We start from the raw sequence: 142,715 nt of genomic DNA, 5'->3' as shown, positions 1-142,715 counted from the left end.
ATCTATTTCCCAAGCCACAAAGGGAGCTTATGAAACTTATATCAGAGCGAAGCCCATTTCAAGACGCATCTCGATATGTGTTTGAATATTTGATATCATGTCTCTACTGAAAGTTATAGGTCTCTGTATCTAATGATAGTTTGCAGAGTGTTTTGAGCTAATTGTAAAGGTATCTATGAAGGACGTGCAATGTTTCCCCGAAACCTACCCATCTGACCTAATCATCGCCTTCAAACTCCTCGATATGTATCAGTTCATGTCATGTTGAGCCGCAAGATCTTCTTTCAACAACGTATCGCTCTTCTCTTTGGCACAAACCGGCTTGCTGAGATTATGGCCTCCGCTGATCCTTTCCTTCTTCCTATGCTTGAGTACAACATCACTTGGGATGTTACCATCTTCATTGTCATATAAGGAAGGATAGTATGGTGTGGTCTCTTGGTATAAAAGCTTATTTTAATAAATATCTCTATCACTTAGTTCGAAAGTAGTAGGAAGAGGTACGTGAAATTTATTACCCCCAACTTCATGTCAGAGTACTCTTCAATGGGGGAGAATGTCACACCAAGAAAAGGTAGCATGTAATGGGGAGTGATACTATACTTGAATTTGATCGGTTGGGGAATGGGTCCCCAAGCTTGAGTTGGCCACCAAAAAAATCTCTTATGATGGGCAGGAGATGTAGCTCACTCCTTTTGAAACACCCAAGATTATATTGTGTGTAAAGAGGAATGAGCCCATCCACCCCATTGAAGCATCCTCATAGGCTCCACCCATTAGGGCAATCCTTGGTATGAAAAGTAGCTGCATGGTCATTAACACAACAAGAGTGGCCCCATGAAGCATCCATGGTAGCGACCCACTACCATTCCTAGCCCCATCTCACACAAAACACAATGACGTCGATTGTATGCACCATAGTTGTATTTCAATTTTTTCTTTTTTGCGGCCTAAGGCCGAGAGGAGGGTCAAGGGATGGTCACTATCCATATTCACTCATGTGATCCGCTTTGCAGCATCCTTGTAGGATTCAAACGCCTACAACCGAGCCTCACTCGTTAGAGCTACCACCACATGGCAATATGTACCCAATTGTTATTTCCTCTGCAATATGTACCCAATTGCCATTTCCTCTATCTAATTACTTGTTGTTGCAAAGCTAAAGATGATAATATGATCAATAATGTTTTGAGATCCCTTATCATTTTGAACTCAGAGTTAAAGGATTTCACCTAGAATAGGCATCTAAGGGCCTTAGCACATGGATGGTGTAGCGAATCGGTGCCGGGAGCCGATTCTCGAGAGGAAACCAGGGTCGTCCGATGATCGGAAGGCCGAGAGTTGGTGCCTCAGTTTTTGACTGGAAATCGGCAACCGACGACGATTTTTGTTCGTCAACGGATGGGGGAGGATGCGAACACGTGTCGAGGCACAATTAGTCAATTTGGTGGCATGGTACGCATTGGCTCTGACATGTGTTGGTTGTCAGCGGGGCGACAACACGTGTCAAGGCGTGAGTCGTGGGTTTGGCAATGGGTAACTGCAATCTGTGCAAGGTGCATCGCGAGGTAATAGGCATTAGGTGGTAATAGTTAGAAAAAAACTGGTCAAAATTTTCATGTTACATTATGATTATTAAGAGGCTGGGATCGGACACTCAGGATCTCTCCTCCGCCGACCCCAGCCATTAACGAGGCTAGCATGGGTTTAGGATGGGAATCCTTTTGTCATCATTACTCCCATCCTAGACCAAACGGTCGAGGATGGATTAAGGGGCTTATTAGCACATGGGAAGAAATAGGATGAGGATGGGAAAAGGTGGTCCCATGCATGTTTCTATCCTATTCCCATCCCACCATGTGCTAACAAAAAAAGAACTAGGGATGGGTTTAGGTGGAAGAGGACACATGGCATCATTTCATGTGTTTAGGAGGTGGGGACAAGGACACTAGTCATCCTCCCATGTTTTGGAATCCCTCAAAAAGGGGAACCCATTCTAGTTGCCAAGGTCTAGAGGCCATGGTTCAGGATGGGAGAAAAGTGGCTACTCTCATTCTAAATCCATCCTAGACCATCTGGGATGGGTGTAATGCTGACCCCCATCCATGTGGTAAGGCCCTTAGAATGGGAGCAGCCACTTTTTCTCCCATCTTGGACCATGGCCTCTAGACCCTGGCAACTACAATGGGTTTCCATTTTTTAGGGATTCCAAAACATGGGAGGATTACATGTGTCCTTGTTCTTTTAAAGTCTATTCTCCATCATCCAACCCACTCAACACATGTAAATGATGCAAGTCACCCTAGGAAGAGGAATGAAACCAAGGAGAAGGTTTATGGCATCATCCGAGCTGCCATTTTCATGAGCATGGGGAGGAGAGAGAAAGTGGGTGCTGTGACGCCAAAAATTGATATTTTTTATTTGGCATTGGTATTGTTTTCTTCTATGTTTGATAAGAGGTTGAGTAGCAAGTGAGAGCATAGTGGCTCTCACTTATTTCTATATTCTAAGATATTGTATGGGATTGAGAGGATGAGTGGAATGGATCATTGTAAATACCATAGGTATGAATTTTAAATACCTTGGTATGGGGTGAGAGTTATTTGTGTATGGGATATTATGGGGTTTTTAGAAAATAGGAAGAGTGAGTCATATAAAGAGGTGGGCTCATGTCCAAGTGTTCCAATAATATAAGAGAGGCCACATGCCAAGCGTGTGGAAGGCATGTAGAGGAGTGTGGAGTCAAGAGGAATTCTTCTAGAATTCCTATGTGGAATAAGGAGGATGTGGACATATGGAAAAGAGAGAGTCCCTATGGGCTCCATGTGGGAAGACTCTTGACTTTCTCAATATTTTAAGAGTTTTGAGCATCTTTTGATGGGACACATGGCAAGAGTAGCCAAAAAGGACATGGATGGTGACATACGGGCTTATGCGATTGATGGGAAAAGGAATCTACAGGCAGCAATTGTAAATGGGTGAAGGAGGGTGACAAAATCTCTATAAAAGGAGCCCTTCTCTCCCTTGTTCATCAATCTCTCCACCATTAGGCCTCATGTTGCTGTAGCTCTAGTCTCCTCAAGCCTCTTCCATGAGCCTTCTCTTCCTCTTGTAGATATTCTCTTATGTAGACTCTTGAGTCCATCTCTCTCTAGTTCATTCTCTCTCTATGAGTAGTCTTGGAGCTTCAGCTCCCTCTTGTACGTATGAACCCTCTTCTTCTCCCTTGTGTTTGTAGTGTTTTGAGTTGCATTGGAGTGGAGTCTCACTCTATTGGTAATGAAGGTCACTTCAGGTTCTCTCTCATGAGTGTCTCTTCCCTTTTCTTTCTTTCAAAGCCTTAAAAGTTCTTTCTATTCGGCCGCTCATTGCACACACATGGTCAATCCATTTCCCGAGCCACCAAGGAAATTACTTACTCTCTTCTAGACAAAATCTATGAGTGGTGTATTGTTGATGAAGGTAGAGTCTTGAGGGAGCATCCTGCTCAGGTGAAATTAGCATGGGTGGAGGCAGTTTTTATGACAGTTTGACCCCCTGTTAGTATTTTGCTCATAACTTTCTGCTCGATAGTCTGATTTTGATGAAACTTATATCAACACGAAGCTCTCTTCAAGGCACATGTCTTTAGATTCTTGGATCTTGAATCAGATACTGTTGCAAAAAGTTATGAGTCTCTGTGTTTGACAGTCTGTTTTCATGACAGTTTTTACCCCCGTCTAGTAAACTGCCCATAACTTTCTGGTCGCTTCTCTGTTTCTTACGAAACATATATCAACGCGAAGCTCTCTTCAAGCTGCATGTTTGTGTGTTCTTAGATCTTGAATCAGATATTGCTGCAAAAAGTTATGGGTCTCTGTGTCTGACAATCTATTTTCATTACAGTTTTTACCCCCGTCTAGTAAACTGCCCATAACTTTTTAGCCGCTTCTTTGTTTCTTATGAAATGTATATCAACACGAAGCCTATCTCAAGATGCATCTCTTTATGTATTTTAATCTTTGATATCATATCTCTACTGAAATTTATAGGCCTTTGTGTCTAATGACAGTTTGAAGAGTGTTTTGAGCTAAGTGTAAAGGTGTCTATGAAGGAGGTGCAATGTTTCCTCGGAACCTACCCATCTGACCCAATCAGCCCCTTTAAACTCCTTGATATATATCAGTTCATATCATGTTGAGCCGCAAGATCTTCTTTCAACAACATATCGCTCTTCTCTTTGGCACAGATCGGCTCGCTGAGATTATGGCCTCTGCTGATCCTTTCCTTCTCCATATGCTTGAGTACAACATCACTTGGGATGTTACCATTTTCATTCTCATCTAAGGGAGGAAAGTATGGTGTGATATCTTAGCATAAAAGCTTCTTTTTAATGTCCTTTTCTCAATAATAAATATCTTTGTCAGTCAGTTCGAAAGCAGCAGGAAGTGAAGAGGTGCATGAAGTTTATTACCCCCAACTTCATGTCACATCTTTTGGTGGAGACGCCGGGTACATTTGGTATTGGATTCATCCCACCTTACTAAATGGTCTCGGGTGTACTTGATTGCATGTAATGCCTAGTATAGGCATGTGTTTTCTGATGTGATAAAGAAGATGCCTGGAAGAACTCCATTAGAAGAGATTGCCACCCGTTTAAGAGAACTAGAAGATTATGAATGTGATGCTCAAGCTATTCGCATAGTCATCATGATCATATCCTTTATGTTTGCACTGTTGAATATGTTGGTGAATCGACAACGCCGACAGTAGGGACAATGATAGATTGGGGATTGTTTCATGCATTGGCAGGTTGGTGGGAAGAAGAGGAGTCTTTGGATAGTTTTTAACTATAACAGTGAAGTGGTGATTCTCAATGCTTTCAAATTCTTTTGCTATGCAAGTGATGAAGAGTACAATATCTGGAAGCTGTTATGTGCACTTTCAATTGTGAGAAGGGTGATTCTTAAATGCATGTATACACAATGTTTTCGAGGTGCTGGTTGGTCACTTATTTTTAAAGATTTTGTTGAGGATCACATTGTGGAGGGTTTTCAACAAGTGGTTATGCATAATGATTTGGTCTTAGTATACTAAGGCTCTGTGGGATCTTGTTTGGATCTTGTTTGGGATATTATTTGGAAGTTGGTGTTTCCTATTTGTGTTTCATCATGGTGAAGATTCCAGTGTTTTGAGGGACCCAAGGGGAAGACCCGGAGTCTTATCTTCGAGATTTTGTTCGAGGATGCCGGATTTCTGGATGGTCCATAAAGGATCGGGCGGAGATTTTGCCTGATTTTCTTGAAGGTGTAGCCTTGAGTTGGCATGAGGCCTTGCCAGACTCTACCAAGGAGGACTGAGACCAAGTGGTGGTAGCAATGAAGCAGAGATTTGGGACAGTGGAGTCGCCAAATGCTTTGATGTTGCAATTGGACCAGTTCTATCAAGGAGAGGGTGAGATGGTCTTTGTGTTGGCAATCCGATATGAAACTTTATGGACAAAGTATGAAAGGGCAGCTTTGCGAGCTGTGGCATCTACATCATCGGCCCCTCAAAGTCTCTCAGGGATGGAGCAAATTTGTTATGGCTTTGGAGCCTCATCTTCACTCAAAAGTAATGAGTAAAGTTCCAACAACATACATGGAGGCACTTCGCATTGCGACCAAGAAAGAAGCTTCTCTAAAGATCGAATCCTCATTTGTGTCTTCAACAGCTTCAACTTCTAAGGTGGAGATAATGGGCACTCCTCAAGTACCAAAGTCCTCTGAGTTAGATCATAATATCTCCCAATTGATGGCAGAGTTTGCTGATTTGAAATTGCATTTGGTTAATGCACGACAACCTAGAGCACCAAAGAGTAAAGATAGGCCTCGAGATAAGAGTGGGGTCACTTGCTATGAATGTAATGAAAAACGTCACTATCGCCCCGAGTGTCCTAGATTGAGAAAGAAAGAAGAAAAACAAGTATCCTTGTTAGAAGCTTCTTCAGGGGATGAGGAAAGAGAGGTAATGATGGCTAAACAGGGGCGTGGTAAAGCAAAAGAAGAAGAAGAAAGCAAGGAAGAAGTAGAAAGCAAGGAAGAAGTAGATGAGGAACATCAGGAAGGAGAACACCATAGTAAGAAAAAGAAGGCATCTAGAAGGAGAATTAACCAGTCAAACTTTCCTTTAGGACAAGGCATTGGAGGCTATGACTTGTTGTTCGACCTTAAAGAAAAGGAGGGTCATATCACCTTTGGTCAATTACTTGTTTTGCCTCCAAAACTACAGAAAGAATGGGCAAAGCTAGCAAGCACAAGAGTATCAAAGAAGAAAAAGAAGAAAAGTTCCCTCCCTGTTGTTCAAAAGGTAGATATAGATGTTGGTGATGAAGTACCTGTGGTTGATGTGATCATTGATGGTCAAGTGATTTCTAATGTGTACATTGATGGAGGTGCATTGATTAATGTCATGAGTGAGAAGACCATGATAGATGCTAATTTAAAATACTCTAGTACTACCTCTCCTTATCGCATCAAATTGGCTGATAACACTAGGGTTAAGACCTTGGGAGTTGTGAAGAATCTAGAAGTGGATGTATGTGGAATTTCTGTGCCGACTACTTTTCAAGTGATCCCTACCAAGCCAGATGCACGTGCCTATCCATTGATTTTGGGAAGGCCTTGGCTACACAAGGTGAAGGCTGTTCAAAAGTGGGATACCGGAGAATCGATTTTGCAGGGAAATGATAAGAAGGTGCGTTACAACATCAGAAGTCACAAAAAGGAAGTTGTCAAGGAGGAGTCTTCAACATCAGAGAGTTCAAGCTCTGACTTAACCGATAAAGAAGAAGAGACAGGGTGTAGCTTCGAGGAGTCCAGCTCAGAGGGTGAGGTGGAAGGAGTGGCCTTTGGTCTTTGTCTTGGTGCTGATCGGGATGAGTCAGGAGGGAACAAGGTAGTGGTACAAGAAGATCCTGTAGAGACACTTCATGTGGAGAATGTGGAGCACACTAAATGACGCCAATGCAATGAAGAGCTTCTTGGTGATTCCCTATCAGGTAGTGAGAAGCTCCAGTACCTAGATATGTTAGATGATTTTCCATGTCTCTTTGCAACAAGCTATTCACAGGTTCGACCAATCTCTCTTGTGGAGCATAAGATTGAGTTGAAGCCATAAAGCAAGCGAGTTGTGCAATGCTTAAGGCGATTGGGGGTGATCCAAGCTGAGGCACTAAAGAAAGAGGTAACACAACTACTTGAGGCGGGATTCATCTTTCCTATTGATGATTCAGAATGGATATCTCCTGTAGTTGTCACACCAAAGAAAGGAAATAAGTAGCGGGTTTGTGTGGATTTTCGTCCTTTGAATGCATGCACTAAGAGGGATCATTTTCCTTTGCCATTCCAAGATGAAATACTAGACCAAGTAGCAGGGCATGAGATGTATTCTGAATGTGATGGGTATTCTTGGTACTTTTAAATTCGTATTCGGGAGGAAGATCAAAAGAAAACATCATTTGTCACACCTTGGGGAGTTTTTGCTTGCAGAGTGATGCCTTTTGGATTGACCAATGCACCAGCTACATTTCAAAGGTTCATGAGTCAAGTCCTTGAGCCTTACTTGGGAAAGTTTATAAGGGTATTTTTGGATGATTTTTGCATTTATTCTCGGCACATGGATCACATGGAGAAGTTAAAGATGGCCTTAGCTAGGATTGATAAAGCAAAAGGGTGTCTAAATCCTAGCAAGTGTCATTTGGCTCAAACAAAGTAGTCTTGTTGGGGCATATTGTGTTTGAAGAAGGCGTGCAAATGGATCCTGAGAAAGTTCGAGCAATCATGGCATTGCCAAGTCCTGAGAGTGTCACTGGTATTCATATAATTCTAGGAAAGAGCAAGTCTTATCAATGCTTTTGTGATGATTTCAGAGAGATAGTGCATCCCATGAACTTGTTGATAAGAAAAGGAGTTTCTTTCCAATGGGGTGTGGAGCAATAAGAGTCTTTTCAGCAACTTAAGGAGGCCATGAGTAAGGGTCCAATATTGAAGCCCCCTAATTGGTCTCAAGACTTTTATGTAAATCCAAGTGTATATTTGCATTCAGTTGGTGCTATATTGCTACAAAAAGTAGAGGCAGGTAGAATGCAACCCATCTATTATGCCAGCCGACAGCTTACAGAGGTGGAAACAAGGTATGAAGAAATGGAGTAGCAAGCCCTCTCTTTGGTGTTTTTAGTCAGAAAGTTTTGCTCCTATTTATTACCTCGGCCATTTTTCTTCCTTACCTCTCAGTCTGTATTAGCATATCTAGTTCGCAAGTCTATCCTGGGGGGAGATTTGCAAAATGGTTGTCAAAGCTTCAAGAGTTCTCTCTCTCTTTTATCACTGAAAGTACCACTAGGTCCACTATGGCAGATTTGCTCACATGACAGGAGGATCTAGAAGAAGAAAAGAAATGTAAGGAGAACATTAAAGATAAAAGGGATACACCACCAACAGCTTTTGTTTTGTATTTTGATGGGGCTTTTAGTCCTTCATGCCAACAAGGAGCCGGGGGGATAGTCTTGATGAATTCTGAAGGTCAAGAGGTGTGGGCAAGAGGACAAGAGATTCCAGGTATCACAACTAACAATGCAGCTGAGTATAATGCTTTGATTCTTGGTTTGGAGGGTTGTCTTCAAAGTCAAGTTAAAGAATTGGAAGCAAGAGAGATTCTCAGCTCATTATAAAGCAAATGCAAGGGTATTACAAGACAAGAAGTCCTCATTTGGAGGAGCTTAATCAAAAGGCTATGGCACTATGTAGTCAGTTTGATTTTTGCAAGTTTGTTCATATAAACAGAAAAGAAAATCAAAGGACAGATGAGTTAGCTACTCAAGCCATTGTAGTAGAAGACTGGGGGGTGGTTTCTTTAGTAAACAATGGATGGCCAGAACTGCAAGATGTTCAGCAATATGTGGAAGAAGGCATGTTTCCTTGAGGGTTAACTATGCAACAGAAGCAGAGATTTTGGTAAGGAAGGCTTGTCCCTATACTATTGTTGATGACATTCTTTATAAATTGGGAAAAGATAAGGTGGAGTCTCAAGCCAATAGAGGCCCAACTAATTGCAACAAAATAGCTTCCCCTTATTGAAGTGGTTTTGCCTTGAAGAGTGAAAAAGAACCTTAGAAATAACCTTACTCAAGGTGTTAAAGTCCATGAAATAGTCAAAGAATCAGTCGACATATGGCACCGACAACTACTTCCTTCTAGGTTGCCATAAGATTAAACAATGGCAAAAAATGACCAGTCTACCTTAGGTTGACCTAAGTTTAGGCAAAAAGATTTAAGTGCCAAAAATTAAAATAATTGTGTGTCAAAAGAATAAGGCACTCAAGAAGCTTACCTAAAAAAGATGTAAGAACCTTTGGAAAACAGAGAGTGTTTGCAAAAGAAAGATTCAACAAGAGAAAAGCAGCAACAGAGAAGCTCTCCTCAGTAAATAGGAGTTTATAACAAAAAAAACGAAAGTCTTCTAAAAGAAATTGATGAAGCTTGCTTGAAGAAATATTTCAATGATAGAAAGGGTCTTATAAAGGACTAATATCCCAAGGGACAATCGACTTATAGCTGTAAGATCCCAAAGAACAATCGACTCATAGCTACCGTAAAACTTTAGCAACTTTGGACCACTTCTTTTGGTTGCCAAAACTCATCACGGCTAGAATGTTTGACTGGTAAATGATTGATCAAGAGCAAAGCTTGCTCTATTAACGTTGATGAATATTGGGAATGAGCTATTTGTTGTGTAAACTCAAAAATTTCACTTGATTGCAACATTGCACAAGCTGCCTACTCACATTAAATTATTTAGTATTTTACAATCTGTGTTCAAGATGTCTGTGCTAGTATGATCGCCCTAGAAGAAGGTCGAGGGATCCATGCTATTGTTTCTTGCAATGGATGGGAGTCGGATGTTATTATGGGAACAACCCTCGTCAATATGTATGGCAAGTGCGATAGTCTCAATGATGTGAGGGTTGTGTTTGCAGAGATGCCGTAGCAGGATGTGGTCTCTTGGAGTGCCGTGATCTCTGCGTGTGCCCAGAATGGGCATGGCAAGGAGGCCCTACAATTGTTTACTCAAATGCAGGGTGAAGGCTTTGAGCCAAATAGGGTCACATCCATCTGTGTTGTGGATGCGTGTGCGATTGTTGTAGCCTTAGAAGAGGGTCAAGCGATCCATACTTTTATTGCTCGCAATGAATGGGAGTCACGTGTTGTTGTTGGGACAGCCCTTGTAAATATGTATGGCAAGTGGGGGAACCTGGATGATGCAAGGGCTGTGTTTAGAGACATGTTACAACAAAATGTTGTCTCCTGGACTTCCATGATTGCTGCATGTTCCTAGAATGATGACTACGGGTTCTCAGATGAAATCAAAATGCTTGGAAATATCAAGCATTGGCATGATGTTCGATTGCTTCTAAGGAAATGTGTACTTGCTCACAAATACATGCCTAACCATTTTAGGAGTTACCACTTGCTTTTAAGTGCAAGTACTTAAGCTACTATGTATTTTTCAGTTAAAATACAAATGCTTGGTAAATTAGAAAGACAAATTGCTAAGTCATATTAGTACTAGAGGATGATGCTCGCTTAGGCATCAAGACGAGAACTATCTAATAAATCACCAATGACATGTGGGAGTGAGGAGAGTAGGATGATAGCCTTTAAAGCTTTGATTAGAGCTTGTAAGCATAAAACCTAGCAAATTCTAGATAGAATCCCCAAGAAGGGTTCAAACAAAAGGTTTTGAGAACCACTACTTAGCATGGTGGTGCTAATAAGATGATGTTGACAACGGCCTATCAACTCATTAAGGATGATGCCTGCATGTAAATTATTTGCTATTAAAGTGGCAAATGCTAAGAATTGGTAGCTAGGGACAAATACTAAAGAATTTGGAGGGAATGTTACATTTATGGTCCCATAACCATAGCTTTACCTCCCAATAAGGGTTAAAGTTACCCTCACATATGGAATTCATATGCAAGTTTTGATCATGGATCAAGGTTACTTATGATAAATGCAAATTGGATCATATATCTCTAATCCATTGAGTTTCTAGTATGAGGACCATATGAAACTAGTATAGGCAACTATATGTGCAACAAGAATGTTTCTATGAAGTGCCACAATGGTTACTCGGCGATGGGAATAGCTCGAGGAAGTTGTAACCATGATATGGTAGGCTAAGAGTATAGACATACCCTTTAAATATTCTCTATGCTCTAAATAGATATACATAAAGAGAGAGTGATATCTAAGATGGCTAACTGTTGATCCTACAACTCTTTTATATGCTCTAATTAGATGTAGAGAATGATAAGAGTGACATAATTTTTAGTTCATGATATTGCATAAGTAAGGCATAATCCATGTTGAGACATGCAAAGGCCATACCCTAGGGAAAGGCATGTAATGGCCATGGCCCAAGTGTGAGAAAAGTTAAAAGCTACACCAAACAATTGCTACGGCTTTGGGAGGCAACAAAGCTACGCTTGCCAATGGACACACTTTAAGAAATGGGAACCACTTGATAAAAAACATAGTCACATGTGATGGGTGACTAAGGTGATGGCACAGTTCGATTGCACCTACCATAATCTACCACACCAAATGAAATTGAGTAAACATTGTGTTTTAGGATGAGGTTCAACCCATACATGAAAAATATATTGTTTATCAAGGGACCATTACTGTATTTTTGGGGGGGAGCTGTCAATACTGAGAGTCCATATGATTCAGAGGAGGATGAGCATGGTCATGCTCATATTTTCATGTATCTTGATGATAGACTTCTCCATTATTTTATTTTATTTTTTCAAAAAAGAGACTTCTATTAAGTATTAAAGAAAACCGTTAGAGCAAGCTCCATATGGGAATACGAGATACACCATGCAATGCATGAAAAGCTCAAGAGCCAAAAAGAAAGGATTGGGGCTGATAGTGCCATCTCAATCTGGTAGCAACCTCCGAGAAAAAGGAAGAAGCCCTCCAAACTCAAAGAAATACAGTCCTCCTAGAAGAGGCTGCCCGTGAAGGGCCCTGCATGCTAGCCCATATGGTTATCAAAGTGTGAACCGTGTCACTCCAAATACCAGTGAACACCTGTGATGTGTGTATCTGGGTGTCATCCAAGGCCTTTGTGCATCTAGCTCTCCAAATGTGCCAAGAGGAAATTCTAACCAAAATCTCCCAAGAGGTGTCCACTGAAACATGTGAAGCTCGAAAGGAATATGTGGTACATCCTGAAGAGAGCAGGGCTCTATCTCCTGTCGATGGATACTTCTCCATTATTTTGGAGAAGTCTTAATAGCAAAACATTTATGGGATTCATTGTAGAGGTCACCTTAATCGTGACACCTTTGGTTGAACAAAATTTTCTTTTGAGACCAGTAACATAGCACACCTAATCACATGCAAAATACCACAAAAATTTGCAGATGTTGCAGAATAACAACCAACAAGAGGTCTCGTCGATGATAGAGCTAAGCTAATTGACAAAAAAAATACCAAAGCCAATAAAGAAGAAAGCTCTAATAAAAATTACAAAACTTGTAATGACGCTTATTGGTGAAAGGAACCCAGATATAGCAATGAATAGTCCTCTAAACCTTCTTGGGAACAACTAGCTTAAGAGAGGAAGTAGAAAATACCAGAGATTCTCAAAAAAACCAGCCGCCTCAAAAAATGGTGACTTCAACTATGCCTTTGCCCTCCTAGGAGAAATCATTGTAGAATATGGTGGTGACTAACTTGATCACAATAAATAAGAGCCTTTTAAGATAAATTACTCTCTAGATGACTCTTTGTAAAGATTAGTCAGCTAGTTGCACGTCCTCTCCTCTAATGTTAAAGGTGTTTTGAATTCCACAAGAAATCTCACCAAATTATATGCTACGGGTGGCAAGAAGTAGAAGGGAAAGAGCTCAAAAAAATGGCAAAAGATGAGAGGGTGGGAGAAGAGCCTAGAGCTCTGATACCATGTTGAACTTGCAAAGAGAGTGCTCAAGAGGGCCAAGATGCCCACAAGGGGGTGAGGAGAGAAGAAGGGAGGATCACACATACGGGAACCAATAACCTTCATGAAAAGGAAGGCTAGAATGACCCACACCATACAAGGGGGGAGACACTTATTAAATAGGAAACCAAGTCCTCATCACCTAATCCAAATTCCATCCACTTTCCACATCCACCAATCATGTGAATGTAGATTAAGCCAACCCTATCACTTTGATGAACAAAGCTCGACAAATTTCCACCTCACAAATTATGGCATGTTGTTTGTTTGTATGTTTAAGTGTATATGTGTGTATTATATCAATTGGAGTATATGGAAATGTTTGAGTCTATGTGCATGCACACATGCATGCGAGTGTGTGTACGTGCATGTGCACACGTATAGTTTTCTTCAAGGAATAAAAAAATAAAATGTCCATTCATTGACAAATACCATATTCTAGGATATTTTCCTATCTAGAATATAGATATGCACAGCATAGAGTACATATTTTCAATTAAGATATGTATTGAGCAATTTATATTACATAGTATATATAGGAATGTGTTGAGCAAGAAGAAATCAATGCTTGAGAGATTGATCCATGATGAAAATATGTTTTACACATTCAAGGCATTAAGAAAGAGAAAATAGGCTTCACAAAATGGACATCGCTTATTACTCTACTTCTAAAGTAATAGATTTGAAATTAAATTGGCCCACTTTCATCATTGCATGATCCTGCTAATTTCCACATTAAAAAGGTAAGTAGAAATATGACTCTAGGGATAGGCTTAGAGAGCAACCGCATGGAAGGCTAAAATGCAAGGTAGAACTTGTGCAACGCCTCCATCCACTAGTGGAACAATGAAATGACTCGTTTGTCACATGGCAAAATAAAGAATAGAGCCTGTACAACACCTCCATTGACCTTGAATTTGTCATTTTAGGGTAGGGGGTGTATACCCACGAGGTAACCAATGGTTGTGACATGCCAGAGGCACCCATAACAAGAACGACAAGTGAATGGAGGGAAATAGAGGGCTTGTTTGCCCTCTCTATTTATGGGCGAAAGAGAGGCCATTCAAAAGTACATTTTGGCTATTGTGTCATTCCAATGTTCTTCCATTCACTCGCCGTGTGGTCATACATGTATCTGCCCTCTAAGGTCTTAGTTTGTTAGCACTGCCCCAATAGGGGGCGGGCTATAGCAAGCAGGAATGCGAACCCTTGGAATTCGGGTTGGTCAACACGTGGCAAGCATGAAAGTTTGTAGTACTAGCACTTGGAAGCTTTATTGGATGGTCATCCCCCTCTTTTGCCATTCTATGTGCCTTTATAACTTTCTCTCGAAGCTCGTAGCTGGTGGCTTTCGATTTTGCTCTTAGGGCAGTGTGTTTGGGCAACCATGCACCTTATTGGGAACGAAGAGGCGATAGTGTCTAATGACATGTAAACCAACCAAGGATACCTTGATGAAGTACATAGATGCCCTTGCTTACATTCATATTATCAGTGTTCATAGAAAACCACTAGTAAACTATATACCGATGAACCAAGCTGCGACAATTTCATTTTCATCTCTAAAATGTTTTTTCTCAATGTTGAAAAATCGGCAAAATGCGAGGCAATTTAGGTATATTTTAGCTTAAAATTATACAAATTCTCAATTGTTGAGAAAAATGTTTTTGTGATAAAGTTTAACGTGCAGTTGCTGACGCAACATGCTACGACGAAGTGAAGATTTTCAAGCATTTCTTTTCCTTTTCAACGACCATGAGGATTCAATACAGAATTTCTATCCCACCTTCGATGGGTCTTTGATTCAAGCCGGCCCTTCGTGATGTGCGGTTACGCTTTGGTATCTGTTTGTGTGGATCTACGTCGCTCGAACGGACGCGCATTTCTATATTAGCCCATCAATTCTTCCACGGGCGGCCAGGCGAACATCTGCGTCCCATGCTTCTAGACAATGTATAAACTCTCTCTTAGTTCAACCTCAGTTAAACGTATTGACCTTTATATAACAGCTTGCCAACTCAAGCAAGCTTAAAGATTACGTGCATATTTCCGTAAGGCCGAACGAGTTGTGGATATATTGGCCTTTTGCGAAGCCCGAGTAGTTCAATAACGAAGAACAGGCATAGAAAGAAGAAGCGGCATGCCTTGAAGATGTTGTCAATGCACTTGGTAATCATTCGGGCATTTAACTGCCTGCCATAGATATTAGCAATGTGTAGCATCTACAGACGCATCCACCACGCAAGGGAATATTGGTTATACAAGCACGGACCTTAGGGATTGAGGTAGTTGCTCCTCTTTTTGCTACGGCAGCACTCCTCGATGAGGAGCTAACTTACCCATAGACTCTGACAAACTTACCCCTAGGCTGTCATTACTGTAAGTCTTAAACGTGAACCACTCTCTTTTGGCCAAATTCATGTCACATCTTACAATTGACATGCTTGATAATTCTTTTTTACCATTGAGTAAATTCAATAGTCTGGTAACATTGTTTGATGATGATACACATTGAGTGTCCTTGGACCAAGTCAAGTATACTTCTTTTTTTTTTTTTCAAAGAAAGGAACCTTCTATTAATGCTTGAAAGATTTCATACAAGACAACAGCCCCGAAGGTGCTGAGTATGAAAAACTGGAAAAGGTTGAAAGAAAGAAAACCGGCCTGTTCCAGAGAAGCCCAGCTCACTTCCTAGGGGATCTCTGGAACTGGGGCTAACAGCCAAGTGGGGGGACTATACAGCGAGCGAATCCCTCGCGGTGTGAAGATGTAGAAAACACTTGCAGGCCAAGCCTTGCAGAAACAAGCACGCCTCTCGATAGTTGCCCTGGAGCCTGAAGTCCCACGCTCCCAGGTGGACCGTGGAGTGTAAATGATATCCTACCAGATGGCAACCAAGGCAGCCGAGGGTGGAACCGGGTGCTCTCCCATCACAAGACTGCATCGAGCCACCCAAATGTTCCAAGCCGTGATGCTGGCTACCACCTCCCAAACACTGTTCTCCCTAGGAGAAGGAGGAGCTAGGGTGTCGGGGGGGACTGCCTCGTGGAGTGCAATCCTCTGAATGCTCTGACTCTATATCCGGTAGGCTGGGGAGATCTCATCAATCTGAAACGCATGTCCTCCCTCTGTCAACCAAGCCACCATCCCCCAGGTGTAGTCTCTGTGTAGACTCTGCAAACATGTCATGATCCTGAGGGCTCTCATCCAGATCCTCGCTGCCCTACGACAGCTCCATAGGCAGTGTGGGATAGTCTCCAAGACACCATCTGAGCAGCAATGGCACTGCCCCTCCACTCGCATTTGCTCCAACCACGGGCCGATGGGCAAGCCTCCATGGGCTGCCAGCCAAAAGAAGTATGAAATCTTCCTTGGCCGCAAGCTGGACCACAACCGCGTTCAAAACCTAGAGCAAACATCCCGAGGCACTCTCTGGGTCACCCAGTGTCCACCTCGACGAGTCCATCTGAAGTCTCCTGCCAATCCGTGTGGTATAGGAAAAGAAAGGCACCTCATCGATCGTCTCAGCTAGGCTGCCCCTAGAGGGCCAGAAGCACTCCCCCGGGTCCCACTGGACCTCCCTCAGGGGTCTACCCTCCCATAGCCAGAGACGCCATCTAGAGGCGTCCTGCTCTGAGATACTAGGAGGATCAATGTGCCACTCCTTTCCCAAGTGTCCTACCACTCTGATCATCTGCCAGTGTATCCCATCAAGACTCCCATCCATCTCAGGGTCACTCCCAGCGAGGTGCTGAAGCAGGCCTCCGAGTCCTATGCGGAAGAAGTTGGGGTGCATGCTGCCGCGTTGCATCAAAATCCTCAAGGGAATACCAGTACGGGAAAATTGCCCCAACCATCTGCTGTCTGTCGAAATGTGAAGTCCTTCCCACTAGGACTCAGGAATGGCTAAGTCGATCTCGCCCATCCGCTGCCTTGCCCCTCTCAAATGTGCTAGTTCCACAGTTTCAACCTGCTAAAGATAAGATTCTGTTCTTATTGGAGAGTTTTCTCTTTATTTGGCCAAGTTTTCCACCTGATATCTGCACTGTTCCACAATTGGGTCCATGTTTGCAATCGCTTTCTTAAAAAGTAATTGAAAACCATATTAAATGAAGAGCCATGAAAGTGCTCTTGCCAATCCAGATTGTCTGAGTCTTTATGTCCTCATATGTAGATGAGATGGACCTGTATAGATTGCTGACCTTGGAGAAGCAATGTTCAAGATGAAATAGTGTAGAGAGTTGAGAGAAGTGTTTATATCTAGATTCTCTAACCATTTTGACAAGTTTGATATCTTTTAACAAGAGTTGGGCCCATATTTCATCTTATGAATAACAGCTTTGATGATCCAGGGTACTGATACCTGTTGATTGCTTGGCTGAATTTTGTATTTCTACAACCCTTAATGAAGGAACATGGTGGAGAGGGAGTGGGAGAGAGAGAGAGGGTAGGCTAGGGAGTGAGAAGATAGTACTCAAATGGAAACATAATAAAAGTGAAAGGAAATGGAAATGAACAATAGACCAAAATGGAAAGACTCACATTGATAAGCTTGATGTAGACTCCTTGATGTGTGTTGATGTAATACACAAGTACAATCATATATAGGATAGACACACAGGATAGACACACACTAGAATACTAAAATGTTATGGGATACACGTGGCACTCACACATAAGACTCTACTAGAACTCCTAGTAGAACACATTCAACTTGATTTCATGTTCTAACACCCCCCCATGAAGGAAAGGTGAGGGACTACTGGAAGGGAATCAAGAACAGAACATGACAATGACGGACTACTAATCTGTGCACCCCAAGTAACTCAGAGGCTAAAGGGTGAGCATGTTCATAGGTTGATCCAAGCACTCTCATGGATTGAGACTCAACATGACTCAGAGGCTCATGTCTTAGCATGGCTACATGACCAGCTCATAGGTCTAGGAATACACCACCATCCTGGAACTCGACCAGGCCTGATAAAGACACCCGATCAAAGCCAATACATGGCTCCCACAATACATTCCCCTCCTAGCTCCAAAACAAGGTGACATGGAGCCACACACCAATAGATAGCAAAACATCATTTTAGGAGGACTATCCAAGGCTGAGAACCTTTGTTGACTATTACATTCAATTTTTGGGAGACTACCCACGGCAAAGTACCCATATATATCAAGATCATGGACATATTTTAGAAGACATATTCATCATCCTCATCTACCTCCTGAGGGAAGGATAGATTTCGGAGATGAGTAGTGAGAGCAAAAGTTGGTGCCAAAGTGTCATCTTCTTCGTCTTCACTAGTGGCAGCTGCAGCCAAGTTAGCATGCTCCTTGAATTGTTGTTTGGCAAGCTTCTGAAAACAACGGTCCTATGTATGGACAAGCTTCTTATGATATGTACATTTGAAAGGTTTGAATGGCTTCTTACCCTTGGAATATAATGCCTGCTCCTCAAGGGCATCCTTGTGCCTTCATTCATGATTGAGAAGCATTGCAACCATTTCATCAAAGGACATATCCCATGCTACACAAAAGCACTGGTATGATATCACGATATTGAGGAATACCCTCAATGTTGGAAAGGAGGACAGCCACCTAATCATCTTCCCCAACAGGGGCCTTCAAAGCAGCAAGTCGGGTGATGAGGGATTCCATATGATTCAAATGAGCATTAAGAGAATCTTCATGCTTCATAGGGAGCTTAAAGAATTCATGTCTGAGAAATACTTTGGAATTGATAATTTTGTTGCCAAATAAGCGCTCTAGCTTGTCCCACAATTCATGTGCAGTGTCATCAAAATCCAAATGATGAATAACGTCATCAGGAAAACCCAAACCAATGATAGAAAGACCTTTGTCATTGAGATTTTCCCACGCTAGAATTTTCTTTTCATCAGATTCAAGTTTCTTGTCTTTGCCACTAACCACCTTCCTTCATAAGCAAAAGCCTCAGCTTGGTTTGCCGAGTTGGAAAGTTCTTGCCATAAAACTTTTTAATGACGATTCTTGCTTTGGAATACTTTTATGTCTGCTTCAAATGTTGCAGTAATACGGGCTGAAGTGCGAGCTTAGGGCAAAGGCTAGAATAGTATAGGCTGTAGCAGTAGCTCACTTGCAGTCGGGGCAGAAAACAGTCAAGAAAAGGCATTGGACGAGCTGGAATAGCGTAGGGAACAGCTCATGTTGCAGTCGGGACATATGCTGGTATTCTTGAGGCGTGAATAGCAGCAGCAGCAGAGCAGCACTCTTCAAGTAGGTCGTTTCTTCAAAAACGGCTCCAAATGAGGTCTTTTTTTTTTCTCCCCAAGAAAATTTCTTCATTAAGTATGAATGAAAACCGCGAGGGCAAGCTCAAATGCGGGAGTACATCATGCAATGCATGAAGAAAAAACAGCTCAAAGTGAGCTAGTAAAGAACCAAGGCAGAGGCTGAAAATGCCATCTCAACCCTGAAGGAAACTCAGAGAAGAAAGGAGATCCCCTCCAAACTTTGAAAAAAGTAACTCTCCTAGCAGTGGCTGCTCTGGAGGATCCCTGCAGTAACTCTCCTGGCAATGGCTGCTCTAGAGGATCCCTGCATGCTCGCCCAAATGGCCATGAGAGTGTGTACTGTGTCAGTCTAAATACTGGCCATAGTTTGGGAAGGGTGAACCTAGATACCCTCCATCGCCTCTGTACACCTGGCTCTCCAAATATGCCAAGCTGCAATGCTAGCCAAAATCTCCCAAGACATGTCTATTGAGGCATGAGCAGCTCTGAAAGGAGCGTGGGGAACATCCTGGAGGGAACAAGACTCCATTGAATGTTCCCGTACAATGAAAGTTGGATCTAGATCATGTCCCTCGAAAAACACCTGTGGGCCAGTAAGAGATAACCAAGCCACTGAACCCCAGGTCATATAGAAAGGTGTTGTATGAAAGATGCTGAAAATCCTAGCAACACCTTTCCAGATCGTCCTCGCCTGTCTACACTCCCAAAGGCAATGCTGTATTGACTCAACTGCCATGTGACAACGAGGACAAGTAGGGCCAGCCCCGAACCTGGATCTCCACAGGTTCACTGCAATCCCTCCATGAATAGAAAGCCAAAAGAAAAGAGTGATCTTTCTACTCCTGAGGGATTTTCAGAGCCTACGTAAAAAGTTCTTCCACACAGCTACAGAAATCTGAAAACTATCCACATGTGGCACTCTGAAGGGCCTCCAACCTCTACTGCTAAGCTGAAATCTCCGGGCATTTCTAACTGTATAGCGAAAGAAGGAAAAGCTGTTCCCTCGGTGCCCCTCATCAATCCATTCCCACTCCCCTGGGTCCCACTGCAAGAACCTAATAGGGGAACCACCATACAGCCGAAGTCTCCAAGACCGCAGCACAAGGAGAATAGGATCAAGATCAAAATACCACTGTGAATCCCTACCCCACTCCATGACTCCTGCAATCCTGACAGGCTGAAATGCAACCTCCAAAAGAATATCATCAGAAGATCTGATAAGTCTGTCTTCCGACTGAACATCAAAGACAAGGGTATCCTCATGTGCATCCCGCAATGCAATGACCTGTAACGGAATGCCTGTCTCTGAGAAAGCTCCCCACCAAGTGGACTCTGTAAACAGCATGTCATCTGTGTCAATCCACTTTGGCGAAACTGCTTGTATTTGCTGTATCCTGAGTGCACTCCCTCTGAGGTGGCCAACTGCTGAAAGTCTCTGATCCTCTGGAAGTCTCATAAAGGCCTGCCAAGCGCCTACAGTAGAGGCAGGTCCCCTCTCCCATCTAGACCACTGCATATAATGTGACACTCCGAGTAGCCTGCCATGATGATCCAAAATCGAGTCATTCCACATGACTGGCTGCCCTTGAATCTCTTCACGAGAAGTGGGTGGAACTCTGCGAAGTGTGTTTCTAAAGCAACCCCAAGCTTTCAGAATAGCAGCCATGAGAGGGGAAGGTGGGGATTTGAGATGGGCTAACGTAAAGATCCATCTGCTGCTATCCAACCAATCTCCCCCATGAGAAGGGGTGCAAGACTGAATGCTGCGTGAGAAAAATCCTTCCAGGGCTCCTATCCAAGCATCAATCCACGTACTACAAACTTGCAGAGCAAGGCCATACACTGCAAGCTTGGGTCAATAATATTGAGACCCCCTTCTCCTGTGGGGAGAATGAGCCAAGCCACCCTGGATACAACATTTGAGGTGCCATCTAAACCACTCCATAGGAAGTTCTTGATAGGTCTCATGAGTTGAGCGAGACAATCTCTAGATCTGCACCAACATGAGCAAACAAACCAAGTAGTGGCCAACAATACCTGGTTCACAACCACAACTCTGGATGCAAGGTCAAGTCTGGCTGAACTCCAAAAGATGAGTTTCCTCTTGATACTCTCCAACATCAGATCCCATGAGGTCGTTTTTAGGGTGACCAATAGTAGAAACTTGTCCACAATAGTAAGAAACTATTTCTCAGACTCAACCTTCATTATAGGATGACACTCTGTGGAGTCATGTTCTCTCTAGGATGTTCCCTTCACTCCTTTCAGAGCTACTCATGCCTCGGTCGACACATGATGGTAGATTCTGGATAGCATTGCAGCTTGGCATATTTGGAGGGCCAGATGTATGGAGGCGAGGGTTCCCAGGTTCACCCTTCCCAATCTATGGCCGAAATATGGACTGATACTATACAAACACTGATGGCCATCTAAGTGAGAATGTAGGGATCCTCTAGAGCAGCTACACCCAGAAGAGATACATTTTTCAAAGTTTGGAGAGGATCTCCTTTCTTCTTGAGTCTCCTTCAGGGTTGAGGTGGCATTTTCAGCCTCCATCTTGGACTTTTGTTAGCTCTTTTTGAGCAGGTTTTTTTTCTCATGCATGGCATGATGTACTCTCGCATTAGAGCTTGCTCTTGCGGTTTTCATTCATACTTAACGAAATAATCTTTTTGGGAAAAAAAAACATAGTTATCTCCTTTGTTCCGTCCTTGACCTCAGCCTTCATGCTTGTCTCCTCTATCTTGGCTTCCTAAAAGTCACTTCATAGCCTTATGCATTCCTCCTCAAGTTCCTTGATTTCTGCTTTGTTCCTCATCAAGTTGAACTCTGTTCCTCCCCGGTAGAATGAAGTTTTCTATTGCATGCATAACCACATTTGTTTCCCGTTGGAGTTCTATGTCTTATGTCTCATTGTATTGGTTGATGTCCTCCTTTGAATGTGGTACATATGAATTCTGGGGATTATGTCTCATTGTATTAGAGGACTATGTGTTATGTTTCATTGTATTAGAGGACTATGTATTGTGTCTCGTTGTATTGGTTGATGTCCTCCTTCGAATGTGGTACATATGAATCCTCGGGATTGGTACATTGTTAGCAATGCAAGGAGGTTTCAGCTCAACTTTAGGGCTGGAAGCTGAACAAAGCCTCCACTAGGAGGAGTTTCAGATTTTCTGCAAACTTGTAGAAGTCTTTTTGGAGAAGGATCTAGAAGTTCTCAAGAATAGAAAAATCACTCTTTTCTATTCATGGAGGGACTCCAGTAAATCAGTGGAGGTCTAGATTTGGAACACCCTCTACTTGCCTGTGTTGCCTCTCCATTGAACAGTCTGTTCAGCATTGTTAATGGGATTGCAGACATGCTATGGTTGTCTAGAAGGGAAGTGTTGGAGTTCTGAGTAGACTTGCTCCCTTCCCTTTCTTCATCACCTGGGGCTCAGTGGATTGGCTCTCTCTGTGGGTCTCAAGTGTTTCATGAGATGCATAGCTCCTCTTGGGGTTTTTTGATTTGACATCATTTCGTTGTGAAGGCACATGGTGGAGAGGGAGAGAGAGAGAGGGTAGGCTAGGGAGAGAGATAGTGATACTAAAAGAGAAACATAATGAAATGGAAATGAAATAACAAGAAAGAAAGAAAGAAAGAAAGTTTATTAAAGTCTTCGGAAGACCGATGGGTCTATGAGGCTGTGAAAATCCTGATACAACGAGCTGTGGTAGTGGAGCTACTAAACGAGCGTCCATACCAATGCAAAATGCAAAATGCAAAATGCAAAAAATGCAAAAAAATGCAGAATGGCAGTACTAAGTCGTAAGTACAACATAGTCATGTCGATGGTCAACTATATGTCAATCTCAGCATCATCATCAATATCATCATCATCCCCAGCAACAGCAAGATATCAGGATGGATGAGGCAGTGGAGGCATGAAGTCGGCAATAGAGTCCTGTTGGCCAGTCAGAGGTGCGGTCCTGGCACGTCTCCTGGTCGTAGCTCTGCGTTTAACCAGGGCTACTCTGACCTTTGTCGGTCGGGCTCCAACTCTAAACAAGGAGGGGATGTCTCCAAGTGTGATTTGTGTGTCGACCCTCTGTCTAAGCTGTCGGGTCACGGGCTCTGGGTCACGGTCATGTCGAGGCCTCGTCTCGTTGGGGTCCATGTGATCTGGCTGAAAGAACTCCGTGATAGAGCTCTGAGAGGGATCAACCGAGGAAGAAGTCTGCTCCTGTCTCTGTGCTCGGAGTATCCTCTCGCGGTGGCTAAGTGCCTCATCAATGAAACCTGCCAAACACCGCTGGTCTAGGTAGGAGAGGAAATGAGCTAAAATCCCATAACTATCTCTGAAGAGGCAGTGGAAACATCCTCGGATCTCATAGTACACAGGACACCTGAAGATGAAATGCTCCTTTGTCTCAACCTCCTGTATGTCACATAGTGTGCATATGTGCCGCTCCTTGGGTAGACGCTCTGCTCTGCCGCTCTCGATGCGAAGTCTATGTGAAGAGACTCGGAACTGCCCAAGAGAGATCCTCATCGAGTGGGGTAGGTGAATCTATGTGTATCCTGGTGGGTCAATGAAACCCTCCGCTGTGATATGTAAGAAGTGATCTCTGTAGAAGCTAAGCTTCACTGGGAGTTCACTCAGTTCCAACCAGGTCCGAAAAGTGTGTAGCTGTAGTAGATCCTCACGGATAACCTGGTTGACCTCGTGTGATAAGAGGGGAGAGAACGGAGCATCCATGCTATACTGGAAGGGAGGTAGTCTATCCATGTGGAGCCCCAATCGCTCAAACCATCTCTCTGTACGTGCATACCAGCACCTCTGATCTCCTCCTGCTACAAGTGCCATAGAAGAGGATAGAGCTATCCATTGTAGCCTGCTACGCCCCGAGGTATAATCCCCATATTCCCTAACTCGGTACAGATATGTGATGACCTGAAATGCAGCATCTAGCTGTAAAGGGGGTGACCCAAACTCAGCCTGAATGATCTGGTGAGGAATGGATGACTTACCACGAATCATCCGTGATAGCATGAGAACCTGTAGCCGCTCCACACGGGCCCACTCTGTATCCGACAAGTCTGGCCCCCAACAAGGACTGCCGTACATCCCGGCTGGGCGAGACAAGGAGTCAAAAAGCAACCCCTTGGTGCGTGGATCCTGAAAGTGTGAGCGGAAGCACTGCCTCTCTAGCTTGGCCAATGAGGCATACCCTCTACTCAAGCGTGCCTGCATCGCGGGTCTCATAGTGAAGCTCGGTCCGGAGAAGATAACCCCAAGATAAGTGTATGATGAAACTATGTCAACAGATGACCCCGCAAATGTGAATTGCTCTTGACGCATGATGGCTCGAGATGTATTGAAGATCGTGACCTTGGTTTTACCCAGGTTGACCTTCAAATCATGAGACTCACAAAAGGACTATAGTGCGTCTAGGTGTCTCTGAAGCCCCTCTGCTGACGAAGACAAGAGAGCCACGTCATCTGCATAGAGCATACTCTGGATCAACGTGCCCACAAGAGAGCAACCTACACCCCCCTGTGTCTGCATCACTGTCTCAAGCTCGTCAATGTAGAGGCCAAACAAGGTAGGCGACAAAGGACACCCTTGTTTGACCCCGATGGTACTCATGATCTCGTCTGTCCACCCGGATCCTCCACCCGGATCCTACCTGAACTCTGCCAGAAACTCTCTCGTAAAGTGCCATGACAGCCCAAATGATCTCTTGGTCATAACCCAAGTCCTGTAGGCGCCGTATGAGGCGGGCTCTCGGGACCGTGTCAAATGCCTTGCGAAAATCCACAAAGCAACAATAAACCCTCTGCTTCCGTGACCTCGCCTCCTCGATGATACATTTGAGCGTCAGAATGTGGTCCATGGTTCCATGATCACGCCAGAATCCGGCCTGTCCTGCTGCACTGAGTCCTCGACACTCTTCAAGTCTGCTAACCTTGGAGTCAAGTATTGATGCATAAATCTTGGACATGACATGTCCAATCATAATGGTCCTGTAGTTCTCCGGGCTCATGGGATCCCCTGCCTTGTGGATGGGTGAGATAGTGTTAATGGTCCAAGTGTGTGGAAATCCCAAACAAACCGCTTCATTAAAAAGCTTTGCTAAGATCGGGGCTAGGAGGTTAATCCCATATGCAATGAACTCAGTGCATAGTCCCTCATGATCCTTCGCGCGGCCATTATGAAGTTTCATTACAGCATCCTTTACCCCTCCTCTAGTGAAGAGGGTGCAGGATGTGGGACGAGGCATGTGTGAGAGGCTAGGGACTGGCTGATTTGGGATGTCATAAAGTGTGCGTGCATAATCAAACCAGATCTGGGTGTCAGTGAGTGGCGGAGGGGACCATCCTTCTAGAAATCTCCGCCAGAAGTCCTTAGAGTTGTTACTAAACAAATTGTTTAGCAGCTCCTCCTCGTTTCGACGAACGAAGTCTAGTTTCTTCCTCCGTATGAGTCTACGATATTCACGTAGCGTATCTGGTGCGCTCGGAAGACTGTTTTTGGTTTCGAATCTGAGTTGACGGCATAAAGCCTTACACTCATCATCGTACCAACTATTACAGGGTATGGTTCCAGGGGGTGGTGGGCGGGTGGAGCGGGTGGTGTGGGGAAAAGCGTGAATGGCAGCCTCGTGTAGTGAGCGGGTGACAAGAGCAATGAGCCAAAATGAAAAGTACTCACATGTAGACCAAAGAGCTTGTAGGCTTGATACCTGATTGATGTGATACTAGATAAGTACATCTCTTATATAGAGCACACACACATATGAACACTAATGTATATGGGATAACTCCCAATGTGACATGTGGTGGACACAGTAGACTAGAACTCACTAGAACACCAAATTGACTCATCTTGACTCATTTCCTAACACCCCCCCATGGAGGAAAGGCAATAGGACACACTAGAACACCAAACTGACTCATCTTGACTCCATTTCCTAACACCCCCCCATGGAGGAAAGGTGAGTGACTATTGGGAACGGAACCAAGAACAGAACATGACAATGGCGGTCATCAAACTGTGCAATGATGGTCTAGAACTAGACATGGCTCCCATGGTAACTCAGAGGCAAGTGAGCATGGCTCAGAGGCTAGTGAGCATGGTATAGACTCAGAGGCTCAACTAACATGGCTTAGAGGCTCATCATGCATGGATACATGGCCAATTCACCAACATCCTCGAACTCACATGCCAAGTATGATATATAGACCTATCAAAGACAATACATGGCTCCCACAGTACATTCCCCTCTTGGCTCTAGGGACTCATTAGGGACATGGAGCCAGACACAAGAAAATAAACAAATGAATACATCATTTTAGGAGGACTATCCAAGGCAGAGGACCTTTATTAACCCAACACACATCATTTATTTCATTCATTTTTGGGAAACAACCAAGGGTAGAGTACCCAAATATTACTAACCATTATCTATCACTCAGAGAGTGATATATCATTCAATAAAATAGATAAAGCTCATCGGTCAGGTCTAGTAGATGTGGCATAAAGATTCTCGAGCTTGGCTTTGATTTCCGTGGTGGCTAAAGCAGTGAGGTCAAAGTAATGAAGTAATTTGTTATCCAAGCTCACATCGATAAGGGCCAATGCTTTCTCCCTAGATGGTGTGACTTCTCCACGAGACGAGATTCCATAAGAGGGCAGCACTTAAGGTGGCTAAGTGAGCTGTCAAAATAGGTCACAGGCAACTTCTACTACGGACATCAAAACCACGAGCTATTAGAATTGGTCGCCCTCAGCCAAAGATAGACGTGCCACGTAGGTATGGAGAGGTAGTTGGGGGCAGTGTGGGCAAGAAAAGACAGATGGAGCAGCAAACCCATGGGCAGATGAAGCAGCAAAGTGTGGGCAGCTCAGCTCAGCTTTGTGGGCACCAACTAGAGTGAAAAAAGATGATGGAGCTGTGGCGGAAAGTAGTTGGCGTGCATCTCGAGGGTAGGAGCAACAAAAATAGACGGGCTAGTAGCTGGCGTCAGTCCCAAGGGCAGAAGCGTGAGGTGCAACAGTGATCCCGAGGTGAGCAAATAGCTGGCGGCAGTCCCAAGGGCAGCAGCTCTGTGAGCAAATAGCTGGCGGCAGTCCTGAGGGCAACAGCTCCAAGATGGAAAGAATGGCGATAGAATGGAGCAGAATAGCCAGCAGTTTAGAGCACGAACAATGGCTGAGTGATCTTGCCTCTAGAGTTGCGGTGGTCAACCAGGTGCTCTTGCCCACAACCTGGTTTGTTTGTTCAAGACCCTCATCCTCCCTACACAGGAAGGGGGTCTCAATATTATTGATCAGATTTACAGTGCAGAGCTCAATTTACTGAGGGAGTGCAGGGAGGATCCACTGAGTGCAGTGAATGGACATCTCAGAGGGAGTGCAGTGAGGCAGCCCTTCCAGCGGATTGGGTAGACACAGATGATATGCCACTCACTTGCTCCACTTGGGCAGGTACTTTTACGAGAGGCGGTGTTTCTCTTCAGATTTTGGCCTTTTGAGATGCACATGAGGATGCTTTGGTTTTTGGTGTGCATGATGGTGGCAGATTGCTGATGATGGTGTGCATGATGGTGTGCATGAGGTCCACTGAGGACATCTTGCTTGATGAGTCTACTTTTCAGCCTATGAGGGTTGTAGGTCTTTTGGTGCAAGGATCAAATTTAGAGTGGTTCCTCGACCCAGACCCATGGCTTCTCTCCACCGGATCTTGGAGGCTTTGGCTCTACGGGGGAGTTCCCATTAGGTATTTGACAATGGGACCCTGGAGAGTGGGAGTGGATTGAGACAGGGCATCGAGAGAAGAGCATCCCCTTCTTTCGTTACACGGTCAGTAATGCCAAGAGATTCCAGCTCAATAGTAGAGGTTGGAGACCTTCCAGAGTTCCTCATTGGGAGACATTTGATATCATTGCGGATTTGCAGAGGTGCTTCTGGAAGAGACTCTGGAAATCCCACAGGAATAGAAAGATCACTCTTTTCTTTTGGCTTTCTATCCATGGTGGGATTGCAGTGAACCTTTGCAGATCCAGGTTCGGAGCCGACCCTACTTGCCCTCGTTGCCTCTCTGCTTTGGAGACGATTAGCATTGCCTATGGGATTGCAGACAGGCGAGGATGATTTGGATGGGGGTAGCCAGGATTTTTAGTCACTTTGTCCACTCCCCATTCTTTATGACATGGGGCTTAGTGGCTTGGCTTTCTCTTACAGGGCCTTAGGTATTCTATGAGAGACTTGACTCCTCCTCTCGGGCCATTTCGATTCGACATCATCAAGTTGAGTCCTGTTCTTTGGATGTGATACCACACCTTTCTTTTGCAGCTGTACATGCCTCTGTGGATTCCTCTTGGGAGATTCTAGCGAGCATAGCATCCTGGCATATCTAGAGAGCTAGATGCACAAAGGCATTGGAGGGAACTTAGGTTCATCCCTTGCACACATTGGCTAGTATCTGGACAGACACCATACATACCTTGATGGCCGTATGGACGAGTATGCAGGGAGACACTCCCGTGCAGCCTCAGCTAGGAGGGCTTCTTTCTTCAGGGAATGGAAGGATTCTCCTTTCTTCTCTGAGACTCCTACAAGGTTGAGGTGGCGCTTTCAGCCTCAGCCTTGGTTGTTTTCCATCTCATTTTAAGGAGGTTTATTTATCCTCATGATTTCATGATGTATTCCGCTTTGAGCTTGCTCTCGCGGGTTTTTTCTCTTACTTAATAGAAGTCTCTTTCTTGAAAGGAAAAAAAAAAAAAAAGAAGAAGTGGAGAGGTTGTCCCTTCTTGGTCAGGAGGTGGAGAGGTTGTCCCTTCTTCTAAGCACTTTCAGCCTCAGCCTTTGTCAGGCTTTTTTGATGAGTAGGGCTTGACAATCTCGGGATTTTTCTCATGCTATGTATGGCGTACTCTAGCCTCGAGCACTTGTTCTTGGGGATTTTTAAATCCTTAATAGAAGTCTTCCTCATGAAAAAAGAAATCATTATATTCAGCTCACTAAATTTGTCCCATGTATAATTTATTTTGTTCTACTCATTGGGCTTCTTTCCATTTCATTGTCCCTATTGGGATCTTCTCTGCTTCGGTTCTTTGTCTAACCACATTTTGGCTCTTTTATCCTTTGATACTTCATCTAACTACATTGTGACTTTTCTCTTAGTTCCACCAAGGGCTCTTTGTGCTTCAATACCTTGGTTATTTAAATGGCAAACTTCTTTAGTTCTTTCCATGAATCTTGGCTCTTTTTGGGTCGTCCGGCTTCGTTGGGTCCTTTGGGCTACCCCTGTGGCTTTATGACCGCATTCATTTTGATGTGTGCCAAGGCTAGGCTTGCTGTCGATGCCTCTTTCTCATTTGCACATGATTGTGCAACATATCTAGCTGCTTCTTCCACAACCTACAATCCTTGTTTCGGTGTCCTTACTTACCACAGGAGAAACATGCAATGCAAAAATTATTTGGTCTATTTGTTTGATAGGGTCTTCTTCCCTTCCTCTCTATTTTGTTGACCGCTGTAGCTCTTTTTCTTTTGTTGAATCAGCATTCCTCGTTTGTGTGGCTTGTACGACTACATATGTTATAGTATCATCCCAATCTACATTCCGTATTGGTGTGCCCATCAACTTTGCACTTTGTGCACCATACCTCTCTTTTCTTCGGAGCTTGTCTTCACATTTCGGTGAGAAGCTTTGTCATCTCCTACCTATCATCTTTGATAATTACTTCTTGACAATCATCTCTTCTTCTTTGTCATCTTTGATATCAATGAAGACTGTCTTTTCCTTCCTTCTGGGCTTATGATGATCTCCTTCTTTATTGCAATTGCCCTTGTAGGAACAAGAATGGAGAAGAGTTGTGAACACAAGAGAACAAGAAGTGAACCCGATTGAACTCCAATTGAAATGTTCAACCAAACGAAGTACAAGTACTTGGTATATATAGTCCAAGTACTAGAGCACACAAAAACTCTAAAATAGACTAAATCCTAGTCTATCCTACACCACCATATCATTGTATATATCTTCACAAATCCCGCCTCAATGATATGGCTGAAATGCTCTGGAATGATCTCAGAATTACCTGCAATACCTAAAGTACCATGGTTGCACAAATTCATCCACATATGGATATAGCAACCTATGGGAGTACAAAAGAAAACAATGTCATTTTATAACCCTCCTTGACATTGTTTGATTGTCTCGTATCCCCAAGCCATGTCAATGTTGTGTGATAGAGTCACTGATAGGATTTTAGTGAAGATATCTGCCACATTGCCCTCAGTGGAACAATATGTGAGATCAATGAAGCCATCAGTGATACAATCCCGCACATAATGATAGTGATTTTCTAGTGTTTCATGCGAGCATGAAATACATGATTGTTTCCAATAGCAATGCAACTCTGGATATTACAGAAGATTGGAGTTGCGTCACCATCCTGAGCATAATGCAAGTCATGCAAAAGGTTCCTTGACCACATACATGCCATAGTGGCTGAATTTGCAGCTTTGTATTGTGCTTCACTGGAGGAGAGAGACACACGGTCTTGCTACTTACTGAGCCTTAAGTGTTCCAATTCTAGAATTGGTTTGGTTCTCAGCCAATGCTTTGAACTCCCTAAACCAATTGAATACTTCAGATTTTCATTTTATGAGAAAGAGCCAAGTGAACCTAGAATAATCATCAATGAATGTGACAAAATACCGATACCCTCTATGGGTTGTGACATTCATTGGTCCACAAACATCACTATGCACAATCAGTAAGACCCGTTGTGCTCTTACTATACTTGTACCATCCTTTTGGAACAATAGGCGATGCAACTTTCCAAGAGCACAAGCTTCACACACCTCGAGCGGGGGCTGCTGTAATTTTGGCAATCCTTCAACCATATTATGATTATGCAAATATGCCAAAGCTCTGTGATGTGCATAGCGGGATGACATCACTCTTCATCAGATTTCCCATCCTTCCTCAGGTGTACCATCGACTTTTGTATTCCATTGGAGCCGCCTTTGGGATGGTTACCGAGATCTCCTCTCTTCCTGGGATGCCTTCCTTAGTAGCAGAGAGGCAGTCAGGTTAGATGGGGTACCGCGTGTTAGCGTCATTCTCTATGACCCTAACATCTCGGATGACCACATTATGCTTCAGCGTCTAGATGGCTCCTACTTCAAACAGAGAGTTGAGATTGCAGGGAGACAGGATTAGTGTAGGATTTGCAAGACCCTTGGGCACTTTGCTAGAGATTGCCCAAGGAAAAGAAGGAAGAAAAGACCCAAAAGATCCACGGGTGCGCCTCATAGCTCCACCCAACCTGGACCTTCCTCGCGCAGGAATAGACACCGGCTCTCTCTCTGCATAAGCCTTTATTGCTTCTGGACTTCTAATCAGATTCTTAGGCTCCTCTTGCATGCCAAGCTGCCTCAGTCTCTTGACTTTCCACTTCTTCTCCCTGGCCACTCTGATTGCATCCTCAAAAGTATCGATATTACTTAGCTCCACCTTCAAACGGAGTGAAGGCTTCAGGCCTGAAATGAAGGGGTCTCTCTTAATCATCTGAGGAGGTACGTCTAGCACAAGAGCTTCACACTCAAGACTCCATAATCTCCCAAACTGACTCAGGTAATGGTCAACCTCCTGCTCCTCCTCCTGTCTCACTTTGCACAGCTCTTTCCAAACTTCATTAGGGCTCCTGGATTGTGCAAACCGTGCAAGAAAAGCTGCTCTCACCACTGTATACTTTGGATTTTGTTGCTGAGGATGAGCAGTCCTGAAGGTAGCAACTTGAGTCTGTAGCCATGCTTTTGCATCTCCCTGCAAGCAATAATTCATTATCTGAAACAAAATCTCACGGGTTGCCCTATCTTTCATAAGTGCTGTAAATTCCATCCTTTCTAGGAATCTGGTTGCATTTTCATATGGCAGCCCCCAGAACTCTGGAAAGTCCTGCGCCATCTCTCTCTACTCTTCAACACTACAACTGACTGCACAACTTCACACTTGTAAACTGAAGTGCACAATCCTCCGTGGAGGCACCAAAATGTGGATGGACAAAAGCAGTAGAGCCCAAACCGCCTTCACAGCCACCCTCATCCACATATAAATCAAGTGAACAACACCATCAGAAGGTAAAAGGCTTTCATTGAAACTCCTTGTCTCTACACACCTCCGGATACAACTCATACTCTGGCCACATTTCCACTGAAAGCTAAAAAAGAAAACTCAAAAAGAACCCAATGGATTACACCGCTCAAGACAAGCTCTCCAACTGAGTGAGATCAAGCTCAGAAAATACATAGAAGACCCATGAAACATAAATCCCAAGAAAATGACAACTTCAGAACTGTATAGCTGCCATGAACACACTTCGTGACAGCTCAAGGTATAGACAACCATGCATGCTATGAACCCATATTCCACCGGAGAGCTTCTCTTTGTGTATGCATGCCAGTCCAAGAGCATCCCTCTCTTATTGTCATCAAGAAACAGTCCTAGTCATCAGCTCATCTCATACATGTGATGATAAGGAAGTTCTTCACATCAGCCCACAGGCCAGCTACTATCAACCATCGTCATGATCGTGAACTCATAGGGAACCAGCCCATCAACTGCAAATAAGCACACCATGCTTCCAGCAACACGATCATCAACCATCAACCTCAGGATCAAAAACAATTAGGGTCCTCTTTCTATTCAGTAACCATCGTTCATTCAATGAAGAAAGCATCGATTCCTTTTGGATTACCTCTCTCTCTTTGTGCATCCAGCTCCACACGATGTGCTCCTGAATCCTGCTAGCAATCTCTCACAGCTTGTCATTGTCATCCTCCACGCAGCTCCAACCTTGCTTCTTCAGGTCGGCACCTTTACCATGGCCTCATGACTGTTACTGCTTGTCCAACTCTATTGCCTGCTGCTCCACTTCCCATCGGATCATTTGGGTTTGAGGTGAGCCAAGCTCCCATGTCACAGCTCACTATCCCTGGAGTTCCCAAACAGCCGAGATTTCTTCGGCTAGTACTTGGCACCCGTCCAACCAAAGGCCTCTTTGCCTTTCGCCGTGAAGCAATTGTGCACCCATTTGATGTCTATCCAGCCCGTACTCTTGCTTCACCACCCCCGTCGCCCGGCCTTCACATGATGATAAATACTCGCGATCTCTCCTGCTCCAGCTCACGGCGTCCTATCATCCAAGATCCTCTAGACACCCATTTTAGCAATGCCCCAGCCAAGTTTCCTAAGCCTTCATCAAGAGCAACAGCTCGTAATTTGGCACATGATCACAATAACATCGCAATTTCTCTTGCTCTGACACCCAAGCCCCACAGACTACAGTCGGCTCCTCACCTCTTAGTCGTCATCAACTGCTCACAGAGCTCTCTTCTTCACACACTACGATAGCTTCCTGCTCCTGGAATACCCACCAACGTCCATGCATTCCCGCTCCTCTCCAATTCATGGTGTACTCAGCTTATGGGTCGTGCCACCCCTAGCTAGCCAAAAAACTCCCACACAGGACACCGTCAACCTCCTTGTGCATTCACGATCCCCCTCCAGCCCCTCTTTGTTGTACCTCTCCAACCAAGCTTCCCTCAGAGAACAGACCCTCTGAAGGACCTCCAGGCCTGTAGTAGCAACGCCACCCCACTCCCCAAGCTCCTTCTCCCACCAGTCCCCTTGCTCCCTCTCTGTCGATCCTTTCAACAAGCCCCCCAGACCCGCTTCCAGCTGCCATTTTCACGTAGCTCTAGCTCGTAGTCCAGAAGCTCCCTTTCATCCTCATGTAGCCATGGTTGCATGCATGCCTTTCTTGATTCCAGCCACGTCATCCTTTATTAGGCACCTCACGTTTTCCTTTTTACCACTCCCAAAACTTCCCCACAAACTAGACCAAGGCAATTAATGCACCACACTTAGACCTTGTGCACACTAATGCATATCACAAATGCTTAGTACCTAGTTGCCTACCGACTTATCCACATATAAGCCAATCCCGACACACTGGAAACAAGGCATCCTCAACGAAAAAAACTCATACTTTCACGCACATATGGCTCAGGACAGCCATGAAGAGCACATGCCATCCTGTAACAAGAGATCGTCGCACACTGGATGCCATGCTCTGGATTGTCTGGTGCACCTACACTGCACTTCATCATTTCCCAAAAGTCCCTGTAGAAGTATCTACCATCTCAAGAAAATAGATACATCAGTGTAGAGTTTTTATGAGAGTGTCCATAGCTCAAAGCCACCACCTACTAGCTATGTACATAGCTATACACTTACCCATCAGCATGCAACAAGTGAAAAACATATTTACATTTTTATCCACACAACGTCTATATGCTGCTAATAAAAAATGCCTTCCATGGCTCCTGCCTTGGCATAAGTCCTCGCACCACCATCTTGCAGAGTAAAGCTCTGCACTGTAAATCTAGATCAATAATATTGAGACCCCCTTCCTGTGTAGGGAGGATGAGGGTATCCCAAGCCACCCTGGCTAAAACATCTGCTGTGCCATGAAGCCCACTCCAAAGAAAATTTCTGATCGGTCTCCTGAGCTGAATGATGCAATCCCTAGAACGGCATCAACAAGAACAAACAAACCAGGCCGTGGCCAAGAGGGCCATTATGATTGGACATGTCATGTCCAAGATTTATGCATCAGTGCTTGATTTCGAGGTCAGCCGATTTGCGGAGTGTTGAGGACTTAGAGCAGCACACTCAAGTGTATCATCGAGGAGGCAAGAGCATGGAAACAAAGGGTTTACTGTTGCTTTGTGGATTTCCACAGAGCATTTGATACGGTTTCGAGAGCTCGCCTCCTCCAGCGCCTACAGGATTTGGGTTATGACTAGGAGATCATTTAGGTTGTCATGACACTTTCCAAGAGAGTCTCAGGTAGAGTCTAGGCAGGATTTGGGTGGATAGACGAGATCATGAGCACTATTGGGGTCAAACAAGGGTGTTCTTTATCACCTATCCTGTTTGGCCTCTACATAGACGAGCTCGAGATAGTGATGCAGACACAAGGGGGGGATGGATGTGCTCTTGCTGGCACGCTGATCCGTATATTGTTGTTAGAATTATTGTTATAATTTAGCAGTGACCAATGTAATGTAATAAGTAGGTTAGGGACACTTTTCCCTCAATTAGAGGTTTTTTCCCCTAACCACAGTTAGTTCACTAACTACGGTTAGCGAAGGATAAGGTTTTGTCACTTAGACAAAACCTAGCACTCTCTTCAGTTGTATCACACTCTTCTATTGCAACCATCGCTTTCAGCTCTCACTCTCCTGCTCTCACACTCTGCTCTCTCTCTCCCTCTTCAACTCACATTTGGTATCAGAGCGGGTTGACCCTGCTCCCTGCTTCCTTGCTCGCAATCTCCCCACTCCAAGCTCAACAGCTTGCTGCCCATCCGTACCAGCTCCTGCACCGTGCAGCTTCCATCCGTACAGCCGTACATTTCATATGGTATCCGTACAGATCGTCATGCAGCCGTACAGCTTGTCGCCAGCCCGTATAGATCGCCGTGCAGTCGTACAAAGTTGCCAGTTCCGTACATCGCCGTACATTCGGTCAGCCCGTACAGCTGCCGTACGCTTGTCCGTACCTGCACGCATCAGATCCGTACATCGCTTGTATAGATCATCGTCCGTACAAGCTGCCAGTCAGATCGGTACAGCTTGTCGTACAGCCTCGCTAGGTTCTGTCTGTACAATGCCAAGTTATGTCCGTACAGTTTCGTACATTTGCGCTGAGATGTCCGTACAGATTCAGTACATCCGTACGGGTGCACGGATTTCGACCGTACAGGCTGCACTGTACAGTTCTGTACAGCTGCATTCAACCGTACTGACAGTTTCGTACTGTTAGTCCATACAGTTTGAAGGTGAAATGTCGTTCACATTTGGTCACTTTGTAGGTGGGCTTGGAAAGTTGCATTTTTGCAGGGTTTTCTTTGCAGGCAGACAAATTGCAAATTTGGGGCTTTCAGTTAAGTTGCCGTTGATAGGACTTCTGTTGCAGGAAGAGCAGACCAGGAAAAACATGGCTTCACGAGCAGGTGAACGTGCCATGCTTTCAAAATTCAAGCCTAAAGTAAAGGGACAAGCAAAGACATCAGTAAATCAGCCTTCCAGTGGTTCAGGACAGCCTTCTCAAAAGGCTAAGGGTGATGCAGGTAAGCCCAAGAAGAAGGGAATATGTCATTACTGCAAAAAGCCAGGTCACTACATTGGAGAATGCAAGAAAAGGCTTGCAAAAGAAAAGAAAAACAGCTCCGGTATGGCTGTTTCAGATTCAACTCCTCATGCATCTGACAATGAGCAAGCTAAAGCCAACTTTGTGGAGCACGACTATGCCTTCTTGTCTTGCATTTCAGACTCTTAGTTGGCTGCTCCGGATAGTACAGCCACTTGTAATGATGACTCTTATGCTTTTCTGACATGCATTTATGATTCTTCCAAGGATGCATCAGCTTTCAGTGTCAATGAGACACAAAATACATGGTATTTTGATAGCGGTGCCTCAAAGCATATCACTTCTAGGAAGTGTCTTTTCACATCTCTGCATCCACCACCCGTTGGTAAAAAGGTCACGTGTGCCAACAACTCCTCCTATTCAGTTCGTGGTACAGGAGAAGTTGAACTTACAGCCATTGATGGCTCAACATTCAAAATTTCTGATGTCTTGTATGTGCCTGGTATCACAAAAAATCTACTTTCAGTGTCCACTCTTAACAGAGCTAGATTTCAGGTCATTTTTGGAGATGAGAAGTGTGCAGTCCATGACAGAGAGCATAACTATGCCTTGAGATTGTTTGGCACTTTGTTACGTGGTCTTTTTCAGCTTGACATGTATGATAAAAGACCAGCACATGCTCTTGCAGTTTCCACTCCTACTGCTGCTATGCAGAATGCGGAGTTATGGCATGCGAGATATGGACACATGCATTATGGCAGCTTGATGACACTTCAAAAACATGCTATGGTTGATGCATTGCCTACTCTTGAAACACCTCCTCCACATGCCTGTGAAGGGTGCATTCTTGGTAAAATGCACAGATTTCCCTTCAAGAAGGATGGATCAGTAAAAGCTGTTCGAAAATTACAGCTTATTCATAGTGATGTCTGTGGTCCCATGAGGACTCCATCATTGGGTGGTCATCTTTACTTTGTCACTTTTATAGATGACTACTCCAACTACACTTGGGTTTATGGGCTGAAACGCAAATCAGAAGTGTTTATGGTTTTCAAACACTTTGCAGCCATGGTTGAGAATGAATCAGGACTCAAGATACAAACATTACGCACAGATAGAGGAGGGGAGTATTTGTCTGTAGATTTTGATGCTTTTTTGAAAGACGAGGGCATTGCACATCAGCTTACAGTGAGGCTAACCCCTCAGCAAAATGGCAAAGCTGAGAGGAAAAATCGCACTCTTATGGAGATGGATAGATGCATGCTAAAAAGCAAAAAATTGCCTCACAAATTTTGGCTTGAAGGTCTCATGTGTGCCAATTATGTTTTGAATCGGGCACCCACAAAAGCTTTGAAGACCAAGACTCCCTATGAAGTTTGGCAAGGGAGAAAGCCTTCTGTGGATCATTTCCGTGTTTTTGGATGCCTTGCATATGCTCATGTGCCCGTTGAGTTTCGGCATAAGTTGTCTGATAAGGCAATCAAATGCATTTTTGTTGGGTACAGTGCAGAGAGCAAGGGCTACCGTCTCTACAATCTTGTCACACGCAAGATTATTGTCAGTAGAGATGTTATATTTTCAGAAAATTCAGCTCACACTCAAGCTGAATTTGATTTGCCTACTTCTTCCACTACCCATTGCCTTGGGTTCCCCTGCTGATATATCTAATGCAAATCAAAATTTTCAGATACCTCCACATGCTCCGATTCAGCCACATGATATCTTACCCCCTCCACAAGCAGTGGAAGAGGTTGTTCAGCAAGAAATTGCCGATATACATGCAGCAAAAACAGTCCCAAATTGGTAGTTACAAACTCTCAGGGAGAGTAAAATTGATGCTCCATTACATGGCAGAACTCGGAGTGCAGTAAGGCATGGGGGAGGTGCTCTTTCAGTTGAATCAGCTTATGTAGGTACTCTTCTTGATGAGGAGGAGCCTGAGACATTTGAAGAGGCACAGGATAATGTGCATTGGATGAATGCCACGCACGATGAGTTGCAGTCCATTAAGAAAAATCAGACATGGGAAGTTGTCGATTTGCCACCAGGTAAACATGCCATAGGTACACGGTGGGTTTTCAAAGTTAAAAGAAAGCCATATGGGACCATTGATAGGTACAAGGCAAGGCTGGTTGCAAAAGGATATGCTCAGAAAAAGGGCATAGACTATGAGGAGACTTTTGCTCCTACATCCAGAATGACAACCATCCGGTCAGTTATCGCCATGGCTGCAAATTTTCATTGGAATGTTCATCAGTTGGACATTAAAACAGCTTTCCTTAATGGAGACTTGTTGGAAGAGGTTTATGTCAAACAACCTCCAGGCTTTGAAAATTCAGGAAATGCACTTCAAGTATGCAAGCTGAATAAAGCTTTGTATGGGTTGAAACAAGCCCCACGTGCATGGTATGCAAAAATTCATGTCTTTCTTTTTTTTTTTTTTTTCCCATGAAAAAGACTTCTATTAAGTAAGAACAAAAACCCGCGAGAGCAAGCTCAAAGCGGAATACATCATGAAATCACGAGGATAAATTTAAAAAAAACCCCTCAGAGTGAGGTGGAAAGAAGCCAAGGCTGAGGCTGAAAGTGCCATCTCAACCCTGTAGTAGATTTAGAGAAGAAAGGAGAATCCTTCCATTCCCTGAAGAAAGAAGCCCTCCTAGCTGAGGCTGCACGGGAGTCCCCCTGCATACCCGTCCATACGGCCATCAGAGTGTGTACGATGTCTGTCTAGATACTAGCCAATGTGTGCGAGGGATGAACCTGAGTACCCTCCATAGCCTCTGTGCATCTGGCTCTCCAGATATGCCAAGCTGCTATGCTCGCTAGAATCTCCCAAGAAGTATCCACAGAGGCATGTACAGCTGTAAAAGGACGGTGTGGTACCACATCCAACGAACAGAACTCAACCCGATGACGTCGAACCGAAATGGCCCGAGAGGAGTCAACTCCCTCATAGAAAACCTGAGGTCCTGTAAGAGAAAGCCAAGCCACATTCATGTCTTTCTGACCAGCAAGGGGTTGCATAATAGTCCAACTGAGAGCACCCTCTACATCAAGAAGGATGGGGGGGATATTTTAGTCATCATTCTTTATGTAGATGACTTACTGCTCACAGGGTCAAATGAAGATAATATTACAGATTTTAAAGCTGAATTGTAGACCACTTTTGACATGTCAGATTTGGGGCTGCTCCACTTTTATTTGGGGATCCAGTTCACTCAAGAGAAAAGTAGCATCGTTATGTCTCAATCCAAGTATGTGTAGAAACTCTTGGACAGATTCAACATGTAGGATTGTAAGCCCATAGCTACTCCCATGGAGCCGGGGCTGAAGCTTACAATGCATGATGCAGGTGAATCAATTGATGTCACACTCTACAGTCAGGCTGTTGGATGCCTCATTTATCTCTGCAATACAAGACCTTATATTCAGTTTGCAGTTTCTCAGGTTAGCAGATATATGCACAGCCCAAAGACTATGCATTGGCAGGCTGTAAAACGCATCTTCCGTTATTTGCAAGGTACCAAGTCTTTTGGCTTGATGTTTCCCAGGGGGAGTGACTTGCAGATGCATGCCTACAGTGACTCAGATTGGGCTGGAGATTATGACACTAGGCAGTCCACAAGTGGAATTGTTTCTTTCTGGGGAAAGCTTGTATTTCTTGGTTGAGCAATTATCACTTAGACAAAACCTATCACTCTCTTCAGTTATATCACACTCTTCTATTGCAACCATCGCTTTCAGCTCTCACTCTCCTGCTCTCACACTCTGCTCTCTCTCTCCCTCTTCAACTCACAATTGTTGTATGCAGATGACGTGGTTCTTTTGTCTTTCTTAGCAGAGGGGCTCCAGAGACACCTTCCTTGGGACTTTGAAACAGAGGTTGAAAATGCTCAATTTGAAGATCATGTCTTTGACAATGACTTAGCCATTCTGCATGCCCGAATGGTGGTCGAGCTTCCCAAAGTTGAATAATAGCAGAAGATCCTGCAAGAATGCTGAAGGAGGATATCGCCACAAAGCTAAGGCTGAACACTTCAATGAGTTCGAATGAGTCCAAACTAGGATCATTGAATTGTATCTTACCAAGCCAGCTCCCTTAAAATCTGAGCCACCTCCTCTTGAATGGTCCCCTGATGGACTTGAAGGAGTATGCACATCAAATGAACCCTTACTTGGAAATACTTTGCTAGTGGAAAAGTTACCCCACAGTTCTCAACGTAAGAAGTTTCGAAAGTATAAGCCACGCACTACAGTCTTTTTGTAAGTCTCATGATTTGAAGGTCAACCTGGGTAAAACTAAGGTTATGATCTTCAATACATCTCGAGCCGTCATGTGCCAAGAGCATTTCACGTTTGACGGGTCACCAGCAGGCTACCATGGCTAGCATTATCCTCCTCTATGGCTCTTTCAATAGGAGGTGACCAGAGATGCTGGTATGCACGCACAGAGAGATGGTTTGAGCAACTGGGGCTCCACATGGATAGACTCCCTCCCTTCTAGTACAATTTGGATGCTCCATTTTCTCCCCTCTTGTCACATGAGGTCAACCAGGTCATCCATGAGGATCTCTTACAGCTACACACATTCCGGACCTAGCTAGGACCGGGCGAGCTGCCTCCAGTGAAGCTCAGCTTCTACAGGGATCATTGCTTGCATATCACAGAGGAGGGTTTCATTGACCCACCAGGATACACGCAAATCCACTCATTCCACTCACTGAGGATCTCTATTGGGCAGTTTCAGGTCTCTTCACATAGACTTCGTACAAGAGCAGCAGAGTAGAGGGCCTACAGAGGGAGAGGCGCATATGCACATTACGTGACATACAAGAGGTTGAGATGGAGGAGCACTTCATCTTCAAGTCTCCTGTTTACTTTGAGATCCGAGGGCGTTTCTATTGCCTTTTCAAAGATAGCTCTGGAATTTTGTCCCGATTCCTCTCCTATCCAGACTAGAGATGCAGTCAGGCACCGCAAGAGGCTACTTCAATCACGAGACAGAAGCAGACTTCTTCCTTTGGCAGATCCCTTTCAGATCTCTATCACGGAGTTCTTTCTACCAGATCACATGGATCCCCACGAGACGAGGCCTCGACATGATCGTGACCCGAAGCCAGTGACTTGACAACTCAGACAGAGGGTTGATGCGCAGATTACACTTGGGAATATCCCCTCCCTATTCAGAGCTAGAGCCCATTCGATAGGGGTTATTGTAGCCCTTGTTAGGCACAAAGCTATGACCAGGAGGCGTCACGTGAGTGGCCAACAACACTCTATCGCCGCTTTCATGCCTCCATTGCCTCATCCACCCTGATGTCCTGATGTTGATGATGATGATGAGATTGATATGTAGTTAACCACTGACATGACTATGTTGTACTTAGTACTTAGTACTACCATTTTGCATTTTTTGCATTCTGAATTGGTGTGGATGCTCGTTTAGCAGCTCCACCCTCACAGCTCGTTTGTACCAAGATTTTCACAGTCTCATAGACCCATTGGTCTTCCGAAGACTTTAATAAACTTTCTCTCTCTCTCTCTCTCTCTCTCTCTCTCTCTCTCTCCCCCCCACCCCCCCTATCCCCATTTCCTTTTCTTTTTCTTTTCTTCCCCCTTATCTTATTTTTCCACAAACCCCCTTTCTTACATTTTGCAAAAGGCAAAATCTCCGGTATACACTTACTGACTTTAGAGAAAGTGTCAGTTTTAGAAAAGTTGTTATTAATTTCTTTCTTCCAAATGTGATCCATTTGAATAAAGAGTAAGAAAGGGTAATTGGTCCTGTCCCCCAATTCCTTGCTTCCAATGTTAAAAGAAGGAAGCTCATACTCAGATTATCTCTTTGTGAATATTATCTGAAAAGCAGTGTTATACTTTTCTTTTGTAACTCATCACATATTCTTTAGAGAATGATGTGATTTGTTGTGATGGGAGTGGTGAATATTTATGATTGATTTTGTTTGAGATTTGGGTGTATGCCATGTCCCAAAAAAGGTCAAATTTGGAAACTACATCACAAAAAGTCAAGACTATGTTGATTTTCAAGCCTTGAATTACAAAATTGTGCATAAATACATTCATATGCATGGCGATTTGTGTAATAGCTAATTATGTGTATACTCTTTTGTGGAAGGATGATGGATCTGAAAGAGTGTAATTTTATTGAAATCACAAAAGAGGACCTACAAAGAATGCAGGGAAGTCCTCAACGTAACCATAACCACAAATTTCTAAAAGAGGTGAACACAACTTAAGAAATGAATAAAGCCCACTCATTTCACATGAGTAGTTGGTCATGTTAACTGCTACCATCTATTGATTTCTAATGCTAGATTATTTCAGGTATCTTAAAAATACAGTTTAACAACTAATAATTGTCCTTCAACATATAATTGTTCTTTGCATGGATGTAAAAGCCCAAGGAAGGATTTTCGCCATGCTTAAATCTGTTAAAGTTGAGCATTTATTTGAAGGATGATTGAGTTGATGATTGAAGGATAATTATTAGTCTAACAACTAATAATTGTCCTTCAACATATAATTGTTCTTCACATGCATGTAAAAGCCCAAGGAATGATTTTAGCCATTCTTAAATCTGTTAAAGTTGAGCATTTTATTGAAGGATGATTGAGTTGATGATAGGCATGATGCCATTTGATTCTTTTCACGTTTTTGCTTGGCCAAAAATGCAACTTCGATGATACTATGGAACATTGATTATGAACTTTATCCATGGAACCCTTAACATTTCAAGTTCTTCAAAAACTTTTCTTGCAGGGAACTTTCAGGGCATGACCATTTTAATTGCATATATTAGGCTTACACTCCCATGGATCCGATAATGTATTCACAAAATGTCTAAAGTGTTCAAGGTCTATATAATGAAGGAATGATGTAATATTCCCAAAGCACAAATCCACTATAGAGGATCCATTTATGAGAGTCTTGAGCATAGGTGGCAGATATAGAGGCCTTTACACATTTTATGGGAAGTAATGAAATGGATATTAGAACAGCTGACTACATATCTTTGGTATAGAAGGGTGGCTCACATCAACCTTAACAGCCCTTTGCACATTGAAGACGCTTAATATGGTGGATGCCTTGGATTTGTTTCAGCCACCCTGATCTCCTTTTGTGAGGGATATGTTTATGGAAAGATGCATTGGTTGCCTTACCAAAGCATAAGTAAAAAGGGCACAAGTCCCTCTTGATCGTATGCGCTCAGATTGGTAGGGGCAAAAGATAACCATTACTAGGTGGAGAGAGAGAAATTATTATTATGTTTTAAAAATGCAGCCAAAATTTATATAGATGGAGAATTAAAAAGGAAGAGGACTTCCTCACCTTTGTCACCCAAAAGTGACCCCTCTAAGGACTAGAAAGAGGATCTAGTACAACTTTACTACATGTATAAAATATGCCTCAATCTCTGTTAAAGCGTTATCGAGTAGCTGCTCTACTAACCGTTGAAGTTGGGCAAAATATGAGGGCGTTGAGACATTTTTAGAGGTTAGTTGTTGATCAGATGATGGGCAATTGTACCCCTTTGCACTGCAAAAGCCTCTTGCTGTCTCTATGCCAAGTTTCAGCATCTCGTAGTCAAATCCTCGAGTAGCCCACTTGTAGGTCAATACTCCCTCAATACATATCATTTTAGGGGGACGACCCAGGGCAGAGGACCCCAAAACACATCAAGCTGTAGGAATAATAAAAACAAAAGTCCCGATCATCAGGTATATAGAACTCTGAATAGAGAGAGAGATCTCTGATGTCAGCAATAAGAGCATGAGTCGGTGTCGAAGCATCATCTTCTTCTTCGTCTTCACTTGTTGTAGCCCCAACCAAGTTGACACGATCCTTGTGTGTTGCTTGGCAAGCTTCTGGAAGTAGCAATCCTCGGTGTGACCAAGCTTCCCACAGTGATTGCATTTGAAAGGCTTGAATTTGCCTTTGCCTTTGCCCTTGGAGTACAGTGGAGTCCGGAGTGTCTGCATACCGTCTTTCATGATCAATGAGCATAGCAACCATATCATGATAACCCATTTGTGTCACACGCAATGCTGGTATGATCTCTCGGTACTTAGAATTTTCCTCAATGCTCGAGAGGAGCACAATAACTTGATCATCTTCCCCTACAGGGGGCCTTCAGACTAGCAAGCTGAGTGACAAGGGATTCCATATGATTCAAGTGAGCAAGAAGAGAGTCTTCATGCTTCATTTGCAACTTCAAGAATTCCTGTCTGAGGAATACCTTTGAATTGATGATTTTGTTGCCGAACAATTCTTCAAACTTAGCCCATAAGTCCTGAACAGTGGAGTCAAAATCAAAATGATGAATAACATCATCACCCAACCCCAAACCAATGAGAGAAAGAGCTTTGTCATTCAGATTCTCACAGTGTGCAACTTTCTTTTCATCTGATTGTGGCTTTTTCTCCTTGCCACGCACAACATTCTACACTCCATCTTTCATAAGTACAAGACGCATCTTTGTTTGCCATGTAGGGAAATTCTTACCATTAAACTTCTCGAACAAAATAGTACTTGATTTGGAAGACTACATGGCTGGAAAAGAGTAGAAATGCAAGTGTAACTATGGAAAGATCACCTTGATAAGTTCTTCATAAGCTGGAGCAAGTCTGGAACTTCTTCATGGCTGACAGAAGTAGAAGGATAGCAGCTCCAAGAGAATGACGGGCAGAATACGGGCACCAACTTGCGGGGGCAGCAGCTCCAAGAGAATGTTAGGCAGAAGGAGCAAATGGTGGGCTAGAGCAGAGGTCAACGATGAAGAGGATGGAAAGCTCCACGTTGAGCTGGCTGCATCATGCTTGGGCTATCAAATCATTGAGCTCCAGAACAAAATCCGCTCGCAGAAACAAATTTCGTCACTTCTTACAAGGGCTACAACTTTTCACAGAAAACTCGGATTGCAATGATGTAAAAACGAAATTTGTAGTACTCAAGGTCCTCTACAACTTTGCTGAAGACACAAAGCCGTGATTCTTCTTCTAGATCCGGATAGAAGCGTCACATCGTCCGTAGGTCACAGAAAGATGTAGCTGAAGGAAGGAGAAGAGAGGTGGCAGATCATGGCATGGAGAAGAGGGCTCAAGGAAGGAGAGAAGAGGGCAGCCTTCCAAGGAGGAGAAGGTAGAGTAGCTTCATTGGCCTCCCTCACCTCAACCTCTTGGAAGGAAAAGGAAAAGAAAGAGCAGGGCTAGGAACATGGCCTTGATACCACATGAAAGATCATAGTGGTAGGGAGAGAAGCAAGCTAACACTAGGAATGGAAAGGATATGAAAGATAACAAGCATAATGGAAATGAAATGGAAAGAAAATGAAAGCAATGGACAAGTACTCACATGATACCAAAGAGCTTGATGTGATAGACAATAGACAAGTACAACACTATTTAGTGTGCCACTCGACTCTAGAAAGTCACAATGTCTATGGGATATCTCCCAATATGACACGTGGCATGTCTAGGACTCACTAGACTATAAAACCACACCTAGACCACCTAGAACACTCATTTTAGACTCACTTTGGCTTCATATTCCAACAATGAGGTCCACAATTTTACTCACGATCGCCTTGTCGTGGAGGGGCTGAACTGCTTGCTGTACCTGTTGCTTGTCAGCTGGGGAGAGAAGGACCTTAATGCATGTGGGATTCGAGGGTGTTGCCATAGAGCCGACCAAGGGTCACCACCAAGATTTTCTTTTTCTTTTTTTTTTTGCAAAAAAGAGACTTCTATTAAGTAAGAAAGAAACTCGCTAGAGCAAGCTCTGTGCAGAAATACAACATGCTAAGCATGTAATAAAAAACACCTCAAAAGAATGAGGTAGAAAGAAACCAAGGCTGAGGCTGAAAATGCCAACTCAACCGTGTAGAAGTCTCAGCAAAGAAGGGAGAGTCTCTCCAATCTCTGAGAAAAGCAACTCTCCTAGATAAGGCTGCTCGAGAGGATCCCTGCATGGTCGCCCAAATGGCCATCGATTTGGCTCTCCAAATGTGCCATGCTGCAAGGCTAGCTAAGATCTCCCATGGAGAGTCAGAGCAGCCCTGAAGAGAGTGGCCGGAACATCCTCTAGAGAGCACGACTCCATAAGGTGTCGTCGGATGTGAAGAGCCCAAGAGGAGTCCATGTCTCTCAAAGAAAACCTGGGGCCCTAAAAGAGTGAGCCAAGCCATTGATCCTTAGGTCATATAGAAGGGGAGGCGAACAAAAGTGCTGAAAAGTCTTGCAATCCCCTTCCATATGATTCTCGCCTGTCTGCAATCCCAAAGGCAGTGCTGTATTGTCTTCGAAGCAAAAAGGCAACGAGGGCAAGTAGGGTCAGTACCGAACCTGGATCTCCAATGGTTCACTGCTATCCCACCATGAATAGAAAGCCAAAAGAAGAGAGTGATTTTTCTATTCCGAGCCTCTGCCAAAAAATTTTATGCAAGTCAGCAAAAATCTGAAAGTTCTCCCGATGAGGAGCTCTGGTAGGCCGCCAACCCCTACAGCTGAGTTCCTGGCATTACTAACCGTGTAATGAAAGAAGGGGATGCCCTTCTCTGGGTGCCCTTCATCTATCCATTCCCATTCTCCAGGGTCCCACTGCAAGAACTTAATTGGGACACCTCCATAGAGCCACAGCCTCCATGAGCCCAGGGCAATGAGAAGCGGGTCAGGATCCAAGTACCACTGTGAAAGAGAGCCATGCTCCATGAAGCCCACTATCCTGACTGGCTGAAACGGTACCTCCTGCCCCCTGAAGAAACATCAAAGACTAAGGCATCCTCATGTGTGTCATGAAAAGCAATCACCTGTAAAGAAAATCCCAATCTGAAAAATGCCCCCATCCAGGTGGAGCAAGAAATAGGCATGTCATCTGTGTCCACCCAATCCAAGGGCAAGGCTGCATCAATCTGCTGGACTCTCCCTGCACTTCCTCTGAGATTAAGAACCATCTGTGCCTGCTGGTCTGCAGGAAGCTTCCTGAATGCTTTCCATGCTCCCATGGTAGAAGCAGGGCCCCTCTCCCATCTTGGCCACTGCATGTAAGGAGAAGCTCCAAGTGGTCTACCATGCTCATCCAAAATACAGTCATTCCACATGATAGGCTGCCTTTCAATCTCTTCATGGGTGGATGGGGGAATCCTGCAAAGTGTACTCCTGAAGCTGGCCCATGCTTTCAGGATAGCAACCATAAGAGGGGAAGAGGGACATCTGAGGTGGGCTGTGGTAAAAGCCCATCTGGTGCTATGTGTCCAATCCTCTCCTGAAGTGAGCGTGCAAGACTGTATGCATCTGATAAAGAAATCCTTCCAAGGCTCTTGCCCTAGCATAAGTCCTCTCACAACGACCTTGCAAAGTAAGGCTCTGCACTGTAGATCCGGGTCGATGATATTCAAACCCCCTTCTCTTGTAGGAAGAATCAAGGTCTCCCAAGCCACCCTGGCTTTAACATCAGTTGTGCCATCTAGACCTCTCCATAAAAAGTTTCATACGAGCCTCTTAAGCTGAGTGATACAATCCCTATAGTGGCACCAACAAGAGCAAACAAACCATGCTGTGGCTAGAAGAACCTGATTAACCACCACCACCCTGGAAGCCAAGTCAAGTTTGGTTGAGCTCCAGAAAAGGAGCTTTCTTCTAATGCTCTCCAACACCGGAGCAAACTGTTGTGAGGGAGAGATGCCCATCCCAACCTGGCAGCCCAAATATCTGATAGAGACGCCCCTCTGTACCCAAGTCAAGGCAATATCATTACCCCAATCTGGTGTGTCACCATCACAAATCCAAAAGCCATTGGATTTATGCCAATTAATGTGTGCACCTGCAGCCGTGCAAAATAAATCCAAGGCTGTCCGGAAGGAAGTGAGTGTCCGGGGGGTGGCATCCAAAAAAACAGCCGTGTCATCTGCCAGCTCACTATCCAGGAGCTCTTCTTCCCAGCGGATAGGAAGCCTCAGCCCATAAATATCAGCTTGAGATCTAAGGTAGATACTCATAGCTTCCGCCACAAACAGAAAAAGAAAAGGGGCAAGAGGACATCCCTGGCGGACTGATCTGGAAATCTGAAACCTGTGCCCTCTTACCCCCCCAATGAGCACTTGGCTATGGGCTGATCTGTAGAGAGAGGATACTCCTCTAATCCATGCATGTGAAAAACCAAAGCGGGATAGAGTACCCTCTAAAAAATCCCAGTCTACTCTGTCATAAGCTTTCTCAAAGTCAGAGAGTAGAATGGCCAATCTCTGGCGGCTCTACATGGCCCATTCTGAGGCCTCCCAAAATGAGAAAATGTTATCAAATATACTTCTGCCATGCACAAACCCTGTCTGCGTGTCATGAATCAAATTTGGAAGAAAAACCTGTAGCCGCAAACTGATGGCTTTTGCCAGAATCTTGTAAAAAGTGCCCAATAGAGTGATGGGTCTCCATTGAGACACTAGATTCCTATTACCCCCCTTTGGGACGAGATGAATGAGACCATCTGTAAGTGAGTCTGACATCTCACCAGAGTCCCACATGCCCTGCAGGGCTGATGTGATGTGATCACCAATCTGCTCCCAAAAAGTAATAAAAAAGGAAGGGGTAAGTCCATCCGAACCTGGGCACTTGCCCTTGTGAAGGGCAAGTAATGCAGTCTTGAATTCTGCATTGGTGAAAGGTGCATCTAGAGAAACATACATCTCATCCTTCACCAGTACAGGGATACACTGCCAAATAACCTCTCTGGCATCATCTATAGCCTGTGTGCCCGGATTTGCAGTAAGAAGGGATGCAAAATAATGTGAAGCTACACGCATGGCAGCATCAGGATTTGACTGTAACACCCCGTCTGAGTCAACAAGCTACAACACACTATCTCTACTATGTCTGGGCCCATGAGTAGAGAAAAAGTGTTTGTTGACCCTACCACCCATCTGAATCCAAAAGGATTCCCGTGCATGAAAGGCATATTCTGCTCTCTGATCCAACAATGTCTGCAAATGAGTCCTTGCTACAGCAAGGCGCTTCTGAATCCAAGCATCTGTGGGCCTCTTCTGCTCTTCCCTCTGAAGGGACGCTAACTGCTGGTGTATACCAATCTCACGTCTAAGAATCTCGCGTCTCTTGGAATCAGCGACTGTATGATAATAGTCACTAATTCCGGATAAGGCTGCAGCTACCTGAGAATGGCGGACAGCTCCACCATGTATGTGAGAAACCCAAATCTGTAAAATATCCTCCGTGAGGCTCTCCTTTGCATAAAAAGCATCCGGAATCCTGACACTGACAGAACGTCCTCTCCGATGAGGCTCAAGGATCTGCAACACCACTGGAAAATGATTTGAGGTGGAAACCCCAGTAGAAATGCATACAGATCCTCATCTGTCAAGTGTCCAATCGTCTACATAAAATCTGTCAATACGTGCATGAATGGGCATGTGTATTCTCCTGTTCGACCAAGAATACAGGAGTGACTGTGGCATAACATGAAAGGCATCATCCAACCAAGTGTCTCTACCACTGTACTGAAAAAGAAAGGCATCCCAGGCTGCCCTCTCCAAAGAATGAATTCCACCCTATCTGCCTCCCTTTTTGTCTGATGGCAACTCAACCATGTTGAAATTGCCACCAATGATCCAAGAATCTGCAATGGGAGCCCAAGAGAGTAACTCCTTCCAAAAGGAGATCTGCTCCCCTCTGTTGTTGGGAGCATAAAGATTGAGAAGACCAATCTTACGTCCTCCAATCAAAATAATGATCCATTGAGCTCTAGAGGGGAAAATAATACCATGACCAGCAACTAAGGGGAGAATAGAGGAAGAGACCGAAATGCAAGTACCTCCCCTTGTGCCCATAGCAGGCGACCAGAAGGTATGTACTGAGAGCAGTTTGCCCGATTTAGAGCAATCACTTGCATCCAACTTGTGTTCCTGGATAAAAAGGATATCAATAGCACCTCCAGTGACACCTGGATGAAGCTGATTTCGGATCAGCTGCCTATGGCGACGGTGTGGGACTCTGCCTAGGCCCTGTATGTTCCAGCTGACTATCCTCATTGATGGGAGGATGCTGGATGGAAAGGCTTACCCGACCTAGTAGAGGAGACCATCTTCCCCTGGGCCGAAACACTCCTGCTGAGGGCAAGAAACTCAACAGGTGAGAGGATCCCCACACTTGCTGAAGAAGATGCCCTATCAAAAGGAATCCCCATGACCGGGACCCCTAAGGTGGAGGGCACAAACTCCTCATCATCCATGAAAGTCGCCGAATCTGCCAGTGCCGAAAAAGAGTTCCTGATAAGCAAGTCTGGCCGAGGAGTGCGAAGAAGACCTGCACTCGTGGAAGATGGAGGAGAAGGACCTGCCAAGCCTCTATCAGCAGAACTGGAGCTGGGTGCTGAGGAGGCCTGTGGTTGGGCTGAAGAGGAATCTGGAGTCCTCATCTGTGCCTGCACTTTCTTAGTCGTCCTGACTGTGGCAGGAACAATCTGCGGGGAAGAAGTGCCTATAGCCCCCTCGTGGTCAGCAACCAAGGTGACTGGGGCTAGTGCATCTAAAGGCCCCTCCTGATGTGGAACTGTAGTGTCTGGGGCTGAAGCAACATCCACCTCTGGAGTCTAGAAGGCGTCTGTCTGAACAGGATCAAAGGTCTCCTTTTGAGGTAAGGGAGCGGCTCTGATAGCTCTCCACCGTAGTATTGGGTGTGCCGCGGACATTGGGCGCTCTGCTGCCCTTGGTGGTTGTGGGGTGTGCGAAGCAGGGCACCCTGCTGCTCTAGGGTGCTGGGGAGGTGCAGTCGGGGGAGTACATGAAGGAGCCGCACCAAAAGACCTCTTGGGTCTTTTTCTCTTCCTTGGGCAGTCTCTAGCAAAGTGCCCAAGGGTCCTGCAAATCCTGCACTGGTCCTATCTACCTGAAATCTCGACACTCTGTCGAAAGAGAGAGCCGTCTGGACGTTGAAGCATGATGTGGTCATCTGAGATGTTAGGGTCAGAGACAATGACCCTAACACAAGGCACCCCATCTGCACTGACTGCCTCTGCCGAGGAAGAAGGCATGCCAAGAAGGGTGGGGATCTCAGTGACTACTCCGAATGTGGCTCCGATAGTGACAAGCAGTCGATAGTAGACGTGAGGAAGACGTGGAAATCTAATGAGCAGTGATGTGACCTGCCTGTCCTCCTCGATCGGATCGAAGCCCAAGGTGTAGGGTAAAAGAAAGATCCTCCTTGAACCCAAAGCCAGGGGATTAGCTTTGAGAACAAGGGCTGTGGACTCGTGGGAGTCGAAAATCACTTGGAAGAATCCACGTCCCAGGAGTCGAATATCCCCGAGGTGTGGGGCGAGATCTCCTGGTAACACCGCCAGCATCTAGTCTCTAGCCTGTGATCTGGAAGGGTGTGACCCAACGATGCAGGCGAAAAGTGATGTAGAGCCCTCTAACTCCACATCTTTCTTGAGCTGCTGCAACTCGTCTTCTGAAAAAATGACGGTTCTCGCGGTCGGTGGAAGTGGACAGAGATTGGTTGAATGGGGATCCATTCGCCAATCGAAGCGAAAAGGCCGATTCCAACACTGAAAAAGCTCCGTCCGTGAAACTACTGCCCAGGACGCCCTCGAACAAGCACAAAAGCTCCCGCTGTAAGAGAAAAATAAAAAAGGCGGGTGAGGCGGAGAGATGTCAGAGGAGAAGGCGGAGAAAAGGCGAGGAGGGGAGCGGAAGAGAACAGGCTGAGGGAAGGAGGGAGAAGGCGAGGAAGGAGGCGGGAACGGGGTGGTAGGGCGGCGGGGGATGGCAGGGAGGAGGGGGCGAAGAGACGGGGGGAAAGAGGTGGAGAAGGTGGGGGAAAAGAGGTGGAGAAGGCGGGGAAGGAGGTGGTAATGGGGTGGTGGGGCGGCGGGGGATGGCAGGGAGGAGGGGGCGAAGAGACGGGGGGGAAAAGGGAGACGGGGGGAAAGAGGTGGAGAAGGCGGGGAGGATGGGAAGGCTAAGAGGAGGCGGGGGGGCAGCGGAAGGAGGGGGGGGGACAAGGGGAGGCGGAGGAGATGGCGGGGGGGAGGGGGGGGCGAAGGAGATGGCGGGGGGGAGGGGGGTGCAGAAGAGATGGCAGAGGGAGAAGGCAGGAGGCGGAGGAGTTGGCGGGAGGGAGGAAGAGATGGCCAGGGGGAAGAGATGGTGGGAGGGAGGCCGAGGAGAAGGCGGAGAACGGAAGAGATGGCGAGAGGGAGGCTGAGGAGAAGGCGGAGGACGGAAGAGATGGTGGGGGGGAGGTGGAGGAGGAGGGCGGGGGGGAGGCGGAGGAGGCTGCGGAAGGGAAGAGATGGCTCGGGGGGGCAGTGTTATCAGCCAGGGGCAGCAGCTCCAAAGGTGGTGGGATGTTCGATCATCTCCACTGGGTGTGCTTTTGAGTCGTGATCTTCCCAATGCGTCCTCTTGATCTTGTGTCCGCTTCTTCTGTTACGGGCATCCACAGGCTTCCCAATGCGTCCTCTTGATCTTGTGTCCACTTCTTTTGTCACGGGCATCCACAATCCTGTGGCCAACGCAACAGCCACGCAGGCATCTGGATTCTGTACAGCCATGCAGACAGGCCCTCTCATCCCCATTCACAATGTCCCATAAGCCCTTTCCAACCAAGATATTCTTGAGTGTAAAGGACCACAAGGCATAGTTGGGTCCATCCAACTTATCTGCCTCAGTCATGGTGCCAAAGTTCTCATTGAGAGACATGATTACAAGCTCAAGAATAATTGCAAGTGTACGTACAAATGGACAATTGAAGGACCACAGATTGCTATGTGATCACTGTAATGGCATTCACTGACAGTGGGTGCTTTGAAATAGCAATAAATCTGCCCCAAAATTTCTGCTCAAACATCAATCCCTTCCGGGATACAAAATGCAATCAAGCACTATATTTCTGCCCCGAAAAATTGTCCTCAACCACAGCAAAACATAGGCTCAAATGCAATATCCTTCTGCCCCAAAAATCAGCCTGTATCTCACGAAAAATTGTCCTCAACCGCAGCAAAACACAGGGTCAAATGCAATATACTTCACCCCAAAAATTAGCCCGTATCTCAACCAAACAATGGCTCACAATACAATAGAAAACTCTTGCTCAATAGGCATCCAAAAGTGCATCAACTTACAGGCAACACTTGGCTTCAAAAATGCACAACACCTGAGCAATGACTTGCACTCAATGTGTAGCCAAAAACTGTCCCAAATGCACTAACACCTGTGCAATGCAATCTGCAAGACACCTGTGTAATGTTGTCTATAACAACCAACTGGGAGAGGCTAAAAATGAGCTGAAGCTAGGATTGCGAGGCGGAGCAGAAGCAAAAGTCAAACCACCAGGCTGAATCCGGGGGAGATGGAGATGCGAATGGCAAGTTGGAGAGGCAATGTGCAGCAATATTGGGATGTACAGTTAGAAGGAGCTGGCTCCGGGATGCAAAATCGAGGTGTGCGGGTGTATGAATGGCAGTACGGATGGCGAGGCAGCTGTCCGGGACTGTTTGTAGGCGCAAAGTACAAAAATCAGTAAAAATTAGCAAAACGTAAATGATATTGCTGGTATCTTCTGATCTGTTGCTCAGAATGAAATTTTGAGAGCACGAACAACTCTGAAAGGGGGGTAAAACCCTAGTATGACAGCTCAAAACTCCTCCCGGTTGCCCGACATTGAAGGAACCATGGAGAAGGGAAAGAGATACGAGGCAATCACATGATGAACAATGAGATGGGACCATGAACTTGATGTAGATTCATTGATATACTCTGATAGAAAGTACAAGGCCTCATTATATAGACTCATGAGGACACACACTAACATCATTGATGATATCACAGAAGAGAATATCTATGACATCATCAAAATCTAATCTAGACTCTTGACTAGGCCAAAGGACAATTGACCTTTCAAACTCACACAAGACAAACCACAACTATGGTCACACTAGAACCGTGTTCACACTACTGAAGCTCCAAAATGCTCCAACACCCCCCCTCGGAGTGATGGTGGTGAGACCCTTGGCAAGAAGTAACCGATCTCCAACTCTTCCGCAATACTACAGATGAGCAGACCTATATTGTCAACACCTCCCGTGTTACAGTAATCCCCTCAATCATCTTGCGACCAGCAGTGGAGACCATCACTTAGTCACCCCCCCTTTCTCCGATGTGGGTGCAAGTGGACATCTCAATGGCTAAGAATCACACAGAAAAAACAGAAATACAATCATTTTAGAGGGACTACTCAAGACAAAGTACCTGTTATTGACTTAAGAATGCACAAGGACACTTTTATTGCATTCATTTTGGAAAGCAACCCGGGTAGAGTACCCTACACGCAAAGACTGAACTAGAAACAAAAGGGGTCCTCAAAAGACTCGGTGACTTCAGCAATGCCTGCAAAGATCTCGCCTGGAGGGTCTTCAGGTAGAGTTTCCTTCTCTTCGGCAACCAAGTGTGCATGATATTGTGCTTGCTTTTTCTCTTTCTTGTGGTAAGAGAATTCTTCTTTATGCCCAAACCGCGTACAATAACGGCACTTTATCTTCTTGCTTCCTTTCCAAGCGGGATTGGAAGCAAGAGCAAGTTCGGTGTCAGGAGGCTTGTCCTTATCCAAATTCCTTCTATCTTTATCCAAAAGAAGAGCCACCATATCCTCAAAAGTAGTGGATGCAACTCGAAGAACTTCAAGTGAAGATTGAAATTGAGGAACATCTTTCATGCTTTTAATAAGTACAGCCATCTTATCTTCATCATCATGCTTAGATTTAAGACTAGCAAGTTGACTGATGAAAGAATTCATTGTAGCAAGATGATCACTAAACTTTTCACTATCTTGCATCTTGAGCTCATAAAATTTAAGTTTCAAGAATACCTTAGAATTGGTAAGCTTGTTGCCAAAGATACTTTCAAGCTTTATCCAGATGTGATTAGGAGTGGATGATAAGTCAACATGATGGATTAAAGAATCCACAAGACTAAGGCCTATAATGGAAATGGCTCGTTGACACCTTTGCTTGTACTTCTGGATCTCGTTTTCTTGCAGAGCTGGTTCTCCTCCCATAACAATGTCCCATAAACCATCTCGCATCAAGATAAGTTGAATATTTGTTTTCCATGTGGGAAAACCAGTTCCTGAAAATCTCTCAGATGCAGGCACAACAAATGCAAGAGTAGACAAAAGAGCCATTATGCTCAGGAAATGTCGCCCAGCACACGGGACTACATCAAGATTTTCTAGTTCTGCTCTCGAAAGATGAAGATTCGTCGCTTTTATGTTGTGTGATAGGCATCTTAATGCGTAGAAGGAGAGTATAGTCCAGTAAAACTTCACAACCTAGATCCCGGTTCGTCAGCATAACAAATCGTAACAGAATCATCTTCAAGAACTGTTGTAATGGGCGAATCTTCAAAAGATGATCACGCTGGTCTCGAATATCCCATCCTTCTAAGAGCAATTTTAGCAGCGATGAAACCCAAAGAATTCTCCATGTTCTCTCAACAAGGAGCGGTAAAGAAATTAGGGCAATTGAGGCTGCTTCTGATTCTTGGAATCTGCATGCATCAGGAACACTGAAGCAATATAGGCTATAGGTCACGAGCAATGGTCTAACATCATGAAGATGAAGAATAGAAGCACAAGCTGAACAAGGAGAGGCTCTGATACCACATGAAGGAACCAGGGAGAAGGGAGAGAGATACAAGGCAATCACATGATGAACAATGAGATGGGACCATGAACTTGATATAGATTCATTGATACTCTGATAGCAAGTACAAGGCCTCATTATATAGACTCATGAGGACACACAATGACATCACTAATGATATCATAGAAGAGAATATCTCTGACATCACCAAAATCTAATCTAGACTCTTGACTAGGCCAAAGGACACTTGACCTTTCAAACTCACACAAGACAAACCACAACCATATTCACACTAGAACCGTGCTCACACTACCTAAGCTCCGAAATGCTCCAACAGACGCAGCTACAAAACTTCCGGTATCCAAAATTTTCGGTATCTGCCTTGGGAGACCCTCATTCTCCCCACAGGAGAAGGGGGTCTCAATATTATTGACCCAAACTTGCAGTGTATGGCCTTGCTCTGCAAGTTTGTAGTACGTGGATTGATGCCTGGACAGGAGCCTTGGAAGGATTTTTTCTCACGCAGCATTCAGTCTTGTACCCCTTCTCATGGGGAGATTGGTTGGACAGCGGCAGATGGATCTTTACTTCAGCCCATCTCAAATCTCCCCCTTCCCCTCTCATGGCTTGGGGCTGCTTAGGAAACACACTCTACAGAGCTCCACCCACCTCTCTTGAAGAGATTCAAAGGCAGCCAGTCATGTGGAATGACTCGATTTTGGATGACCATGGCAAGCCACTTGGAGTCTCACATTATATGTAGTGGTCTAGATGGAAGAGGGGACCTACTTCTACAGTATGCGCTTGGCAAGCCTTTATGAGACTTCCAGAGGATCAGAGACTTTTAGCAGTTGGCCACCTCAGAGGGAGTGCACTCAGGATACAGCAAATGCAGGCAGCCATTCCGCCAGAGTAGATTGACACAGATGACTTGCTGCTCACAGAGTCCACTTGGTGGGGAGCGTTTTCAGGGATGGGCATTCTGTTACAGATTATTGCATTGCAGGATGCACATGAGGACACCCTTGTCTTTGATGTTCAGTCGGGAGGCAGACTTATTAAATCTTCTGATGATATTCTTTTGGAGGTTGCATTTCAGCCTGTCAGGATTGCAGGTTTCATGGAATGGGGCCGGGACTCATAGTGGTATCTTGACCCTGATCCTATTATCCTTGTGCTAGGGTCTTGGAGACTCTGGTTGTATGGTGGGTCCCCTAGTAGGTTCTTGCAATGGGACCCGAGGGAGTGGGAATGGATTGATAAGGGGCACCGAGAGAAGAGCTTCCCCTTCTTTCACTACACAGTTAGAAATGCCCGGAGATTTCAACTCAACAGTAGAGGTTGGAGGCTCTCCAGAGCGCCACATTGGGATAGTTTTCAGATTTCCGCAGTTGTGTGGAAGAACTTTTGGCACAGGCTCTGGAAATCCCTTGGGAATAGAAAGATCACTCTATTCTTTTGACTTTCTATTCATGGAGGAATTGCAGTGAACCTGTGGAGATCTAGGTTCGGAGCTGACCCTACTTATCCTCGTTGTCACATGGCAGTTGAGTCAGTACAACATTGCCTTTGGGATGTAGACAGGCGAGGACGATCTGTAAAGGTGTTGCCAGGATTTTCAGCATTTTCATACAACACCTTTCTATATGACCTGGGGTTCAGTGACCTGGTTATCTCTTACTGGCCCTCAGGTGTTTTTCGAGGGACATGATCCAGATCCAGCTCTCATTGTACGACGACACTGTTGGAATATGAAGCCAAAGTGAGTCTAAAATGAGTGTTCTAGGTGGTCTAGGTGTGGTTTTATAGTCTAGTGTAGACATGCCACGTGTCATATTGGGAGATATCCCATAGACATTGTGACTTTCTAGAGTCTAGTGGCACACTATATAGTGTTGTACTTGTCTATTGTCTATAACATCAGTCAACATCAAGCTTTATATCATGTGAGTATTTTGGTTATCATTGCCTAGCACTTGTTCTTTCATTTTCCTTTCCATTTTGCCTTTCATTATGCTTTCCATATTTCCATTCCATTCCTAGCTAGCTTCTAGGTCTCTTGATATGGTATCAGAGCTAGCTTTCCTCAAGGTATGAAGAGGCCTTGAAGCCCACATCTCAGACCTATGGAGAGGCTAGCTCTTTCCACTCTTGTTCCACTCTCCTCCTCTCCTTCCTTGAGCACTCCCTCTTCTTCCTTTGCCTCTCCTTCTTGAGCTCCCTTCCTACCCAAGCCTCACCACCGGCATTGGAGCTGATCTACCTCGTCACTATCCTCTCCATCGTCTTCATTTTCAATCCGCCATAACTTGCCGAAGAGCTGCGACATTCTCCTCTCCAAATGTGCGCCACTTTTCTGCCCCATGTTCTTGCTCAAAATCTGCCCCAAATCGTGCTGATTATGTTCGCCATCTTCCCATGAATCTGTCCGCAGTTTTTCAGTTCACTGTCTCCCACCATATGTTACAGCAGCCCGCCATCTAGCAGCCCACGCTGCTGCTGCTGCCCACGCAGCCCGTGCTGACCACGTAGCTCTGCTCTCTACCCGCCATCTAGCAGCCCACGCTGCTGCTGCTGCCCATGTAACTCTGCTCTTGCTTGCCAAATCTGCCACCAAGATTGCCTACCACTGCTGTGACAACCAAACTGCAGCAAGCTTCCATCACTACAGAACCGGCTGGGCTCGCTCCAACAACCACACAGGAAGCAAAAGGCTCTGTTCATCGACTGGCTTGCCACCTCCATTGCCAATGCTAATGCCCACGTCGCCTTCTCCAACCTTGATGTGAGCCCTTGACATTACATTGCGGTGACTCCTTCACGTGACTACTCCAACATTGGTGAAAACTTCCCGAGCTAGATGTGAGTTCTTTGATACTACTCTGACACACTCCACTACAGTGATCTTTCTAATTAGTGCATTACCTCGAGCTTGATGTAGACCACTCTACATCAACAAGTGACTTCCTCAACATTGCTTATTCGATCGGTGCCTGAGGTACTTCGCATTGATTGACTTCCCGATTGGTCGTGGACCTGAGGCTTCTACTTCGACATTGGTGACTCTCCTTTCGGCATTTTGAGAGTCATCATGTGAGTGCTCCATTTCGCTACCCATGGACTTCACCGACACATCTTTTGGGGCATTCCTACCTAGCACTTCATCGACATCGTCATCGTCTCACAGGGATGTGCACACATGTGCATTAGCTACTTGGAGGACATCTCTTACTCCTAAGAGATCTATTTTTATTATTCCTACAGCTTGATGTATTTTGGGATCCTCTGCCCTGGGTAGTCCCTCTAAAATGATATGTAACGAGTGTGGTTTTCATTGAGTCTAAAGGTCCTCTACCTTGGATAGTCCTCCTAAAAAGATGTATTTTCCTATTTTGTTTTGGTGTGTGGCTCCATGTCTCTCATTATTAGCCCCTGGAGCCAGGAGGGGATGTACTGTGGAAGTCATATGTATTGGCTTTGATAGGTCTATTTATTAGGCCTGGCTTGAGAGTTCCAAGATGTTGGTGCACTGGTCTCCTAGATCTCTTAGTTGGTCATGCATCCATGCATGATGAGCCTCTAAGCCATGCTAGATGACCTTTCTATGTTATGCTCACTAGCCTCTGAGCCATGCTCACTTGCCTCTGAGATTGTGTGGGAACCATGTCTAGTTCTAGACCGGCATGCACAGTTTTGATGACTGTCATTGTCATGTTCTGTTCTTGGTTCCATTCCAGTAGTCTCTCACCTTGCCTTCATGGGGGGGTGTTGGAATATGAAGCCAAAGTGAGTCTAAACTAGTGTTCTAGGTGGTCTAGGTGTGGTTTTATAGTCTAGTGAGTCCTAGACATACCACGTGTCATATTGGGAGATATCCCATAGACATTGTGACTTTCTAGAGTCTAGTGGCACACTATATAGTGTTGTACTTGTCTATTGTCTATTACATCAATCAACATCAAGCTTTATATCATGTGAGTATTTTGTTTATCATTGCCTAGCACTTGTTCTTTCATTTTGTTCTTTCATTTTCCTTTCCATTTTGCCTTTCATTATGCTTTCCATATTTCCATTCCGTTCCTAGCTAGCTACTAGGTCTCTTCAGACACTCAGTGGATTCTTGTTCCCTCTAGGATGTTCCCTTCACTCCTTTTCGAGTTGCTCATACCTCAGTAGACACGTCTTGGGTGGCTAGTATTGCAGCTTGGCATATTTGGAGAGCTAGGTATACAGAGGCGATGAAGGGTATCCAGGTTCACCCTTTCCAAGCTATGGCCAGTATTTGGACTGACACAGTACACACTTTAATGACCATTTGGGCGAGCATCGGGCGAGCATCCAGTGATCCTCCAAAGCAGCCACTACCAGAAGAGTTACTTTTTTCAGAGTTTGGAAAGGATCTCCCTTCTTCTCTGAGTCTTCCTCAGGGTCGAGATGGCATTTTCAGCCTCCGCCTTGGTTCTTCATTAGCTCATTTTGAGCAATTTTTCCCTCATGCATTGCATGATGTACTCCCGCATTTGAGCTTGCTGTCGTGGTTTTCTTTCATACTTAATGAAGTAATTTTCTTGAAAAAAAAAATTGCCAGAAAAAAATGCGCCCGCGATGCAAAACAAAGTCGCCCAGCTAAGGAGTGCTTCCTGGTGCAAAATATCGCAACCACATGTAGGAACAAAAATGGAGGAGAGTTGTGAACACAAGAGAACAAGAAGTGAACACAAATGAACTCCAACTAAAATGTTCAACCAAATGAAGTGCAAGTACTTGGTATATATAGTCCAAGTACTAGAGCACACAAAAACTCTAAAATAGACAAAGTCCTAGTCTGTCCTACACTACCATATCATTGTATATATCTCTACATCCCCAACCTCTTGGAAGGGGAAGGAGAGACATGGCTAGGAGCATGGCCTCTGATACCACATAAAGGCACATAGTAGGAGGAACATAATGGAAAAGAAATGGAAGAACTAGAAAGCAATGAAAGAAAATGGAAAGTTTGAAGCAGTGAAATACTCACATGATAGAAAAGCTTGATGTAGACCAATTTGATGTGACACTAGACTAGTACAACGCTATATAGTGTGACACTAGACTCTAGAAAGCCAAAGTGTATATGGGATGACTCCGAATATGACACGTGGCATGTCGAGGATTCACTAGACTATAAAAACACACCTAGAACACTCACTTTGACTTCATGTTCCAACACTGAGGAAGCTGAGATGCATCATCTTGGCTGTTTCTGCCACGTTTTGGGGAGTCGACCTCTCTTTCTTCTACTGTTGCTTCTATTTTTGAGAAAAAGTTTGGGCTCTTTGTGATTTATTTTGATGCGAGAAGGGCTTTGGGAGTTGGTTTTTGGGAACATGATCCTCCTTCATCAAATTCCATGGAGTTCAAATCTTGGAAGCAATGCAATTAGAGAGCAATTTGCCATTATTGGACTAGAGCTAGCTGACTCTCTTGTACATCAAATCGATTTTAAGTTGGCAGCACACCGAGCTCAAATGTACTTTTGGTAACAACATACCAATTCAAAATTCTTTTTAAAGATAAATTTTTACGAGCTTAAAATGTCTGAAAGTGATAAAACTCAATGACCGCTTGGCTGCAATGTACTCTCTTATCAATCAACTCACTGGTCTCAAAAGTGAACCAGATGATCAAGACAAAATGACAGTCCTAATCAAGAGCATTAAGGATACAACATAATTCTAATCTTCCCTAGAGTTGCTCTGTGTAGCACCAACCACATTCAATGACATGGTGGCCTTATTGCTGGAGAAAGATTGCAGAAACATGGATGAAACCTCTAGCAAAGATGAGTACATAGGCATTGCCCTTGCCCTTGCATCGTCTTCAAAGAAGGAGAGATGGAAAGAAAATTCAATGCTGTTACTGCAAGCACTTTAGTCACAAAGAAGCATTCTGCTTCAAAAAGAAGAAAAGAAAAGGAGCAACAAGCACACCATGCTAATCACATCACACAAAAGCTGAAGAAGAAGAATCCAACATTGACACCTTTGAAAATGCTTGTATTCAGGAACTTCATCTTTAGGAGGATTTCTCTGCCTTGGGTAGTCCCTCTAAAATTTTGCATTTGTATCTTTTGTATGGAAACCTTTGTTCTACAAAAGTCTCTTGAGATACCAGTTAGGAGTCATGGGGGTGACATTTGTAACAGTCTCAGTTGTTGGTCACAAGCTGATTAACGGGATAGTTGTGGCATGGGAGGTGTGCATAGCGAGACTGCATCTTTGCAGTATTGCAGTGGAGTTCGAGATTGGTTACATTTTACAATGGGTCTCACCACCCTTTTCTCCAAGGGAGGAGCTTGTCGGGATATTTCGGAGTCTGCCGTGTGAACAGGGTTCTAGTTTCAATATTAATGTGAATGTTGTTTGTCTTGTGTAATCTTGATGGGTCACTTGACCTTTGGGGGATTTGATTTTATTTGTGTGTGACACCATCTATGATGTCAATGAGATTTTCTCAAAACTTACATCATTAGTGATGCATATGTGTAGGGAAGACAAGGCATCCTCTGCCTATAAAATGAGGCATTGTACTTCCTATCAACATCAATGTAGCTAAAGCTTTTGCCTCACCCATGTCTCCATCTTTCCAATTGCCTCCCCCTCTCTCCATGTGATTTAATAGAAACACACTCTCTCTAGTATTGATAAGGAAGCATGTCCTCTTGTCAGCTCCTCTGCAAGTGTGAAAGTCTCACACTAAGCCTAAGTGTCATTAGTGTTAAAGATCATCACCTTGGTTCACCTAGGTTGACCTTCATCTCATGACCCTCACAAAAGGCTTTGCAAAGCTGTCATGTCTTAAGTCCGTGTGTTGTCTCTAACATCAACAAATAGCATGCTAAGACTATGTTAGAATGTATTATCAGCCTCCTAGTGTGTCTGTAAACAAAGGAGGTCAACTGATCAATGTAAAGGCCAAAGAGGGTGGGGAGAAGGGCATCCCTAGTTCATCTCAATGGTGCCGCTCTCCATCTTTGACACCCCTTGTGTGGTATGCATCCTACCTATAACTCTCTCATACAAAGACACGATTGCCCATATAGCTTCATGTCTAATATCCAAGGATCAAAGCGTGCAATGAGGTGCACTTCTGGTACAAAATCGAAGGCCTTTTGGAAGCAACGCTCTTTGTTTTTGACGTCAAGTCTTATCTATAAGAACTGTAAGGAGAAAATGTGATCTAGGGTTGATTGATCTCATTTGAAACTTTATTGCCTAATCACTCATGTACCTGTGCTATCAATATGCTCATGAATGTGAATCTCAAGAGCTCAACCATAAACCTTTTCCATCAATTGACAAATCATGATAGTCGGGTACTTGCATAGTTGCCTACATCCATGGGATTCCCTACCTTGTGGATAGGTATGATGGTGTCTTTGATCTAGGAGGCTAGAAAACCTTTGCAGAAGGGCTTCTTCAAACAGGTTGGCTAGCATTGGGGGAGAGAGAGAGAGAGAGAGAGAGAGAGAGAGAGAGAGAGAGAGAGAGAGAGTTCAGGTATATTTTGGTTACAATTTATAATTATAATTTTAGACATGTCTTATTTGATGTAGAAACTATGTTTGAAGAATTTATCAGATGAAAGGGCCAAAAGATGGCCTAATACTATAAAAGCACTACGTGAAACACGACTACAAGCAAAAAAGGAAGAACATGAAAAGCTTGAGGTTTGTCTCCCATCCTTAATACAAGAAATTTAACCAATTTAATGAAGTAAATTCAACAAACTATGTCTCTCATAGATCACACCAAGAGTTCACTATTAAAACTAATGAAGAAAAAAGTTAAAAATTATAGACGTGGTGATAGTTTAAATTTCATTTGGTCTATCCTGTGAAAATTCATCTGTCATTTACAATACATTATGTGATTGCTTTGTTTGTACTTTGCATTTACCTCTACTGTGGGACAAACATCTTATTAGGCTTAGTTTTTATGCAGCCTTAATACTATCTAAGTAAGATAGTTAACAAATTTGCACTAAAAAATCAATGGTTGGTTTAAACTATAAATGTACTCCCCCCCCCCCCCCCAAAGAATGACTTGTTATGGTTTGATAAATTATCCTAAAATTATTACAAGCTACCTAACCAAAATGGAGTGGTTTAGATGGCACCTCAGATGTTGTAGCCAGGGTGGCTTGGGAGACCCTCATTCTCCCCACAGGAGAAGGAGGTCTTAATATTATTGACTCGAACTTGCAGTGTATGGCTTTACTCTGCAAGTTTGTAGCTTCCCCTTCTTTCGCTACACAGTTAGAAATGCCTGGAGATTTCAGCTCAGCAGTAGAGGTTGGAGGCCCTCCAGAGCAACAAATTGGGATAGTTTTCAGATTTCCGCAGTTGTGCGGAAAAACTGTCGGCATAGGCTCTAAAATCCCTCAAGAATAGAAAGATCACTCGTTTCTTTTCGCTTTCTATTCATGGAGGGATTGGAGTGAAGCTGTGGAGGTCCAGGTTCGGGACTTGACCCTACTTGTCCTCGTTGTCACATGGCAGTTGAGTCAGTACAGTATTGCCTTTGGGAGTGCAGACTGTTAGAATGTGAAGCCAAAGTGAGTTAAAAAAAATGAGTGTACTAGGTGTCTAGGGGGTGTTTTAGACATGCCACATGTCATATTGGGAGTTATCCCATATACACTATGGCTTTCTAGAGTCTAGTCTCACACTATATAGTGTTGTACTTGTCTTGAGTCTCAAATAGTTGTCAACATCAAGCTATCAATACATTGTGAGTATTTTGGTTATTGCCTTGCACTTGTACTTTCTTTCCTTTCCATTTTGCCTTTCATTATGCTTTCCATATTTCTGTTCCGTTCCTAGCTAGCTACTATGTCTCTTCATGTGGTATCAGAGCTAGCTTTCCTCAAGGAATGAGGGGGTCTTGAAGCCCATCTCAGACCTATGGAGAGGCTAGCTTCTCCACTCCCTCTCCTCATGAGTTCCTCTCGACCTTAGCTCTCTTCTCCTCTCCTTCCTTCAGCACTCCCTCTTCCACCCAAGCCTCAGCAAGGAAGGTCCGCGTGGAGCTGCAGCACCCGCCATTGCTCAGTCAACTGAGCTGCCATTTTTTTGCCATTTTGGCCGCCTCTTTGCACGCCATCCTACTGCTCTTTTGCCCACCTCTCTGTCCGCCATCCTCCTGCTCCTCTGCCCGCCATTCTACCCGCCATGCTGCTTCTCTGCCTACCATTCTCTGCCGTATAATCTTCTTAGCTCCCCTCCGTTGGCCAACAACAGCCCACATTGGCTCCTAGCTGCTACTGCTGTCCACGCAGCTCTAGCTCTAGCTAGTCCCACTTGTTGAGCTCTCAGCAAGGGGCATCTCTTCTTCAATTTGACTTGCCCGAGGTGAATCTCCACTTCCTACTATTGCATTGGAAGTGAAGATGCTTCCAGGATGATGTAAGCACTCCGACACTACTTCGACACACTACACTATAGTGACTTCCCCAACATTGCTTATTTGATTGTGCATGAGGTACTTCGCATTGATCGACTTTCCGATTGCTAGTGATACCTGAGGCCTCTACATCGACTTTTGGGTGACTCTCACTCCGACATTTTGAGAGTCACGTCGTGACGGCTCCTAGCTACCCCATGGACTTCACCGACACATATTTTGTGGCATCCATGCCTAGTGCCTCATTGGCATCATCATCGACTCGTAGGGATGTGCACACATGTGCAGTGGCTACTTGGAGGACATCTCTTACTCTTAAGAGATTTATTCTTTATTTATTACTACAGTTTGATGTATTTTGGGGTCCTCTGCCCTGGGTAGTCTCCCTAAAATGATATGTATTGAGTGTTTGGTTTTCATTGAGTCTAAAGGTCCTCTGCCTTGGCTAGTCCTCCTAAAAAGATGTATTGGTTTTCCTATTTTTTTGGTGTGTGACTTCATCCCGGTTTCCCGATATGAAGCCAAGGCGGGATGTACTGTGGGAGCCATATGTACTAGCTTTGATAGGTTTAGACGGGGATGTATTGTGGGAGCCATGTATTGGCTTTGATAGGTCTCGGTATCAGGCCTGGCTGAGTTCTAGGATGTTGGTGTATTCCTAGACCTATGAGCTGGTCATGTAGCCATGCTATAACGTGAGCCTCTCAGCATGTTGAGTCTCAAGCCATGAGAGTGCTTGGATCAACCTCTGAACACGCTTAGACTTTAGCCTCTGAGTTACATAGGGTGCACAGTTTGATGATCATCATTGTCATGTTTTGTTCTTGGTTCCATTCCAATAGTCCCTTACCTTAGACCATCATTGTCATGTTCCCTTCTTGGTTCCATTCCAGTAGTCGAGACACCTTGCCTTCATGGGGGGGTGTTGGAATATGAATCCAAAGTGAGTTTAAAAAAATGAGTGTACTAGGTGTCTACGGGGTGTTTTATAGTCTAATGAGTCCTAGACATGCCACGTGTCATATTGGGAGTTATCCCATATACACTATGGCTTTCTAGAGTCTAGTCTCACACTATATAGTGTTGTACTTGTCTTGAGTCTCAAATAGTTGTCAACATCAAGCTGTCAATACATTGTGAGTATTTTGGTTAGTGCCTTGCACTTGTACTTTCTTTCCTTTCCATTTTTCCTTTCATTATGCTTTCCATATTTCCATTCCGTTCCTAGCTAGCTACTATGTCTCTTCACATCCTCCCTAAATCAGGCTTTCATCGATAGGAATCTTTTAATCATGTTAGATAACATATCCCTCCTTCGCATCTTCTTTCGTCATCTTGGTGAAGTTGATAAGAGAACCCATGTCGGGCTTCTAAATATGGGAAAAGCTAGATGCGGAGTGTGTCACAATTTTGTGATGGAAGCAGCTGGATGGTAACTGTTGGAACTTGGTGTGTGTACAGGGATCCATTTGGGAGGGGTTGGATGGCAAGTTTTAAAACTCAATGTGTCCAGAGAGACCAATTGGGCAAGGATGGATAGCAAGTTTTGAAACTTGGTGTATCCAAAAGGATCGATTGTAGACGGGCTAGAGGGCAAGCCTTGAAACTTAGTGTGTCTAGAGAGATCCATTGTGGGGAGGGACTAGATGGAAAGTTTTGAAACTAGATGTGCCCAAAGGGATCTATTGTGAGAGAGGATGGAAGTTGTAGGAAGTTCAGGATGGCTGTGTGCAAAGGATAATGTCGAAAACCCACTTGCATGCATGTATAAGTAGCCTCACCATTGTGGTAATTGCTTGGATGGCCATGTATGGTGCCCCCTACCCCTGCTTCTCATCCCCTCTCCCCCGCCCTCTACCCCCGTTCTCTACCCCTACTCCTCAGCCCCCTTTCCCACGCTCTCTACCCCCGCCCCCTCAGCCCCTACCCCTACCTCCTCCGCTGGCCCCCCCAGCCCCTTTCCCCCGCCTTCCTCCCCCGCCCCCTCCCCCTGCATCCCTCACTTCCTCTCCCACCCTTTCAGCCTACCTCTCCCCTCCCCTCCCCTCCCCTCCCCTCCTCCTTCATCCCCCCTCCCTTCATCCTCGTCCTCACCCTTCTTCCTCCCTTCATCCTCACCCTCACCCTCACCCTTCATCCCCTCCTTCTACCTTCACCCTCATCTTGGACTCTCCTCTGCCTTCACCCTCTTCCTTAGCAACTTTTTAGTCGGACGGTGCTCAACAGTGTTCGAGTCGGCCTTTCCACCCTGATTGACGATGGCTCTGCCTTCAGTCAATCCTCGCCCGCTTCCATCAGCCACGAAACCGTCACATTCTTAAAAGACGAGTTGCAGTAGCTCAAAAAAGATATAGAGCAGGAGAGCTCGACATCACTCTTTGCTCACATCCATGGGTCCCACCCTTCTAGGTTATAGACCAGGGACTGGATGCTTGCCGCTCTTACTGGAGACCTCGCAGAGCACCTCATAGATATTCATTTGCTTGGTCGAGGTTTCTTTCATGTTGTTTTTGACTCCTTGGATGGAGCAAGTACATGGCTTCAGGCCAATCCTTTGGCACTGAGCTCCACCAGGTTGATTTTCTTGACACCCTTCTCGCTAGGTTTTGACCCTATGGAGGAGGATGGCTGCACGTTTTCACTTTTCTCAGATTCCCCGGCCTCCCTTAGTTGTACCATCAAATCTTATTGTCCATTATAGCCGCTTTTGGGATGATCATCGAGATCCCTCCCCTTCCTGGGATGCCTTCTTCTGCAACAGGGGCAGTCAGGACGGATGGAGTACCACGTGTTAGGGTCGTTGTCTCTGACCCTAACATTACGGATGACCACATCATGCTCCAGCATCGAGATGGCTCATTCTTCAAGCAGAGAGTCGAGATTGCTTGGAGACAGGCTCAGTGTAGGATCTGCAGGACCCCTAGGCATTTTGCCAGAAATTGCCCAAGAAGAGAAAAAAGAAACGGCCTAAAAGGTCCATGGGTGTTGCGCCTCTTAGCACCACCGCAGTTGGACCTACTTTCCGATCTATTGCATGTCCTATCAATTCTCGTGCTGCTGGATCTTTCACCTCTTGTCCAGGACCATCAACATCTCGTCCCGAACCTTCTTCTTTGCAAATAGGACCATCAGCACGTCCTATTCATGTCATCCCTTGTTGGGTGCCAGTCAGAGTTGAGGAGCCAGTTCTACCTCAGGAGGCTTCTCATGACGGCACGGACCCTACCTTACAGGTAGGAGATATTCCTGTCCTAGTTCCTTGTGCGGATGAGGTTGCTCCTGTCCCCTCAGATGCTTTTGTGAAGGAGCTTCCATCTTTGGAGCAACTCATTGCCGAAACCCAGACCATAATCTGTTCCAATGACATTTATTTAGCCAAGTCCCGTCAGGAGCCAGCTTTACCTCTTGAGAGGGGCAAGGGGATTATAGCTTCTACTCCACCCTCCATAGGGATCCTCCACACACTTGTGCTAGTTGCCTCATTTAGTAATTCTTTTGCAGTTCTAGCAGACATGGTAGAGTTTGAGTTAGAGGAGGAGTTTGTACCCTCTACCCTTGGGGAGCACCTTGTTCAAATCACTGTGGATAGAGCTTCCCCTTCTGCAGATGTGGGAGTGCTTTCTCCATTTGACTTCCCTCCTCTTGATAGGAAGATTCTTTCCCAGGAGAGGGTTATCTCCGCTACCAGGTCGGGTAGGGTTTTTCATATGACCTCTTCCTCACGCCGATGAGGGTTGTCAGTTGGAACGTTCAAGGTCTCGGGGGTGTACCTCACCACCTAACTGTTGGCGATACCTATCTCTTGCCTGAGGATCTCACCTCTCCTGAATCGAGCAATTGAGTGATAAAAGTCGCTAATATCTAAGAGGGCAACTGCTATATCTGACAGGGAAAGCAGCCCATTGTGCATGTGAGATACCCAAGTCTGCAACACTACCTTTGTGAGGCCCTCCTCTGCATAGAATGCATCTGGGATCCTGATACTGGCAGAGCGACTCCTCACATGAGGATCTGAAACAAACAGAACAACCGGAAAGTCATCTGAAGTGGACACCTCAGGTGTAATGCATATTGTCCCACCTTTGTCCAGAGCCCAATCATCCACATAAAATCTATCAATCCGTGCATGGATAGGCATCTGAAATCTCCTGTTCAACCAAGAAAACAGGAGTGATTGCGGTGGAGTGTGGAAAGCATCATCATGCCAAGCATCTCTGCCATCATATTAAAAAAGGAAGGCATCCCAAGCTGCTCTCTCTAGGGAATGTAAACCACCTTCCCTACCACCTCTTTTGTCTGTGTGCATTTCAACCATGTTGAAATCATCCCCAATGATCCAAGACTCTGCAATGCATGACCAAGAAATCAGCTCCTTCCATAAAAGGACATGGTCCCCTCTTGAATTGGGGGCATAGAGGTTTAAGAAACCAACCTTACGTCCACCAAGCAAAAGAATGATCCACTGAGCTCTAGAGGGAACTATGATCCCATGTCGGATGACCAAGGGAAGCATCGAAGAAGGAACAAGAATACAAGTACCTTCCCTGGTGTCCAAGATGGGTGACCAAAAAGTATGCCCTGTGAGAAGCTTACTTGACTTGGAATAATCCGTGACATCCAGTTTGTGTTCCTGAATCATGAGAATATCAATGGGGCCCCCGGTAACACCTGGATGAAGTTGGGTACGAATCACCTGCATACGGCGGCTGCTCAGAGGGAAGAGCAGAAGAGGCCTACAGATGCTTGGGTTCAGGAGTGCCTTGCTGCAGCAAGGGTTCAGCAGCAACAATCATTGTTAGATCAGAGAGCAGAGTATGCCTTTCATGCCAGGGAGTCATTTCAGACTCAGATGGGAGGTAGGGTCAACAAGTAGTTCTTCTCTACTCTTGGCCCCAGACATAGTAGGGAGAGTGTTTCACAGCTTGTTGAGTTTTACAGACACATCCATAGGTAGCCACAGATTTCTATGCCTCCTTACAGTAGATCTTGACACTCAGGCCAGAGATGATGCTCGAGTTGTTATTTGGCAGCATTTACTATGTTGGTGACCGGAGATATGATAGTCTCACTTGATGCACCGTTTACCAACATAGAGTTCAAGACTACTCTCTCTGCCCTTACAAGGGTAAGTGCCTTGGTTCAGATGGGCTTACACACTCTTTCTTTATTTTATTTTGGGATCAGATTGGGGATCACATTACCTCAGCCCTGCAGGGCGTTTGGGACTTGGGTTAGATGCTAGACTCACTTACTGAGGACCTCATTCCCAAAAGGGGGTTGCAGGAATTTAGTGTCTCAGTGGAGACCGATCACTTTGTTGGGCACTTTGTACAAAATCCTAGCAAAAGCAATCAGCCTACGTTTGTAGCCTTTTCTCCCAGATCTTATACATGATACGCAGACGGGATTTGTGCATGGCAGGATAGGCATCTTCAATAATATCTCTCATTATGGGAGGCTTCTAAATGGGCCATGCATAACGGCCATAGGCTTGCCATTCTACTCTTAGACTTTGAAAAAGGTTATGATAGAGTAGACTTGGGTTTTCTAGAGGGTACGCTCGCTCGCTTTGGATTCAAAGATGCATGGATCAAAGGGGTGTCAGCTCTCTAAAGATCAGCCCATAGCCAGGTTCTCATTGGTTGAGTCAGGGGAGATAGATTTAAGATTACCAGATCGGTCCATCAGGGATGCCCCTTAGCTTCCTTTCTCTTTTTATTTGTGGCCGAAGATATGAGCTACTACCTTAGAGCTCAAGCTGATATTATAGGCATGAGTTCCATTGAGGCATGAGAATTTGGATAGTGAGTTGGCAGATGATACGGCTGTTTTTTTGGATGCCACACCGCAAACACTCACCTCTTTCAGGACAGCCTTGGATTTGTTTGGAACTACAGCAGGGCCCATATTAATTGGAACAAATCCAATGGCTTTTGGATTAGTAATGAGGACACTCCAGATTGGGGGATCGAGATAGGATTCACTTGGATTCAGAGGGGTGTTTCCATCAGGTACTTAGGATGCCAGGTTGGGTGGGCATCTCTCCAACACAGCAATTTGCTCCCATGTTGGTGGAGAGCATTAGGAGGAAACTCATTTTTTGGAGTTCTGCCAGACTTGACCTTGCATCCAGAGTTGTGGTTGTGAACCAGGTACTATTGGCTACTGCTTGGTTCGTTTGCTCTTATTGGTGCAGATCTAGAGGCTGTATATCTCAGCCCATGAGACTGATCAGGAACTTTCTTTGGAGTGGGTTAGATGGCACCTCAGATGTTTTAGCTAGGGTGGCTTGGGAGACCCTCATCCTCCCCACTAGGGAAGGAGGTCTCAACATTATTGATCCGAATTTGCAGTGTATGGCCTTGCTCTGCAAATTTGTAGTAAGAGGATTGATGCTTGGACAGGAGCCTTGGAGAGATTTTTTCCTACGTAGCATGCAGTCTTGTACACCTTCTCACGGGGGAGATTGGATGGACAGCTCGAGATGGATTTTTACTTCAGGCCATCTTAGATCTCCCTCCTCCCCTCTCATGGCTTCCATTCTGAAAGCTTGGGGCAACTTCAGAGACACTCTTCGGAGAGTTACACCCTCCTCTCATGAAGAAATAGACAGGTATCCATTTATGTGAAATGAATCCTTTTTGGATGAGCATGGTAGATTACTAGGAGGTCACATTATATGTAGTGTTCTAGATGGGAGAGGGAACCTGCTTCCACTGTAGGTGCCTGGAAGGCTTTTAGACAGATTCCAGAGGATTAGAGACTCTTATCAGCTGGCCACCTGAGAGGGAGTGTAATCAAGATGCAACAGATAGATGCAGCCATACGAGTAGAGTGAATAGATACAAGTGACTTGCCGATCACAGAGTCCACTTGGTTGGGAGCTTTTACGGGGACGGGTGTTCCCTTATAGGTCATTGCCTTGCGGGATGCACATGAGGAGACCCTTGTATTTGATGGGTCATTGCCTTGCGGGATGCACATGAGGAGACTCTTGTATTTGATGTTCAGTCGTCGGGAGGTAGACTTCTCAGATCTTCAGATGATATTCTTTTGGAGGTTGCCTTCCAACCTCTTAGGATTGCAGGTTACTTGGAGTGGGGCACGGTGGACTCATAGTGGTATCTTGATCCTAACCCTGTCCCTTGGCACATGGATCTTGGAGACTCTGGTTATATGGTGGTTCTTCCATCAAGTTCTTGCAGTGGGACCCAGGGGAGTGGGAATGGATTGGTGAAGGGCACCGAGAGAAGAGCATCCCCTTATTTCATTACATAGTTAGAAATGCCAGGAGATTTCAGCTTAGCAGTAGAGGTTGGAGGCCCTCCAGAGCTCCTCATTGGGATAGTTTTCATATTTCTGTAGAGGTGTAGAAAAACTTTTGGAGGCGGCTCTAAAAATCCCTCAAAAATAGAAAGATCACTCTCTTCTTTTGGCTTTCTATTCATGGAGGGATTGCAGTGAACTTGTGGAGATCTAGGTTCGGGACTGACCCTACTACTTTTTCTCGATACCCTGTAGCAGTTGAGTCAGGTTCAGCAATGCCTTTGGGAAAATGCCCCTCCCCTAGCTATCTCAACATTTGGAAAGACGTCTCTAAGTTCCACCTTTGTTAGGTGTGCAAGTTGTGGTGCTTCTAATCATCTTCGCATGCTCTTGTTAAAGTCCATGTTTATTCTCTTTTCAAAGGTCTTCATGCCCTTGAGTTCTTCAGAGTGTATATTTCCACTCAAAGAGTGCTTACGTGACCTAAAGGCCTTATAAAATTATGATACTTTTATGTGAAATATGCCAAGGTAGCATGTGGTGCCTGCCTTTTTTTTCATTTTTCCCCCCACAAAACCAACGAGCTCTTGAGGTCAATGGTTTTAAGATGGTTGATAATGACATTAAATCCACATTTTCATAAGACGATATGATGTTGAACATGGAGAGTCATTTTTCCCCCAAAAAAACCCATCTCAGGGTGCACGGAAATTGAGATCAATGTAACTCTTGCTTGCTGTGTTTAAGTGCAGACACGCAAGGAAAATCTGGAAGGGTGTTGCTAGGATTCTTTGCATATTTTATAAAACACCCTTCTCTCGTACTGGCCCTCAGGTGTTTTTCAAGGGACATGACTCAAACTCATCCTCTATTATATGACGTCATGCTCTCTCCAAGATGTTCCTTTCACTCCTTTTAGAGCTGCTCATGCCTCGGTAGACACAGCTTGGGAGATTCTGGCTAGCATTGTAGCTTGGTATATTTGGAGGGCCAGATGTATGGAGGCGATGGAGGGTTCACAGATTCACCCTTCCCAGTCTATGGCCAGTATATGGTGTGATATTATACACACGTTGATGGTCATCTGGGCAAGCATGCAGGGATCCTACAGAGCAGCTACAGCCAGGAGATATTATTTTTTTAAATTTTGGAGAGGATCTCCATCTTCTTTGAGTCTACTTCAGGGTTGAGGTGGAATTTTCAGCCTCCACCTTGGATTTTTGTTAGCTCTTTTTGAGCTGTTTTTTCTTTCATGCATGACATGATGTACTCCCGTAGTTGAGCTTGCTCTTGCGGCTTTCATTTATACTTAATGAAGTAATCTTTTTGTTTTAAAAAAATAAATAATAAAAAATATATAAATTGTAGATTGAGAGGGAGAGTAGCATCTAACTATCATAATATTGAAGGAACATGGTGGAGAGGGAGAGGGAAAGAGAGAGGGCAGGCTAGGGAGAGAATATAATACTCAAATGGAACATAATCAAAGTGAAAGGAAATGGAAATAAGCAATAGAGCGAAATGGAAACACTCACATTGATAAGCTTAATGTAGACTCCTTGATGTGCGTTGGTGTGACACACAAGTACAATCATATATAGGATACACACACACAAAAATACCAAAGTTTCTGTTTGCTTCAAATGTTGCAACAATATGGACTGAAGTCAGAGCTCAAGCAAAGGCTATAATAGTATGGGCTGTAGCAGCAGCTCATCTTGTAGTCGGGGCAGAAAGCGGCTAAGAAAAGGCATCGGATGAGCTGGAAGAGCATAGGTAGCAGCTCATGTTGCAGTTGGGGCAGATGGTGGCATTCTTGAGGCGTGAATAGTAGCAGCATAGCAACACTCTTCAAGTAGGTAGTTTCCTAAAAAACGGCTCCAAATGAGGTCGTTTTTAAGGCGACCAGTAGTAGAAACGTCTCCACAACAGTAAGCAACTATTTCCTTCACAAAAAGGCCCCCAAAACAGCAAAAAACGAGCTGTCTTGGAGTAAAAATGGACTGCTTTTGAGCAAAAAACGAGCTATTTTTTCCTCTACGAAGACACCTACTAATGCCCACAAGAATGGTGACCGAGTTGCTCCAAATTTAACCACAAATATGCATTGAGCTCGAGGCTGATGGTACAACAAAATCCGCAACAGCTCCAACTCCACAAATTAGCTCCAATGTCCAGCAGAATCCGCAGCTCATGGAGAGGCTAAGCGTAAAGAAAGAAGGGCTGCCTTTCAAGGGAAAAGAGGGAGAGTAGCTCCTCTTTCTTGGCCTCCCTCACCTCAATCTCTTGGAAGAGCAAGGAGCAAGAGGGAAAGCACTAGGAGAACACCAATCTCTCGTCTCTTGGTACTAGCAACCAGATGGTATCGGAGAGGGCAGCTGGCATATGTGAAGGGGAAGGCACTCCACCATGCAAGTGAGAAACCGATGATTTAAAAAAAAAAGGAAAGACAACCAGGAATTATGTTCTTCACCATGTCAAATAGCTGAGACTTCATAGGGATCAGTTGCAATGTGGGCTCGTAGATGATGAGCTTATGAACTAGGTTCCAGAGCAGATATCTAGAGCACACAAATAACAAGTCAATCTCCCACACAATCTGACTAGAACACACACATAGGAACACAGAGACTCTTTGAAAGAGGGGAAAGAAGGCTTTGACTTGTTGTAGCTCTGTGTCAACCAAGAATTGTTCATACACCCAGTCGTTCTTTGTACGACAAATCAACCACACATGATGTATCTACAACACCTCCTTCCAGCAGCTTGTATACGATAAACAGCTCGCACTTATGCTTCTTGTATGGAATCCTCATGCACAAAGAACCCCCAAGAATGCTAATCCCTCGAGTCATCCCCTCCACCTATAGACTCATGAATCCTCAACGATCAAAGTCCCTATCATGACTTCCGTTCAGTCACTATTGCATCTGCACACAAGCTGTACGTCATACTCAGAATTGTAAGCAGCCACATCACGAGTGCTTCCAACAGCGACAACTCCCAATCTGTCTTCTGTTCCAGCTAAGCTCCCCCACGCAGCCTGCACATTTGTGCGTGATTAAAGGTAACAATAATCGATCATACTTCATGTCGATCAGCCCGTTAGCTCTCCGCTCAGCTAATCATCCATCAGCCCTGTGTTTTTTTCAGATCATCACACACCGTTGACAGCCCGTACACAGCCCAATCGCCCTCTTAGATCGTCACAACCCTCTACACCTTGACGCACTGCTTTTGTACAACACTTTGAAGCCCATGAACCATCCGTTCATCGACCAGCAGATCCTTTCCTCTCTCTTCCTTCTCCGCTTTCTCCCCCCCCGCGCAATCTCTCTCGCTCATCAACGTTTTCCAGCACTCTCTAGTAGCTGCCATCCACGTCATCACGTAGAATTTGCCACTCTTCCATTTAAAAAATGCAAATATCTCCCAAGGCACATTAAATGCACATTTTGGACCTTTGGTCACACAATTCCCACACACATTAGCATGCACATTAAGACTTGCATGCTTCCCCGTACACACACATGAAAAGCCCCTTGACATGGACACCAGAACATATCAAATTCCTGTAACATGTAAGTGCACATTGAATCAGGAAAATAAAATAAAAAAACCCTTCATGACTTGATTTTTATGACCCCAAAAACATTTCACTTGACCACACACTGGACACCCTTGCTCTGGAAGTCTGGTACAACCACATTGCATTTCATCATTTCCCATGAAGTCCCTACGAAACATACTTTATTGTCTCAAAAAACTATACATTAGTCCATCATACTTGTGAAAGAAAAATCCACAAATGCCAAAAGCCCACACCTACCCTAGATGTGTACAACTATGTGCCTACCCACAGCTATATACAATGTTAAAAAACTTGATACAGGTATTGTCCTATCACCGAGATCTACAAAGCTATCTCTGTGAGGTCCTTCTCTGCATAAAAGCATTGAGAAGCCTAATACTGGCGGATCGACCTCTCAATTGCAGCTTAGGAACCAGCAACACCACCGGAAATTGGTTCAAAGTGGAAACCCCAGGGGCCATGCGTTTTGATCCTTTTCTATCCAAGGCCCAACTATCCAAGGCCCAATCATCAACATAAAAACGGTCAATCAGTGCATAGATAGGCATCTACGGTCTCCTGTTCAGCCAAGAAAACAGGATTAACTGTGACTGAGTGTGAAAGGCATCATCAAACCAAGCATCTTTGCCACTGAAACTGAAGAGGAAGGCATCCCAAGCTGCCCTCTCCAAAGACCCTCTCTGCCTCCTTTTTTATATGAGGGTAACTCCACCATGTTGAAGTCTCCTCAAATGACCCAACAATCTGCAATGGGGGCCCAAGAGAGCAACTCCTAGAACAAGACACGATCCCCTCTATTATGGGGGCGTAGAGGTTGAGGAATCCAATCTTACGTCTTCCAATCAAAATAATAATCCACTGGGCTCTAGACGGGAGGATAACTCCATGTCCAGCAACCAAGGGGAGAAAAGAGTCTGAGACTAGATGCATGTACCTTCCCTAGTGCCCAAAATAGGTGACCAAAAAGTGTGGCCTGAAAGTAATTTACCTGTCTTTGCGCAATCTGTGGCATCTGGTTTGTGCTCCATTATGAATAAGACATCAATGGAGCCATCAGTAACACCTAGATGAAGCTGATTCCTAACCAACTATCTATGGCGGCAGATGAGGGAGTCCCTGTATGTTCCAACTATCAATCCTCATCGACGGGAGGAAGAAGCATGGAACATCTTACCCAACCTAGTGGCGGAAACAAACCCGTCAATGGGGGAATGCCTCCTACTAAATGAGCGAGGGAGGGAGCCAAGTAGAGGGAAGTCCATTGGTGAAAGTACTCGTCCACCTAAGGAAGAAGACACCCTGCCAACAGGACGAAGACACCCTGTCAACAGGAACCCCAACCATTGTCTCACCAAAAGTAGAAGTCACAAAGCCCTCCTCTAGGAAGCCCGTGAGTTTTGCCAGGGCTGTGAAAGAGTTCCTGTGAACCAAACTTGTCATAGGAGTGCGAAGAATCCCCTCAAAGGGAAGCAGATCAATAGTCTACAGAACCCCTTGCCCTCTATCCAAGAGGGGAGTCGAGGAAAAGGGCTGCTCTGAAATGCCATGATCCTAGAAAGATGTGGAGGCCTCTCTAACCGGAGAAATAACATGAAGTTCCTTGTCAAGAAGTAGGGATACCGCTGAGTTAGGGGGAGAAGCTGTAGCCAGGGCTGCAACTGGAGCGCTAGTGCCCTAAACTGTGTGATGTGCGACATCAATGGGAGCACCTAGAACGGGAATATCCAAAGGCGTCCTGGACGGCGGCCTCATGATTTGGAGGGTGTGAGGGAAAGAAGTTATTGAAGGAGAAATCAAAATAATTTGAATTTGTGCTGATGAGTTAGCCTTGATTATAATTGGGAGGGAATGTATTTGAAGATTATAAATTGTGGGAGGAAATCTATTTGAAGACTTATATGTTTTGGCATTCTTAGCACCTTGGCAGTAGTCTAGGTGCCAGCTTGGCCTGATCATGGATAAAGTATCGCCTTGATTATAATTGGGAGGAAATCTATTTGAAGACTTATAAATTTTGGCATTCTTAGCACCTTGGCAATAGTCTAGGTGCCAACTTGGCCTAATCATGATAAAGGCTCGCATCACATACTGAGCAAAGGTGAATTAGTATTGCTCCCAGCCTCAACATGCCATTTGAATCAGTCATTCATGGAGATCCTGTACCTACCGAGATGACCTTAGTGAAATTTATATGTTTTCTTGCTTGCATCCCAGGCCATCTTTGGTACCTCTCATTATTTATGGGTTTGATCGTGATTATATATCTGAAAACTCTTTACAAAGCTTGAATCTCTATAGGCTTGTAGCTATTTCTAGGACCAACCTTGAGTAAGGTGTGGTGGCCTTGACCCATAAATGCCTTCTAGTGAAGGATTTTTCATCTTCCCTAGTCATCCCAAGTTGACTGTGAGATACTACCACCCCACGCTTCCTCTGTAAGTGGAGAGAAGCTTGTAGTTGTTGGAGAAGCATGGTCCCCTCTCCACTTGTGAACCTCCATATGAGGAGGACATGGGGGAGGAGGACAAACGGCATAGGATGGAATGAAGGGGATGGAGAGGAGCTGCCATGTGGGCAGCAATCTGGCTGCCACGTGGGGCAGCAGGTGTACATCCATCGTAGATGAGATTTAGGACAGCCACATGGGGAACCCTAGTCAGCTTCCTTGGCTCACTGTATGCCTTGCTTTCGGGCTGGCATAAGGGCTGATAGAAGCCTAGCCCAAACAGGGGACCAAGGGCTAGGCAAAAGGCCAAAAACTAAGGTCGTTCTGTAGTCGGCGGTTGGACAGACTATAGTTGTGACAGTATGTCAGGGGTGGTCAGATCTAGGGCCAAGTTGGCCCAAGTCTGATTGGCCAGGTCAGCCAATCCTATTATGCCTACTCTTCCACTCTCCCATGCTGGCTACCATGCTGATTTCCATGACACTGCTTTGCACCAGCTCCTTGAAGAGACATGGCAGTAGGAGAATACCAAGCTAACTAGGAACGGAATGGAAATATGGAAAGCATAATGGAAAGAACAAGTGCTAAGCAATGATAATCAAAATACTCACGTGATATAAAGCTTGATGTTGAAAGATGTGAAATGACTCAAGACAAGTACAACACTATATAGTGTGACACTAGACTCTAGAAAGTCACAATGTCTATGGGATATCTCCCAATATGACACATGGCATGTCTAGAACTCACTAAACTATAAAACACCCCCTAGACACCTATTACACTCATTTGTTACTCACTTTGGTTTCATATTCCAACACCCCCCCATGAAGGCAAGGTGAGAGACTATTGGAATGGAACCAAGAACAGAACATGACAATGACGGTCATCAAAACTGTGCATGCCGGTCTAGAACTAGACATAGTTCCCACACAATCTCAGAGGCAAGTGAACATGGCTTAGAGGCTAGTGAGTATAACATAGAAATCTCATCTAGCATGGCTCAGAGGCTCATCATGCATCGATGCATGACCAACTCAGAGGTCTAGGAGACCAATGCACCAACATCGTGGAACTCTCCATCCAGGCCTAATAAACAAATAGACCTATCAAAGCCAATACATATGGCTCCCACAGTACATCCCCCCTTGGCTTCATAACAGGACATGTTAGGAAGCTACACACCAAAAAAATAGGAAAACCAATACATCTTTTTAGGAGGACTATCCAAGGCAGAGGACCTTTAGACTCAATGAAAACCAAACACTCAATACATATCATTTTAGGGGGTCTACCCAAGGCAGAGGACCCCAAAATACATCAAGCTGTAGGAATAATAAAAATAGATCTCTTAGGAGTAAGAGATGTTCTCCAAGTAGCTAATGCACATGTGTGCACATCCCTGTGAGTCGATGACGATGTCAATGAAGCACTAGGTATGGATGCCCCAAAATATGTGTCGGTGAAGTCCATGGGGTAGCTACATGGAGCACTCACATGGTGACTCTCAAAATACCGGTCGGAGAATCACCAGATGTCGGAAAGAAGCCTCAATGGGGGTTAATTTTGCTTAAGGTAGCAAAATCGCCAAATATAAAATACAGATAAATGATGATTTTACATGAATTTTGCAAATCCCCAAAAGATTTACATAGCAGAGGCTTCAAGTATGCCAAGGGAAGACAAGAAACAAAAAAGCCCCAAAATTTTAGGAAGCTAATTGATCAAATTTCTATGTTGAAGTAATCGAACACAAAATATCCAGGAGATAGTGTGCAACAAAATGTCGAGCAACAGATTTGGAGATGGCAAAATTTTGATGGCGTTTGAAGAAAATCAACAGCGTAGCTCCAAATAGAGAAAGAGGAATGTCATTAGATCAGAATCTAGACTCCAGCTTGCAAATTAGGTAATCACGAACTAGGTAGTTTGCAGAGGAAAGAGTGGGCAGAATGTCAGAGATGCCTTGGGCCTTCAGCTGGGGGAGAGGTCACATATCATGTGGGACAGTTGGATGCGGGGGCCAGCCCGGTCCCTTCGAGTTTGGAGGGACACTTACAGACACTTGGAGACCATTGCTCTAGCAGCCGCCGCTGGCGGTGTCCGTGGAGCTCAGGCGAGACGCACAGAGATAGACGGAGCGATTCCTGCCGGTTGGCTGGCTCCACCCGAGATTCAGATGCTCATGCCTGGTGATGACCGTTGGCTTGGACAGTTCACCCCCCGTGGCATCCCACTGGTGGTTGCAGGCCGGATGGACAACACCTCTGTTTCCTTCTTCGCGGTTTTGGGGGACAGCCGACTCAGGAGAGAGGGTGTGCTCATCGACCCCCTTCTCCCGTGGCAGAGGGTTCGGGTTGTAGGCCTCGTGGGGAAGGTTTGGCGGACCGATCCTAGTATAGAGCAGGATCAGCTGCAGTTATGGCGACTCTGGCTTTGGGAGGGGCGGGCCTTGTCAGAGCTTGATTGGGACCCAGGTGAGTGGGGATGGCCAGAGGTTGTGACAGGCCAGGGGCCGACGCCTTTCTTCGCTTACAGCACGACATTGGGCAGGAGAGTTCTCGGGAGGATGCAGAGCCGCCCGCCCATCCAGCGGCCCAGTTGGTATGCTCAAGGTATCTCCAGGCTATTTTTGCAGGCCTTCTGGAAGGCCTTGTGGGAGAGCTGGCGGCCACGGAAGATTTCCTACTTCCTTTGGCTACTCGCCCACAAGGGTCTTCCAGTGGGGAGCTGGTTGCGGCAGGTTAGTCAGGATGGACTTTGTCAGATCTGTCATGAGGACGAGGAGTCACCAAAACACTGCCTGTGGAGCTGCACTCGCGCCCAGGAAGTGTGGAGGTGGACCTTCGGGATCCTTACTCGCGCAGCACCGGAGCTAGGTTTGATCACTTGGGGCGCGTTCTGCTGGTGCAGCACCACACCTGGCTTTCATCAGTTGTTCGAGGCAGGCCCGCAGGACCCCATGTTCCTTATCACACAAGGGACTTGGGGGCCGCTAGAGGGCATTCCGCCGCACCTGGCAGAGGCTGACACAGGATCTCAGGAGAGGCAGCCAGTCTTGGAGATTATTAGCAGCATCGTTGGATGGCACATTTGGACCTCGCGTTGTGCGCAGATCCTCGGTGGCACCTCTCTTTCGACTGCCCAGGTCATGACCGACATCTGGAGTGAGATTATACACACACTCAGAGGCCAGTGGGACCAGATACAGGGAGATTCCCGGGCTGGCCGGGAGAAGCGGAGACGATTCCTCCGTGATTGGGATACGCACGGGACGATGGTTTCTACAAATACCAGACGGAAGCATACTTCTCAGGGCCTTCAGTGGCACTATTCACCACCTCTCTGGCTGTTCATTCACACTCGCCTGATCCCTCCGTGAGAGAGAGCTTTCTGTTTCCTTTTAGGGCTGCGTCCGATTTGTGAACGCAGCCCCGTCAGCTGCAAAACTGACCTCATGTATCTTGTTTTCGAAGTAATATAATCAGCACTGTTTTTTAAAAAAAAAAGCGTGGGCAGAATGCAAACGCAGAGCAGCCACGTAGAAAACTATCACGATCTGTGATGTATTCCTTTCTCTATTTCTAGACTTATGGATGGTTTGATGAATGGACACTTGTGGAAGGGTATGCCCTTTCGACGGGACACTTCCTATGAGGCACAACCCTATGTCCTTTCGACGGGACACTTCCTATGAGGCACAACCCTTCACAAGAGACATCCTATTGAAGAGACATTCCTATTGTAATGTACCCTCTCATCAAGGGTCACACCCTTCACAAGGGGTACACACCTCTTCATGCACACACACTTTGGAGCACACACCTTTTCATGTGTGACTCTTCACTCTCTATATAAGAGAGGCCCAATTGTATGGATCACACAACAGATACCCTATAGACATTCAAGCAATACAATTATTCCTTGTTCTCTGCTATTTCAGTCTCCTTTCTGTTCCTTAGCACATTTCTAAATATAGTAAATCTAGGATTCCTTTCAGTGGTATCAGAGCAAAATTCGCTCCTGCTTGTAGGAAATGCCCCCCACCTTCTAGCATCGATCTGATACATCTTTTCCGCTAGAAGGATATCCGTGCACGTTGTGCATGGAAGAGATGGAGAGGATGAGCGTAAAAATTTTGTGCGCCAACCCTGCCTAAAGTCATCTATGGCCTCTCCATCTCCCACACATCACCAGTTGATGTGAATGGACACGACAAAAATCATGTCTTTTCAGGTGCTTGGGCTGTCCCAAAACCAAGGGACGCACCTTTTCCACCATCGGACACACCTTTTGATATAGAGTCTCGACTCCTCACTCAAGGGACACACCGCATCGTGGAAAAAAGGACACACCTATTCATGTAGGGACACCTCTTTTAAAAACAGGGACACACCCCTTCATGAAAAGGTGCACCTATTCCAAGGGTCACACCCCTTCGAATAGGCACACCTTTTAGGCACCAAGCACCTATAAAAGGGTACCTAGAGGGGTTAAAATGGAAAACCCAGCTCCAAACCTTAGGTTTACCCTAGCTACCCTAGGGTTAATTAAACCCCCCATTTAATTTTTTGGGCAACTACCCAACCTTAGGCAGCCCCCAATGAAAAAGGGGCGCACCTCTTTGACGTTCCGTACGCATTTGCACTGTACGGATTTCCACGTAGCAGCAGCTGCCTCAGCCATCGCCATTTCGCTGGCAGCCCATGCAGGGTCTGCCCGCCTCAGCCCTCGCCATCTCGCTGCTAGCCCACGCAGGGTCTGCCCGCCTCAGCCCTCACCATCTCGCTGCCAGCCCGCGCAGAGTCTGCCCGCCTCAGCCCTCGCCATCTCGCTGCCAGCCCTCTCAGATTCGCTGCCCGCCTTGGCCTCGCCATCTCGCTGCCAGCCCTCTTAGATTCGCTGCCCGCCTTGGCCTCGCCATCTCGCTGCCAGCCCACGCCACCTGCTGCAACCTTCACGCGCCATCACGCTGCCAGCCGTGCCACTTCCGCTGCCAGCTCTTTGCCTTTTTCGCTGCCAGATTTCCTTGCCCTTACAGCCCGCTGGTTTAACAGCCCTGCTCCTCTCCAGCCTGCAACGTGAGCACAGCACCAGCCAGCTCTTCGGTTGCAAAACAGCCTGTAAATAGATTTTCGCCATGACAGCAGCAACCTGGTGCACCAGCCCCTATTGCGATCCAGAATCGGGTACTTGCAGCCTGTTGCGCAATTGATAGCCTGCTCTCCTTGCCAGGTGGAGACTTTCCATTCTGCTTTTAAGGATTCTCTTGTCATTATGAAATTACAACAAATGAAAGACGCTCCCATAAAGCATGGAAACCCCTGGTAATTCACCCGGCATTTCAAGGACACCTCAGGCATCATCTACCACACAATATCATGTTCAGATTGCACAACCAGCCCATTTCGGAGCTTTCGCATCGTGGGTCTTCTGTGTCACGTGCCCTTCTAGTGATTTGGACCACATCCTATATCTTCTGCATGAGGCACCTCAGTTACATTACTTCCTCAGCACAGTATAGGTTGTGTTCCACGAGACACGAAGATACCCAGAACCCGATATTCCTAAAGAGTTTGTTGTCCATCTTTGGAGAGAATTTTACCCCACCTTCGGCATCTCCAGGGTACTCTCCACCTCCTTCAGCTCCCAGATATCCTCCTGTACAGGTTGTACCTTCTCCACGACAGTATTTACACTCTGAAGGCACCCCTTCTCCTGGATATCCTCCACTTTCGACAGCAGCTCCTTATCCCTTCTCAGATCCGTGGACTCTGCAACCTACTCCCGTCCTCTCACGAGCAGTAACACCACTTTCGGCTTCACCAGTGTTACCTCAGACAGGACCTCCTTTACCAGATTTCCACTGGTGGTTCCATCCTGCCTCGCCTGCCCCCTCCAACATGAGCAACCTCAGGGAGCAGCCCGAATCCTCTTCCAGGAATGGTACAAACTAGAGCACAAGTTCACGCTTTTCTCACAGGGATCTCCGATATGTCGCAACGCTCGCGTGAAGCCTCTCCAGAGATCAAAGACTCAAGTCCAAAAAAGACCCCTGAAGTCAACGTACAAGGCAAAACACTACTGCAACTTCAAATTTCCCAGCTTCAGGAGAGCATATCCGACTTGGTCCAGAAAGCTCAACAACTTCAAGATTCTCGAAGTACCACACATACAGAGGATGACATGACGCAACCAGACGACTATGCGGATTCATTCCCCCCAGAGGTAGAAAACACTGAACTACGTGCCCCCTACCGTTTACTTCAAGCTTCCAAAACTAAAAGACTTGACATCAAACTTTCAGAAGCCTACAATGGTCAACGCAATCGCCGAACAGTTGACCAATGGCTCGCAAAAATGCGCATGTATTTTGATATTGTTGACCTCACTGAAGGCAAAAAGATCGCCTTGGCAGCCTCCCTCCTCAAGGATATAGCTTTTCTATGGTGGCAAAGACGCATAAAGGACGGCAAAAGTGTGTTAACATGGGAACGATTTGAACACGTGCTCCGTAAGCAGTTCATACCTGCCAATGCGGACTTCCAAGCACGTTCAAAACTTCGACAGTTGGAGCAAACGGGCTCCCTGTCTTCCTACATCTCTCAGTTCACCACATTGGTGCTGGAGATTGATGGTTTAATTGAGGATCATCTCAGGCCTAAATCCCTCGTTACGCATTGATGTCCTTAAAGCAAACATCACCACCACAGCTGGCGCTATTGCTTACGCAGAGCGCATTACAGATTTCCAAAACACAGGGAGGTAGAGTGCTAATCGCACACAGAACTCTCCTATGGCCAAAGGTGCTCGCCCTCAAGATAACACCAGGTTTCGAAAAAACTCCAGTAATCAAGGTCAGCGACAGTCTCAAGATCCCAGAAGACTCAGAAATCATATGCGGGATTCCAACAGGAGCACTCCTCCAAGGATCGCGCCTCTTCTTCTTCACAAAGTCATTACTGACATCCCCAACATAAAGGTGCGGCCACTGACAAGAAGAACAACTCCAACACAAAAGGACTTTGTACCATCTGTACAGGCGACCATAGATGGTTCGATTGTCCCAAGCGACCAAAGCAAAATTCCAATATGGAACCTAGTACTTCCCAAACAGAAGATGCTACCCCAGCACAAGACAAGAAAGGAAAAGTTGTTCGAATGATGAATACCATCCATCTGAGCCTTGCCAGCAACCCCGAACCTTCCCTGGCCACTCAAGTACTTTGTGTTCAAGGATCGATTCGTGGAACAACGGTCACTATCCTCATCGACAGTGGCTGCTCTCATAACTTCCTAGCTAGTTCTATGGTCGACAAACTTCGATTGACCACCAGTCCTAGTCTCATGGACTATCAGATTAAACTCGCAAATGGAACTACCTTCTTGTGCAACACCAGGATCAAAAACTTGTCTTTTCGCATCCAACATTATATGGACAAGTTGAACTTCGACATCTTGCCTCTTTCTCGGTATGATGTCATACTTGGACAACAGTGGCTCTACGACTATGATCCATCAATCAGTTTTCACAGCCATACTATCCAGTTTGTCCACCAGGGAAAACTTATTGAGCTAACTGGTTCTAGGGACTCTCCTTCAACCCCAGTTGCCTTTGTCCTACAAGTAAAGAAGTGGATTCGTAAACGTTAAGTAAAGACTTCACTTCTGTTGATTACGGCAGTCGAGGAGACACCAACAAAGGATCCTCTTGAATACCTCAACCAACCTTTTTTCCAGCCCTACCTAGATATTTTTCCACAGGAATTGCCAAAGCAGTTACCACCTCGACGACCAGTGGATCACCCAATCGAACTTATTCCCGGCAGTAATCCACCGTCGAAACCTCCTTATCGGGTTTCTTACACTCAAAATGAAGAAATCCAAAGACAGGTCACCGAACTACTCGACAAAGGTCACATTCGGCCCAATCGCAGCCCTTTCGGATCTCCTGTACTACTTGTGGAAAAAAAGAATAAGTCAATGCGCCTCTGCATCGACTACCGAGCCCTCAACAAGCTCACTATAAAAAGCAAGTATCCATTGCCTCGCATCGATGACCTCTTCGATCAACTTCTACATGCAACACAATTCTCAAAGATTGATCTTCGTTCAGGTTATCATCAAATACGCATACGAGAAGGCGATGAGTACAAGATAACTTTTCGAACAAAGTATGGACACTATGAATGTTTGGTCATGCCTTTTGGGTTAAACAATGCCCCGGCCACATTCATGACACTCATGAACGACATCTTCAGGCCTTTCCTCGATAAGTTCGTCATCATTTACCTTGATGACATCCTCGTTTTCAGCAGATCCCTACATGAGCACAAACAACATCTTCACCAAGTTTTTGAAGTTCTCCGCGCAAATTCTCTCTACATCAACATTGAGAAGAATGAGTTCTTCAAGACCCAACTCGAATATTTGGGACATGTTATTTCCGCTCAAGGCATCTCTGTGGATCCCAAGAAGGTCGAGGTAATCCGAAACTGGCCTACTCCTAAGAATGTTCATGATGTCCGCTCTTTTCTCGGATTGGCAAACTTCTACCATACAAAGGTCTATCAATTTTCTGAAATCGCAGCTCCTATGTCCGAATTATTGAAAAGCACAGCAATTTTTCAGTGGCTTTCCGAAACAGAGTATAGTTTCCAACAACTCAAGCAAGCACTCACTACCACACCAGTTATGGCTATTGCTGACCCAAACCTTCCATTTGAGGTCATGACCGACGCTTCCGACATCGCTACAGGAGCAGTCTTGATGCAAGAAGGCAGAGTTATTGCTTTTGACAGCCATAAACATTCTGATATCCAAACCCGATACCCGGTTTATGATAAGGAGTTTCTTGCCGTTGTACATGCTTATCGCTCTTGGAAACATTATCTCATGGGAGCCGACTCTGTGGTCAAGATAGACCATCACTCTCTAAAGTATATCTTTACTCAGCCAGTCATGAACGCTCGAGATCTGAACGACTCCGACGCTACTTGGCAATCTGATGAAGACTTACAGCAGTACCCTGACATTTTACAGTAGTATTTTCAGAATTTACAGTGATATTTTCTACATCAGTTCATTATCTCCACCAGGGTTTTATTTTGAGTGGGAGGGGATGTCACGATCTGTGACGTATTCCTTTCTCTATTTCTAGACTTATGGATGGTTTGATGAATGGACACTTGTGGAAGGGTATGCCCTTTCGACGGGACACTTCCTATGAGGCACAACCCTATGCCCTTTCGACGGGACACTTCCTATGAGACACAACCCTTCACAAGAGACATCCTATTGAAGAGGCATTCCTATTGTAATGTACCCTCTCGTCAAGGGTCACACCCTTCACAAGGGGTACACACCTCTTCATGCACACACACTTTGGAGTACACACCTTTTCATGTGTGACTCTTCACTCTCTATATAAGAGAGGCCCAATTGTATGGATCACACAACAGATACCCTACAGACATTCAAGCAATACAATTATTCCTTGTTCTCTGCTATTTCAGTCTCCTTTCTGTTCCTTAGCACATTTCTAAATATAGTAAATCTAGGATTTCTTACAAAAACCTTTGCCTACCTCGCTACCTGTACTCAGGAGATCAGCCCAAGAGATAGGCGATGAACAGCTGTAGATAAGTGATGCAACTTTAAAGGATATGTTGGGCAGTAACTAGAGATAATGGCGCGCAACATCTTCAGGAAGATAATGGGCAGCACATCCAGCGTGAGTATCAGTAGCACATGTCGATGTAGATCAGCTCCTTCATGCAGCAGTTGTGACAGTATGGCCCATCAGTACGAACGGCAGGCAAGCAGGACAAAACGTACAGCAGACGTACAGTGCAGGTATGGTCGTACGGCAGGCAAGCCCTATAGGCTATACGGCTGATTTGCAATGGGTTGTACGATCTTCTTGTAGGTTGATGAAGAGGCTTCGGAGCTGACTAAAGGATTGGCCGTTGGTGAGGCATAGGTCCAGGCTGAAGGGGCTGAGAAAGAGGGCAACGATGAAGAGGAGAATATGAAGAGGAAGGACAGCTCCACGTTGAGGCTCAAGGAAGGAGAGGAGGAGAGGCTAGTCCTCCAAGTGGAAGAGAGGACCTTCCAATGAGGAGGAGGGAAGGCAGCTTCATGGCTACTCTCTTACCTCAACCTCTTGGAGGTGGCTCTAATACCATATGAAGAGACATGGCAATAGGAGAATGCCAAGCTAACTAGGAACGGAATGGAAATATGGAAAGCATAATGGAAAGAACAAGTGCTAGGTAATGATAATCAAAATACTCACATAATATAAAGCTTGATGTTGACTGATGTGAAATGACTCAAGACAAGTACAACACTATATAGTGTGACACTGGACTCTAGAAAGTCACAATGTCTATGGGATATCTCCCAATATGACACCTGGCATGCCTAGGACTCACTAGACTATAATACACCCCCTAGACACCTAGTACACTCATTTTTGACTCACTTTGGCTTCATATTCCAACACTCCTATGAGTGCCTCACCACCATCATATGGGAGCAAGCTACTAATGTCATACCTATAGTTAGGTATCTCTGAGGCTGTCACGAGAAAAGTGGAGACATGAGCATGAAACGTACTATGAATGTCAATAAGTGGCATTGATCCAAGATCTCCCTAGTCTATCCCATGTGTAGCAAGTCCTTGACTGCGCCCTCTTTATCGAGGGGTCAACTAACAGCCTTGAGTGGGTGAAAGTCCTTTTGGCACAATGTTGTGTGGCATTTGGCATTTGTCTCAATTGGCATAAGTCACTTGTTTTTTACTAGAGTAAAAGAGCCCTATTACTTTGGAGATATCATGGGTCTTCACATGGATTCTCTAGGGTTAGACATCACATTCCTTGGGGCTTATACTCGAGGCTATGAAAACTAAAAACCTGAATCAAATCAGAACAGGCATAATATGCATCATGATATATTTATTTTATGACACCTAGTGTAAACTAGTATTGCTTTAACATAATATTAGGCTTTTCATGGGTTTTAAGAGTCAAATTTGTAAATCACAACATAATTCTCAAGTTATGTATTTAGGAATGCAAGAGCAGCCTCTTTAGAGAAATTGTTGTCGCTAAATGAGATGCTTTAGATTACATGACCTGTTCTTTATGAAATATTCTTTATCATTCTTTTTCAGAATGAAAGATTAAAATTAGATGCAATTGAAGCAAGTCTTAAAGCTGAGCAAAGAAGAAAAATGGTAAGCAGTGATGCTTTTTTTTATCTCTGTATGTGACAAATACCAATGTCATATTCAAGTTAAGCAAACCAGAAGCTGCCAAGAAAAGAAACCATGACCAATGCTATGGTTCACTTAAAAAATAATGACATACATTGATACATTTTAAATCTAAGAAACTTAACGTGAAACACGTAGCTTTTTAGTCAGAATTGTATTGAATTTTTCCAATGATTTTTTGAATTGAAAGCATGTTGTACAAGTAGATACAATAACAAATTTGGTATCCTTAATGCTGTATTTCCCCCCTAGAAGAATGGCACATGTTATCCAAATTTTCAAGCTAGTCCAATGACTCGCCATCTCTAAATGGAGCTAGTTGTAAAATTTTATAGTAAAATTTGCTGGGTACACTCAAAGGATTTTTATTTCAGTATTTCATAAGTCTTCCAAGAGCTTATAAAAATGTTATGGCTGTAGATAGAACGGGCAAATACATTGCTTCTACTACCCCACATGACCAAGGCATTGTCAAGGAGACATAAAGACAACACGTTCAAAGTAAGATAAACAATACTTTCTTAAAACTATGGTAGTGTTTCTGTTTTGATTGCACAGTTTGTACACTTTTGTGCATGTAAGACAACATTTTAACACACATGAACATGCATTCAAACGTGCGTCCATCCACACACTAGCACCCATACCTAGACACAGCTCTAGATCCAAACCCACCTCCACCCAACCATCCCCCCCCCCAAAAAAAAAACAACACAAAACAACACAGCGCGCACACTTGTTTTTGTGTGAAATCCATGTATTTTTATATCACAAGAGGCTGTCCCCAAAGTGGAGATCAGAAAATACAAGATTAGAAGATTTCATTGTAAGACAAGTAGGCAATGTAATCTATATGAGGAACAGACATGCAATCATAAAAGGATTGCCTGAGTGACATTCGAAAATAGTGGAACATGGAAGAAGTAGGCTCTCTAAAGACTCGGTGGTTCCTATCTTTCCATAGAGTCCAAAGTGCCCAATATCGAACCCATGTGTCAAACTCTGCCCTCCATGGGTGAATGCTGCCAAAGATCCAAACACTCTTGCCAAAGCAAGTAGTGGGAAAGTGGGCCTGGAGGCGGTTGATGAAGAAATTGCAGGAAGTCGCAAGTGACAGGGCAATTCCAAAAAGGACGGAGCAAGGATTCCCTGGGAGCCAAACATCTATGATATAGAGTAGTTGAGATATGCATTTGTGCCAAGAGTTGGCCAAAAGGAATAACACCAAGCATCACTCACCATAGAAAAACCTGTTGACAAAGAGGAAGTTTATAGGACCAAAGCTGCTGCAATCTTTTACGCCACCATTTGGCATTACGATTCAAAGACCAAAGCTAATTTCCATATTGCAAAATCCAAGGAGGAGGCGTCAAAACCCTGTATAAACCAGCCCACTGAGATATCAACCAAGCATAAGGGACAGGTAGCAGAGCCCTGGCGATGTAAGGTCCAATCAGTAAGGCGATACATAGGCTCCAATTTGGGTACTGGTAAAAAGCAATGGAGCATATGAGAAAGATAGTGCCAAGGGGTTGATAATGCATGCCCAATCCATATTGTATGACCGCCAAAGGAAAACGTAATGAAGTGCCATCATCACGAAGCACATCATCAACCAAAGTAATCTCTTTTGATGAAAATAAATATCACGCCTCGGTTTTTGCAAAGCAAGGGGTTGAAAAAACACCTTTGACTAGTGTAGACTGTTGGAATATGAAGCCAAAGTGAGTCTAAAATGAGTGTTCTAGGTGGTCTAGGTGTGGTTTTATAGTCTAGTGAGTCCTAGACATGCCACGTGCCATATTGGGAGATATCCCATAGACATTGTGACTTTCTAGAGTCTAGTTGCACACTATATAGTGTTGTACTTGTCTATTGTCTATTATATCAGTCAACATCAAGCTCTTTGGTATCATGTGAGTACTTGTCCATTGCTTTCATTTTCTTTCCATTTCATTTCCATTATGCTTGTTATCTTTCCTTTCCATTCCTAGTGTTAGCTTGCTTCTCTCCCTACCACTATGATCTTTCATGTGGTATCAGAGCCATGTTCCTTGCCCTGCTCTCTCTTTCCCTTTCCCTTCCAAGAGGTTGAGGTGAGGGAGGCCAATGAAGCTACTCTATCTCCTCCTCCTTGGAAGGCTGCCCTCTTCTCTCCTTCCTTGAGCTCTCTTCTCCACGCCATGATCTGCCACCTCTCTTCTCCTTCCTTCAGCTACATCTTTCTGTGACCTGCGGATGATGTGATGCTTCTATTCGAATCTAGAAGTAGAATCACGGCTTTGTGTCTTTAGAAAAGTTGTAGAGGACCTTGAGTACTACAAATTTCGTTTTAACATCATTGCAATCCGAGTTTTTTGTGAAAAGTTACAGCCCTTGCAAGAAGTGACAAAATTTGTTTCTGCACGCGAATTTTGTTCTGGAGCTCAATGATTTGATAGCCCAAGTATGATGCAGCCAGCTCAACGTGGAGCTGTCCATACTCTTCATCATTGACCTCTGCTCCAGCCCGCCATTTGCTCCTCCTGCCCGACATTCTATCTGAATCTAGAAGCAGAATCATGGCTTTGTGTCTTCAGAAAAGTTGTAGAGGACCTTGAGTACTACAAATTTCGTTTTAACATCATTGCAATCCGAGTTTTTTGTGAAAAGTTACAGCCCTTGCAAGAAGTGACAAAATTTGTTTCTGCGCGCAAATTTTATTCTGGAGCTCAATGATTTGATAGCCCAAGCATGATGCAGCCAGCTCAACGTGGAGCTGTCCATACTCTTCATCATTGACCTCTGCTCCAGCCCACCATTTGCTCCTTCTGCCCGACATTCTCTTGGAGCTGTTGCCGGCAAGTTGGTGCCCGTATTCTGCCCGTCACTTGATGTGAGCTCTTGACATTACATTGCGGTGACTCCTTCACGTGACTACTCCAAACTTTGGTGAAGACTTCCCGAGCTAGATGTGAGTTCTCCGATACTTCTCTGACACACTCCACTACAGTGATCTCTCTGATTAGTGCATTACATCAAGCTTGATGTAGACCACTCTACATCAATAAGTGACTTCTTCAACATTGCTTATTCGATCGGTGCTTGAGGTACCTCGCATTGATTGACTTCCTGGTTGGTCATGGTACCTGAGGCTTCTACTTCGACATTGGTGACTCTCCTTCCGGCATTTTGAGAGTCATTATGTAAGTGCTTCATGTAGCTACCCCAAGGAATTCACCGACACATATTTTGGGGCATTCCTACCTAGCGCTTCATCGACATCGTCATCAACTCGCACGGATGTGCACACATGTGCCTTATCTACTTGGAGGACATCTCTTACTTCTAAGAGATCTATTTTTATTATTCCTACAGCTTGATGTATTTTGGGGTTCTCTGCCCTGGGTAGTCCCCCTAAAATGATATGTATTGAGTGTTTGGTTTTCGTTGAGTCTAAAGGTCCTCTGCCTTGGATAGTACTCCTAAAAAGATGTATTGGTTTTCTTATTTTGGTGTGTGGCTTCCTAACATGTCCTATTATGAAGCCAAGGGGGGATGTACTGTGGGAGCCATGTATTGGCTTTGATAGGTTTAGAGGGGGATGTATTGTGGGAGCCATGTATTGGCTTTGATAGGTCTCGTTATCAGGCCTGGCCGAGTTCCAAGATGATGGTGTATTCCTAGAACTATGAGCTGGTCATGTAGCCATGCTATAACGTGAGCCTTTGAGCATGTTGAGTCTCAAGCCATGAGAGTGCTTGGATCAACCTCTGAACACGCTCAGACTTTAGCCTCTGAGTTACATAGGGTGCACAGTTTGATGATCGTCATTGTCATGTTCTATTCTTGGTTCCATTCCAATAGTCCCTCACCTTAGACCGTCATTGTCATGTTCTGTTCTTGGTTCCATTCCAGTAGTCTCTCACCTTGCCTTCATGGGGGGGTGTTGGAATATGAAGCCAAAGTGAGTCTAAAATGAGTGTTGTAGGTGGTCTAGGTATGGTTTTATAGTATAGTGAGTCCTAGACATGCCACATGTCATATTGGGAGATATCCCGTAGACATTGTGACTTTCTAGAGTCTAGTGGCACACTACATAGTGTTGTACTTGTCTATTGTCTATTATATCAGTCAACATCAAGCTCTTTGGTATCATGTGAGTACTTGTCCATTGCTTTCATTTTCTTTCCATTTCATTTCCATTATGCTTGTTATCTTTCCTTTCCTTTCCATTCCTAGTGTTAGCTTGCTTCTCTCCCTACCACTATGATCTTTCATAGACTCTCAGCACGCAAGGAATTCCCATGTAGAGAGTCATGATCAATATAGTCCGAAATGAAGTCCCATGGAGTGGGATGCGAATGCCCAAAAGCAATAGTAGTTAATTGTGAAAGTAGGCGACACATTGTGGCAGCCCACGGCTGATCACCCTGCAAAAATTGCAGCAAAAGCAATAGTAGTCAACTGTGAAAGTAGGTGACACATTATGGCAGCCCAAGGCTGATCACCTTGCAAAAATTGCATCAACCTCTTTCCTTTGTGAGCCAAAATATGGGCGTGAATATTTAATATGTTCAAGCCACAATGCATCTTTGGGGAGCAAAAATGCTCTATAGAGAATAATATGATACTCCCATGGCCATGTTTTGAGCTTCAGAAAGTCTCCATAAGAGCAGAAATCAAAGAAGTGTCTTTTTTGTCAAAAATCATCAAAGGCAATAAAAACTGAATATAGGCCCCAAAATTGATTGTACAATTTGGAGTCAAACATGAAGAGGTCAAGTGGCTAGCTTCCAATATTATAGTTTCTTCCTGAGCTTTGCAAGTACCCAATCTATTTGCTAACGGAAAGTGATGGTCCATCCCAAAGAATAGCCAATATGACAAACAAGCTGGTTGGGCAAAACAATCCAATCCTTAGCATGCAAAGCCAAAAGCTTGGACTTTTGAAAGTTTACGTGCAAACCAACAACTTTTCCATCGAGGATAAAGCACTCATGAGTTGTGAAAGATCAGTTTTTGTGTTCATTGGAGTGAAAGAGATTGTATCACTCAACTTAAAGAGACTGGTAAGGAATTTTATATGGAGTGGCCTTGATGGCACAGAAGATGTTACCGCTAGGGTGTTTTGGGAGACTTTGATTCTCCCCACTTGGAAGGGGGTCTTAATATATTAGATCTAGCCCTCCAGTGCAGGGACTATCTCTGCAAGATGGTTGTGAGGGGTCTTGTGCCTCGACAGGAGCCTTGGAAGGATTTTCTCATTTGCAACATACAGTCCTGCACACCTTCATCGAGAGGAGATTGGATGCATATATATATGTGTGTGTGTGTGTGTAGATATATATATACATGTACACATACACACTTTTTTTTTAGTGAAATCTTTATATTTCTGTGTGGGAAACCTCAAAAGAGGTAAAAACCCACCAATAAGTACAAGAAAAAAGTTTTTACAAGTAAAATCTTAGAGCAAAAGTCATGAGGTAGCCAAGTAAAAAGTTACATATCAAGCTGGAGGAGAGTCAAACACAGCATCCTCCAGCTTCAAATTATTCTGCTGTAAAAACTGATGCAATGATGAAACCACACCATCAATAAAAACAAGCTGTTTTTTGCCCTTGTGATTCTTCTTGATATAGGCTGGTACCCAAAATTTTTGAATCAGAGGGTCAAAAACTTGTAACATGGGATGAAAAGATTCCAGTAAAAAAGGTACTTCTGCATCCCTGATAGAAGAAGACTCTGACATAGGCATCAAAGGTAGAGAAGCTAAATCAACATCCATATCTTCCGATGAAAAAGCTGCATCTGATGAAGCAGGGTTCAGCATTTGAGCTTCATTCAGAGGATCAATCTGAGTAAGAGCAGGGGCAATATCCTGAGAGAGAGCATGCATGTCATCCTGTAAATTGCCCTCTGCAAGGGGTACATTTATATCCTGAGTAGAAGAAAACTGATGGTGCTCAACAAGGGTGCAATCTTGAGCTTCTTCAGCAAGAGGAAGATTTGCCTGTGATTTATCAACCTTCCTCCAGTAGTGCTTCGGAGCAGTAGAGGGCTTCGCCAAAGAAGCCATAGCAGAAACCGGAGGAGAAGGTAGAGTAACCTTGACAGCTGAAGAAGGAGCAGGTGGTATGGGCCTGGATATAGAAGGGCAAGCACGTGCAAAATGACCAACCTGTCGGCACCGATAGCATGCAATGGGGAAAGATGCAAAATGGAGCTTGATACGCATCGGATGAGCAAATCCCAAATCAAGATCCAAAGTAGATGGCACGGGCTGTGTCATATCCCACAGGATGCAAAGACGAACATCACGGGAGGCTTGCAAGAACTCCTATCTCGGAATATGGAGAGGCCTTCCCAAAAAAGCTGCAAGAGTTGGAAGATGCTGAAAAAGAGGCACATGCAGCGCTTTGAGAGTAATCCAAACCGAACAGTGAGTCAGAAGTGTTGCAGAAGGATCCAAAAGTGGATCCCAGGGCATAACATAGGCGAAGAAACCCGCTCCAAGATCGCCAGCATCATTGACAAGGCGCTCTACCACCTCAGTCGAAGTGCATTGGGCATAGTTAAATCCTTTGCCTAGAAAGACAAAGGAAGAAATACAATCCAGACCCACTGCAACATCAGCCCAATGACGGAGCTGAGCTGAAGATAAAATCCTGCCCATGAAGTATAGGTAGACTCCAAATTGCTGAGCCTGTTGAAGACCAGAGACCAAAAGGGCAGAATCCAAGGAACAAACAAGCGGGAAACTCGATGAAGGAACTTCAGTAACAGAGGCAGAGCACAATTGGCGAAGAAGATCCAGCTGGAGAGAAGACGAAGGGCCATCAGAATTATCCAGCTTTGCCGATTTGATGAAAGGGGAGGCAGGCAGACCACCATGCTTTCGCCGAAGGAACACACGAGTAGGAGCAGAGGTAGAGGAGGTGCCGAGGCTGAGAAAACAAAAGAGAGAGGGGATTGCGCAGGGGACTGTACAGGTTGTATGGTCTGCCATACAGACTGTACGGTCGACTATACAGCCTGTACGGAAGTCCGTACGGCAAGAACGGAGGGTTGTACGGGGGGGTCCAGAGGGCACGGGAAGAGTACGGGAGACTGCGCAGGAGATTGTATGGGCAGCGGTACAGAAGGCAGCAGCCTGCACGTCAGTGGTACGGAAAACCATACAGCTGACGGTAGCTGTACGGACGACAGAGGAGCCGGCAGGGTCTGGGATTGTATGGACGGGGATTGTACGGACGGCGATGGTACGGACGGTGATGGTATGGACGGCGATGGTACGGACGGAGACAGGGAGGGAGAGAAGGAGGGCTCCATCGCTCCTCACCCACCACACCACACACTTCACCTCAGACATGTACACATACACACACACACACACACACACACACACACACACACACACACCAGATGCATCTTTACTTCAGCCCAAACTCAAGACATGGAAGCAACGCAACTCAAAAGCTATTGCTATCATCAGAATTTGCCTTGATGATACTTTGATTCATCAGATCAACTTCAAATAAATGGCCAAGGCGATATGGGTGCATCTCGAGAATCTTTTTGGTAACAAAATCACAAACTTCAAGGTTTTCTTGAAGTTGCAATTTTATAACTTGAAAATGGATGAGTGATACCTTGAGTGCACGAATCTCTGATCTCTTCTTTAGATACTACAAAGGCTCTTGTCTTCACCAGTGGATGGAAACCCAGGCCTACACCAGCACATGGAAAAACAAAGCCATTCAAGCTTCTTAAGTGCACCTTTTGTAACAAGCTTGGTCATACGGAGGACAGATGCTACCAGAAGCTTGCCAAACAACAAACTAAGGACCATGCCAGCTAGACTGGAGGTGCCATGAGTTATGATGAAGATGACGACCCTCCAACACAAGTTCATGCTCTTACTGCTGAAATCCGACATCTCTCTTTGCCTCCAGAGAACGATGGATATGATGACCCATATATTTTCTATTTGGGTACTCTGCTCTGGGATGTTTCCAAAAAATGAATGCAATAAATCATGTGTGTTGTGTCAATAAAGGTCCTCTGCCTTGCTATTTTCTTGTATGTGGCTCCATGTCCCTCATTAGTACCTGGAGCCAAGAGGGGGATGTACTGTGGGAGCCATGTATTGGCTTTGATAAGTCTATTTATCAGGCCTGGCATGTGAGTTCCAGGATGTTGGTGCATTGGTCTTCTAGACCTCTGAGTTGGTCATGCATTCATGCATGATGAGCCTCTGAGCCATGCTAGGTGAGCCTCCGAGTCTATATCATGCTCACTAGCCTCTGAGCCATGCTCAATTGCCTCTGAGTTAGCATGGGAGCCATGTCTAGTTCTAGACCGTCATTACACAGTTCGATGACCGTCATTGTCATGTTCTTGGTTCCATTCCAGTAGTCACTCACCTTTCCTCCATGGGGGGGTGTTAGGAAATGGAGTGAAGATGAGTCAGTTTGGTGTGTTTTAGTGTGAGTTCCAGTCTAGTGTGTCCTATGGATGCCATGTGTCACAGTGGGAGTTATTCGATATACATTGGTTTTCATATGTGTGTGTGTGCTCTATATAAGAGCTGTACTTGTCTAGTGTCAAATCAATCAAGTATCAAGCCTACAAGATCTTTGGTCTACATGTGAGTACTTTCATTTTGTTCATTGCTCTTGCTATTTCATTTGCATTTTTTTTTTTTCATGAAAAAGACTTCTATTAAGTAAGAACAAAAACCCACGAGAGCAAGCTCAAAGCGGAATACATCATGAAATCATGAGGATAATAAAAAACCCCCTCAGAGTGAGGTGGAAAGAAACCAAGGCTGAGGCTGAAAGTGCCATCTCAACCCTGTAGTAGATTCAGAGAAGAAAGGAGAATCCTTCCATTCCCTGAAGAAAGAAGCCCTCCTAGCTGAGGCTGCACGGGAGTCCCCCTGCATACCCGTCCATACGGCCATCAGAGTGTGTACGATGTCTGTCCAGATACTAGCCAATGTGTGCGAGGGATGAACCTGAGTACCCTCCATAGCCTCTGTGCATCTGGATCTCCAGATATGCCAGGCTGCTATGCTCGCTATAATCTCCCAAGAAGTATCCACAGAGGCATGTACAGCTGTAAAAGGACGGTGTGTGACCACATCCAACGAGCAGAGCTCAACCCGATGATGTCGAACTGAAATGGCCCGGGAGGAGTCAAGTCCCTCATAGAAAACCTGAGGTCCTGTAAGAGAAAACCAAGCCACCGAGCCCCAAGTCATAAAGAGTGGGGAATGGGCAAAGTGACTGAAGATCCTGGCTATCCCCATCCAAATCAATCTCGCCTGTCTGCAATCCCATAAGCAATGCTGAATAGACTCCGAAGCAGAAAGGCAACGAGGGCAAGTAGGGTCGGCTCCGAATCTGGACCTCCAAAGGTTCACTGCAATCCCTCCATGAATAGAAAGCCAAAAGAAGATAGTGATCTTTCTATTCCTATGGGATTTCCAGAGCCTCCTCCAGAAGTACCTCTGCTGATCCGCAGTAATACCAAAAGTCTCCCAATGAGGAACTCTGGAGGGTCTCCAACCTCTACTACTGAGCTGAAATCTCCTGGCATTACTGACCGTGTAACGAAAGAAGGGGATGGTCTTCTCTCGATGCCCCGCATCAATCCACTCCCACTCTCCGGGGTCCCACTGTAAATACCTGATGGGAACTCCTCCATAGAGCCAAAGTCTCCAAGACCCGGTGGAGAGTAACTGGGGGTCAGGATCTAAGAACCACTCTGAATCTGATCCCTGCATCAAAAGGCCTACGACCCTGATAGGCTGAAAAGCAGACTCAAGCAATATACCATCTGTAGATCTGAGCAATCTGCCACCATCCTGGACACTGAAAACCAAAGCATCCTCCTGTGCACCTCGGAAGGCTAAGACCTGAAGTGGAACCCCGCCTCTCGAGAAAGTACCTGCCCAAGTGGAGGTAGTGAGAGGCATATCATCTGTGTCTATCCAAGCCTCTGGAAGGGCTGACTCAATCTGCAAGATCCTCCCTGCACTCCCTCTGAGATGTCCTGTCAACCCTGACTTGGTTTCCTCTGGAAGCCTACGGAAGGCTTTCCAAGATCCCAAAGAAGAAGCAGGTCCCCTCTCCCACCTGGCCCACTGCATGTAGAGTGAGGCACCCAGTGGTCTGCCACGATCATCTAAAATACTGTCGTTCCACATGATGGGCTGCCTATCAATCTCTTCCCGGGAGGAAGGAGGAATCCTCCGAAGAGAGCTTCTGAAACTAGCCCAAGCTTTCAGAATGGCAACCATGAGAGGGGATGAAGGTGATCTGAGGTGAAAATCCATCTAACACTGCTCATCCAGTCTCCTCCTGAGGAAGGTGTGCACCTCTGTATGCTGCTGATAAGAAAGTCCTTCCACGGTTCCTGTCCTGGCAAAAGTCCTCGCACCACTATCTTGCAAAGTAAGGCTCTGCACTGTAAATCTGGATCAATAATATTGAGACCCCCATCCTGTGTAGGGAGGATGAGGGTCTCCCAAGCCACTCTGGCTAAGGCATCTGCTGTGCCATCAAGCCCACTCTAGAGAAAGTTCCTGATCGGTCTTCTGAGCTGAATGATGCAGTCCCTAGAACGGCACCAACATGAACAAATAAACCAGGCCGTGGCCAAGAGGACCTGGTTGACCACCACAACTCTAGAGGCAAGATCCAGCTTGGCTGAGCTCCAAAAGAGAAGCTTCCTTCTGATGCTCTCCAACACGGGAGCAAACTGCTGCGTGGTAGAAATACCCAAGCCGACCTGGCAGCCCAAATACCCGATAGGCACACCCCTCTGAACCCAAGTGAACCCTATGTCAAGTCCCCAAACTGGAGTGTCCTCATCACTGATCCAAAAGCCATTGGATTTATGCCAATTTATCTGCGCCCCTGCCGCCAAGCAAAATAAATCCAATGCTGTCCTGAAAGAAGTCAATGTCTGTGGAGAGGCATCCAAATAAATCGCTGTGTCATCAGCCAACTCACTGTCAAGCAGCTCCTCTTCTCTTCTGATAGGAAGTCTCAGCCCAAAGATGTCAGCTTGAGATCTAACATAGATGCTCATAGCTTCGGCCACGAATAAAAAAAGGAAAGGAGCAAGGGGGCATCCCTGACGGACTGATCTCGAAATCTGAAATCTCTCACCCCTTACCCCACCAATAAGTACCTGGCTATGGGCTGATCTGTACAAAGAGGAAACACCTCTGATCCAAACATCAGTGAATCCAAAGCGTAGTAGGGTGCCCTCCAAAAAACTCCAATCTACTCTGTCATAAGCTTTTTCAAAATCCAACAGTAGAATGGCAAGATTCTGGCCACTCTGCATGGCCCACTCTGAAGCTTCCCAGAAAGAAAAAATGTTATCAAAAATACTTCTGCCATGCACAAATCCCGTCTGAGTGTCGTGGATAAGATCAGGGAGAAGTGGCTGCAATCGGAGGCTGATAGCCTTGGCCAGAATCTTGTAACAAGTCCCCAGAAGTGTGATAGGCCTCCACTGGGACAATAAATTTCTGCTACCTCCTTTTGGGATAAGGTGGATGAGGCCCTCTGTAAGCGATTCAGGCATCTCGCCAGAGTCCCAAATGGCCTGCATGGCTGAAGTAATATAGTCTCCAATCATATCCCAAAATGCAATGAAAAAAGACGGAGTGAGGCCATCTAAACCTGGGCACTTGCCCTTGTGAAGGGCTGAAAGTGCAGTCCTGAACTCTGTGTTGGTGAAAGGTGCGTCAAGTAGAACATGCATATCCAGATTCACCAACACTGGGATACTCTGCCAAATAGCCTGTCTAGCATCCTCTATATCGTGTGTCTCAGGATCAGCAGTAAGGAGGGTGGCATAGAAATCTGAAGCTATGCGTAAGACGTCATCTGGCTCTGTCTGTAAAACCCCATGTGAGTCAATAAGCTGAGATACACTCTCTCTACTATGTCTAGGGCCAAGAGTAGAGAAGAAGTGTTTATTGACTCTACCACCCATCTGAATCCAGAAGGACTCCCGTGCATGAAAGGCATACTCTGCTCTCTGATCAAGCAATAACTGCAAGTGAGCCCTCGCTGCAGCAAGGCGCTCCTGAATCCAAGCATCTGAAGGCCGTTTCTGCTCTTCCCTCTGCAAAGCTGCTAACTGCTGGCGAACACCAATCTCACGTCTAAGAATATCTCGTCTCCTGGTAGAAGCAACTGAGCAGTAAAAGTCGCTAATACCAGAGAGGGCAGCGGCTAAATGTGAAGGATGTGGCTGCCCTCCCTGGACATGAGCAAACCATACCCGTAGGGCTGCCTCTGTAAGGTCCTCCTCTGTGTAAAAGGCATCTGGGATCCTGATGCTGGCAGATCGGCCTCTCAAGTGAGGCTCTGAGATAGCCAGAACAATAGGGAAATGGTCTGAGGTGGAAACCCCCGCAGCAATGCATACCGATCCCCCTCTGTCAAGTGCCCAGTTATCTACATAAAATCTGTCAATGCGTGCATGAATAGGCATCTGTTGCCTCCTGTTCGACCAAGAGAACAGGAGGGACTGTGGCTGAATAAGAAAGGCATCATCACACCAAGTATCTCTGCCACAGAAATGGAAAAGGAAGGCATCCCAAGCTGCTCTCTCCAAAGAGTGAAGTCCGCCTTCTCTACCCCCTTTTTTGTCTGAAGGTAACTCGACCATGTTAAAGTCACCTCCAATCACCCAAGAATCCACAATGGGGGCCCAGGAGAGCAAAGTCTTCCACATAAGGACACGTTCCCCTCTAATGTTGGAGGCATATAGGTTGAGGAAGCCAACCTTACGCCCTCCAATCAAGAGAATAATCCACTGAGCTCTAGAGGGGATAATGACTCCGTGCCCAACAACTAAGGGGTGAACCGACTGCGAAACTGAAATAGAAGTGCCTCCCCTAGTGCCCAATGCAGGCGACCAAAAAGTATGTCCTGAAAGCAACTTGCCTGACTTGGCACAATCTCTATAATCCAGCTTGTGCTCTTGAATAAATAATATATCAATGGGACCCCCAGTAACACCTGGATGAAGCTGATCCCGGATCAGCTGTCTGCGGCGGCGATGTGGGACGCCACCTAGGCCCTGTATGTTCCAACTGATAATCCTCATCGACGGGAGGATGTAGAGTGAAACACCTTACCCGACCTAGTGGCGGAAACAAACCCCTCAACAGGGGAAGACCTCCTGGATGGAGGGAAGGAACCCAGTGGAGGAAAGTCAATAGGGGAAAGAATCCTGGCACCTGAAGAAGAAGCCCTGTCAATAGGAAATCCAACCACTGGCTCCCCAAAAGTAGCGGGCACAAACTCCTCCTCTGGAAAATCTGAACTCTCTGCCAAGGCTGAAAACGAGTTCCTGTGGAGCAATCCAGACACCGGAGTACGAAGGATCCCTTGTGAGGGAAGAGGATCAACAGTGTAAGCTATCCCCTTCCCCCTGTCCAAGGGAGGGAGTGAGGAAGGCTCTCTACCCGGTGTCTGCCCAGCCGCGGAAATCTCTCCATCCTCAAGAGGAACATCTGGCAGTGCTGGATCTAAGGAAGAAGTTGCAACTGGGGAGGAGGTCGAAGCTGCAGCGTCTCGGACTGTGCAAGGTGAGACAGGAAGGACAGCTCGAGGTGAAGCAGAGTCTACTAAGGTACCCTCGTGAACTGAAGGAGGGACCTGCACACGTACTGGAACCCACTGTAAAGCGTCGCGTGTGCCTGAGGGAGGTGGGAGTCGAGGAGCAGGACCTGTACCACCCCCCTGAAGAGGCCGAGGAATAGGTACTGGACCTGTACCACCACCTGACTGAGCAGGACCGCCACGTGAAGAATGAGGAGCAGGAGCTGGACCTGTACCACCCCTTTGTCGAGGTCGAGGGGCAAGTGCCGGGTCTAATCTCCCCCCCTGTCCCCCCTGTCGATGCCCTGAGGCGGTAGCTGTACCAGAGGTCTTCTTAGGGATTTTCTTCTTTCTGGGACAATCCCTGGCAAAGTGTCCCGAGGTCCTGCAAATCCTGCACTGGTCCTGCCTGCCTGAAATCTCCACTCTCTGGCGAAAAAAGGAACCATCCGGGCGCTGTATCATGACGTGGTCCATCTCGAGGTTAGGATCCTTGCAAAGGACCGTAACTCTAGGAACCCCATCAGCCTTGGTTGCCTCTGCTGCAGTCAATGGCAACCCAGGGAGGGGTGGGATCTCAGCAACTACGCCAAAATGCTCCCCAATAACAGAAAGAAGTCGATAGTAAACCTGGGGAAGCCCGGGGAACCTGATGAAGAGCGAGAAGAATTTCTTATCTGCCTCAACTGGGTCGAAACCAAGGTGAAAGGCTTCAAAGAAGATCTTCCTGTGTCCCAGGTGTAAAAGCTCGGCCTTGAGCACAGTGCTCGCAGCCTCTGGAGTGTCAAAAACAACCTGGAAGAAACCTCGTCCCAGAAGGCGAACATCTACCAATCGAGGAGCGAGGTCTGGGGGGAGAGCCGCAAGCATCCAGTCTCTGGCTTGGGATCTGGAAGGGTGAGACCCGAAGATGCGTGCTAACAAAGTGGTAGAGCACTCAATCTCTACATCCTTCCTGAGCTGCTGCAACTCATCTTTAGAGAAAGTGATAGTTTTCGCGGCCGGTGGAGATGGAGTAGGATTGGCTGACAGGGAATCCATCGCCAATCAAGGTGAGGAGGCCGACTCGAACAGGAAAAAAGGCTCCTTCCGTTCCAAAAAAACTGCGAGGGGCAAGGGAGGGGAAAGGAGGCTAGGAGGAAGCAGGGGGGAAGGGGAGGGAAGGAGGAGAGGGGCTAAGGCTGAGAGGGGAGAGGGGCAAGGAGGGAGGGGAAGGGAGAGGAGAAGAAAGGGAGGAGTGAGAGGAAGAGAGGGGGCGGGAGAGCAAGCAGGGAGGGGGCGGGACAGCAGGGGAGGGGGCGGGACAGCAGGGAGAGGGAGCGGAGCAGCAGGGGGGAAGGGGCGGAGGCAGGGGGAGAGGGGGAGCAGCAGGGGGGAGGGGGCGGAGGCAGGGAGAGGGGGCGGAGCAGCAGGGGGGAGGGGACGGAGCAGCAGGGAGAGGGGGCGGGACAGCAGGGTGCAGAGGGGAGCAGCAGGGGGGAGGGGCGGAGGCAGGGAGAGGGAGCGGAGCAGCAGGGGGGAGGGGACGGAGGCAGGGAGAGGGGGCGGGACAGCAAGGGGGAGGAGGCGGAAGCAGGGAACAGAGGGAGGGAGCGAGGGACAGGCAGGGGGAGGGGGCGGAGCAGCAGGGGGGGAGGGGGGGAAGCAGCAGGGAGGGGCTAGGGACAGGCTGAGGGGGGAGAGAGACGGGCTGAGGGAGGGGGAGCAGCAGGGGAACGGGGAGGAGCAGCAGCTAGGTGAGCCCTCGAGAACCGATTTTTTCATTTGCATTTCATTATGTCTCTCTTTGATATTATTATCTCTCTGCCTAGCCTACCCTCTCTCTCTCCCTCTCCACCATGCACCTTCAAGGACACACTAGAGTAGAAATCACACTAGAACACACCAAATTGACTCATCTTGGGCCTATTTCGTAACATGGTTCTAACTTACAGTGGTACTTGGATCCTGACTCTCTTCTCATTTCCATGGGATCATGGAGGTTATGGCTTTATGGAGGTTCCCTAGAAAGTTCTTGCGAGGGACCTAGGAGAGTGGGAGTGGATTGACAAAGGGCACCAAGAGAAGAGCCTCCCCTTCTTTCATTATACTGTCAGGAATGCCAGAAGATTTCAGCTGAAATGTAGAGGTTGGAGTCATTCGAGCTATAGTTTTCATATTTCTGCTGATCTGCAGAAAATCTTTTGTGGGAGACTCTGAAAATCCCACACGAATAGAAAAATCACTCTTCTTCTGGATTTCTATTCATGGTGTGAAATGTTCGCGAAGAGTCCACCGAGGCATGAACAATCATGAAGGGATAAGATAGGAACGTCATCCAAAGAACATGACTCGTCGACCAAATGTCGTATGATCGCTAGGGCCCAAGATGAGTCATGTCTCTCAAAAAAGACATGAGGCCTTAAAAGAGAGCGCCAAGCAATTGAGCAAGTCATAAAGAAGGGGGGTAAAGCTGAAAATCCTAGCAATCCCCTTCCAAATATTCCTCACCTACCTGCAATCCCATAAGCAATGTTGAATCGTCTCCATAGTAGAAAGGCAATGAGGACAAGTAGGGTTGGCCCCAAACCTGGATCTTAGGTTCACTTCAATCTATCTTGTAGATTGCATTGCACAAGTATCAGTGCATTTGGGACAGTTTTTTGGCTACACATTGTGAGAGTGCTCTCAATGGAAGCGGAACGGAAGAGGGAGAGAGAGAAACAAAGAGCCACACACGTTTTTTGGTGGGTGCAGAACACCTTAATCTTCTTTTTCATTCATTTATATATGTGTTTGAGTGTTGTACATAACCGGGGTAAAGGCACAATGACCTTTAACCCCCACAACCTCCCACTTAAAGGACAATGTGCCTTTAAGGGAGAACAACCAGTGAGCATACTATCCAATGCCCATCAATACACGACAATACTCAAACCGCTGACTAGGTAGACTCTTCGTCAGCATATCTACAGGGTTATCATCTGTATGAACCTTGAAAAGCTCTCCTTAGCCCTTTTAATGTAGAGGCAGTGATCAGTTTCACTCCTTCTAAAACCCTGGGACCGAATGAAAGCATCAAACTTTTGATACCATTCTCTAGGCGCTTGCTTAAGACCATAGAGACTCTTCTTTAGCTTGCAAACTAAATGCTCTTTTCCCTTTTCTTCAAAGCCTTCCGGCTGCACCATGTAAATTTCCTCATGCAGATCCCCATGCAAGAAAGCTGTCTTGACATCCATCTGCATAAGCTCCATATCTTCTGTTGCTACTAGTCCAAGCATGCATCTAAGTGTGGTCATCTTCACAATCGGAGAGAATATCTCATCAAAGTCCACACCCTTCTCTTGCTTGAGCCCTTTAGCGACCAAACGAGCCTTGTACCTAGGCACATCATCACCTGTGACCTTCATCTTGTAGACCCATTTACATGGCAATGCTTTCTTTCCATGTGGTCAAGAAACCAAGTCCCAAGTCTTATTCTTGATAAGTGAACTCATCTCTGATTGCATAGCATACTCCCACTTGCATTGATCCTCGCGCATCATAGCCTCTCTTTAGCAAGAAGGCTCCCCACAATCAGTAAGCATCACATAGTTTACCCCTGGAACAAACCTATTAGGCGGTCTAGACACTCTAGATGATCTTCTCAAGGGCATTTCAGCTTGCTGTCCCACCTGCATATCAGCCACATTTGGCTCATCATTTCCACCAATAGATGATCCATCATCTACCCTTGATTGTATACCTGTGGGAGTACTTGGTGATACCATTTCTTGCACATTTGGTGCATGGACAGCTTGCTGTCTATCAACATATGCAGGTGGATTCACGTCCTGGAAAGTGATTCTCCTCATTTCCACATCCCTCATGGGTGCCTTATGCATCTTCTTCTCATTGAAGACTACATCATGGCTGCGTATGATCTTCTTTGCTTCTGGATCCCAGAGATGATAGCCCATCTCTCCACTTTCACCATAACCCAGAAAGATGCATTTCCTAGACTTAGGATCTAGCTTCTTTCGAAGCTCTTTTGGCACATGTGCATATGCCTCACACCCAAATATACGCAAATGAGAGTGAGAGGGCTTCTTGCCACTCCATGCCTCTTCAGGAATACCACCATCCAAACTCTTACTAGGTGATCTATTGATCACATGCACTGCAGTCTTCATTGCCTCAGTCCAAAAACCACCAGAAAGACTTGCATTGAAAAGCATGCATTGCAACCTTTCTTGAATGGTACGGTTCATCTTTTCTGCAACTGGATTTTGCTCTAAGTACGAGGGGATGTGAGCTCCCTCTTAATTCCACGTGTATCACAGAAATGCTGAAAGTCATGAGAGAGATACTCTCCACCATTGTCAGTCCGTAGGCATTTAAGGGTTCTACCTGACTGATTCTCAACCAAGGCTAGCCATTTCTTAAATACCTGAAACACATCACTCTTTTGACGAGCTATAGCATAAGCCCACACTTTCCTAGTTGCATCATCAATGAATGTCACATAGTATTCAGCCCCGCCTAATGACCGTGTAGGCATGGGACCACATACGTCTGAATGCACCAAATCAAGCTTTTCAAACTCTTTCTTTTCCCTTCTTTTATGGGCTGATTTAGTCTACTTCCCATAGAGACAGTGCTCATAAAATTCAAAATCAGAGAAACTCGAATGCGATACATAACCCAAATGGCATAAGAGTTTCATCCCATTTTGGCTCATATGGCCTAACTGGCAATGCCATAAAGAAGTGCTTTGATCAAATACCCCTGATACATATAAGGGATACAAAGTCCCACACTTGGCACCCCTAGCCAAAAGCATAGAGCCCTTCTGAATTTTTCAACTCTGAAAGCCAAAAGTGGTGTGAACCAGCATCATCTAGCTGACCCACTAATATAAGACTCTTGGTCAACTTAGGTACATGTCTCACATGTTTCAAAACAAATGCAGACCCATTTGAAAAAGAAAACTTTATGTCACCTGCTCTCACTATGTTATAGTCATTTCCAAGATGCACACAACCTGTCTTTCCACTGTCATAAGTGGAGAACCATTCCCTATGGGGAGTAACATGGAATGAAGCACCAGAATCCAAAATCCAATCCTAGGAATATGTATCATCTAAAGTGGTAAGCAACTCTGCAGATAAACTAGACATGAAGAGAATGTCATTGTCACTATCATGTGTGAGTGCATTGATCTCCTTGATCTTCACTTTTCCTTTGTCCTCCCTTGGACTCTCTTCCTTCTGATTTGCACCCCAATTTGCATTCTTTTTCTTATCCTTTTGCTCTCTTTTCAGCTTGTAGCAATCCTTTTTCATATGGCCCTTCTTGCCACAGTGGTAACACTCAATGTTCCGTGCCCTGGATTTGCTACGAGACTTTCCTCTTTCTTGGGACTTCCCCCTGAACTGTGATCTGCCCCTTTGCACATTTAAGGCTGCATCCTGCTTGTTGCCATCCATAGACTTACGTCTAATCTCCTCGGCCAACAAGCTACCTACAACATCATCAAATTTCAGTACTCCACCAGGTGCAGAGTTACTAACAGCTGTACGGAAGGTATCCCATGAGGATGGCAATGAACATAAGAGAAATATTGCCTTAGTCTCCGCATCAAAATTCATATTCTAGGCCTGAAGTTGGCTGAAAATAATATTAAATTCATTCAAGTGAGAAGCAATGGAGACCCCTTCCTTGATCTGCAGCTCAAACAACCTCTTCATGAGGTAAACTTTATTAGAGGCACTTTCCTCCTCAGAAGTGGCACACAGTTTCTTCCACAAATCTTCCGTAGTCTGCTCATTTACTACTGTGAAATAAAGTGATTCTGCAAGATGAAGTCTAATAGTAGACTTTGCTAATGCATCCAACTCATTCCAATCATCCTAAGACATATTTGCTTTAATCCTTGCCAAGGGTTTAATCTGCTTCTTTTGAATAAGCACATCCCTTATCTGTTCTTTCCACAAAGAAAAGTTTGTCCCATCAAACTTTTAATTGTTGAAAAACTCCTTTTCAGACATGAAAGAGGATGCCATGATGCAAATAAAGCAAAATCCCAAATGCTAGTGCCTGCAAGAGAGAATCACATCAAATACTAGGTGCACCCAAATGTGTATGCCATAATAGAGTGAAATATCACCAAAACTCAAAGCTCAAAGCATCAAAAGATACAGCTGACTCATGTGCATGTACTATGCATCCATGTGAGCAAATCTGGCCCAAAAGAAAATGCCAACTGCAATGGCAATCCAAAATGCCAATAAGTGCCAAATGGCTCAAGCATAAACACCGTCCATGGGCATATGCATTACCAATATCTCATCCAAGAGAGCATAACACTATCAGTGCATCACTTGCAATGTGTCAAAGCTGTCCCTCAGCATAAAATAGCATCCATGTGCAAAGCGTCCATAAAAATAGCATCCCACAAGGCAATCTGGGCTTATCAGCGCATCCAATAAGGATTGCAATGCTTCCAAATGGCCTATAAATCATCCACTGCAACCCAATGCACACCACGAATGAGCGCACACGGCTCAAACTGCAACCAGAGTGATCTGCATAAGGTATGCTCAAGAAATCATGGTCCCACGGCAATGACCGCTACTAAAAATAGAACCTGAGATGCCTCAAAACATGGGCGCCATTGCATAATCGGACTCAGCAAGAAAATCTGCAAATATCTCTCTTCTACTGGAACTCCAAAATCCCAACCAATGAGTGAGAAATGGGAGTAAACACTTATCCATTGCCATGTGGCATAAATCTAAGGTTTCAAAACCTTAAAATGAAAAAATGCATAACAGAGAGACAAAATCCAATACACAGAGATCTATAACTCTGAAAATACTCCACTGAATCGCGCAAGAACTGACAGGTAGGGGTTTTTAGGTGTCTGAAACGCAATGGGATAGACGGTTTTGGAAACCATGGTCTCAATCACTGGGTCCAACACATGAACTGAAAAACGTTTTTGGAAACTAAACTGTTTGTAAACTTCACCGGAGTGCGAATGATGAGCAACATAGAAGTTTTAGGACCTCTTGAGTCCCACAGAGCTGTTGAGCTTCCAGGCATTCATGCACGCTCAGCTAGATCACCCGGGCTCTGATACCAGTTGAGAGTGCTCTCAACGAAAGTGGAACGGAAGAGGGGCAGAGAGAAACAGAGAGCCACACACGTTTTTTGGTAGGTGCAGAACACCTTAATCTTCTTTTTCATTCATTTATATATGTGTTTTAAGTATTGTACATAACCGGGGTAAAGGCACAGTGACCTTTAACCCCCACACATTGAGTGCAAATCATTGCTCAAGTGTTGTGCATATTTGAAGCCAAGTGTTGGTTGTAAGTTGATGCACTTTTGGATGCCTATGAGGAAGAGTTTGCTATTGCATTGTGAGCCATTGTTTGGCTGAGATACAGGCTGGTTTTTTGAGATAGAAGTACATTGCATTTGAGCCAGTGTTTGGCTCTGGTTGAGGATAACTTTTTTGGGGCAGAAATATAGTGCTTGATTGTATATTATATCTCATCTAGCATGATCATGCATGGATGTATATTGTATCTCATCTAGCATGATCATGCATTTTTCCATCTGGGCAGTTACTTGCGCATAGACATATTGCTCCGGCTGTTTGCCACATATGTCTACATTCTGCTGAATCTGTGCTTCACATCTTCTGGCACTGTCCACACACTCGTGATTTCCTCGCTCTCATCCAACAGAGGCTTCGAGCGAGGTTTCCTACTGTTACTTTTGGCAGGTTCTTCTGGTTGTTTGGAGTTCATCCAGCTAGACAGGGTTTTGATTTATTTTTTGTTTGGGTATGCTACTGGGCACTGTGGACTCTATGGGTGGACAGAAATCATAGTCTTTGGTGATCCTCTTTTTTCATCTTTTGTTTTTTTCAAACGATCTCTGCAGTAGTAGTTACTCCACTTTGAAGTAACTATGAATGTAATTATTTTACAGCAATAAAATATTTCTTCTCACCAAAAAAAAAAAGTGTGTGTTGTAGAGGCACATCTAGTGCTATGATGTGTCTAGTGTGTGACCTAAGTGATGATGTAAGCACAAAGGCCCCCACATGGGAGGTTCCTTTGATTTAGGCCAGTCCCACTGATGTAGGGGCTGATTGCCCCACTGATGTAGGGAAGGTGCCTATGATCTAGGCCACCCTCTTCCCATTTCTATAAGAGAGAGTCACCTCTCTCACAATCAATAGAACACTCATTTCTATATCTCATGTGTTCTCACTCCTTGCCATGATGCACCTCTTTTATCCCACTCACCTCTTCAGGAAGGGCCAACACGAACACGAGGATGCTTTGTCCGTCCGACAACCTGCTACCAGAGAGAGAAAACCTCTTTCTTGTTCCGTCAGGGGATGAAGAGGGGGGAGAGGGAGGGAGGGAGGTGGTGAAGTAGAGGCAGGGGCAGAAGGAAGGGGCGGGGGAGGGGAAGGGAGGCGGGGTAGGAGGAGCGGGGAGTAGAGGAGAAGGGGAAGAGGAAGGAGGGGCAGCGGGGGGGTAGGGAGAGGAGGGGAGAGAGCAGCGGGGGGGTAGGGAGAGGAGGGGAGAGGGCAGCGGGATAGGAGGTAGAGGCGGGTAGGGGGAGCGGGGTAGGAGGTAGAGGCGGGTAGGGGGAGCAAGGGGTAAGGAGGGAAGGGCAGCGGGCGGGTAGGGAGAGGTGGGGTGAGCAGCAAGGGAGAGGAAAGGAGCGGGGTAGGGAGGGAGAGGTAGCCGGGAAGGGAGGGGGAGCTAGCAGGGTAGGGAGAGAGGGAGCGGGGTAGGGAGGGAGAGCCAGCGGAAAGGGGAGGGGGGGGGGAGCTAGCGGGGTAGGGAGAGAGGGAGCGGGGTAGGGAGGGAGAGGTAGCAGGGGTAGGGAGGGAGAGAGGGTAGCAGGAGAGGAAGCGAGGGGGGACAGCAGCGGGAGGAGGAGGCAGCAGCCCGGGAGGAGGGGCTGGCAGGGAGAGGAGGAGGGAGGGGAAGGGAAGGGCTGGGGGGGAGGGGAGAGGGGTGCAGGACGGAGGGGAGAGGGATGCAAGACAAAGGGAAGGGCTGCAGGACGGAGGGCAGCAGGGAGAGGCAGGACGGGGAGCTCAGCAACTCGTCAATTAAGTTCCCCCTATGACTTCTAGCACCGCTTGTGTTCACTTCTTATTCTCTTGTGTTCACAACTCTTCTCTCAGTAGACTCCATAGTACTTCAATCATATCATTGAGGGGGGATTTGTAGAGATATCTAAAATGATATGGTGTTGTAGGCCAAAAGTCAACTATATGGTTGACCGGTACTTGGGTACTATATATACCAAGTACTTGTATTGTTTCATTTCAACATTTCAGTTGGAGTTCACTTGTGTTCACTTCTTGTTCTCTTGTGTTCACAACTCTTCTCCATTCTTGTTCCTACATACCATGTATATACCTGAGAACCCTTTTTGCTGCGTTCCAATGTGTGATTGTGGAATAATGCAAGAACTGGCTGAGTAACCCTGTGGATAGAAAAATGTTTGGTCTAGTGGAACATAAGTAGATAAGACTACCCACCAGCTACTTGTAGAGTGTGCTATCAAAATTTTCAGCCTCATCATGCTTACTCAGCTTGATTCCCTTTTCCAATGGAGTGGCCACAGGTTTACAATTTTCCATGTTAAATTTCTGCAAGAGGCCCTTGGAATACTTTGTCTGTGACATGCTAATCCCCCCTTGGGTATGCCAAAACTCAATGCCAAGAGTAACCCCAGATCTGTCATGGCATATATCTGACATAAGACGGACTTCTTTGCTGCAATTTTCTGCAAATTACTGCCAGTGAGTATAATTTCATCCACATATAGCACAAGAATGACCAAATCTGAGTTTTCTTGTAGAACATAGAGATTGGGCTCCGTATGTGTATTCACAAAGCCCTAAGACAACAAAAACTGATGTATCTTGTGATACCATGCACGAGGTGCTTGCTTGAGCGCATATAATGCTTTCTTCAGCTTGCATACTTTGTGCTTATGTCCCTCCACCACAAAACCTTGGGGCTGCTGCACATAGACCTCCTTTTTGAGATCCCCATTTAGAAAGGTGGTCTTGATATCCCTATGAAAGACTGGCCAACCATAATTTGCAGCAAGAGAAATGACACAACGAATGGTAGTCATTTTGGCTACCGGAGCAAAGGTCTCCTCATAGTCGATTTCCTCTTCCTAAGCATGCTCCTTGGCAACAAAACGGGCCTTGTGTTTCTCAACAGTACCATCTGCATGATACTTGACCTTGTAGATCCATTTGGTACTAACAACATTCGTGCCTATGGGAGGATCAGCTGAATCACATGTACCATATTTCTCAATATATCTAATTTCTGATTTCATGGCTTCCTTCCCATGCGGGATGTCCCTATGCATCCTGAGAACGCTGAGGTTTAGTTTTAGCTTTCATCACTGTGGTCATCAAGGCAAAATTGACATGCTGCTGAGCACTTTTGGTGCTGGCCCTAGTTCTCCCTAAAATGGGCTGACTCTGGCATCTGCAAGAGTCAACCTAGTCCATCTTGGAACTGATTTTTCAATTGTACCACTCGGAATAGCAATTGGAAGTGCACCGAGTTGCATCCTTTGCACGATGGTGATAGTGCTTCCAAATATTGGGCTCTCCCTCTCCATGAGCTGGCTGCAAATCTAAACATTCGAGGGAGAAGCACCCTCAACTTGTGGCAACTCAGCTGGAGTTCGAGATGTAGAGGGAATATCAACTGAAGAACCCAAATCAACTAAAGGACCGAAATCAGCATCATCCTCAAACTGAACAATATGCAGAGGTGTATCATCATATGGAGGCAAATCCTCATTGATGGGCTGCATGCTATCATGCTCAGCAAATAAAACATCCCAGCTTATGATTACTTTCCTTGTAGTTGGATCATAAAGCCCGAAGCCACTACTTTCAGTGCTATACCCCACAAAGATGCATTTAATGCTCTTATCATCAAGCTTGGATCGATTATGAGCCAATACCATATGCAACTGACCCAAATACCCTAAAATGATTTACCTTGGGCTTGTAGCAGCCCAAAAAATGCCTCAAAAGGAGTACTGTCAACCAATGATTTTGTAGGGCATCAATTCTGAATATATGTAGATGTAACTATTGCCTCACCCCAAAATGCTTTGGACATTTCCTTAAATTTCAGCATACACCATGTCATCTCCATGAGAGTCTTGTTCTTCCTCTCTGCAATTGGATTGTGTTGAGGCATGTATGGCACTGTTTTATGATGCCTTATCCCATTCTCTTTCAAGTACCCTTCAAAGGCATTTGAAACGTAATCTCTCCTATTGTCAAAATTGAGTGTCCTAATTCTAGAATTGGTTTGGTTCTCAGCCAATGCCTTGAACTCCTTGAACCAATTGAACAGTTTAGACTTGCATTTCATGAGAAAGAGCCACGTGAACCTAGAATAGTCATCATGAATGTAACAAAGTGCTGATAACCTCTGTGGGTAGTTACATTCATTGGTCCACAAACATCACTTGGAAAGATAGGCGATGTAACTTTCCAAGTGCACACCCTTCGCACACCTCTTGAGCGGGCTGCTGTAATTTTGGCAAACCTTCAACCATATTATGATTATGCATGTATGCCAAAGCTCTGTGATGCACATGACCAAACCTAGCATCCATCTGCAAGGTACCTACGCGACAATAAGCTAAGGCAGGTATGCAGGTCCGAGGAGCAGAAGCAATGAGCTAATGGCGGGTGTACGGACAGGGCAGCAGCAGTCGTACACATGAACATTGCATGTAACCTTTCCTATAGTGTATCTCAGTGTGTTTCATGTGAGCATGAAACACAAGATTCCGTGCTATTGTCTGACTGTCAGTGAGGATAAGAGTAGGTGACTGCGAATTTCCATGAAGACCTCCCAACAAGGTCGTAAGCCATACACCCTCAATTTTTGTTGTGAAGGTAGCCCTGTACTCAACCTTGCATAAGGACATGGGCCATAGCGGGTTGCTTCTTGCTCAACCAAGATATGCAAGAGCTTCCAAAAAAGAACTAGTTTATATTTTGTGGACTGCATACCATCATAGTCACCAACCCAATCTAAATCTTTGAATGCACGAAACAGGAAGTCACCCCCCAATATAGAAAATCCAAGACGTTGGGCGTCCTACAAGTATTTGAAAATACACCTAATTGCATGCTAGTGTGTGATCTTAGGACAGTTGATATATCTACTCACCAACGACATCTCAAACTGAATGCCAGGACATGTGGTGCTTTGGTAAATGAGGCAGCCAACAAACTAGCTGTATAAAGTGACATCTAAAATTTTACCACCATCATACATTGATAGCTTATGACCAAGTTCAACCAGAGTTGAAATTTGCTTACAATTCTACATTTTGAACCTGTGTAACAACCCTTGTACATGCTTGCATTTCATCAAAGAGCAATAACTCAGCCTTAGCTAGTTCCCATGTTAACATGAATTTGTGTTGTTTAAAAGGGTAATGCCACATGCCTCAAAAAGCAAGCAAGTTGCAGTGCTTTGATCTAGGTATCTAAATAATGACTAATTTGGAATGGATTAAGAGGAAAAATTAATACTTTTATTTAAAGGGCTTCATTAGTCAACTTAATCCTCATTGTTTATGCTTTTCTAGTTATGGGGAGCTTCATGATCGGAATCACTTCATCCATTATTAGCACAATCCTAGAAACAAAAATATTTCATTTGTTATTTGTAGGTTTTGGGAGTAAGAATTGGTGTGCCTCTTCTTCTAATAAACAAATGAGATTTTTCCTACTTTCTATACGTCAAGTGTAATGTTTTGTGAAATAGTATAGTAATTTACTAGTTGAAAATAAAAATCTTTTTGTTTTTAATTTTACACAAAAACTCAAGGCAAAAACTGCAAAGTACCATGAAAATTTATTATGCTCTTTACACAAGGTGCATTTATGCACATCACGATTCATTTTAAAAGGATTATCCTTTGAATTTTATAACTAATTGTGGATCCCTCATACTTTTTTAATAAAATTAACTCAACTTACCTAGCTTATCCTTGTAGGAGAGGGAGGCTCAACTAAGCTACAAAAGAAAATTGCAACACGATTGGGAGAATGAAGAGAAAAAATGGCAACTTTCTCAAAAACAAAAAATAGAAAAGTGGAACAAAGAGGAGGAGCTAAAACTAGTGAAACAACGAGAAGCAATAAAAGAGTTGGCAAATGCACGACGTAATCAGGTTTTCTTTAAAAATATGCTATAACTCATTCCAATTAAGTAGCAGACAATCTAAACTAATTAAGCAATAAAACTAACTACGTTACTGAATTTGGATTACTCTTGAAAATTAATGGAACGAGTACCTACAGTCATCTGCTTGATTCTTCTACAACTAATACCAGTTTACCTGCTAGGTCATAGGAGTTCAAGAAAGGGCAATGCATGTGCTATTTCTATATTTTGAACAATAGGGAACATGATACCTTTTCTGTTCAACATACTTTCCTATTACATTAAAAATGGTATAAAAAAGATGAGCCCAATGTACACAGAATAATAAAACAACATTAGGTGTGGTAGGATGGTACTTTCTCTCAATTTAAATCAGCACATGGATTCTACTTTGTCTCAAGATTTGAAATCCCTGAGCGATCTAAACATGATATGAAATTTCTTTAGGTCTATTCATGGTAAGGAGAACATGATGGATATGGTGCCCTTATTAAGTGATATCTTTATAGAAACCAATTAACATGTCCTTAAGAAAAGTTATAGAAAGCCCACAATGCTATCACATGCTTGTGGTTAATCTTTCCACAAGGGTGCCATTAACATAGTAAATAAAGCTTCAGCAATAGTTGAGTGTGCAGAGTGTTTCATGAAGTGAAAATGGATGAAGTGTAAGTAGATAAGATTGTGAGGCTATTAAAGAAACACATAGTCTGTACAACATATGGGGATTTTCAAGCAATTTCCTTTTGCTCAAAATAAGAAAGCTTTCATAGGGGATCATGACAATTGTAAGGACATTGTAACTGTGAAGCAATGGTAAGTATGTCATGTTCTTCCTATATGTGGAGACAGCTTCAAAGAGATTATTGACACACCACAATTTGAGAATATTTTTGATGAACTCACTGACACTCTAGAAGAGAGGCTATCGCTGCCTCTACGGAGAACAAGAAAGATGACCCATACTTTGTGTTGCAGTGTACCAAACCTAAATATTAGGTTGAGGAAGTAATTCCTGATCATTGGGGAACAACATATGAGACGTGGGATGTATTATATTGAGGTATCTAGTACTAAAAAACATTTAAGAAAGACCAAAATTATAGCCTATTACAAAAGAGTCCACTGACATATTTGTACTCTCATCTAATAAGAGCTATTAAGATAGTACCAAAAAAATTATTCTCATTATATGTAATTAGTTTTTTATAAGTCTATAATAAAATGATGGCAAATAATTTATCATTAGACTCAACCGCGTTGGTTACAGTTAATCCTAAACCAAGAAAAATATATTCCACTTATCCAATAAAATTTAACATTATTATGATTGCAGACAATCCTAAACCATTCACCTTATAAAACGACCATGCTGAGTTTCAGGTTAATCCTAAGCCACTTATCTTTTACACTCATTGTGATGGTTGTAGTTGAACCTAAAATAATTTGTATAAAAGAAAATTATATTCTCATTGCTAAATATACAAGAACTCTAGAAAATGATTAGAATTAAACAAGTACATCTCAACAAGTGCATTTCTTTTAATAAATAAACAACTATATCTCATAAATTGATGCAAAACCATCAAGTCCACAACTTTTCTTTCTACTTTGATCACCCTACATCACGTGCACTCCCTGATGGAAGCTTGATCTTAGGCTTCTTCCATTCATTAGGAGGCTCAAGATTGGGCTTCTTCTCCCCTTCATGAGGAGTCTTCTTCTTCCCTTCATTAGGTGGCTGCATCTTCCCTTCATCAAGATGAGCCTTTCTTTTTGTGGCCAATGCACATGCAATTGCTACTCTCTCTGGGTAGATAGTTGTAGCATGCAGGCACAATCGGTCTATCCATGACTTGACAGTGGGTATATTACAAGCTCTGCATGCAGAGGTTGCATGCACAAGCACCCGGCTAGAAGTCCGGATATGCCAGCCTACAATACTCCCTATGATCTCCCAAACTGGGTGCCGAGTCATCGCTCCTGCATCTGTCTCTATCAGATGCCAAGGGAAGTTGTCCATGTATGCCCAGGTGGCCTGCGTGATGAAGAAAACTGGATCCTGCCTAGAGAACTCATAAGCCAAGTGATGTCCCATCTCGGTGCTGCACCAGCAAACGGCTCCCCAAGTGACCGGTCCTAGCTCAGGTGCAGCCCTCGCTAAGATCCCCATGACTCCCTTCCACACTATCTGAGCATGCGAGCAGCTCCAAAGGCAGTGCTTCAGGGACGACTCCTCCTGAAAACACATTTGGCAGTGCCCCTCCTACCCCATCTGCCTAAGCCAGCTACTACCAGTTGGTAGCCCCTTGTGGGCCACCATCCAAAGAAAGTAAGAGATCTTCCTCGGCCGCCAGCTTGCCCAAAGAGTCTTCCAGAATGTGCCAAGAAAAACCAGAGATATCCCTTGGGCATACCAACTATGTGCCTGTGTGGGTAGCCTACACTGGAGAGCCCCAAGAGCACACCTACCAGTACGCGCACTGTATGAGAAGAAGGGGGTAGGGTTCTCTGAGGTCTCCAGTGGTGGCCAGCGCCACTCCCCTGGGTCCCACTCCACCTCTGTCAAGGAGCGGCCCTCCCAAATCCAGAGTCTCCAGTCCTGGTCCTGCATAATCAGGGGGTCTATATGCCACGTTTTCCTTTGCAGCCCTATGATGCGAAGGTGCTGCCAGGGAAGCTGGGGGTCGATCACGGCCTCTGCTCTGGAGACGACTACCATCGGCGATGGAGAAGAAGTGAATCGAGGAGTCCGAGAAAAGGCCTACAACCACCAAAGGAATGCCACGGGGTGTGAACTGCCCTAGCCACCTCTCATCTCCCGGGAGGAGCTGTCCGGTAATCATGGGAATCCTCTAACCTTTAGGAATGGCAGCATCGATCTCCGCTCACCAAGCTTGGATCCCACGTGCCATACCTACTGCTGTTGCCAGCTCGCCCGGGCTCAACTGGCTATAGACCACTCCAAACTCGGAGCGAGCGCGCAGGCCCACGCGCCCAGAGCGCCCATGAGATATGGGATCTCTCTCCAAGCTGGCGACATGTATCATCTGTCACCTGGCTGCTCCAGATCAGGGGCTGTCTGTCTATCTCCTCTCGGCAGGTGGGGGGAACCTGAGAGAGGCTGTGCCGCAGCTTCCTCCAGACCGAGACGAGGCTACGGAGGAAGGGGGAATGGGGCTGAGTCAGTGGTGCAGAAGTGAAAATCCACCGAATAGATGGCTGCCAATCACCTCCTCTTTGGGGGATACACGCGTTGAGACCATGCTGAAGCAAGAGCTTCCACGTCTGCCCTCCTGGGGTCAGACCGCGGATGACTAACTTGCCAAGTAATGCCTGACTCTGCAGTTCTACATCTATGATGCCAAGACCGCCCTCTGTCTGGGGGAGAATGATCGTCTGCGAGGCGACCCAGGCTCTGGTGGTGCCAGAACCATATGAGCCAGACCAAAGAAAGTTTCGCACCAGTCTCCTCAGCTGGGCTACACACGATCTCGAGAAACACTAGCAAGATGCCACGTACCAAGTGGTGGCAAGAAGGACCCGGTTGACCACAAGGGCCCTGCCTGCCAAAGATAGCTGAGCCATGCTCCAAAAGGCTAGCTTCCGTCGTATGAAGACTAGGACCGGTAAGAACTGCTGAGCCGGCGTGATATCCAGGCCTACCTGGAATCCCAAGTAACGTGTCGTCTGTCCTCTAGGGATCCAGCGAAACCCCAAGAAAATACCCCACTGTGAGCTGGCTCCTGGATCCGTAAGAAAACCAACTGACTTATGCCAGTTGATTTTTGCCCTAGCGGCTAGGCAAAAAACCTCTAAAGACAGTCTCACTCGCTCCAGTGACTCGATATCATCCTGCACATACAGGGCCGTGTCGTTTGCATACTCGGAGTCCAGAAGTTTCGCATCGTCCCGAATAGGGAGGCGCATCCCTCGAAGACCAATGGTACGGGCTCGTAGGAAGTGAGTCATGGCCTCCGCAAAAAATAGGAAGAGGGTAGGGCGCAAGAAGGACCAGTCTACCTTGTCGTATGCCTTCTCAAAGTCAAGAAGGAGTATGGCAAGGTGCTGGCCACTGTGCTGGGCCCACTCCGTCGCCTCTAAGAATGTGAAAATGTTGTCCAAAATGCTGCGATCTTGGACAAAACCAGTCTGGGTGTCATGGATCAAGTCATGTAGCAGGGGGCGGATGCGGCTACTGATCATCTTGGCAAGGATTTTGTAGGCAGTCGGGAGGAGGGTGATAGGGCGCCACTGTCTGATCTCCTGACGGTCCCCCCCTTTGGGGATGAGGCAAATCAAGCCTGTTGCAAGGCTCTCTGGCATCTGCCCGCTGGAGAAGATATGCTGGAAGGTGTGAGCAAGGGCTGGTGGACCTGCTCCCAGAAGGTGGTGAAGAAATCTCTAGAGAGCCCATCCTCACCTGGGCATTTCTGCCCATCAATAGCGCTCACCACATCCTGCATCTCTGCCATGGTGAAAGGGGCAAGAAGGGTTTCACTCATGCTAGGTTGCACGAGCGACGGTGTATACCTCCACACCTTCTCGCTGCAACGGCGGGCATGAAGGTCTGGGGGCTCTTGCTGGAACAGGGATCTATAGAAATCTGTCGCCAAGTCCCAGACCTCGTATGGATCTGTCTTGACACTACCATCCTGCGCTCTAAGAGATCGGAGCTGTTCCCCTACTGATCTTTGGCCATGAGTCCTGAAGAACTCTTTGCACATCCTGTCGCCTTTCCTAGCCCAAAAGGACTTGGAAGCATGAAACGAGAACTTTGAGTGTCACTGGGTGATCTCCTCTAGCATGGCTCGGGCTCTAACCTCCTGTCGTCTGAGCTCCTCAGAGCCTGGAGAAGACTGCTGCATCCACTGTATCGAGGCAAGATCTCGTCTGAGACCCCTCTCCTTCGCCCACCATTGCTGCCTGACCTGAATCGCCTCCTGCTAACAGATGAGGCTAGACTCGGCAAGAACCTGAGCTACCTGAGCTGCCATATCCCCCATGGGGTCCCAATCCTGCTCCCACAGGTCCACTATCCTGCTGCGAACCACTGCTCTAGAGTAGATGGAGTCTGGGATCCGGCACGAGCGTGGAGGTAAGGAGTGAGAGGCTGAGTCCAGGACTAGGATGACTAGGGCATGGTCAGAGAGGGTCGTCTGTGGAACCACTCCTGACTCTCCACCTCTGCCTAGCGCCCAATCGCTGACATAGAAACGGTCCAACTGCTCCAGAAGTCTGCCTCCCTCCCTCCTGTAACCCCAAGAGAAGTCCAAACTCCCTGTCCATCTGCAAAAGGAAGGCTCCCTCCAGCTGTCCTGACCTCCCACAGCGAACAAGGAGTCCCAATCTGCCTGCTCCGCCTGAGCTATACCGAGGAACTCTGGGCCTCGTCCCTACTGATCCTCTAAAGTCTCAAGGTTATTGAAGTCCCCTCCTACAATCCAAGAATCCATCTTTGGCAATAAGTCTGTTAAAGAGCTCTAGAAAGTGGCTCTCCGTCTAAGGTCGGTCAGGGCATAGATATTGAGGATGCCGATGTGGGATCCCTCAATATTCAAGCCCACCCAAAGCGCTCGTCCTAGGATCAGGGTGCCAAAACCACACACATGCTGAACTAGAGAAGCGTCGATGGAGGTACAGACACCCCCGCTCCTCCCCTGCTCGCCAATCGAAGGTTCCCAGTAGGTGTGGCAGCGTCCTGTGAGGACCTTCCCACACTTACTGGTCTGAGAAGCCGAAAGCTTGTGTTCCTGCAATAGGAGCACATCTACCCTTCCCACCAAGGCTGGCTGGAGGTCCTGTCTGAGCACCATCTTCCTGGGGCCGCGGGTTCCTGATGAGTGGAACCCGTTGACATTCCAAGAGATAATGCATATACTCATGAAGAGGGGAGGTTGGCCAGAAACAGCTGTATGCTTGCGGTCGATGTCGAGGTGGTTGGAGGATGTCCAGTGTGCAGATGAAGGTGCTTCTGTGAGGGTTTCGAAGGAGAGGCCGGATCATTGGACCCATCCTCTAAAACCTTCAACAGAGGGGAGAGGCCCTTCATCCCATGGTGGTAAGCTCTCTCTAACCAACTCGAAGCCTCTGCTAGGGAAATACTGTAGAAGCCCGTTACCTCTGAGGTCCTCCATGGGCAGAGCCCTTCCACGTAGATCCACTCCAGAGGCAGTCGAATGATGACCAAAAGGCGGAATCGTTTGGTGCTGTGGCGCCATCTCAGACGAACGTCACCCTCCTTCCACTGCTGCTGAAGAAGCTCCGCTGCTCTGCTACCAATCCAGTCCTGCACCCGCTCCTGGGACTGATCTCGAATCGTTTCCCAAACATTTTCATTCGTCCATTGCTCATTCCTATCACTGGTGATAGTGAAGAAATAGCTAGGACCATCATGGGGGACAAGGACAGACACCTTACCCTCCGCCCCCTTTCGGAGGAAGAAGATGCTGATGTCTAGGCATGCAGGGAAGGAGCCAATACCCGCTGCATCCAAATAATCCCAAGGTCCTGCTCAGTAAAACTCCAAAGGTAGAGCTCTAGGAGCTGCCCTTGGGTGTGGGGACGAGGATGAGGAGTTTGAACCAGAAAGAGGGGTGCTGGCTGTCGAACAAGCTGGAGTGGTGCTGGCCATCTGCGAGGAAGGGCCTCTCCCCTCCACCGGGCCAGGAGAAATAGGCGCGGAGGAGGTCTGTGCTGGCTTCGGGGCCGCAGGCGGTAGGGGGGGTTCCCTCGGGATCATGCTCGAGGGAGAGAGGGGGGCTGAAACCAAAGGTGCTAGGGGGGATCCTGGAGGGGGGGAAGGTAGGGGGACCGAGGAGGAGGGGGGAGGGGGGGGGGGTGAAGGATGAGGGGGAGGCTGGCTGATCTTCTCCTTCCCTTTCTCCTTCCCCTTATCAGGCTGCTGCTGATTGGTGACCACAGGGGTCTCTTGCTGTAGATGGGAAGGCTTTTTTGGTCCTGTTTTGTTTCCTTTCCGTTTTCTTTTGACCTCAGTCCAGCCTTCCCCTTCGGGAGGGGGTGTCGATTCCTGGCGGGGGGGATCCTGAGTTGCTTGGATGGGGGCCATCTGAGGTTCTGTCCTCGTGAAGCGAGGGCAAGAGCGTGCCTGGTGCCCGAAGCCATGGCCTCTCAGACACTGATCTGGGCGACCAGTGACCATAATGCGCTGCGTCACCACACCTGTGTCCGTCTCAATCTCGAACTCCGAGGGGATACTCTGCAGATCTAGGACTGCCACTTTGACACGTGGCACCCCTTGGGTTGCCGCCCCATCAACGAAGGTGTCCTGCATGAGCCAACCGAAGTGCGCCCCCAGGTCCTTGATGATCGGGCGAAGCTCTGTTGCGAGGCCTGGGAAAATGAGGGTAACTGGATGGCGAGGAATGCGGAAGCAGGCATCGAAGTCCGCTACACTGAAACCCCTATACCATGGGACCATAAGGATGATCTTCCCACCCACAAAAGTAGGGGACCGTCTGACCATATCGCTCGCAGCGTGTGCTGAGAAGAGCTTGAGCCAGAAGATACCACGTCCCATGAGTGCGACCTCCTCAATGTGGCTGTCCTCAAGGTAGATGGTGGATTGCAACCAGTCCCTGATGTCTGCTCGTGAAGGGGCGTAGCCAATGACTCTCCCATAAACGGATGTCTGGGAGAAGTCCGTGGCGGCCTGCTTCACCAAGGAGGCCTGATGCTCTGTTAGTGTTATGCGGTAGGCTGATGGAAGGGGGGGTCCGTCTGGGCCATCGGTTCCGGGCTCATGGCCGCCATACCGCACCGACAAACTGCGAACGCTTCAAAAGGCAGGGCAAGGAAGTGGCAGAGGCGAGGGAGGGGGGAGTGGGATGGAGGTAGGGGAGGAAAGAGGGAGGGATGGAGAAGTACGGGGAAGTAGGGGGAGGAGAGGTGGTGGAGAGGGAGCGAATGGCGAAGGGGGAAGGAAAGGAGGAGGGAGGGGGGGGGAGTGGGATGGAGGGAGGGGGGAGTGGGATGGAGGCAGGGGAGGAAAGAGGGAGGGATGGAGAAGTACGGGGAAGTAGGGGGAGGAGAGGTGGTGGAGAGGGAGCGAATGGCGAAGGGGGAAGGAAAGGAGGAGGGAGGGGGGGGGCAGCGCAGCGCAGGGCGGGGAAGAGGAGGAAGGAGAGGGGGGGTGTGGCAGCGCAGCACGAGAGGGGGTAGGGAAGAAAGGTGAGGAGGGAGGGGGAGGGGGGGTGGCAACGTTGCGCAACAGCGGGGAGGGGGAGGAAGGGGCGGGGGGGGAGGCGGGGAGAGGACGGAGGGGCGGAGAAGGAAGGAGAGGGGGGGGGGATGGCGGGCGGAGAAGGAGGAGAGGGGGATGGAGGGGCACAGCAGGAGGCAACAGAGAAAGAGGAGGGGGAGGGGAGAGGGGGCCGAGAAAAGCACGAGGGGGGGGTAGACGGGAGCGGGGGAGGGGGTGGGAGCATTTGTAGGAGCCGAACAAGTTGCTATGGAGTGCTAAGTCTACCAAAATTCTTTAGAGTAGTGACATTGATCGAAGTGGGCATGCGATTGTTCTTTTATTTTTGTTACATTGCCCTCCATTTTGTTCTCATTCATTCTAGTTCTTTTAAGCTATTGATGCAGGTACTTGATGTGCTTGTCTACTTCTTCTCTTCTCTGCCTTTACTTACTACTCATTTTTGTAGCTTTTGTTGCTTGGGCCTTAGTGGTCTCATCTTTCTCTTGTTCCTGGATGACCTTCTCTTCTACCTGGTCTACCATGGCTTGTGCCTGTTCTACGGTAATCATGGTCTCTACATCCAAAGTGAGTTTAAAAAAATGAGTGTACTAGGTGTCTAGGGGGTGTATTGGGAGTTATCCCATATACACTATGGCTTTCTAGAGTCTAGTCTCACACTATATAGTGTTGTACTTGTCTTGAGTCTCAAATAGTTATCAACATCAAGCTATCAATACATTGTGAGTATTTTGGTTGTTGCCTTGCACTTGTACTTTCTTTCCTTTCCATTTTTCCTTTCATTATGCTTTCCATATTTCCATTTCGTTCCTAGCTAGCTACTATGTCTCTTCATGTGGTATCAGAGCTAGCTTTCCTCAAGGAATGAGGGGGTCTTAAAGCCCATCTCAGACCTATGGAGAGGCTAACTCCTCCACTCCCTCTCCTCACAAGTTCCTCTCCACCTTTGCTCTCTTCTCCTCTCCTTCCTTGAGCACTCCCTCTTCCACCCAAGCCTCAGCAAGGAAGGTTCGCATGGAGCTACAGCATCCGCCATTGCTCAGCCAATTGAGCGGCCATTTTTTCGCCATTCTACCCGCCTCTCTGCATGCCATCCTGCTGCTCTTCTGCCCGCCTCTCTGCCTGCCATCCTGCTACTCCTCTGCCTGCGATGCTGGTTCTCTATCCGCCATTCTCTGCCGTATGATCTGCTCAGCTCCCCTCTGCTGGCCAGCAACAGTCCACATTGGCTCTTAGCTGTTGCTGCTGCTGTTGTCCACGCAGCTCCTACTGCCCATGCAGCTCTAGCTCTAGCCAGTCCTACTTGTTGAGCTCTCAGCAAGGAGCATCTCTTCTTCAATTTGACTTGCCCGAGGTGAATCTCCACTTCCTACTATTGCATTGGAAGTGAAGATGCTTCCAGCATGGTATAGTAACTTCTCCGATTGGTGCATTGCTTCGAGCTTGATGCAGACCACTCTACATCAATAAGTGACTTCCTCGACATTGCTTATTTGATCGGTGCTTGAGGTACTTCGCATTGATCGACTTTCTGATTGCTAGTGGTACCTAAGGCCTCTACATCGACTTTTGGGTGACTCTCACTCCGACATTTTGAGAGTCACGTCTTGATTGCTCCATGTAGCTACCCCATGGACTTCACCGACATATTTTGGGGCATCCATGCCTAGTGCCTCATTGGCATCATCATTGACTCGCAGGGATGTGCACACATGTGCAGTGGCTACTTGGAGGACATCTCTTACTCTTAAGAGATTTATTCTTTATTTATTACTACAACTTGATGTATTTTGGGGTCCTCTACCTTGGGTAGTCCCCCTAAAATGATATGTATTAAGTGTTTGGTTTTCATTGAGTCTAAAGGTCCTCTGCCTTGGATAGTCCTCCTAAAAAGATATATTGGTTTTCCTATTTTTTTGGTGTGTGACTTCATCCCAGTTTCTCGATATGAAGCCAAGGGGGAATGTACTGTGGGAGCCATATGTATTGGCTTTGATAGGTTTAGAGGGGGATTTATTGTGGAAGCCATGTATTGGCTTTGATAGGTCTTGTTATCAGGCCTGGCCGAGTTCCAGGATGTTGGTGCATTCCTAGACCTATGAGCTGGTCATGTAGCCATGCTATAACATGAGCGTGTGAGCATGTTGAGTCTCAAGCCATGAGAGTGCTTGGATCAACCTCTGAACATGCTCAGACTTTAGCCTCTGAGTTACATAGGGTACACAGTTTGATGACCGTCATTGTCATGTTCTGTTCTTGGTTCCATTCCAATAATCCCTCACCTTAGACCATCATTGTCATGTTCTGTTCTTGGTGCCATTCCAATGGTCTCTCACCTTGCCTTCATGGGGGGGTGTTGGAATATGAAGCCAAAGTGAGTTTTAAAAAATGAGTGTACTAGGTGTCTAGGGGGTGTTTTATAGTCTAATGAGTCCTAGACATGCCACGTGTCATATTGGGAGTTATCCCATATACACTATGGCTTTCTAGAGTCTAGTTTCAAACTATATATTGCTGTACTTGTCTTGAGTCTCAAATAGTTGTCAACATCAAGCTGTCAATACATTGTGAGTATTTTGGTTAGTGCCTTGCACTTGTACTTTCTTTCCTTTCGATTTTTCCTTTCATTATGCTTTCCATATTTCCATTCCATTCCTAGCTAGCTACTATGTCTCTTCACATCCTCCCTAAATCAGGCTTTCATCGATAGGAATCTTTTAATCATGTTAGATAACATATCCCTCCTTCGCATCTTCTTTCGTCATCTTGGTGAAGTTGATAAGAGAACCCATATTGGGCTTCTAAATATGGGAAAAGCTAGATGCGGAGTGTGTCACAATTTTGTGATGGAAGCAGCTGGATGGTAACTGTTGGAACTTGGTGTGTGTACAGGGATCCATTTGGGAGGGGTTGGATGGCAAGTTTTAAAACTCAATGTGTCCAGAGAGACCAATTGGGCAAGGATGGATGGCAAGTTTTGAAACTTGGTGTATCCAAAAGGATTGATTGTAGACGGCGGGCTAGAGGGCAAGCGCTGAAACTTAGCGTGTCTAGAGAGATCCATCATGGGGATGGACTAGATGGAAAGTTTTGAAACTTGATGTGCCCAAAGGGATCTATTGTGAGAGAGGATAGAAGTTGTAGGAAGTTCAGGATGGCTGTGTGCAAAGGATAATGTCGAAAACCCACTTGCATGCATGTATAAGTAGCCTCACCATTGTGGTAATTGATTGGATGGCCATGTATGGTGCCCCCTACCCCCGCTTCTCAGCCCCTCTCCCCTGCCCTCTACCCCCGTTCTCTACCCCTACTCCTCAACCCCCCTTCCCACGCTCTCTACCCCTGCCCCCTCAGCCCCTACCCCCGCCTCCTCCGCTGGCCCCCCCCGCCCCTTTCCCCCGCCTTCCTCCCCCGCCCCCTCCCCCCGCATCCCTCACTTCCTCTCCCACCCTTTCAGCCTACCTCTCCCCTCCCCTCCCCTCCCCTCCTCCTTCGTCCCTCCTCCCTTCATCCTCATCCTCACCCTTCTTCCTCCCTTCATCCTCACCCTCACCCTCACCCTTCATCCCCTCCTTCTACCTTCACCCTCATCTCGGACTCTCCTCTGCCTTCACCCTCTTCCTAAGCAGCTTTTTAGTCAGACGGTGCTCAACAGTGTTCAAGCCGACCTTTCCACCCTGATTGACAATGGCTCTGCCTTCAGTCAATCCTCGCCCGCTTCTATCAGCCACGAAACCATCGCATTGGGAAAAGCTAGATGCGGAGTGTGTCACAATTTTGTGATGGAAGCAGTTGGATGGTAATTGTTGGAACTTGGTGTGTGTAGAGGGATCCATTTGGGAGGGGTTGGATGGCAAGTTTTAAAACTCAATGTGTCCAGAGAGACCAATTGGGCAAGGATGGATGGCAAGTTTTGAAACTTGGTGTATCCAAAAGGATCAATTGTAGACAGGCTAGAGGGCAAGCCTTGAAACTTAGTGTGTCTAGAGAGATCCATTGGGGAGGGACTAGATGGAAAGTTTTGAAACTCGATGTGGCCAAAGGGATCTATTGTAAGAGAGGATAGAAGTTGCAGGAAGTTTAGGATGGCTGTGTGCAAAGGATAATGTCAAAAACCCACTTGCATGCATGTATAAGTTGCGTCACCATTGTGGTAATTGCTTGGATGGCCTATGTGTTAATTTTGATAGTCCATGATGGCTACCAAGGTGGTGTCAATTTAATAATGTAATGATGCACGTGCAAGAGACAACCACTGGGCTTGCATGTGATTAAGTAGAGTAAGTACCACGAAGATTGCATGTGATTAAGTAGAGTGAGCACTTAATTATGAGTCATCGAGACTTAATTTGGTGGCCCAAACATGGAAATGAAGCCAATAGACTGGCACACGTGATTAATTGAATGCAGTATATGCCTTGAATTTTGATTCATTGAAGGCAACTCATGATTATTTCGACGTGCCACCGAGTTGGCATGTGTATATTACTTCAGCTCAAATTTCACTGCCTAACATGAGAACAATACCACCATATGATTAATTAAACGCGGTATATGACTCAAATTTGGTTGATTGAAGGCCAACTCATGATTATTTGCATGCATGCATAAAAGAGCATTGAAGTTTGATATCATTTGATTCTGTCATGATGTTTTACATGGAAATACCTGACACTGGGATGGCATGCATGATAAATTTGGCTCAAAGTTTGATTAATAGAAGGATGCGTACATAAAAGATCAATTGAAGTTTTGATATTATCTTTATTCTAGCCATCGTGATGGTGTACATAAAATTACTTGTCACCACGATAGTTTGGTAGGTGAATGACATCATCAAGGCACATATGGCTTGTGTGTGTGGCCCTTACCAAGGGGACCCCTCAAGGTCCATATTGAATTTGATTAATTAAAGACCACTCATGATTTGGACATGCCGATTGAAGTTTGCTTGGTACATGGGCCACCATGGTGGGACCTGCTTGCAAAATGTGCTAGCTTATATTGGTTAAATGGCACTTTGGGTGATTAGGAGTTACCTTTGGCAGGAATCATTGATACCATTGGGCTTCTACTACTTAGACAGGGGCATAAAAGAGCGTACATGGCACCCTCATCTCCATACAAAGTGCTATTTCTCCACTATTCATGGTCTATCCCGTTTATCTTGCTCTAGCACCCTCATCTCTATTCATTTTTTCATCTTGTTACCATGCCTTCTTGTATCAACCTCATCCCTCTTGTGTCTTCTTCTTCCTACAAGGTGGTCACATTACATTGCACACAAATTATAATGTCATGTGTTGTGTATAGGCTTCGTACTCTCTAGCTATTCGCGAGAGGTCTCAAGATCACTAACTTGTTCTAGATGCAAGAAGTCGGCCTATATCTATTTGCTTTCTATTAATGAATGAATTGGAATTTTTATGGAAGAGTTTGCTCATTTTGCTCATTAAGCATCCTCCTTATCTCCACCCTCATCTTGAACCATGCTTGTATTATCCTTCTTAGAGGGTTATTTTGTTTGGGCCTCATTCCCTTGTAGACTTTGATTGGACTATTGTAATAAAAAATTTGTAGCAAGGTGTGGGGTGATAAACATTTCTTTCACAAACATGGACGATGTCAAGAGTAGAATGTTGACTTGGACCGCTGCTGCGAGTACATTCCACCCATTGTGATGGCTGGGGTGAGCCTATGTCCACCAAGAGTCTTGTTTCTTTCCATTGTGGTGACGCTCAAAAGTGCTAAGAGATTTCTAATATACACCTTGAGACGCACGTGAAAGTCTAGTTTTCTATATATTGAACCCCTGACGTTTTAGATAAAATGTTGAAAGAAATATTTTAAATCCTAAAATATGAGTACCTCTGTGCCATCATGAGCATGCACTAAAAGAGGTGAGAATTGGCATAGTGGGCTCTAGACCAACACGGTGGACATAAAGTTAATCATATTTTAGACCTTTTTAAAAAACAAAGGTCTAAAAAGTCTCTTAAATATGAAAACATGAGTGTCTCTATTTCATCATGAGCATGTAGTAAAAGAGCTCTAAAATTCTAAAATAGATCTATTGTAAGATAGATTTGGGAAAATAGCTATAAAAAAAGGTAAAATAGGTCTCTTCTAAGGTGAACCAACACAAGAACAAGTGTAGCGGTTGGTGTACTGCTCTTTCCAACAAAATGTCTATAAAATGCTAAGATAGCTCTTGAGCTTGAGGTGTCTCCAAGAACCAGCATAGTAGTCACACCAGGCTAGCGTGACCACGATGTTAAATAGCTTGTAAATAGCTAAAGTAGATCTCTTGTAAGGTGAGGTGAACAAGCACAATGGTCATAGTGTGAGGTAAACAAGTGCAGTGGTCATAGTGATGTGAAGGTCATCCATACTATAAGGTAGCATGGTGGCCATGCACAAGAACTAAGGTGGTGGTCTCACTCTATTAAACTACCATGTGTCTCGCACTATATGCATGTCCAATAAAGGCATAGAGTGTTGTCTGTTGAGCTTTGCATGGTGTTCAGAATGGTTGTATGCTCGAGAAATAAATTTGTGGTGTGAAGTGCATCAAGCTCAATAACATGTTCAGAATGATTATGCCAACGAGTTTAGACAGATTGGATCGGTAATCATTACATGGAAGCAAGAGTGCATGCATGCCTCAACAAATTGGAAATATCACCTACCGGCACATTGCAGTGCGGTGCCCCAAAAATAATTAGCTACTCCCGATTGTGCATTGACCATTTAATTGAAATTTTTCATACTACTCAAATTTACCTTGCAAAGAAAATAAATCATGAAAGGTTAAATATTTTGACTATACTACTTACATGTTGTGAATATGAATTTACTTTTGTGATCATCTTTATGGGTGGTTTCCATGCTATTATTAGTTTTAAAAAAAGAGCATAATATAGGATGGAATTTTTAATGATTCACAAAGTGACATAAATGCATCATACTTAGATAGTATGTATATCAAAAAAGTGGCAAATGTACAATACTTTAAAATTGAGATAGACAATTGTCGTGAACTGACTAATGTTTTCTAATATCAATTCTTCATATTCGATTCTTCATGCATTTCAAATTGTGTTAAACTAGCAATACAGTGATGCTATTTTCTCACTTTTGATATGACATTTGAGTGCTTATACATGGCATGTGTGACATACTCTTTTGTTTTAGTGTATCTACACATTAGAAAACAAAATAAAACCCTTTACTTATATTTTATTTTCCTACCACTTTAGAGTTGTATATATTCATGTTATAAGCTTTATATGGAATATGATTATAAGTCTATGGTGATTTGACTTTACCTTAGGGAACAACATAACAAGGATGGGAAATGCCATTTTTTGAATTTTGTGGCTAATCTCTTAACATGCAATTTGGAGGATATCTTTACAAATATTATCTTTAGTATTCTCATTTCAGTGTTTTTAACACTTCTCAAGCTAGATGAGCATGAAAAGATGTTGATTGAAAACAAGAAAAAGAAAGAACAAGAAAAGGAAGAGCTCCAAATTCTTGAAAAGCAAGATCAAGCATTTCAAGAAGAAAAGGAAAAGCTTAAAAAACAGAGAACAAAAGAGATTAATCAAGCAATGGTAGATACAAATCTAGCACAACAGGTACCATTTAAAATACGAAGCTAATTGTATTACGAAGCTAATTGTATTTTCTTTTTTCACATTGAACTAAAACAATACTAAGGCCTTGTATGTGTAAAGTTGAATTTTTTGCATTTCAACAAGATTTTCCCTCAGACCAATGACATTAAAATATTTCTTAAAGTGGAAAGAGAGATTTTTTCCCTTGTGTCTCTTATACTTTATCTATAGAGTGTTCTTTTGTCTGAAAAGCCATCAAATTTTCTACTACAAGGCCAAGATGGTAGCTAACCAAATGCTAACGAATGCCTTACATAATGTTTTCTATTTACATTGGAAATTTTGAATTTCCCCCAAATTGACTAAATAAGTACCCTTCACATTAACAAAAACTAGCATGAAAAACCCCTGTTGTTGAATACACATTCAAAGGTTACATGTTTCCTTTTATCCTCAAGAATCTATCAAATAACAAGACACATTCTCACAATTAACACATATTTATATCATTGATGCAAGTTAAATCTTAAGCTCAAGTAGTTTTGAGTGCGCTAGTAGTCAAGTTTATAAATTAAGAGAAATGAAATATAAGTTTAATCAAAATTTTCCTCAAAAACCTATTTTGGTAGTTCATATATGTATGCTTTGTCTAATAGTAGTCTAAATACAAAGTTTAAAGGTGAATGCATTGGTATCCATGAAATCTTTTGGTCATTCATTAAAATATAGTCCAACTAGCTACATTGACTATTCCCTTTCCCTATTTACCAATTTGGACTTTTAATTTTCCAAAAAAAAATATAACAACACCAATTTAAAGATCATGAAATAATTTTAAAAACATTACCTCTTAATTTTTAACGAAGATAGTAAGGAATTTGTAATTGGTTTAATTTGTACTATAATTGGACCAATGTAAAGGCAAGGAAAGATGATGACAAGAGAAGATCAAAAGAGTTAGACAAAGAGATTACTGCGTTTGCATTAAAGAAAGAAAAGATGATGGATGAAAGAAACAGATTAGAAGCTACAAAGGTTGCATTGAAAGCAAAGCAACATGATCAAATGATGGAGAGGCTATACAAGGTAGGTAATGAAATTGTTTCCAAAAGCACAAAATTTTATTTATCAACATAAGATAAATCTTATGGCATACTTATGGTTTCATACCACAATTTGTTTTGTACCAGGATTTGTTGGCTACTAAACTAGATACAGAGAAAAGATTACAACTAGAACAAGCTCAAAAAGAAGATGAAGAAGAAAAGAAACAAATCATGAGGATGGAAAGGCAAAAGAAGAGTTGGGAAGAATGTGATAAATCTCGAAAGATGCAGGTTGGTATAAGTATGAAAACTTGTAGGACTATGTATAAACTAAAATAATGTTATTTTGAATTACTATTGTTATTTTGGCTAATATGCATAAACGAAAGTATTGCTATTTTGGCTTACTATTGTACTAAACCTAAATTGCTTATCTTAGATCCATTTGAGGAAAAATCAACAAATGGAGAATGCCGAAAATGATAAATATGAAGCTGAAAGATCATGGCAACGTGCTTGGCAATGCAAATTGCAATGTGCAGCAGAGGAGAGAGACCAATATCTCAAAAACAAATCCTTTTCAAACCATCATAAAAGGATGACGGTAAGCTAAACATGAACTATGAAGGTTTTCAAACACCAATTTACACCTATAGTAGTCCCTATTCTTTTGCAAGATTATTTTGTGAACAAAGCAAAAAAATCTTAAACAAGTCGTACCTACCATAATTTTTTTTGCAAAGTTTGCTTGAAGAAATCTATGCAATCTTGGACACATAAATAATATGGTTCCATGGTCAAATATCTCCTTTGCAGCAAGAAGTCTCACTTTGTCATAGAATGGAAAAAATGAAACAACAAAAAATCACCCCTTATATAATTATATATTTTTAGCATTAAGTAATTTATTGATCAAAATCAATAGTTATGGACATTATATGAAATAAGATCAATGAATTAGCTCAATAATACATTCTAACATATCGATTCAAATATAGCCTTTAACCCAATTTTATCTAATGGATTTTCTATTTCCAATATTTTAATTTGTATCATTAATGACATCATGTAGGAATACAATAACATGAAGAAGATGGAAGAGGATCAATGTGAACTTGAGGAGGAAATACAAGCCCTAAGAAGGATGAAAGATGAAGAAAACTATGAAGATTTACTTGATACAATTAAGATATAGTTTTGTTTCTCACCAAATGCATTATATTATTTATATCATCTGTTTGTTATTGCACCTTTGAAAATATATTTGTTTAAACTTCAAATTTAAAAGTTCCTCAAAGTAGTAGCGCATTGTGAAAACATCCCTTTAAAGATAATAACTTTTATGTTTCAAGTATCTATAATGATGAGGAAAACAATGTCATGTACAATGTGTAGGAATTTACTTTACAATGATTAAGTTTAGAGGTGAATTTCAAGTAGAGAAAAAGAACCTACTATATTAGGACATTTTTGTTATGAAAATTTGTAGCATTTTGCATTTAGTACTTGACTAAGTATAATATATTTTAAAAGTAGGATAAAAGGGGAGGTTGAAAGTTATCATTGATTCTCAAAGGGTGCATCCTATTTAAATTTAAAATTTTAAATGGAAGCAAAGGTAATTTTAAAGATAAAGTATCAAGTTTTGTGTTAAGACTGGAAGATATGAGAGCGACAAGAATGGGATGCATGCTTAAAACCACAATGTTAATGGCAAACACTAGATGATATGCATGCCAGACTTAAAAAAATAATGGGGGGATTTTTATTAATGGGACAAAAAAAGAGTGTAGGGAATGACCCTACAAGGCTTACGGATTAAATTATACTCATGTGGTGAAGAAACCAAAACTTCTTTACATTTTGATAGAATACAAACATTTCGAGGGAATTTTTATGTTGAAAGGAAGTTTTACTTTGTTTAAGTAATATGGACCATATGAGTTTGATTTCTAATTATAGGGGAGAAAGAAATACGTCAAGGCAAGTTAGACTTGTTTTTAATAAAAGTATCATATACATGAAGGGAAATTCTATAATATATTGGAATATCAATTTCCACATTATGAAAAAAGCCTATGCACTTGAGATGGTTGTATTCTTATTTCACCAATAGTTTCTTTTTTAAAGATTGAGAGGGGAGTTTTACAAACTAGAATGCCTAGTTTTGGATTCATTGTAAGTATCTAGAACACTTGCTTGTGTGCCATGGCACTGGTTGTAGAAGCTACTTTGTAATTGCCTCTACCTACTTTTATTATAGCCAAATCTAATTCTAGAGTAGGATATGTGGCCTGAACATAGAGCAACATCACATAGACTCCAAGGTAGAAAATCGAGCACATACGGCAACACATAGTTACTCTACAATAACTACAGCGCCAAGTAGCATCTGCACAACTTGAACACCACTTCAATGAATCAAAGCATCAAAAGACTGTGATTGCTACAAACTTGACCAAAGAAGCAGGCCCACATAGCAAGCAACACACATACAATAGCACAAAGCAACCTACCTCAAGCTTACAACTGACAATGACACTGATAAAGGCTAGTCCAATGGCGCAATGAACCAAGTAGCAGTATAGCAGGCATGCTCAAGCCAACAATGCTTACACACAACTGCAAGACAAGTAAGACACAATGCATGACTCACCACAACCATGCTCAAAAAATACAACGTAGAGCAAGACTGAGAACCTTACAAAGATGAGCAAACGAACCTTACTAATACCTTACATACAAATCCTTACAGAACTCTCATAGAAATGTTAGAAAATAATGAAGGAACCTCATAAGGAAGAAAGCACTCAAACTGAGTTGAAAGAAGTTCTAGAAATCAACATCATGATCTTTATATCTCTAATCATAGATGGAGAGAAGCTCTACAAGATGAGCTAATAAGATGAAGTTTCCCTAAGAAGGGAGTGTACCATGACAAGATTAAGGGCTTACACCTTGATGAAGAGCAAGGCCTTGTACTCTCTCACAATAGATTAAACATGAATGGCTCTAATACCATGTTGAGGATTGGGGGAAGAGAGTGGAGTGCACTTGATAGATAACTCTGCACTATGAACTTCATATTGATCGCATAAACATGAATATATACATGAGAATCCCTCAGGTTTGCCCCTATGCCCTTATATGGTGTAATTTATGCCTATATAACTTGCAATACACTCTATTTGTGCATTTTCAATTCAAATCATGAAAAAAGTGGATTGATTTCGTGCTTTTTTTCCTAGACCTAGAGTCAGTCATCCCGATGATGGAACACCACAAAACCTAATTAATACAAACTTTATTCGAGTACTAGTCGCACTATGACCTTTGGTTGAGGTGGCAAGGTGGTACTCATATTGATTTGTTTCTAGAAATTGAAAGTTTTTATCTAGGGCATCATGCCTTTTGCACATTCTATCTACATGATAATTTGAACTAGAAATTCTCCAAGGTTTTAGTAAAAGAAAGATCATGTCTAGACGTGATTGCAATTTTCTTGGTCATAGGTCAAAGCATGTTTTCCTTGATCAATAGAATAGATGTGAGGCACCTAGTTACAGAAGTCAAGTTTTCACATAAGATCACAATTTGAAATGAAAAAAAAGTTTCTTTGGTTTAAAACTAGTCCCTTAGAAAGGAAATACTTCCCGTAGGAAGAAAGATGTACTGCACTACCACTCTCGTGCTCTACCTTTGGTATCTCAATTACAATAACAATAACAATCACAATCACAATCACAATCACATTCTCAATCTCAATCTCAATCTGAACTCAGAAGATGCTCCTGGAACCTTAGGCTTGATGCCTATCTTGATTTTGAGTCTTTATTTGCATGAGTATGTGTGAGACTGAATTCTACTTTAAAATCTTCCTTTTTGAGGTGTGAATTATGCTTTTTCAAAATAGTCAACATGCCATTTAACACCACTACCAAAGCAAAGATAGTACTCAGGGAAGTGCTTTACATGATCTCAAATTTTGCAACAATCTGCATCCTTGTAAAGCAACTTGCAAGAACCAAGATGTGCATGGTTTTTGATGTAGTTGTCATCCGATATAAATCCTTATGGATGGTATTGCAAAAATGGATAAGGAGGAAGGCCCCTATCGCATCCATGCAATGAAGGTCCAAGATGATAGAGATACCTTAAGGTTGTGACGTGAGAGATTCGATAATGTCAAATAGCCTATCTTGAACATGATTTAGAATTTTGGAATAGTGGATGGTTCCCATCATTCATCGACAGCTTGATGTATATTGGGCTCTGCATGGAAGGAAAGATCAAGATTTGTTCTTGGCAATAACAATGAACTGGGCCATGAAACCATTAGAGTTGTTTCACTCAAAATGGTCAGTCAATTCCTACAATATCCCTAGCAAATTGATTTACTTCCTCGCGTTCATTGATGACTATAGCCAAATGATGTGGGTATATAATTTGCACAAAAATTCTCAAGCCTTCAAAAAGTTTAAGGAATGGAGAGGGACAATAGGATGAGACTCATTGAAAGTTGAAGGCATTATGGATTGATAGAGGAGGGGAGTTTATGTTAATATGATTTGATAGGTACTATAAAATAGATTGTATATCACAAGATAGATGACCATGACAATGTCATCCCAACAAAATGACTATAGCCACGTATATTATGTTCATTGACGAGTACATACACATGATGTGGGTATACACTTCATCCAAGAACTCTCAATCCTTCAACAAGTCCATTATGTTCATTGATGACTATAGACAATGATGTGCGTATACACTCTATCCAAGAACTCTCAAGCCTTCAAAAAGTTTACAAAATGGATGTGATAGTGGAATGTGATATTGGTCAAAAAATAAGGCATTCTTGATTGCCAAAATGAGGGGAGTTTATGTTCGATAGGTATTGTAAATAGACATGACATTGATCACAACCATGTCATAATGGGGAGGAAAAAAGGGGAAAATACGTTATAGTGGAGATGGGGCTAGTCTGCTAAAAGAGAACAATCTTCAATCATGCAATGATACACATCCTAAATGAGACTAGGATGAACAAAGTCCAAACATCTCTAGCTATTCAAAGCTAATGCTTTGTCTTTGTACACAAAAATAGACAAATCAAGCTAGATATAGAAGTTGGAATTGTATCTTCATAGGTTATAACTAGTGAAGAATCAAAGGCTTACTTGTTATTCTTGATATGGTGACCTACAAAGTGGTGATCAATTAGGATTGGTTTTCCAAGGAATCCGCTACCTGATAGAGTAGACTTAAGATCACATTCCAATGGTGAACCGAACCCAATACAAGCACCATGATTTAAAATACATAGAGGATGAACTAGATACGAATCCATGGAAGAGATACTTTGATAACAGAGAAGAGAAGACCATTGTGGTATGTGAAGGCACTGGGAGACTCTAGAAAGACCAAAATCTTGGATACTAGTTTTGAGGGGTGAGGATGTCTAGGAAACTTTGAACCATACCTATAGTGACCTATGGTCAACTTGATCAAGGAGCCAAGGTCCTTTGAAGAGGCAAAGACCAATCTAGATTAACAATCCACACTGTAAAAAGAAATAAATTTGTTTGAGACTTGGGATCTAGTTCCTAGACTAGCCAAGCAAAAGATTGGATACACAAAGTCAAGTACAAGTCTGACTCGCTAATGGTAAGGGGGTTTGCAATTATAAAAGGTCTTGATTATACGACGAGATGTTTACTATAGTGAAGATGCAAATGGATATGATTTGAATGGTGATCACATTGGTAGGCCATTCAAAGAGGTCCATCGTCTAAATGGATGTTAAGATAGTGTTTTTGAATGGAGTCCTTAAGGAGGAGGTCTACGTTGTAGCAGCCACTCAAAATCTAGATAAAAGTAGATGAAATGTCCAAGACTTACAAAGATATTGTAAAATAGGCCCTGTACCATAGGATCAATGTAAAATTTTTCAAAATCATTCTGATCCACAGTCCATCAGATGCAAATCCCTATATCCATTTAGAGGGGGTGGAGTTTTGGCTCTTCTTTCTTCCAGGCCTTTCTGGCCTTCCACGAGAGTCAGATTTGATGCGATAAGATTTGATGATTTGATCATAACACTAGATCAAGAGGATAATATTGAAGATGTAAAGACTCTATTGAAAATATAGTCTGATATGACCATTCACCTCAGTCTTCTTCGTTACTTTCTTGGTAGTGAACTCTAGCAAGATTAGAGCAAGAGATACTTCCTCGATACTAAAGCAACTTTGGATGTAGGTAGATTCAAAGCATTAGGTTGAACTTCTCTAGGAGACTAACATGGCCATAATGTCATCCACAAATAGATGCAATGCAAATAGTTTACCAATGGGAAAACTTAGACTCTCAATGCAACCTTTCTCCACCCCCTTCCTAATCAGCCTAGTCAACAACACCGTTTCAAAAGTGAAGAGAAGAGAAGCCACTAGATAGCTTTAAAAAGAAGGGAGGCCACCAAAAATCATTGGCAAATCAAGCTTTGACAATCTTGGAAAAGGCTTCATCAAATCCTGACTATTCCAATGCCTAAAAAATGTATTTCCATCTAATCCTGCCATATGCTATCACTAAAACTACATTTTGCTTGCTCAAGCATAGGATTACCACCTAGAAGGCTAGATGATATCCACTTAGCAAGAACACATCAATGTGCTCATACTTCACATCATCCCTATTCCCGAAATACACATACATAAGCATCTCAGCCCTATTTGGATGCAAGCAATTTCTTGTGGTTGAGTGTATGAACTTGCAGTTACTTTGATTTTGTTCACTAGAGGAATTACCACAAGGTTGTGAGAGAACTTTCATGGCAGGAACTTGTAAGGAACCAATGCCCCACATTTTTCCCATCACTGCCACATGGGCATATTTCTTACCAACTATTGGATTCTACTATTCTTCCTTGTTTCAAAAAGTTGAGATTTCTTGAATAGTTAAAGAATATTTTAAGCTATCTTTGAAAAACTAATAGCCCATGCCATGCATGCATTATGTACTTGTCCATTTTCAAAGGATATTCCCACCTTGCAGAATCCAACAAGTGGCCAAAATGTATTGTGTTCTTGGCACGATCATCTTTGTATCCATATCTTAACAATGCATATTTGCGCAAATGTGTAAGCCTAATCAATAGGGGGGGCCTGCACCTTACCCCTCCTCCTCCCCCTCCAGATCCCTCCTCCTCTTCCTCTCCACTTTCCCCCCCCCTTCCAAGGCCCCCCCACCCAAGCCCCTCCTGCTATGATCACTCTCACCACCCGCCCCACTCTCTCCACCCCCTGCTCCCCTTCCTCCCCCACCGCCCCCCTCTCCACCTCCGTAGTAGGTTCTTACGCCTTGACACCCCTGCGAGTAGGCAAGGGAAAGATGACGCCCCCTTCTGCTTCCTCATCGCAACAGCAACCAGTCCATCCAGGGAGGGATCCTGAGGGACGGGGCTCGTCCTCCCGGTCAGCAGCTCCCAACCTCTAGCCTGGGCATCCCTTACCCATGAGACTTCTGGAGGTTAAGACCTTGGAACTATCTGGAGATTCCGGACTCATATCCTTTACCACTGGAGGTAACACTCATGATCATATAGTCTCGGAAGGGGGGTTTGATTGGTGCAGTGGGCTCTCAAACACACTCAGTTTGGAGATTCCAGTTTGCCTCCACAGAGTTAGAGAAGTGGTCCCCAGAGATATTTGATGCTATTATGGAGATCAAATTTCACACATGATGGACGAGTGGATGGGGCCACAGGAACTAGACCTTTGGCATGCCCATGATGCGACGGTGAACTTTCAGCTCAGCTTCACGCGCCAGGAGCCAATGTCTGGTTTGGCGGTAGGAGTTATCAGATTGCCGTTGGAGGCAAAGGTGGAGTAGGCATACTACTGGCCCCTTTAGAAGTGTGCGGAGCTGTTCGGGGTGGAAGTCTCCTTCATGATGAAGTGGGCATGGAAGATCGGTATTGAGCCAGTATCCACCCTAGTACGTCATCACACTGACACGAACTATTCGCCATCCAAACCCCCGGCAAAGTCACACAGGGTAGTCTTTCTGAAAGAGGCACCCACTCACAGGAGAGCCTTGTTCTTAGCACCCTCGTCCTCATGAGTTGGACCATAGTGAGTTGGAATGTGCATGGGCTCCATGATCGTGCTCGTAGCCAACCGCAGTACTTAATACTCCGACAGGAGTTGCAAAGGGCATTGCAGTGACATCCTTTTGATTCAAGAGCACTTATTTTCAGCATCAGACATCAGACGACGACTGCACCACCTTCTCCCAGGGAGAGGTCCAAAGGAGTGGTCTCTCGTAGTAGGACGGAGCGGAGGGATTTGCATCTCAGTCTCACAGACTTTGGCTCCAAAGCTCTATGATCAGGGCGAGCTCATTCAAAGACGAGTAGTTTGGATGGGAGTTCGGACGAGAGAGTCCAAGATTGGGATTCTAAACATGTATGCCCCAGCCCGTAGACAGCACCGCCCGGCCTTTTGGAGGAGGCTGTCAAAGTGTCTTCCGGATGTAGACTCCTGGATTGGTGGACGGGACTTCAAGAACCCCTTTGATACCTCTGACAACCTAGTCTTCGAGACACCTCAAGCACTCGAGAGAGGGCAGAGATTCCTGGCGTGATGGCTAAGCCCTGACATAGCTCTGCTCAACAGCGAAGGAGCCTCGAGGGACACGCTTCACAGCCACCCAAGACTAAGGAAGGCACACAGGTGAGTCG

General features: G+C 44.9%; 1 protein-coding gene across 1 annotated transcript; it reads left to right on the top strand.

Moving 5' to 3' along the window:
• The first annotated feature begins 42,664 nt into the window (after positions 1 to 42,664).
• On the top strand, positions 42,665 to 135,164 carry LOC147895319 (uncharacterized). The gene is made up of 10 exons (XM_087383452.1): positions 42,665 to 42,769; positions 63,790 to 63,903; positions 90,122 to 90,184; positions 90,644 to 90,724; positions 116,911 to 117,087; positions 132,768 to 132,944; positions 133,845 to 134,009; positions 134,114 to 134,260; positions 134,409 to 134,573; positions 135,042 to 135,164. The coding sequence occupies exons 1-10, from the start codon at positions 42,665 to 42,667 to the stop codon at positions 135,162 to 135,164; spliced, it is 1,317 nt and encodes a 438-aa protein (XP_087239578.1).
• Positions 135,165 to 142,715: the final 7,551 nt, after the last annotated feature.

This window comes from Dipteris shenzhenensis, chromosome 13 (genome assembly GCF_047967505.1).
Source record: "Dipteris shenzhenensis isolate YYH24624 ecotype China chromosome 13, Dip_SZ_1.0, whole genome shotgun sequence".
In the NCBI taxonomy this organism is placed as follows: domain Eukaryota; kingdom Viridiplantae; phylum Streptophyta; class Polypodiopsida; order Gleicheniales; family Dipteridaceae; genus Dipteris; species Dipteris shenzhenensis.
Note: the sequence above shows the minus strand (reverse complement) of the source record. Positions and strands in the feature narration are given on the sequence as shown.

Coding starts and splice junctions, on each gene's coding strand:
- LOC147895319 (XM_087383452.1), top strand. CDS start 42,665: ATGATGGATCTGAAAGAGTGTAATTTTATTGAAATCACAAAAGAGGAC. Junction 117,088..132,767: donor CAAATGCACGACGTAATCAG/GTTTTCTTTAAA, acceptor ACACTTCTCAAG/CTAGATGAGCATGAAAAGAT. Junction 134,010..134,113: donor TGATGGAGAGGCTATACAAG/GTAGGTAATGAA, acceptor GTTTTGTACCAG/GATTTGTTGGCTACTAAACT.